The sequence below is a fragment of the Molossus molossus genome, unplaced genomic scaffold (genome assembly GCF_014108415.1).
Source record: "Molossus molossus isolate mMolMol1 unplaced genomic scaffold, mMolMol1.p scaffold_m16_p_3, whole genome shotgun sequence".
Lineage (NCBI taxonomy): Eukaryota > Metazoa > Chordata > Mammalia > Chiroptera > Molossidae > Molossus > Molossus molossus.
The window spans coordinates 113,678,310-113,820,940 of record NW_023425366.1 but is presented as its reverse complement, the minus strand read 5'-3'; the positions used below and the strand labels follow the sequence as shown (position 1 = coordinate 113,820,940).

At 49.0% G+C, this 142,631-nt stretch overlaps 2 protein-coding genes across 9 annotated transcripts; both read left to right on the top strand.

Annotated features, from left to right (window-relative positions):
• The first annotated feature begins 12,390 nt into the window (after nt 1–12,390).
• On the top strand, nt 12,391–29,974 carry METTL22 (methyltransferase like 22). Of its 7 annotated transcripts, XM_036280614.1 has the most exons (11): nt 12,400–12,618; nt 13,906–14,072; nt 15,534–15,914; nt 20,813–20,853; nt 20,941–21,085; nt 23,365–23,436; nt 24,922–24,975; nt 25,953–26,033; nt 26,252–26,354; nt 28,066–28,234; nt 29,867–29,974. In XM_036280614.1, the coding sequence occupies exons 2-11, from the start codon at nt 13,967–13,969 to the stop codon at nt 29,900–29,902; spliced, it is 1,188 nt and encodes a 395-aa protein (XP_036136507.1). In that variant the 5' UTR covers nt 12,400–12,618; nt 13,906–13,966; the 3' UTR covers nt 29,903–29,974. The 7 variants fall into 7 exon arrangements, with proteins under 7 accessions (XP_036136505.1, XP_036136507.1, XP_036136510.1 ...); XM_036280612.1 differs by lacking the exon at nt 29,867–29,974 and having other exon boundaries at nt 12,391–12,459; nt 28,066–29,833; XM_036280617.1 differs by lacking the exon at nt 20,813–20,853 and having other exon boundaries at nt 15,534–15,826.
• A 24,417-nt stretch (nt 29,975–54,391) lies between these two features.
• Nucleotides 54,392–138,646, top strand: ABAT (4-aminobutyrate aminotransferase). Of its 2 annotated transcripts, none has more exons than XM_036279352.1 (16): nt 54,392–54,473; nt 101,087–101,196; nt 108,409–108,506; nt 110,231–110,260; nt 112,135–112,252; nt 115,906–115,955; nt 124,315–124,395; nt 125,011–125,103; nt 126,099–126,161; nt 128,727–128,790; nt 129,297–129,445; nt 132,190–132,327; nt 133,121–133,288; nt 134,505–134,651; nt 137,896–138,007; nt 138,427–138,646. In XM_036279352.1, the coding sequence occupies exons 2-16, from the start codon at nt 101,127–101,129 to the stop codon at nt 138,546–138,548; spliced, it is 1,503 nt and encodes a 500-aa protein (XP_036135245.1). In that variant the 5' UTR covers nt 54,392–54,473; nt 101,087–101,126; the 3' UTR covers nt 138,549–138,646. The 2 variants fall into 2 exon arrangements, with proteins under 2 accessions (XP_036135245.1, XP_036135246.1); XM_036279353.1 differs by lacking the exon at nt 54,392–54,473 and adding an exon at nt 87,440–87,478.
• The last annotated feature ends 3,985 nt before the right edge of the window (nt 138,647–142,631 follow it).

Below are 142,631 nucleotides of genomic sequence, written 5' to 3'. Positions count from 1 at the left end.
CTAAGAGTTGGGAAATGTTAGCTCTTAACTTCCATATTACTGCCCTAAACCTCTCATTCCAAGCTTATCGTTTAACCTTTCCCTCAGCCTCTCATTCCAGAAAACTAAAACCCATCACTCCAGTCCAGAGGAACGGAATGATGGAACCACCCTAACCCACCCAAAACTGCAAACAGTCACTCAACAAGAAAAACAAGTTTCAGAAGACCTCTGCCCCCCACTAATCAGAGACGACCACGTCTCCTCAGCTGAACCACCAGCCCCCCAGCCCTAAGTTTAAAAATTCTTAGTCTGTACAAGCCGGTTGCTACTCTCTCCTTAGAGGTAGTCCGGCAGGCTGATTCCCAATAAACCTGCCCTTCTGGAGACCCTGCACCACCTCGTTCCGCCTGGTTCTTACAACTTCTTTTTATCTTCTCAATTTTTTTCTGAGTAGATTTTCCACTTACTCTTTGGCTCATTCTATTTTCCTGTGTTTTTTTTATTTCATTGATGTATGCCTTTCTCTTTGTAATTTCCGTTCCTCTTATTATCTGAATTTGCTCTATTTTTCTTGAACTAGTTTCTCAAATGTAACACTTAGCTCAATTCGTTGTCTTTATTGCTTTTAATAAATGTTTCAAAACTATTAAAATAAATGAAATTCATCAGTACACTGTCTCTCTCCCTTCCACTAGAACAGAAGCTCCATGAGGGCGGGAACGGTTGTCTCTTTTGCTCACTGCTTTATTCCCAGCTTACGGAACAGTGCCTGACACATAGCATGCGCCCAATGAACACTTGCTGAGTGAATACATTTCTTAGTGACCAATCTCTGTCAAACGTGGAAAACAACCAAGAAGACACAGAAGATCTCATGTTTCAAGAAAAATGGACAGCCCTGGCCAGTGTGGCCCAGCGGTTAGAGCGTCGGCCTGCGGTCCAGAGAGATCGGGTTCGGTTCCCGCTAAGGGCACGTACCTCGGTTGCAGTTTGTCGCCGGCCCTGGTTGGGTCATGAGGGTGGCAACCACTCGATGTATCCCTTTCACGTCGATGACCCTCTCTCTCTCCCTCCCACTCTATCTGAACAAAATGTGGAAAAATGTACTTGGGTGAGGATAAAAAAAAAAAAAGAAAAATGGACAATAGTATATTCATCTACAGAAATGTATATATAAGCCACCACATATTGTCAGGACTGGCCAGACCACATTTGAGTTTGGGTCTCCTCGTCTCCAGCAACATATCAGGGACAACCTAGAGAGAGGTGAGGCTATGTATATAAGATATATATATCTTACACATAAATAAAGGGTCGGTCGTCTTTTTCTTGAGAAACCAGAACAGCAAATATTTAAGGCATCCCTGGCCATACGATCTCTGTCACACTACTCACCTCTGCCCTTGTAGTGTGAAGCCACCATACTCAGTGGTAATGAGTGGGTCGGATTGTGTGCAGATGCAAGTCCACTCACAAAAGCAGGTGGCTGGGCTAGATTTAGCCATGAACCATAATTCTCTGACCCTCGTTCTATATGAACTCCTCAGGGACTGAAGAGAGGAATGTGTGTTATTGAGCAACTGTTATATACCTGGTACCCAGCTGGGCTGTTCCCTTTAATCCTGAAGCATGGCTCTGTCAGGTGGCACTATTTTAAGATGAAAGAAGCTGAAACTCTGAGGCATTCATAACTTGCCCAAATTCACATAGCTCATTAGCAAAAGAGTCTGGACTTGATGCCAAGACTCCAGAGCTCAGTTCTTCATGGCCACATCGCACTGCCTCTCTGGGGGTGGCTGCTGGTTCTGATCCTCCCATTCTTGGCCCCTCAGCTCCTTTGTGCCGCCCTCCTCCTCGGCATTGCAGCCTCCCCTTGTCCAGCTCCCACACGCAGTCCCTTTATCACAGAGCACACCAAATGCCTCTGGTTTGTCCGCAGATCCGTCCCGCTAGCCAGCCCTCCCTGAACCACCCCCGCCCCCACACAGTTATCTTGCTCTTTCCTTCTCCACAGAGCTTGCCTGCCTGCAACACATTTTCCCAGCTGGGAAGAAAGAAATCGAAAGTTTTGTTCTTGCACATGATGCCCTTTTCTCCTGCAGCTAAAATTCCCCCACAGAACAGGAATATATCCAGAGTCATACAAAAAGTCGTTATTTACTGAGCTGGCGCGGTGGGCCAGCAGCGGGTGGCTGGCTAGGGGCTACGGAGACAAGGTGGGAGGACACGGAGCCACCTCAAGTAGCTGACAGAAGTAAGCACAGCACCCCGCCCCCAACTCTCTGCAGGAGCCAAGTTGCCTTATTCCAATCTGGCAAGGGAATGGGGAAAGCTCCGGAGGATGGACAGCTTGGAGGATGTGTAGGGACTTCTCAACAGGCAAATCAGGAGAAAAGGTATTCTGGGCGCAGACCCAGAGGAAGAACAGGGTTTTTGCAAAACCACCTGGAGCCTGGTGTGGCTGGTGCAGGAGGAGTGAGGAGGGACTGTTTGGAACTGTCAATCAATGTACTCCGCCCACTGGCCAATCAGATGCCCCCCTTTCTGGAATTTGCATCAAGAGTAGAGAACTCAAGGAAAAAAAGTGCTGGGGTAGGGGGAAAGGGGTGGCCTTGACTCCTTTCTAACCAAAGGCCTCGAAGGAAGTCCCTTTGCCTCTGTCCTAAATTTCCTGGACCTCTCTGGACCCTGCCCCTTTCAAGGCCTGGCTTTTCCTTTCATTTGCTGTGAGATTCCCCATGAACATTATTACATCTTTTAGCATAAATTAGTCATTGCTGGTTTCTGCGGCTTCAACCAAGCCACCCAAATAGACACAGAGCTCTGCAGGGTCTAACAGTCCTGGGGAAGGTTGGATGATGGATTAGACATTAGAGGAGTGAGTTCAGCATCAGAAGACCACCCTGGATTATCTGTCAGGGCCCTAAATCTAATGACGTGTCCTTAGAAGAAGAGAAGACACGTGGGCAGGTGGCCATTTGAAGATGGAGGCAGAGAGTAGAGTGATACATCTACAAGCCCAGGAATGGCCGCGGCAGCCAGTGGCCACCAAAAGCTGGGAGAGAGGCCTGGGACAGATCCTTCCCAGAGCCCTCAGAGGGAGCATGACCTCACCACACCTTGCTTTCAGGCATCTGGTCTCCAGGACTAGGAGAGAATGAATTTCTGCCATTTTAAGCCACCCAGTTCGGTCATTTCTTACAACAGGCCGAGGAAACACCTCCAGCTGCCTCAGAGCAGGACAAAGGCTGGGATGTAACTATGCTCCCGAGCTCCCCAAGAGATCAGGCTGGAATGCCATCCGAGCTTGCTCACACATGCTTGTCTCCTCGTTTTCCCCGTCCTACCTCCCTCGCTCCCTTTCCAGTTTCTCCTGAAAGCCCTCCCTTGATACATCACTTGCCCGTGCATTCCCATCCCCGGGTCTGTTTCTGGGAGAACCTGAGCTAATCCAGGGAATAAGACTGGCACTGAGGCTGCCCGACTCCAGCCCATTGGGAGCACATTTTAGAAAACCCACTTCACTTCTCTGAACCACTTTTCAGAGTCAAACCCACCTGGGCCAGCCTGTTAGGATCTGAGTGACTGCAGGCAAGGGACTTCACATCTCAGAGCCTCTGTTTGCTGATCTGCAAAAGGGGGCCAGTCTTCGTTCCTTCCTTTTAAGGTGACATGGAGAGCTGGACATGATGTATGTAATGCAGCAGGCGCCTGAGCTGTGTGTTCTGCACTGCTGGGTGGGAGCAGGGGGTAAAGGGGGGTATGTCCAGGTGGGTGTGAGTTCTCAGGCAATAAGGCCTCAGCCCCCTTGTCCTCTCAGATCTCTTGAAGGGGGCCCTGGAAGATGAGGACCCACCATGAGCCCTCCGTTGATATCTGTATTTACTAGAGTCGGTTTGCAAACGGTTCCCAAGATAAAAGGAACTGATGGTGAGCCATATAATCAAAGTATATTTGTGAGATCTGAAGGCTCATAGAGAATCATCTAAAAAAGAAAAATGTAAATTGGAGGGAGGTAAGAAAAATAGATCACAAAGGCCTGGAACAGAATGAAAGGGGCCTGAAAGGAGACATCCGAATTCTGACTCTCCAACAATAGCTCCGACTCCTGGTCCCAGGGGGCGGGGCTGACAGTGAGGCGGGCAGTGCAGGGGAGAAGGCACTGAATAATTCTGTCCCAGATCACCCAGAAGGAAGCCGTTCAGAGACCCCCCAAAGTCTTGCAGGTGGGGTCAATCCCAGGTTCATCCTGTCGGGGGATCAACAGTGGGAGAGATTGTGAATGTGTAGAAGCAGCGGTAGGTATGTGGGAAATAGCTGTCTTTTCCATTCAGGTTTGCCGGAAGCCTAAAATTGCTCTAAAACATCAAGTTTATTAATTTTTTTTTTTTTTTATCCTCACCCGAGGACATTTTTCCATTTTTTGTTCAGGTAGAGTGCGGGGGAGAGAGAGGAACAGAGAGAGAGAGAGAAACATCGATGTGAAAGGGACACATCGAGTGGCTGCCACCCGCACAACCGACCAGGGCCGGGGACAAACTGCAACCGAGGTACATGCCCTTAGCGGGAACCGAACCCGGGTCTCTCAGGACCGCAGGCCGACGCTCTAACCGCTGAGCCAAACCGGCCAGGGCAAGTTTATTAATTTTTAAAAGACGTTTCAAGAAATGAAGAAGAGCCCCGGCCAAGTTGTTCAGTTGGTTGGACCATTGTCCCATGCACCAAAAGGGTGCAGGTTCGATTTCCAGTCAGGGCACGTACTTAGGTTGTGGGTTTGATCCCCTGGTGGGGAACATGCAGGAGGCAACGGATCAATGTTTCTCTCTCTCTCTCCCCCAAATCAATAATAAATAATAATTTTTAAAAAGCATATCCTTGGGTGAGTATTAAAAAGAGAAAGAGAGAGAAATGAAGGAAAGGAGAGGAAAGGGAAGGACATTGGTCTCATGGCTTCACCTCTCTGACCTCATCTATAAACTGGGAACAGCAATACTTCACTCCCAGGATGGCTGTAAGCACGAACAGTGAGCAAGACACCCGGCACCTCTTCCATTCACCTGGGAACTAACTACCAGGACGTGGCTTCATATTCCAGTCACTGCCCCTTACTCGGCTAGAAAAGATCAATCCATGCCCACACGTGAAGGAAACAGATGTATTTTATTTTATTTTTTAATTTATCTTTATTATTGAAAGCAGTACAGATGTCCCTACTTTTTTCCTCCATTGACACCTTCCTCCCCACTCCCGCCAGATGTATTTTAAGTAAACAAAATAGAAATCAGATGAAAGAGCCTAAGGGACTGTTGGGCAGTGACACTTGAAAAGTGGCTAATGAGCCCAGCTGGTGTGATCAATGGATTGAGCGTCATCCCATGGACTGAGAGGTCCCAGTTCAATTCCTGATCAGGGCACATACCCAGGTTGCGGGCTCCATCCCCAGTAGGTGGCGTGCAGGAGGCAGCCACTAAATGTTTCTCTCTCTCCCTTCCTCTCTCCCTCAGAAATCAATAAAAAAAACATATTAAAAAGAAGAAAGAAAGAAAGAAAGAAAGAAAGAAAGAAAGAAAGAAAGAAAGAAAGAAAGAAAGAAAGAAAGAAAGAAAGAAAGAAAGAAGCTCTAGCCGCTTTGGCTCAGCGGTTGGAGCATTGGCCTGTGGACCAGAGAGTCCCGGGTTTGGTTCCCACTAGGGGCACGTATCAAAAAGAAAAATAAAAATAAAAAAAGAAAGTGTCTAATCTTCCCCTGAGGTGGTGGTGCATTAGCCTCCCCCTTCCCGCCTCATCGTACTCTTGCTGTGTGGGTATCAGAGGCAATGTACCCCACTCTCTAGACGCCCAGCGACTGCACTGCGAGCCTACAATAAACGGCAGGATACAGGGATAGGAAGGACCCTGTGCTAGGAGATGGCTGTAAAAGGAGGGGCCCTGGCTGGGAAGACAGTTGCTGCTCCAAGTCCTCCACCAGCATTCTGGGTCCTGGGATAACTGCTAAGAAGAAGAAAAATAGAGCAGGCTTGTGACACTGGGAAACATTCATTATTCTCCCGAAGTCAGACACAGGAAAGAACAGGGTGACTTCTTAAGCTCATCTCAAAAGAGAACATTTTGACCCAGGTCTAAGTGGATCACTAAAACCTCTCCATCACACAGAGGGAGTGGGATGTCAATGGCCAGCTTCTCTGGAGTTGCATCATCCGGATGTTACAGGGGCAACAGCGCCTCCAGCGGCGTTCCAAAGATCTCCAGTCTGTCGTTCATTCTGCAAGTTGTCCCTGAGCCCCGCCTGTGCACATTGTAACCTGATCCCCGCAGGCAAGGCCCTGCTCTCAGGCGACCTACATTCTAGCACCGGATACAAACAATAAACAAATGAAAAATAAATAATAGGTCGTTCCAGAGAGCGATAAGTCTACTCAGAAAATAAAACAAGGATGTAATAGAAAGGTCCTTGGGCAGATGAGGGTGCAGCATATGATAGGATGGGCTGGATACTATCTGGGCAGGGAGTTTCTGCCCTGAGTTGTAGGATAAGAAGGGCTGGTTATGGGCATAACTGGATGAGCACTGGAGTTCTGAGCCAGAAGGACAGCACGAACTAGAGACACGAACCAGCTGGGACTCTACTAGTGTTCTGAGTACCATATACTGGGTGGCTTAAACAATAGGAATTTATTCTCTCCCAATTCTGGACACCAGAAGTCTGAAACCTTGGTGTGAGCGGGGCTGGGTTGAGCAGGAGGCTCCGAGGGAGGGTCTGCTCCAAGCCTCCCGCCCACCTCTGGCGTCCCTGACAATCTTTGGTGTTCCCTGGCTTGGAGACACATCACTGCATTTCTGTTTCTGTCTTCACATTGGCTTCTTCTCTCTGTGTCCCCTCCTCTTTGTATAAGGACACTTGTCATTTAGGGCCCATCCTAAATCCAGGATAATTTTGTCTCAAGATCCTTAACCAGTTACATCTACAAAGATTCGATTTCCAAACATGGTCACATTTGGAGATTCCAGATGGACAAGTTTTTTGGAGGGAACTTGGCAGCCCACTACAAACCTCAGTTGTGCAGATTTTGTTTGTTTGTTTGTTTGTTTTTATCCTCACCCGAGGACATTTTTGCATTTATCTTAAGATAGAGTGGGAGGGAGGGAGAGAGAGAAACGTCGATGTGAGAGAGACACATCAAGTGGTCGCCACCCACACTACTCCAACCGGGGCCAGGGACAAACTGCAACCGAGGTACATGCCCTTAGCAGGAACCGAACCCAGGACTCTCCTGTCCACAGGCCAACACTCTAATCGCTGAGCCAAACCGGCCAGGGCTCAGTTGTGCAGTTTGAACACTGCAGTGGGCCATCTGCAGCCCTTTGGAGGATATGAAGACTGGCTTGGAAATCCTAGAGCAGCTCACAAGAACAACAGTAGCAAGCGCTCTGGATACACCACCCCTCCAAATCCCTTCCTTTTACCACTTCCATGCATTCGGCCTGACTTCTAACTGGCAGCATCAGAAGGCTTTCTCTGCAGTCACACACAGTCAACCGGAAAAGTGAAATAATTAACAGCCCTAACCAATGAGTGTGGGATTTGGGGTATAAACACTCCAGCGCCCTTGCCGCTCTGGTGACACTTGTTTTATACCGGTTCCAAGACTTTCCCAAGAAGATTTAACATAAGGCAATTGGAACTTTCTTTTTTCCACCCGCACAACCCAACCAGGGCCGGGGACAAACTGCAACCAAGGTACACGCCCTTAGCAGGAACCGAACCCAGGTCTCTCTGGACCACAGGCCGCCGCTCTAACCACTGAGCTAAACTGGCCAGGGCGCAACTGGAACTTTCATACTCAGCTAAAGGGAATGTCAAAATGTGCAGCCGCTTGGGAAAGCAAGTCTGGTAGTTCCTCAGAAGGTCAAACATAGTTGTCATAGGACTCATCAATTCCACTCCTAGGTATGTAGCCAAGATAAATGAAAACATACGTCCACTCTAACTTTACATGAATGTTCATGGCGCTATGACTCATAATAGCCAGAAAGTAGAAATAACCTAAATGTCCATCCACTAGTGAATGGATAAATAAATGAGGTCTATCCATACAATGCAATATTATTTGGCTATTAAAAAGGAATGAAGTACTGATACATGCCACAACATGGGTGAAGCTTAGAAATAAGTTAAGCTGTGTGAAAGAAGCCACACACAAAAGAGTACATATGGTAGGATTCCATTTATATGAATGTCAAAAGAGGCAAACCCATAGAGACAGAAGGTAAATTAGTGGTTGCCAGAAAAGAGGGCAATGGAGAGAGAATGCTAATGGGCACAGGGTTTCTTTTGGGGGTGATGAACATGTTATGGAATTAGATAGTGGTGATGGCTATACAATCTGTGAATTTACTAAATCCACTGATTTGTACATTGTAAACGATGAATCTTATGGTGTGTAAGTTTTTTTCTTTCTCTATTTTTTCTTTATTAGAGAGAGAGAGAGAGAGAAACATCAATGAAAGAGAACATCGGTTGGCCGCTTCCTGCATGCCCCCCACTGGGGATCGGGCCCACAACCTGGGCATGTGCCCTGACCAGGAATCGAACCAGCAACCTCTTGGTGCATGGGTCGAGCTCAACCACTGGGCAACACGGTCCAGGATATAGATATAGAGATAGATAGATAGATAGATAGATAGATAGATAGATAGATAGATAGATTGATTTGGGGGCGGGGGGGGGTACGTGCCCTTAGCAGGAACTGAACCCAGGACTTTCTGGTCCGCAGGCCGATGCTCCAACTGCTGAGCCAAACCAGCCAGTGGCCAGGCTATAGTGTGTAAGTTTTATCTTAGTTTGTTCAGGCTGATAAAACTGCACACCACAGAGTGGGTGGTTTATAAACAACAGACATTTATTTCTCACAGTTCTGGAGGCGGAAGTCTGAGATCAGGGTGCCAGTGTGGTCAGATGAGGGCCTGTGTGAATATCCTGTCCCACAACAGTCTTTCTGCCAATGGTTTTAACATCCACTAAACATTTTTGTCTGGATCACTCATTCTGTCGACTTAAAGAGTGCTTTTCTGTCCAGCTGGTGTGGCTCAGTGGTTGAGCATCCACTTATGTACCAAGAGGTCGCCGGTTCAATTCCCCATCAGGGCACATGCCCAGGTTGTGGGCCTGATCCCCAGTGGGGGGCATGCAGGAGGTGGCCAATAAATGCTCTCTCTCTCCCTCTCACTTCCTCTCTCCCTAAAATCCATAAAGAAAAAACAAAATTTTTTTAAAAAGAGTGCTTTTCCATGTCTAGCCACCCTTCCACAGTTATTCATTACAGCTGTCCATCCACCTGTTTGTTTAACCTTTTTATTTTCGTATCATTATGAACTCATGGATTTTCTCTATTGAAGTAAAATTTACATAAAATCCACCATTTAAAACTGTATAATTCAGTGGCATTTCATATTTTCATAATGTTCTACAGCCACCACCTCTATCTAGTTCCCATTTTCACCACCGAAAAGATTTCCTACCCACTGAAGGCTTCACTCCCCCCAGCCCCTCCCCCACTCCCTGCGAACCACTCATCTGCTTATTGTCTCCGTTGATTTATCTATCCTGGGCATTCCGTACAAATGGAATTATACAATATCTGGCCTTTTGGGTCTGGCTTATTTCACTGAGCACCATGTTTTCAAGGTTCATCCATACTGTAATATGTATCAGAACTTAGTTCCATTTTACAACTGGAAAATATTCCACTATATGTATTACCATATTCTATTTACCCATTTTTTAGTTGTCGGGCATTTGGATTGTTTCAACTTGTTTTCTAGTATAATGTTCTTATAAACACATGTGTGCCTTGGCCTGAGTGTCTGTGACAACCCAAGAGGGCCTCACCAGGGCCTGACCATGCTGGCACCCTGATCTTGGACTTCCAGCCTCTCGAACTATGAGAAATGAATTTCTATCATTTATAAGCCACCCAGCCTAGGACATGTTGCTAAAGCAGTCCAAAGGGATAAAGGCCCATTTGTTTGAGTGCCATTTACATAGATTATTTTTATTATTTTATTCTTGAAACTATTCATTGCGATGCTCATATTATTTTATATTTGACTAGTGAAAGCTCCTTTCCATTTTCACTTTAAAATAAATTTCTAACTATACAAGTAACACATGATGCATCTCTTTAAGAATTAAAACAAAGGCCCTGGCCAGTTTGGCTCAGCGGTTGAGCGTCAGGCTGCGGACCAGAGAGTCCCGGGTTTGGTTCCCGCTAGGGGCACGTACCACACACACACAAAAAAAATTAAAACAAAGTCTTCTTGGAACTACCCCCATCCATGGCCCCTCCCAAGAAAAAGAAATTTCAGTTTGAAGGCATCTTTCCAGACTTTTCTCTGTGCATTTATATAACATGCATGTCCTGAGAAAACATAGTATTTTGTGAGTTTTTTTCTTATGTAACTGATACTACATCATATGATGACGCTGTAACTTGCTTTCTTTTAATCTAACAATATGACTTAGTAAAATTGATGAAATTGGTGGGTTCTTTAAAACACACCAGATATGGTCAGATCACCTGAAGAAGGGGAGGAGAGTTGCGCCTGGACCTTTCCACGTGTTATCTCTCACTCACTCGCACAACACTTCCAGGTAGGTATTATTATCAGTACTCAAACATTTAGAAAATTAAATTTCAGGGAAGTAAAGCAACTTGCCTGAGTAACTAGCACCGGAAGAGCTCTCCATGATTATGTATTGAACAAGTGAGCATGATTAATGGCCGAGCTGGGGATTTGAACCACCTGAAGGCCAGTTTGGTGCCTGTCCACACAGAACCAGGAATCAGGGAGGCAATCTGTGCATTTGTAGCAGCTGTTGCTAGAAGCTGGCGTGAGGCAGGGGACAGATGATAATTGCCTGCTTTCAGCAGTCCTCGGGAAAGAGCTCTCTCCAGGAGGATAAAATCTTCTAGGGCTGATTGGGAAAACACCTCCAGTATTTGGTAAACATGACATTTGGAAAAGGGGCTGTTTTGAATACCCAAGCTAATAATAGTCACCTGATAGCGATTTCCTACAAGCTAGCTTATCACACGTCTGGCAGTTTGTCCACCTTCCGTTTGCTGCGTGCATGATGTCATTAGCCCAGGCAGCTGTGGTAATGTATACTGCAGCATATGTGAGTTAGCACCATAACCCTTGCGTCTCCAGGCCTTGGAGGAGACTCTCACAGGAAGATACTTGCTTGTAGTGCTAAAAGGGCCTTTCACTCCGAAGCTCCATCCATCACTGAGACTGAGTCTGTATCCCAATTCTGCCATTCAGGAGCTGGGTGACTTTGAGTAAGGCATGTCACCTCTCTGAATCTCAGGGGAAGTTGTGTGGATAAAGGAAGAACTTGCTGGCAGAGGAGCCCTGCATAATGGCTTGTAAATAACTGAGACTCAGGAATAACGTAGAGAGCCACCTTCCTCCATGCCCTCCCAGGAGTGACTTCCCCTGGGGACAGCTGGACCAGGACTACAACGGGTACTGAAGATGGTCAGCTGGCTCTCCGTGTACTGTTCTGGGGAGCTCAGGAAGCACAATGTTTGCTAAAAAAAAAATCTGGTCTTCTAGGGAAAGAGCTCTCTCTCCAGGAGGACAAACTCTTCCAGGGCTGATTGGGAAAACACATCCAGTGTTCAGGAAGCACAATCTGTTTGCTTGGTCATCCCAACAACCCCAACCCAACCCATCACCACCCTCCCACCCGCTGGGCTGTTTTATCAATAATAACCATGAAATTGATGTTTACCCTCTTTTGTCTTGAAAAGAGAATTTCATTTAAAAATAATAAAGACAAAGGGGGCCCATCGAGGTGCTGTGTGTGTGCTTGAGAGCACAAATACTGTAGCCCTATGTGCTTGAAGTTCTCTTTAAGTGCAACATTTGTATCGGATTTCATTTTCTATGAGACTCTAAGACTGAGATTCCTCATTCGCCGGGTATTGGGGACGTGATGAGAGGACGAATGAATGAAATAACTACCAGCTATTATTAATAAAGAGTACTAAAAGCAAAGGTGATAGCAATCATTAATAGCTGTCATGCTGGTTAAAAGCACACGCTCTAAAGCCCTATTACCCAATCTGGCATCAAAGCCTCTCCACTCAGCACCTGGGTGCCCTCGGGCGCGTTATCTAACGGCCCCCCCACACGTGGACCGGTGCCACACAGGCAGCCTCCCCCGCCCCGCCCCCAAAACCCGCGCAGGTGACAACTGCACCTCCTCGGAGCGCAGGCCTAGAACTGCGCCTGTCCCGGGGCAGCCTCTGCACGCTTGCGCGGCGCGCCGGGTGGGCGTGGCCAGGAGCCTGGCGGTCGGTCGCACGCAGAGGGGGTGGGGCTGCGCCTGCGCGGGGCGCCTACCATGGCGGCAGTCTGAACCCTGCAGCGAGAGGGCTCGGTGGGACTTCAGGCTGCGGGCTGTAGCAAGTAAACCCCTGGGAGAGGCGGCGGGCGGGAAGGGGACCTCCTGGCATCAGCCCCCGTCTTGAAGTCCTGCCTCTGACCTGAAGCCCAGCACCTCACTCTCGGCCCCAGATAGAGCGAGCACAGGACAAACTGTTGGTGATCGTTGTGTCAATCTAAGCAGTGAGTATGTGTGTGGTTTGTTGTACACCAACGAGACAGACCACACTCAGACTGCGAACTGGGTTCAAATATAGAGAGCTTTATTAGCCCATCGGCAGCTGTCCCATCCTACCCCGAGGAGAGAGCAGCCCCAAGCTCAGGGGGAGGGTTGCTTATATAGTTGTCTCAGGCCCTGTTAAGGAATTTGGGCTAAGGGTTTGCGAGCAAGCAAGCAGTGCAGAAGCAGATGTTTGCCGTTAGCCGTTATGCCTGAGGGAGCAAGCAGTTTCGGTGTACACAAAGCAATGGTTATCTATACAATGCAGTGGTCATCTATTAACTTTAGCAGCTAGTTCTTGCTATTCTCTTAACACCCAGGGGGTAAGGTTTGCCTAATGGAAAATTTTTCTGTACAATCACATAGCATGGGTTTGTCCTTTGCAGTTGTTTATACGCTGTACCCCCAACTCTCTTGTCTGTTTGAAAATCTTCATAATAAAGTTGGAAGAAATTAAAAGGGAAAGAAAACTGTATACCATAAATAAGAGACTGTGAAAATGAACACTGTGCAAACGAAATAATACAATTCTAGCTAGATGCTTTTTTCCCTTGCCCAGGCTCGGAGACTGGAATATAATGAACAAAATAGATCCAGAGTCTTGGACGTAGGGAACAGAGTGACCAGCCTCAAAGGGAAGGGGGGCGTGGGGTGGATGGGGAGAGATAAACCAAAGAATGTATATTTATATATGCATAACCAATGGATATAGACATTAGTGTGTTGGGGGGATGTTAAGGAGGGACAGCTATTAATAAAAATTAATTAATTAAAAAATAAAAGAGCCCTGGCCGGTTTGGCTCAGCAGTTAGAGCTTCAGCCTGCGGACCAGAGTCACTGGTTCAATTCCAGTCAAGGGCATGTACCTCTGTTGGGTTTTGACGCCTAGTCCTGGTTGGGGTCATGAGGGAGGCAACCGATGGATGTGTCTCTCTCATATCGATGTTTCTCTTTCTCTCCCTCCACCCTCCCCTCCCACTCTATCTGAAAATCAATGGAAAAATATCCTGTGGTGAAGATTAAAAATAAATAAAAGAATTGAAGAAGAGCCCTGGCCGGTTTGGCTCAGCAGAGTGTTGGCCTGTGGACCAGAGAGTCCTGGGTTCAGTTCCCACTAGGGGCACATACCAAAATAAAAAAGAATTGAAGAAGAAAGCACTTCCCCCAGGTGATACAGAGCTATTGACCACCTGGATGGGGTGTGTTTACTATACACTTCCCAGCCCTAAGGACCTGTTGTCCACTTTCAGGTGCTGCTGTTCTGTGAGTAACGTGGAGTTCGGGCCATGGTGGCTGGCTCCCACCCCAACCATGGACGAGGTCACCTTCAAAAGCGACACTGTGCTCTCAGACGTACACCTCTACACCCCCAACCAGAGACACCTCATGGTGCGGCTAAACAGCATGGGGCAACCCGGTAAGGTCCTGGTTGTGTGTGGACAGACCTAGTATGTGTGGATCCCATTTTGTTTTGTCATACTCATTTTGGGGGGTAAAGATTGGGAAGACTGGATTAACTGTTATCATCACACCACTTCTTAAGTGCCTTTCTTTCATTGAGTAAACTGCTTTGTGCCAGACCCAAAACTTGATGCTGGGAATGCAAAAGTGAATGGGCCGACTTCTGCTTCTGCCTCAAGTCCAATAGGGAGACAAGGCATGGGAGCTCCATCTGCACACTGCCCTCCATCCCCACTGCCCCTATCCCAGTCCAGTGCCCATCATCCCTTGCTGGCTGCCTCCAGCTCCTCCCACCAGGACTCCCTGGCTTTTCCCCTGTATTCTCCTCCATTCATCTCCCCAGAAGCTAAGGGAATCTCTTGAAAGTGCATATCACAACACTGTCCTGATTTAGACCCTCCATTGGCTTCCCCTTGCTCTTAAAGTAAAATCTGGCTCCTCGGCTTGTCCTGCAAGGTCCAGCTCACCTGAGCTCCTGCCTGTGTGTCCACACTTATTTTCCTCTCCCTTATTTCTCTGTGGCCGCAGTCTGCTCTTTTCTGCCCCGTGCACACTGCATATACCTTTTTCCCTCAGTGCCTTTGCTTTTGCTGTTAACTCTGCCTAGACATTCTTTCCTCTTGGCCCTGGCTCCTCAGATGTCATGTCTGACAGGGCCTCGATGGCCACTCTCCCCAGCTCTAGTCACTGTGTATTAGTTTGTTATTCTGGTGTGACTAATAACTCCCCCTTCCCTCATGTTTCAATTTGGATTCTGGATTCTGGAAACTGAGGCTCAACAGGTGAGTGACTTGCCAAGGGTCAGACAGCCTAGGGAGATGGAGCACTCCAGCCTGGGGCTGTCTGCTCAAGTCCTTGCACTTCCCACCTCCAGCCTGCCTCTCCTGGCCCATATAATCTTACTGAAACTTGTCCCGATGACTTTCTGGCCACCAGACGGAGAGGGACACTTGGTATCCTTGGCCTGTCCTCCAGACCTTAAGAAGTGGAAGAGGGTAGTGAGAAGGGGATCAGCTTAGGAGTTGAGCAGACTAGATGTGAGTCTCGCCTTGGCCTTAGCCACCTTCAAAGCTGTATGGCCTTGTCAGCTCACTTAACTTCTAAGCCTCAGTTTCTGTGTCTCTTAGATGGCTCCATTACTACTATCTTCATAGCAACAGTGAGGATTAAATGAGATAATGTGGGCCGAGTGCCTGCATTGTGGACGCTTATCCAATGGTAGCTGCCCTCCATGGTGGCCATGGCTGCTTTGGTGGCCCCAGTGTCCTGGCTGAATCTAACAGGCCTTTCCTACTGGCATTAGTATATCACTACCTGGCCTTTAAAACTCTTTCCAGAAGTCATGTTTTCTGAAAGGAGAAGAAGGGAGAGAAAAAAGAGAGCTGGAAATATTCTCTTTTTGTATTTTGTCTTCCAGTTTTTCTGTCCCAGTTCAAGCTTCTGTGGAACCAAGACTCTCAGATAGACTCAGGAACTGAGGGTGGTGATTACAGAGATGATCCCACAGAAGGAAATTCTGCTGGGACAGGCAGCCCCCAGCCCCCTCCTGGGAGTGGCTGCAGCAGCGAAGGTGTTTCCCTCCAGACCGGTGCTGACACCACTGGCCAGGAAGGGGCAGGAGTTCAGCTGGACGAAGATGGGGACTTAGATGTCTTGAGAAGACCACGAGCTGCCTCTGACCCCGACCCTGCATGGCCTCCGAGAGACAAGGTACACCCCATGATTCTAACGCAGGAAGAAGATGATGTCCTGGGAGACAAAGCACAGGAGAGCAGCACCCACACTGTCATCAAAATAGGTAAATAAAGGTGTTTCTCGTCTGCCACCAAACCAGCACCACAGTGTTGTTCAGGTCACATGCGTTTGAGCATTGGCTGTGTTCAGGCCCAGCCAGGGTGTTGTAGCCATTAGCCATCGCCTACTCCAGGAAACCTTGCTGCTACTGCCTCCTGCGTTGGTGTTCTGCCCCAGCCTGGGGCGCTGGTGGTGTGGGTCGTGGAACACTCGGCTAGCCTGGCCAGCAACAGGGAGCCATGAGAGATTCTGGAGCTAGAGTGTGGCAGAGGGGCAGGGAGGTAGGTCCAGAATTAATCTGTAAGAGTCTTGTGGGTCAATCAGATGGACCAGAGCGAGGAGCTAGGAGCCAGGTAGGGAAGGAGGTGACAGGGTGGCAGGAGAACTGGGCTGGGAAAGAGGCTTCAGCAGGCAGGGTCAAGAGCATCCACCACCCAGGCATAGGCTTGGAGCAGGGGCTTTGGTGACGCCAACATTTCAGATCCCTGGAAATGCCAGGAGTGATAAAGATCTAGGGCAGGCCCTGGCCAGTTTGGCTCAGCAGTTAGAGCATCAGCCCACAGACCAATGAGTCATGGGTTCGATTCTGGTCAAGGGCATGTACCTCGGTTTCAGTTCGTCCCTGGCCCTGGTTGGGGTCATGCGGGAGGCAGCCAGTCAATGTGTCCCTCTCATGTCGATGTTTCTCTCCCTTTCTCTCCCTCCTTCCTGCTCTATCTGAAGATAAATAGAAAAATATCCTCGAGTGGGGATTAAAAAAAAAAGATCTAGGGCAGGAAGTGAGCCAGTGCTGGTTAGACACCTGTCATGTTCTGATACTTTACCTACATCACCTCGTGTAGTCTTCACAGGCCCCTCTGAGGGGGAGTACAGATGAGGACATGACAAGCCCCCATGCCGCTTAGTGGTGAGTCCATGTGATCTGTCTCCACAGCCAGGTCGCTTGCCAATCCCAGCACAGTTCATTTTAGGGAGGGGAGCTCTGTTTTGAGTCTGTTCTTTGAGATCCAGGGTACCTGCTGGTGCTTGAGGACCCAAGTAAACCTGGGCACTGGCCTGGGTGGGGACTTGGAATCCATTGGGGCACTCTCAAAAAACAGACGGACACAACAGCAGCTCTGCTGTCCACCTGTCCATCTGTTCAGCAGACAGTTATTGAGTGCCTGCTGGTACTAACAAGTACCAGATGTGGAATTCACACCAGAACCTTGTTCTGTATGTTCCATGGATTACCTCTGATCCTCACAGCCCTTCCAAGGGTGAATATTCCCAGTTCACGGAGGGGGGACTGAGGCTCAGAAACGTGGAGAAACTTGTCAGTTCCATGAATCATACCCAGGTCTGTCTGATGCCACAGCCCATGTTCTTACCCACATCATGTGGTCAGTACCTTGCAAATCTCTGTTCTGTGGGGAGAGGGGGGCAGAGGTTGATGACGGCTCATTTCACTCTCCGTCCTCACTTGGCCTCCCTGAGGAGGGGAAGGGCAGACTTGGTTATTTCTGAAGTGTTCTGGGAATTTACCATTCTGCAAGCTAAGAATCATGTCCCATTGGGACAGGGCTGGGGGTGTCCTGCTCCCCAGCTGTCCATTTTCCAGTCTTCCAGTGCCCAGAAGTTCACCTTTTCAGCTCACTGTCAGCGGGGCCCTGCCTGCCATGAGGGCAGACAGTGGAAGGTAATCAAGTGCTTGAGTTGAAGCCGTAACTCCCTAATTATTCCCTCTGCTGCCAGAGCACCTTCATCTATGAAATGTGACGCAGAGGACGGGGTCTTAGATTCTGGTATCCTACAGAGTTGGGCTGCTGCCCCTCACAAGCCAGGTGACCTTGACAAGTGTCTTGCCCACCCAGAGTCTCGGTTTTTACACCTGTGAAATGGGGTCAGGGATACTGCCCTTCCTGGCTTTGGTGATAATTTAATCAGTAATGCCCAGAAAGTGCCTACTAAGGGGCCTGGCACAGGGTAGATGCTAAACAGATGTCATTCTCCTGACCATCCTTTTTCTCTGATCCATGAACCAAGCCATTTTTTTCAGGTTATGGGGCCTATTTGAGAAACTGATTTTTTTTTTAACTTCCCTGGGGAGGAGAATGTGTTTTCCATGCTCTTCCAGGGGATTATCAGACACCTAAAAGGTTTATCCATGGTCCTGCTAGAAATCCATAGACCCAAGGTTCAAAGTAAATTATGATCAATTTTCCTCATTTTATAGATAAGGAACTGAGACCCAAAGAGAACTCCGAAGAGGCAGGGCTGGAACTGAGGCTGTTGGATTCCGAGTGTCTTTACCACTGACTGTGTGAATTGGGCAAGTCCTTCAACCTCGCAGGGCTATTTCTTTGTCTGTAAAATGGGGATAACCTCCTCTGGTTGTGAGGAACTAAGTAAGCGAGACGGTGTGCGAAACGCTCATATCACAGTGCCTAGCTCGTAGTAGGTGCTCAATAATGTGAGACACTGTCAGCTTGAATTGATTTGAGTGGGGAGAAGGGAGACTGGCTGAGGAAGAGAGCAGTTTCCTGCAGGTCTAGAGACGACCAGCATAGGGACAGGATACAGAAGAGATCTAAAACAATTGGTCTCACCTCATCTGCTAACCTTCGAGTTTCTCATGGGTGTGTTCATCAGTCTGGGCTTTTATGTTCTTATGATGCCACTGGAATTACTTAAATGTAAACTGTGGCTTTCTGCTGGGGCAGGAGCGCCCCCTCCCCGTCCCCGCCCCCAGCCCGGGCTCGGAAGTCCATTAAGCCCCGTGAATGAAGTGATGATGTATGTCTGCATTTTGTAAAAGAGCAAACTGCGGCTCGGGCCCTGAGGAGTTCCGTGACTCAGGTCACCCAGCTAGAACGCAACAAAAACCGTTCCCACATAGATCTGTCGGAGCCCAGTCCACGTTGTCTCTAAAGGGAAGCCAGTCAACCCCTTGAATACAGCTGGAAAACAAAACCCCCAGAACCCCTTGGGGAAAATGACCAAGTGTGACTGAGATCGTGGTGGTAGGGTGCCCCTGGGGCCAGGCGGTCTGGAAAGAGAGGGTGGGAGACTGGAGGACACCCCCGTGAGGGAGATACTAGCCACACTCGGCTGCAAGTCTGGGGAAGGTGAGTGGGCAGGGCTGGGTGCAGCTGGCACTGAGGGTAGAGCAGGACTGTCAAAGCCAGGACCCCGGAGGTCCTTTCCCTGCTCCCCTCCACACGCACAGCCTTCAGCCTGCCAGGTGAGTCCCTGTGTTTTAAACCCTGTCCCTGGGCACCCAGTCAAGGCCTCCCCCACTTTGAGAGAAACATCTCTCCGTTTGGGGAAGAGGCAGGTGGACAGCAGGCAACCTGGCTTGGACCCCACGTCTGCCACTTGCCGGCTCTGTGACCTGGGCAGCCTGCTCCCCTTCCCCAGCCTCCTCTTCATCTTTAAGCTGACACTTGAACCTGTTTCATTGGGTGGTTTGGAGGATTAAATGAAATCTTACTTACAAAGCACTTAGCACAGTGCCTGGCTTAGAGAAGATGTACCTTTCCTATAACTTTTACAAATGTAGTGCCAAGCCTCCGTCACTCTCAGTGTGTTATCTGTAAAATAGGGTGGTGATAACTACCTCGCAGGGCCATGGTGAGGATCAAGTGAAGTCCCCATGTCCCCAGCCCCAGGTCTGGCTCAGGAGAGATGTCCATCCAGTAAGGATTCAATGAGGGGACTCAGTGTCAGTGTTTCGGTGGACATAACGTTTATTCCACTTTCAAACCAAGTGGGTACATGCTGGGCTTCAGCAATCTCAAGTCCTTCCGAAAGCATATTTTACATATTTAACAGAAACTTATTCCAAACCACAATGTCAAATCCAGCCAAGATGCTGGTTGGCAATGCACTGACCACCTTTTATTCAGGGAGCAGATTCTAAGTCTACCTGAAGGGCAGAAATCTCCGGTCAAATTTGTTCCAGAAAAAACCCTCAGAGCAGTGGCCTGGTCCCCAGGAGGACTGCACACAGCCAGTCTCTCACCTGGCTTGGGGACAGACAGCTGCTGCCTTAGGTGAGCACCCAGGCAGAGCAGTTGGCTTCCGTCCTGGACGCCAGCTGTATGAAGAGCACTCGTCTGCAAACGTGGCACTGCCCTTGCCACAGTGAGATGCTCAGACCTTGAGTGCTTGAGGGACCAAAAACAAACAAGGGATGTGCAGGCTGCCCACCTCACCTCCGAGGGCAGGCCCTCATGGAGGGGAGCTCACCCACTACTTCCGACCTCACTTTCTGCTCCCCGCGCCTCAGGTCCTCGGTCCCACCACCTCTCTTGCTGTGAGCTTGTGGTTTGATTCTTGCAAGTCCAGAAAGCATGCGAAGCTACCCTAATGGCACGTGTCGTGTGTTTAAATGTGACAGCCATCTCCATCCCACTTAAAAACACAGGAGCCAGTGCTTATTTAACAGCAAAAATGTTTACCATCATTCCTCTCTCCCCTTGTTCTCATATTTCTGGTCTCTTCCCCCAACTGCCACCACCAAGTGTTATCCTAACATATTTTGTGCTTGAGGATACTTCTTATAGACTTCTCTTCCCCTAGAAAAGGATATACAATTCAGAGCTTATTTAACATAAAGTGTGGAGTGTGGGTGTGCATGTTTGATTAAGTTGAGCCAAGACCTGTTGTGACCCTGGTCTTCAGACTGTGGGGCAGAGAGAGCCAGCTATCTGAGAGTAAGCCCTGGTGCCTGGCCTGTGAGTGGCACTCGGCTGTCCCCTCCAAGTTGGTGGCATGGCCTTGTTTCTACTGCTCCTTGGATGCCCGGCCCCAGTACCTATCCCACCGTGTGTGCAGATTGCCATGCCCCTGGTCTGCCTGTGTTCCGTCCATCCCCATTTTCACAGTGGCCCTTTCTCTTTTGATTTCCATCCCGTCCAGAACACACCATGGCCACGCCCCTGGAGGATGTTGGCAAGCAGGTGGGTATGTCCCATCCACTTCCCATGGCCCTGGAGGGTCTCCCCGGAGCCTCACGTCGCCTGTTGTTCCTGTCCGTCTCCCTCCAGGTGTGGCGGGGGGCCCTGTTCCTGGCTGACTACATCCTGTTCCAGTGGGACCTCTTCCAGGGACGCACCGTGCTGGAGCTGGGGGCCGGCACGGGGTTCACCAGCATCATCGCAGCCACCGTGGCACAGACCGTGTATTGCACAGGTAACACCACCATCTCGGCCCGAGGGGAAGTCATCTCTTCACAAAGCATGCACTGACTGTAACAAAGCGAGAGAGTGAGTGGAAGTGGAGCTGGCTGCAGCTGGTTTTGCCATCCTGTCCCGTGGGTTTTCCCACACCCTCCCTTGTTTTCTCAGTAATGTTGGAATGACCCAGCGACACCCAGCCCTGGGCGGCCGCAGTTCCGCAGGTACCTCTCGTCCCACCCCGTGAAAGAGCAAACATCTCCAAAAACCACGAAGAATGTGCCTTTTATAAGGCTTGAAAACAAGTTGTTACCTTTTCCCCGATTATAGAAACCTTGCTTACTCATAGCGGAAAGCTTGTGGAGAACAGCAAATAAAAATTACTTGTAATTTTAGAATCCCCAGATCTAGTCAGCCGCATGCGGTTTATTGAGCACCTGCTGTGTGCAGCTACGGTTCCAGATGCAGGAGGTCCAGGCTGCTGTCCTCGGGAGCACACGTCTGGAGTCTGTATTTAACCGCATGTTTCTTTCATCGTCTCTTTTTCCCTTTGTGTGTACATATTCCCAAACAATAAGCCACAGTCAAACTATATATTCAGTACTGTAGCTTCCAAAAATATTGAAACACATTTTTAAGAGTATTTTCCCGGTCATTAAAAATTATTTATAAATAGGATTTTAATGACCAAGTAATGTTTCTTCTTTTTTGTTTTTATTTTGTTTATTTACCATTTTCCTTTTGCTGGGCATTTTGGTTGTTCCCACGGGTTTTGTTTATCTTGCACTTATCGATTGCACAACAATTAGACTAGATTCCTAGAAGGGAGTGTGACCTTTCTCAAGCTTTTGATACATATTGCCAACTGGTTTCTTTCATAACATCAGACTCACACAGACGTTGCTAAAAATGTTACAGAAAGTGCCCTGTGCCCTTCACCAGCTTCCTTCAGTAACGTCTTACATAACCACAGTTGATGGAAACCAGCACATTGAGCGTGGTGCTGTCAACTAGACACCAGACTTGCCAACGTGCTTTCAGAGAAAAAGTGTTAACAGTTTATAAGAGAGTATTAGCTCACCAGGTAAGTATTATTATGTGTATAATCTTAAATGTCTACTAGTTGAAAATGGTATCTGCTGAGAGGTTTGCATTTTACTGGCTCCTAGTTCACGTTTTCATGGGGTGTGTCTTGCTTCTGAGATAGGAAAGGGGGAGTTAGGGATTGCCTGGGGTCTGGGCATACTTCGATATCCTGAGTTAGCCTGTCTGGAGTCTGCAGGCAGCCACTATTTGAAGCTCCTTGACAATTTCATGTAAATTACGATGAGCACTTTTCAGAGTTAAACCTTAATGCAACAGCCAGGGCTGTGTTCTGTGCCTAGTGCCGGTAGCAGGATGTCATCAAGCTGTCTCATCCTTGAGAGAGTCACCAGCGAGGAGAGAGCGTGCACTGGGATGGCACGTCACAGTTAGCAGTGACTTGCCCGTACATCAGGACCTGCTCGCAGCTTCACGGTGGCCCTGGGCCGTCGCCAGGAAGTGTGTTACCACCCCTCCTGCTGAAGTGATAGGAACCCACCCTCCCGGTCAGGGTCGCAGGTGGCTGGGGACGTGGATGGCAGTGAGTCACGCACAGGAGCGTGCCTCCAGCCTGTTTGAGTCTGCCCTGCGGGTCCATTAGTCACATCCAAACACCCTTCTGACTCGGGTCAGTTTTCTGGTGTGTCCAAGTTCGAGCCTGGATTGGGAGTCAGAAACTCAGGTTCAAATCCTAGCCCTTGCGCTTGCTAGTTACGTGACTGCTCGAGTCCCTCTTCTGTGAGGTGGGCACCGTGACAGACTCACAGGTGTTAGAAACACTCAGGGTGGACTCCAGGAAGTGCTGTGCAGGTTTCATAGACTCAGAAAAATGTAGAAAAGGGGGCTCTCACCCTTCCCTCTGACATGCACGCAGAGTCTGTCTGCACCGGGATGATCATCTCTATTTAAAGAAAAGTTCCTTCAGAAGAGCCTTAAGGCCCTGGCCGGTCTGGCTCAGCAGTCAGAGCATTGGCCCGCTGACCAGAGAGTCCCGGGTGCGGCTCACACTAGGGGCCCGTACCAAAAACAAAAACACAAAGAGCTTTAAGGTGCATGTTTAATTTTGGCAGTAAAGCACACGTGAGACACTTCCGTCTCGGTTTTGCACGTTTCTGTAGTCGAGCTGTTGGTACCTGCTCTCTCCAGGCAAGACCACGGAGATAAAAGTGTCGTAATGGCTGGCGCTGTATGGCATGCCCTCTGTCGTTGCAGATGTCGGTGCAGATCTCTTGGCCATGTGCCAGCGAAACATTGCCCTCAACAGCCACCTGATTGCCCCTGGAGGTGAGGCCCAGCGGGTCTTCTGCCTGGGAGGGAGGTGTCTGTTTGACAAATGGGACAAACACCCAGGACTGTGACCCTGGGAGACGGGGTTCCACCTGCTTCCCTCTGCACCCCATGAATTCCGGGAGCAGACATAGTCTTAGCTTCACGTGGTTTCAGATCCAGGTGATGCTGTCCCTCTGTCAGCTCCTCCCCACGCCCACCACCATGTCCTAATGCAGCCCTCTCCCTCCTGGACGTTGACGTGTCCCCAGCTTCTTGTCTGACCCGCCACACTGCCCTCCTTGTAACATCCAGAGTGACCTTTCTAGATGCAAGCCTGACCTCTTCAGGAGGTAAAGTCTGAGCTCGTCCTCTGGCTCCCGAACCTCCTGCTCCGGCCCCTGCCTGCTTTCCTGCCTCCTCTCTGGTCGTCCCCTGCAGCCTGCATTCAGTGAGCCGAGCACTCGTGTCCCACGCTCTTCCCTTCGTGGGAAGGCCCCCCATCTGCTCGATCGCCAGGCTGTGCACCACCTGCTGGAATGGCTGGCATGATACATGCCAGCGGCCACCCCACTGGCCCGCCTGTGTGCACCTTCCTCCTCTGCACAGCCCGGCGCACTTCTGCACCTTGTGATCAGGTCACTCCAGCTGCCGCATCGCTTAACGGCTTCCCGTTGCTCCAAGTGCAGAGCGATCCTTCGCTTGTCTGAGATCCTTCAGGGTCCAGCCCTGCCTGTGTGCAGCCCTCCCGCACACGGGCCCCTCCCTCCCAGCCATCCTGGCCTTGTGGAAGGTTTCCTCCCCTGGGCCAGTGCCCTCGGCCTGGAATGGGCTTCTCTCCTCTTCCTCCCTCAGTTTCTAATCAGGCTCAGATCTCCAGATGAGGTTACAGCCCCTAGCAGACACTCACGACACCTTGAGCATTGCATTTGACATCTGTTTATGCAACCAGTGGTGTCTGCCATCCCGTTAGCCCACATGCCCTACAAGGGCAGGTGCGGTCTGTGGTCCCCACTGCTCTGCTGTTGGTTGAGTCCCAGTGGACAGTGATCAGTGGACAAGGACTGGAAGGAAGAAGCAGGCATGGCTGCCTCCCCTGGGCTTCCCTGACAACCGCCTGACACGGGCTCCTCTTTCGTCCTCTGCACCTGGCACATCCCTTTGACGCTGCCCGAACCACTGCCTGGTTGGTGTCTGCTAACTTGCCAGGCTCTCCTCAGCTGCGGGTCCCCAAGGACGGGCACATTTCTCATACGTCTTTGTATTCCCTGTGTCTGGCATTGGACCTCATACTTAGCACTCACAGGATGCTGGATGGTGGGTGGGTGGGTGGGTGGATAGAAGACAGCATATGTAGGGATGAGTGGGAAGATAGGAAGAAGGGAGGGAGGGTTACAAGGGCGAGAGGATGGGGGGTGGGTAGATTTTGGTGTACAGCGTGAAAGTTTCTCTTTTTTCCTAATAGTTTATAGAGTTGGGGAAGTTCTGTTTGTGTTTTTACAGGCAGTGTGGTCAAGGTCAGAGAACTGGACTGGCTGAAAGACGACCTCTGCACAGGTGCGTGTCTTCCTCTCATGTCCCATTGGATTCGGTGGTTCCTGGGCCTGTGGCCTTGACTGACAGCACCACCCCGGCTGCTGCCACAGTCCACAGCTCACAGCAAGTTCCCTTTGTGGGCTAAAAGTAACAGGTGTCGTTCTTGGGCACCTGCTGAGTGCCAGGCACCTTCTATTCGTGTTATAATCGCACAGTACCGCGGTGCAGTGGGTGCGATGCTCCTTGAACGGAGCGGAGACCAGTGCTCGGGCGGTGCCCACCAGGGCACACAGCTGCTCCTTGCAGGGTCGAGGTGAGCCCAGTCTCAGAGCCCAGGGCTTGGACACCTCTGTGAGCAGTGGTGCTGGGCAGCAGCCTCCTTTGGGCCCCCTGCCCTCTGCCCACTGCCTACCCCAGGGGGCAATGACATGGCTTCAGGGCCCTGGATGAGGGTTTTCTAACTTCCTGTGCAACCATTTCAGACACGGACGCTTGCTCTTTCTTTGTATGGAAGCTTCTTTGCCCTGTAGGACATCAGGTGGGGAAAATTATTGCTAATTGAGTACCTGTTACCTGCCAAGCATGTGGCATAGCTTAGGTCCTGTCCCCAGCCATCCTCTGAGGGCACCATTCTAGTGTGGAACCTGAAACCTGGAGAGTGAAGGCCCCTTCTCGGGGTCACACTAAGCACAGGGGTCAGGAGTACAGGTCATGTTCTGCACAGGCTACTGGCAAGGCCAAGGGTGAGGCCAAACTGCACCTTCCCCTCTCTGGCTGTGGCTGCCTCCTTCTGGAAAGGACACCTCTTTCACTGTGGGTACCGCATGGGCCGCCGTGTCCCTGAAGCTGGGGAGCTGGGATTCGGGGCTGCCTGGCAATGCCTGCCGTGCGGAGCGGCCCCCGCCCCATTTCTCCTGAAGCCTCCCTGGGTCTCTCAGTGAGATCTCGTGGCCCACAGAGAGAGGAGGGAGCACACAGCACCCTTCCCTCTTTCACAGACCCTGCAGTCCCCTTCAGCTGGTCGGAAAAGGACATCTCCGACCTGTACGACCACACCACCATACTGCTCGCAGCCGAAGGTGAGCGCGCGCCCCTCAGCCAGCGTCCTCGCCCCGCGGCTCCACATGGTTCCCTATGTTTTGGGGCACCTTTCTGGGCGTCCTGCCAGGTTTCCACGAGTGTAGTTCTGGGAACAGTCGCTGCCGGGTGGACTGGGACTCGGCCCCTGGAGTCTGTGGGTCCTCTGAGGGGCTGCTGTGCTCTGTGATGTTCCCGACGCCTTGTTCCTTCCCTGTAGTGTTCTACGACGAGGACCTGACCAACGCTCTGTTTAAAACGCTCGTCCAACTCGCTCACAGACTGAAAAACGCCTGCGTGGCCATTCTCTCTGTGGAGAAGCGGTGAGCTCCACTCGGGCCCTACTGCATCCCGTGAGCCCGACTCCTGAGCGCGCTCATCAGCGTCGTCACTGTCACTCGTGCAGTCACGGCTGGTGTGTGTTCACACTCACTTACCCCCGTACCAGCCCCAGCAGGCACTGCCGTCCCCAGCTGTCCCATGAGGTGAGGAAGTCCGAGCGCGTCAACGGACCTTCCAGGCCACAGCTGGTCAGTGCGCGGTCAAGGGCCTGCATGCAGGCCCAGAGCTGAGCCACATGGCCGCCACACTCTGTCCGGGGCCTTTCTTCCTTCTGAACTTCCTCCGGGTCGCCATCGGTCTCTCCCGGTCCCTCAGGCCCCTTCCTCTCCCCGATGGAGACACAGCCCCTCCAGGACGTTTCCTCTCGAATATCCTGAAGCTCTCGGGCTCCTGCTGACACGGTGTCCCTCCTGCGACAGGTGCCCGGCTGGACACCTGTACAGTTCCCGCTGGGTCACAGTAGGCCACAACTGTTCTGAAGGCGGTTTGGAAAATGTATCAAAAGCTATCAATCCAGCCTGGCTGGTGTGGCTCAGTGGTTGAGCGTCGACCCCATGCACCAACAGGTCACCGGTTCGATTCCCAGTCAGGGCACGTGCCCAAGTTGTGGGCCCGATCCCCAGTGGGGGCATGCAGGAGGCGGTCAGTCGATGTTCTCTCTCATTGATGTTTCTATCTCTCCCATTCCCTTCCTCTCTAAAATCAATGAAGGACAAAAAAAAATTTTTTTTAAAGCCATCAAAGCAAACATAGTTACTGACCCAGCAATTCAGCATCTAGAAATTCAGCCTGTTGAGGCGATCACAGATCTGTACAGAGCCAGACACACGGGCAGGTTTGTTGTTTATCCCGATAAAGTCTAGGACCTCCTTCACGGCACACATGACCAGGGACCTTCACCTGGATTCAGAAAGGAAAAAAGTTGAGACAGGAACAGTCGAATACTGACTAGATATTTAATGGTAAAGAATTATTGAATTTGTTATAGGTGGAAAGAGCCTTTCTCTTTGCAAGATGCACACAGACATGTATGGAAGAGAGACTGTGCTGTCTGGCGTCTGCCTTTCCCTCTCGCGGACGGATGGCAGAGGCGACGGAGGCCGTGGGTTGACATGGCTGAGGCTGGGCAGCTCATTACCTGTTCTCGCTCTTTTAGGTCTTTGAAATTTGTCATCATAAAAGATTTTGGAAGGAAAAAGGAAAGAGGCAAAGAGTTTGAATTTCAAGTTAAGTCGTGTTGAAACTAGAGTGTAGAGAGGTGTGAGTGGCCAGGCTGGAGATGCTCTGAGGACTCATTTCTGCCGTCACCCCTCCAAGCCCCCCTTCCCAGCAATGTTCCTCCGCCCACCAGGTGCTCACAGGCCTCTGCCCTCCCTGTGTCCAGTCGTATGAAGAGTCATGGACAAGCCGTGCCCAGCTCTGTGCTGGGTGCCAGAGGTGGGGCGGGGGGAGGTGCCAGGAGGCACGCACACAGCCCCGGCCTCGGGTTGGTCTGCATCTACCTCTTGTGCCAATTTGTAGCTCCTCGGGGCCTTCTTGTCACCTTGGGCATGTGACTTCACCTCGCTGAGGCTCGGTTCACAGCTGTAAAATGGAGGTGGTGGCCACTTCCACCTCCCGGGCAGGGAGGCCAAGGGGAGGGAACCACTGTGCCTCCCGTGGTGAAGGGCGGTACGTGCTGCTTGTTTGCAGGCTGAACTTCACGCTGAGTCACCTGGACGTCACGTGCGAAGCCTATGACCACTTCCACGCCTCCCTGCACCAGCTGGAGAAGCTCCAGGATGGCCAGCTGCGCTTTTCGGTGGAGCGGGTGGAAGCCGCCTTCCCGCAGCGCCTCGTGTACGAGCGCATCCAGCAGCTGGTAGGTGCGGCCGCCGCCTCGGGCCACTGGTTGCTCCAGCGTGAGGCTGTTGAGCCCGGCAACATGCTCTCTTCAGTGAGCCTGTGGTAGGGTCCCCCCGCTCTTAGCAGTCACCATGTCCAGGGGGGCCTGCCAGATGAATCGTCAGCTTTTTGAGACTCCAGAGGAAGCAGGACCCAGGGCAGAAGGTTGCTGAGGAAGCAGGAAGGGGGCGGGGGACTTGGTTGGGCTGGAGATCTTGATGTAGGGACTGCATTGCTGATGACGACATTTTCACAGAGGACAGGTGCTGGCCTCTTGGGCCAGGCAGGCTTGTCTGAGCACAGGTGACCCTTCTGGCCCTGCACAGTGGGATTTTATCACCCTGGGCCTCCTAGTAACCATCCTGAGGACGACACCTGTGCCAGGCGCTGGGCTGGGCTTCTTCCATCCACTGCCTCAGTTTATCTGCGTAAGTCACCCCACCAGAGAACAGGCTGGGACTTAATCCTACAGCCATGTGACTGCTGATGACTGTTTTTAAACCCAGCACTTGGAGAGAATTTGAAAAGTCAAAATTACCCTTAAAAATTCTGTAACATTACCAGGAGCTGCATCCCTCGCCGGAAGTCATGTCTTCTGTGCTCTTTACCTTCGGGCCGTGGCCTCCCTTTCCTGGGTCTGTGGGGACCTGGGCCTGGTGCCAAGGGCGAACAGGGAGGAGGCAGCCCGGGCCCTCGCCCTCGCTCCTGTCTGTCCCAGAGCAAGCACAGCGGTTCGTTTGTGCGGTGGCCACTCATGAGGAGGCGTGTGTGTGACGGGATGTAGAGTCTGCTCCGACTCCCGCGACCCTGTGCATGGATGACGTCGTGTCCTGTCATCGGCCCCCTGCTCAGCCCCACGTGTGCCTACAGCTTCTTCGGGGAGTCAGCCCACCTTGTGCTTCCCTGCTCCCTTCTGAGTTTCCCAGCACTACTGTCTCTGCCCGAGAACCCTGCCCTCGGGATGCGCCCGGACAGGACAGCTCCGCCGTGTCTTTCTGCCCGCAGCGCTGTTTCAGGCGGATTTGCTCTGGGACCCACTTGTTCCTCTCTGGCGGTCTGGGCTGCTCGTAGACCTCTCGACACCTTATTTCAAATGAATCCTTTCAGTCTCCTGTCCAACTTTCCACTTCTGTGTGCTGCTCTGCCGCCTCTGGGCAGCCTCCCTCCCGTTGGCCTCGCTGCTTGTCAGCCTCCGGTAGACGGCAGACGGGACCTGAGGTTCCCACTAAGCACCTGGGGTGTTGTTCTCCGCCTGTGGCCAAGAAAAGCAGCCGCTTCTAAATTCAGCAGCCACAGCACATGGTACCAAAGACCTCCCCAGATGGAGAAACTGGAGAGTTGCTGCCATTTTCTGACCTGTTGGTCACGTGGCATCCTGACACCTCCTGGTCTCACGCTGGGACTCACCCGTCCAGCGTCTCTCCCACAGCAAAGCAGAAAGCAGCCCAGGACAACGCGACCGAGAAGCCGGGGGCGCGCCCCAGCCCTGCAGCGGCTCATGCTGCCTCTGGCTCACGTGCCATGTGCTCTTTGCTAATTACGTCCCTTTATGAAATTGGAAACCTTGTGTGGGCATCTGGGGACTCTGGCCTCTCTCTGTTTGCTGCAGGAGCTGTGGAAGATCTTCATGGAACCAGTCTCGTGACCCGCACGTCCGCCAGCTCGGCTCCTCGGCTGCTCTTCCGATGGCTTCTAATAAAATCACAGGCTCCCAGGGTGCTGGGTCAGATGTTGGCGTTGTTTTCATTTGGCAGATGCACCTTATATGACCCAAGACAGCTTTCTGGAGTCAGTTGCTGCCTCCCAGGAGCAGCCAGGGAACGTCACTGCTCCGGCTGGGAGCCCGTTCGGTGGTTTTCAGGCCGACCTGGAATGCGTTGCAGGCTGTTTTGAGAGCTGCTTGGTCAAGTTGGGCAAGTTCTCAGTTTAATTCCACTCGCACTTCCCTTGGGGGCGGACCCAGGGCTGAGCGGGTAGTCCTTTATGCTCCCTGAGCTACCTGCTTACAGATGTGTTCAGTATCGTCGCCGCGGTTACTGTACTAACACCACGCAGTTGAGACACAGACGCCTCGTTTCCTTCGTGGCTGCGGTGTCTGTCCCTGTCCCCTTGGGGAGGGCCCTTGGGGAGGAGGAGGCAGGAGCTGGTTGGGACTGAACGCTCCTGGCAAGTGGCCTTCACTTTCTTGTGTCTCTGTCTGGTTCTTCTTCTGTCTGTGCCTCTTTCCTATTTGTACCCTGCCTGCTGCTCTCCCACTGAAGCACCCTCCTTCTCTCCTTTCCAGTTTGGGCCCCATCTTCCTGCTGCCCTTGGCTCTCCCTGCAGCACCCTGTCCCCTGGCTTGCTTCTCCTGCACACTTTCCTCCGGGGCCCAGCACGGCCCCTCTCTGCCTGCCCCTCGTTGTCCAGATCTCCTGGCTTCTTTCTCCAGCTATCCCTGCCCATGCTAACCTCGCCCCAAGCATCCAGGTGCATTTTCCAGGCCCATCATACCTGCAGTCACTGGCTTATCTGGACACCAGCAGCTCTAGGTCAGCAGCTGGGCTAGACCCATTTCACAGTTGAGAAGACTGAGGCTCCAAAAGGAAAAAATCTGCATGAGGTCAAGGACCTTGTTTGTCCTAATAGCAATATATTCCTGGCATATGGTCTGGCCCAGATGAGGTATTCGGCACATGTTGAATGAATCACTAACGTGAATTACTGCTGGGATGTTGGTTCCTGCTTGCAGACTCCAGGAGCGTTTGGCCATATTTGTAAATATTTTTGGTTGTTACAACTCGGGGAGATGGGTGCTACTGACCAGGGGTGCTGCTAAACATCCTCCAGAGCACAGGACAGTTTGCCCCCACAACTAAGAATGATCTATCCCCAAATGTTAATCATGCTGAGGTTGAGACACCCTGACCTAGCACAGGAGAATTAGCTACTTGAGGAAAGAAAAATGGGTCTTGGCTAAATCTGCAGTGAAGGTGATAAAGAAAAATGAATCTCACCCCTCCACTCTGGGAGTGGGAAGAAAATCTACACACATTAGCTCTAAGTGATTCCCATAATGAGAACTCTGAGGTTCAGAGAGGTTAAGCAACTTGCTCAATGTCACACAGCTGCCAAGTGGCAGAGTCAGGCTCAGAGCCCGCGCCCGTCTGATGCCCATGCCCATGGTCTTCCCACGTTCCCATCGGCAGCAGTGGTGGTGGCATCTCCTGGGAGCTTGTTGGAAGAGCAGCCTGGCCCAGACCTGAGTTGAACCTGCATTTTGCTCAGACCCCAGGGGGTTATATGCACGGTGGTCCAGAAGCATGGCCTTCGCGCGGCTCCCGTTTTCCAAGGTTGCTACTCAAAAGCCATCCCCGATAGACTTGCTGTCATGGAGCCAAGTGGCAGAACACGGCAGGATATATTAATAATGAGTCTTCAAGAGAGAACCCCACTAAACAGCCCCCAGCTGGCCTTGTGCCAGCACCAACAGCGATACTCCTAGCACTCCTGGGGACAAGCCCATAACCGTCGTTGACACCAAGCAGTGGCGTCGCCACACCTCACCTGGCGCATTAGGTCCAGCGCTTTTATAGCTAAGCCTCGCGGCCTGAAAGCTGCCTCTGGGTGGAGCCTGGAGTTAATCTTGACCCACGGTAATTCACAGCATCGTCGGGTGTTCACCTCTCGGAGTCGAAAGGCGCCCTTCTCGCCGTGTTTTACAGCTTTGCTTGAGCCTCTGGAAGTGCTTGTTTGGCCGTGATATTTCAGAATCATCAAACCAGCAAGATGTTCTGGGGAATTGACCCAGGCCGTTGGACTCAATTCCTTTTTGACACATTCAGACATTTCCAGAGAAATATATAGCCCAAGAAGGCGACTTGGTTGTGGAAGCCCGCACAGGAAAGATGTGGTAAAACCAACAAACGGAATGCCCGTGCCCCCAGCCCTTCTCCGATGACTGCATGCAGGTCACCTGGGGTCTCACCAAACTGAAGGTGCTGACTCAGTCCCGGGTGGGACTCGGCCTGCTGTTGAACGAGCTCCCAGGTGACTGGGAGCAACCAGGTGTTCAGGGCGAGTCTGATTTGTCATTCCTGGTTAAGAGCGTAAGCTCAGGTTGGGCAGGCCTGGGTTCAAATTCTGACCGCCATGGACTGGATGCCTTTGAACACATGAGCTGGCCTGTCTGAGCCTCAGCTTCCTTGTCTGTGGATGGAAGAGACAAGGGGAGGCTCCTCAGAGACTTACTGCAAATGTTGTATTAGCTAATTCATGTAAGATGCACAGGGACCTTTTCAATAGATTATAGATATTGTCCTAACAGTTCTTTTGGTTTGGGAGCATTTTTAACTTGTACACTGTGGCCTGCCTGATTTATAAGGCTTGACTGTCACCTGCTGGGGAAATCGCTGTGGCCCAGCTCCACCTACCTCTGTCAATAAAACGGATCCTCCTCGTACCCTATCCTGTGGCAATAGCTGGGTGAAGAGCCGATGGGAAACATCATGGTGAACAGCCTGCCTTAAATCCCAGGCTCCGTGTGATACAACAGGGTCACTTCGGGGGATCTGGGAGCCCCTCAGATGAATAGGCAAGGCATCCTCCACATGGCTGACCCCCATGTCCAACATGATTCCTGTGGGCTACTAGGAGGGGTGATGTGCTGCCTGGGCTCAACCTGTGAGTCCAAGTTCTTCATACAGAGTGAAGACAGAGTGGCTGACCTAGACTCGGAGCCCTGAGCTGGCAGCGGACCTGGCCCTGCGCGACTGTGATGTAAACATCGGGCAGAGAACCAGCCTGCCCAGCTGTGCATCAAGCTGCTGCCCACCCATATCTCGGCCCTCGGCTGCAGCAACCGTATGCGTCCCCCAGGGGTTCAGGGGCAGAGAAGCTGTGTGCAGGGTGCTGGTCCTCCCGACGGGAAGCTGACACTATGTGCAGTGTTTCCTGGCCTACATCCTTCTAGAAAGCCAAGTGAGGGAGTGTGGTGGTAGGTTGCAGCCTTCCGCATCCCGGCAGTGTGACGACCAGCTCAGACCCGATCCCAGGCCCAGCACACGGTGATCCTCAGACACTGACAGCAGGCAGGGGTGTCCACCCTGGATCCCAGCTCGACAGGGAGACCTTCCAGCTGCCGTTTCTCACCGCAGCTCAGCACAGGGCCCCAGAGCGGGTGTCAGCAGGGTTTGCCTGTCCAGCATTGGTGAGCGGCTCGGCCCGCAACACTGGGGCAGCCAGCTGGTGATTTTCAAATCCATCGCTTTTAAGTGATATGATCTACCGATAGACTGGGAAATCAACCCATGGCTTTGTGAATTTTAGCCCTCTGTTAAAACCACAAAGGGCCACACTACACCAGAAGCGAGGGAGCAGGACCAGCCCCAGGCCATGCGTTTGGGTGATGAAAAGTGGCCAGACTCAGGGACAGCCCCGCTCTCTGTCCCCACATGGGCACACGTCCTTGTCAGACCATCTGCGTTCAGTGAATGGGTTTCTGTGTTGGTAACTAAACATCGATGAGATGAATGGAGTGGGTAGGAGAAGTGGAGGAGGAAACAATACCACCATCAGGGAGTGAAGGCCACAGGAAATAAAGCAAACTCAAGTTCAGTGCACACATAAATTAATAGGAAAATCTCTATTGATAGACCGATGCCCTGTCGAAGTGGGTCCTGAATTGGTTTCCCATGGGTAGGACTTGGTGATCTTAAGTGGAAGACTTACAACGAATAAAATCTAACCTTCTTGAGCTGCCCTATGTAGTAAAGCCTTGATTGATGAGAACTCAGTTACGTAAACCTGCTTCCCCATCAACTGCAAGGCTCAAGCCACTGGGCAGTAAGCATAGGGCAGGCATTTGGATACAGGACCACAGCACATCAGCCCCGTCTCCTAAACCTAACACCTGGGCAGTGAGGGGCCACCTAAGACATGACCTCCGGGAAGAAACTTGGAACTGGGCTCCAGTAGAAGGTTCTGTGGGAGATCCCGGTGAATCAAGATGGCAATAGCCAACTCTTCCAGGCACTGTATATGTAAATCCTCCAACACGTGCACACACGAAGGAAGTAGTAGTGACCCATTTTACGGTTGGGTAAACTAAGGCACGAGGGCAGGCCAGATAACCCTCCCAAGGGCACACAGGTGGTAAGGGATGGAGGTAGGATTTGAACCCAGGCAGTCTGGCTCTAGACTCCAAGCACTCACCCAGCAGGCTGGCCCCACTCTGAGCACCACCACCACGGCACAGCTCGTAAATGGAGGTCTGCGGCATGTGTGTACATGTAGCCACTCGGAGCATGGGACAACACCCAGCCAACTGAGCCACACCGGCTAGGGCCCGTGTGGGAGATTTTACACACACACACACACACACACACACACACACATTTTCTTACTGAAAATAAAGATAAAATTTGGTTCATATACACATGCATACACACCCCAAATGCTACCTCTACCAAGAGACACGTGTGGTTTTTAAAATTGTTATCCATATTTCTAGCCTGTTACTTTCTCACAGTGCTGATGGGCATAGTAGCCAGATGAAAGTGTACATCGACCCAGCCACCATGGGTGGGGGATGACTGCCGAGCCTCCTCCCAGTGGCTGGAGCACTCTCATCTAACAGCAAGGCCCTGCACGGGGCACTAATATTAGTTATATACTTGTCATATAACAAAATGCAGTAGTTCCCCCTTATCTATGAGGATGTGTTCCAGGACCCCCAGTGGGTATCTGAAACTGGGAATAGTACCAAACCCTATGTTTATTATGTTTTCTGCCCCTACATACCTGTGATCAAGTTTAATTGATAAATTAGGCACAGTAAGAGATTAACAAGAATAACTAATAATGAAATAGAACAATTATAACATTATACGCTTTTTTTTTTTTTTTAATCCTCACCCGAGGACATTTTTGCATTTATCTTCAGATAGAGCGGGAGGGCGAGAGGGAGGAAGAGAGAGAAACATCAACGTGAGAGAGACACATTGAGTGGTTGCCACCCACATGACCCCAACCAGGGCCAGGGACAAACTGCAACCAAGGTACATGCCCTTAGCGGGAACCGAACCTGGGACTCTGGTCCACAGGCCGACACTCTAACCATTTAGCAAACCAGCCAGAGTGTACTCTTTAAAAAGTTAGGTTTAGCCCGGCTGGTGTGGCTCAGTGGTTGAGCATCGACCCATGCACCGAGAGGTCACCGGTTCCATTCAGGTCAGGGCACATGCCCAGGCTGTGGGCCCGATCCCCAGTGGGGGGCATGCAGGAGGCGGCCAGTCGATGTTCTCTCTCATCGATGTTTCTCTCTCTCCTTCTCCCTTTCTCTCTCTCTAAAAATAAAGAAAAAAAATTTAAATAAAAATTAAAAGTTAGGTTTATGTGATCTGTCTCACAAACGATCTCTTTGTATTGTGTTCACCTTTTCCCTCAAGGGAAGCACATTACAGCTTCTCTTTGGCGCATTCGAATGGCCAGCACTGCTGCTCTGGCACTTGGGCCATTATGTAAAAGAAGGGTGACTTGAACACAGGCCCTGGGACATGACAGGCGACCACCCATCTGGTCACCTACATGGCTCCTAGATAACTAACGGGCGGGGAGAGTCTACAGCGTGGACACGCTGGCAAAGGGACGACTCACGGCCTGGACAGGACAGAGCCGGATGGTGCGAGATTTCATCACGCTACTCAGAACAGTGCACAATCTATACCTTACGAATCGTTTCTTTCTGGAATTTTCCATTTAATATTTTCAGACTATGTTGGCCATAGGTAACTGACACTATGGAAAGTGAAACCGTGGATAAGGGTGGACTACTGTATGCCAAAGCGTAGAGGCTGAAAACAGCAAACATTTATTCCCGCATCGTTTCTGTGGGCCAGGAATCTGGGCTTAAGTGGGTGCCTCCCAAGCTCTCTCGCTGGCTGCAATTAGGGTGTCAGCAGGGGCTGCAGTCGAATCTGAAGGACTGGCCGAGGGAGGATCCTCTTCTAAGCGCCCCCCCCCCCCCCAACGTGGTTGTCAGCTCCTCACTGGCTACTGGTCCGAGGGCCTCAGGCTCCAGTGGATATTGACCAGAGACTCACTTTCCTACTGTTTTGAACTGACTGTGTGTGTCCCCGGAAATTCATATGTGGAAGCCCTCACCCCCAGTGTAGCTGTATTTGGAGAGGGGGCCTCTAAGGACATAAGGATAAATGAGGTCATCAGGGTGGGACCTGCTCCGAGAATTAGTGCCCCTATGAGGAGAGACACCAGCCCCCTTGCCTGCCTATGTCTCTCCCCAAATCCCTTCAGATGGGGAGGGAAGAGGAGAGGGAAGGGGACCTGCCCCCCCCTTAGGCATCCAGGAGGGCCCTGCCCAAGTGGGCTTCACCTTTTCCTGCATGCTCTCTCTGCAGCAGGTTATTTAAACCAAACCTGAATAAAACTACAAGTTTAATATGATAAGTAAAATGATTTAAAAAAAATTTTTTTTAATAATTAAAACAGACACCAATCCTGCTGGCACCTCAGTCATAGAAATTCCAGCCTCCAGCCCTGGCCAGTGTGGCTCAGTTGGTTGAGCATGGTCCCGTGCACCAAAAGGTCACTGGTTCGATTCCCAGTCGGGGCACATACTCAGGTTTTGGGTTCAATCCCCAGTTGGGGTGCATGCAGGAAGCAACCGATCGATGTTGCTGTTACATCAATATTTTTTTCTCTCTCTCTCCCTTCCTCTTTCTCAAAAATCAATAAAAACATATTTAAAAAATAAAGAAACCCCAGCCTCCAAAACTGTGAAAAGTCAACTTCTGTGCGTGAGCCACTCGGCCTGTGGTCTCTTGCTGCAGCAGCCCTAGAAAACTAATTACACCTGCCACGGGAAGCTCTCCAGAGGGCGGCGGGTGGCATGCGCGGCTTTATCAGGGCGACACAGGAGGAGAGCAGAGAGAATACCCGCAGATCCGAGTCCTTAGGTAACCCGATCTCAGACGTGCCATCCATCGCTCTGGCCCCGTTCAGTCCGTCAGAAGTGAGTCATGAAGCCCAGCCCATCATCAAGGGGATCACACAGGGGTGGGAATCCCCGAAGTTGGTGTTATCAGGGGCATGGAGGCTGCCCAGTCTGGAAGGGAGGGGCGAGCCTGCCAACGGGGACATGTAGCCAGATGGTGTTCTAATAGTCGCAGCTGACATTCTCTGAACGCCAGCTCCCTCTCAGGGTCCAGTCTACCCCAATCTGTTCGTTTTCTTGCCCATCTAAATGTGAGGACTGAGGTTTTTTCCAGGGTCACTTGGGGCGGGGGACACAGGAAGAGGAGGGGGCTGAGGGTGACATCCAGCTTTCTGGCTGACAAAGACATGGCTTATGAAGAGACACCACCAAGGGGCATTCTCCTAGTGACCTCGTCTTTGTTTTAACGTTATTTCCCAAAGCGAGACAGGTAATGACACCAGTGATACCTGGGAGGTTGTAAGTAAAACTTTAAACTTAGCCTCTTGATATGTATTTAGCAGGATGCTATTTTCCGGGGTCAATCTGAGTGATCCTCTCCTCCACCCCAGCTCCCTAAATTCTTTATTTTATTTTATTTTTAATTCCTCACCAGAGGATACTTTTCTATTTATCATCAGATAGAGTAGGAGGGAGGGAGAGAGAAACATCGATGTGATAGAGCCACATCGCCTGGCTGCCTCCCACAGGACCCAACCAGGGCCGGGACGAGCTGCACCCGAGGTACGTGTTCTTGGCCGGAATCGAACCTGCGACTCATTGGTCAGCAGGCCGATCCTCTAACCGCTGAGCCAAACCAGCCAGGGCCCTAAATTCTTTTATTTGTACCCTGAGGGCCTTTCCCTCCTCCCCCAGTCCTGCACAGGTACACCTGAGGCGCCAACTGCAGAACCAGCCACGGGGACTGCAAAGATTAGGCTCCAGCACAGCCACTGGTCACACCGTGGGAGTCAGGTGTGGACTTGCAGACTGAGATGCTGTGCTTCGGAGAAAACAGCTCTGCGGGCTGGGGAGATGGGAGATGTGGAGGAGACCCCGGAAATGCCAACAGGAGAAGCTGCCACCCCCTGTCCCTCACCTGCATCTGCGTGAGTGCCGTTCCCCTGGGCCCTGAGGCAGGCCCGGCCCGGTCTGGTCCAGGCAAGGTAACCTGCCCTGTGGAGAAACGCTGCCCGTCTAGAAGCTGCAGGACACGGGGAGCAGAGGACGAAGCCTCGAAGGCCAGCCTCCAAGAGCTGGGTTCGACCCCATTCCCACACCCTGCTCCCCAGCTTCATAAAATGCCTCATGTCCCCAAGTCTACACTCAGCGATGGCTAGGAGGATGCCACAAGCAGATGTGTGGCATCTTCAAAAGGATGTGTTCTTCAGCAGGTGAGTGTAAAGGAAGATCTCCCTGCGGTGAACATCCTTGTGAATCTGGGGACTAGCTTTGCAGGCTGGATATCAGCTGTGAATGCCAAGCTTCTGTGGATATCTGTTGGGGGGGGGGGGGTCACTGCATCGAACCCAACCCACAAGGCTCTCAGGTCTGCCTTCAGCCCACTTTCCAGCCCATCCCGTCCACCATACTGAATTCCCTTCTGCTCCCGGAACGCACCACACTGGGCCATGGGCCCACAGATCCCCCCCACCCCTGGAACCACGCTCACCCAGCCCCTCTCCTTTGTCTCTTCTTCCAGAAAGCCTTTCCCTCTGTCACACAGCCACTCTGAGACTCGGAGCCATGACTGCTCCCTAGGATCTCCCTCACCAGGTGGGGAGCTCCCCGCGGGAAGCAATGGCTCACATTCCTTCTCCAGCCTGACACACCCCGTCATTCCGCAAGTATTCATCAGCACTTTCACGAGCTGGTTCCGGGACAAACTGCAACCGAGGTACGTGCCCTTAGTGGGAACCGGACCCGGGTCTCTGGACCGCAGGCCGACGCTCCAACCGCTGAACCAAACCAGCCAGGGCGAGAACTATGTTTTAGTAGTTTGAGGATTATAACTTTGATGTGGTTGATAAGTGCTACGAGGAAAAATAATGCTGTCCCGGGGGCTGGGCGAGCATTAATGTAGGAGACATAACAAGGGGAGGTAACGGCGGGCAGGTCCCAAAGAATGAATGGATGAGTGAATGAATTAACTGAATGGAGCTTACTCTGGCCCAACCAACCAATGGCATGGACCTTGTTTTTGGCTTCTGTCTCCCAAACAGCCTGAAGGTCATTTTCTCCTCCCTCGGGTTCCTAGGCTTAGGAGGCCCGCACCTCACCTCCCTGCGGGCTTGCTGGGGGACTCTCACCACGAGGTGGCGCGCTATCCTCATGAATCGACAGCAGAAATTCAGTGAGGTTTTCCAAGGCAATTATCAGTCCGCTTAGCCACGGCGCCCTGCTCCAAAGTGTGGGTCCCAGTGACTTTTGGGGGACCCTAACTAACCTACAAGGGTACACTAGAACCGAGAGTAGCCAGCATCCACCTAGTCCCATGCTCTAATTAAGCTCAAACCCATGTTTGTTAAGTATCTATCATTTATTTTGAGGTGGGTAAGCTGAGGCGTAAGTAGGTTGTCGGAGGTCAGAGGACTTGGAAGTAAGGAGGGTGGGGTCTACGCCCAGGTCAGTCTGACTCTGTAGCCAGTGTTCTTTCCATTGCCCCCTGCCCAGGGTAGGGACTGTCATCTAAAGGCAAGAGGAGCCATGTGGATTGGAGACTACACTGTCCCATTGTCCTGGGATAGATCAAAGGGTTCGAAGTGCCATCGATGAGCTGTGATTCTGCCTCAGGTTCAGGTAGCAATGAACATTGGAGTTATGCAGGAGCATTTCTTTGGGGCAAGAGTGTCTGGACCAGGTCCTGGCGGGCTTGGCTCAGTGGTTAGAGCATTGGCCTGCGGTCCAGAGAGACCCGGGTTGGGTTCCCGCTAAGGGCACGTACCTCGGTTGCAGTTTGTCCCTGGCCCTGGTTGGTCGTGTGGGTGGTGGCCACTCGATGTGTCCCTTTCAGGTCAATGTTTCTCTCTCTCTCCTCCTCCTCCTCCTCCTCCTCCTCTTCCTCCTCCTCTCTTTCCCTCCCACTCTGTCTGAACAAAAAGTGGAAGAACGTCCTCCGGTGAGGATTTAAAAAAAAAAAAAGTAAAGAGTGGCTGGACCAGGAAGGAGCCAAGCTCCTTGTACACGGGCTGCAGAGTCAGACTGACCTGAGTGTCTGACCAAGCTCAGAAACGGGCTCAGAGCTCACCAAGTGGGGCCAGGGACAAAAGGAACGGAGTCTTCTCCCACATCTTTCATTAGAGGTCACTGAGAGGCAATACAGCTTGATGGTAGGAGCATGGTGCCTGGTATCTGAACTGGGCTCAAAGCAGCCCAACACTCACCCTCTGAGCCTCAGCATCCATTTCTGTAAAATGGGCACACTGCTAGCACTTACCTCACAGGGCTGTACTTAATGATGCATGTAAGCTGCCTATCACACAACCCAACCCAGGGGAGAGGTACAAGAGATGGCCACCATTACCACCACCACCATCATCGTCAGCATCACTATTATTAATTACTCGCTGTTGCATTTCCACTAACTGCCTGTCTAGGGGAGATGGAAACTCTTCAGGCAGGTGCCTTCCTCAGCAGTTAACAACGATAGAACAATCTCATTTGCCTAACTGCTTCTCCTAACTGTTATACTTGATTGACAGGATGGGTTATTTTGGGGAGAAAATGATCAGTCAAGCTCTTGAGTGCACCAACCTTGAAATGTTTCCATGACAACACACACCTGGATGTTCCAGGGGAAGGGCAGCCACTCAGGGAAGAATCGGAACTGAAATGAAGAGATGGGCAGGGGGTCCTCCTTCTCATATTTTTCGGGCTGTTTGTACAGCCCTGGGCAGGAGGCTTTACATAAATCATCTCTTTTAAACCTCATCACAACCCTACAGGGGAAGGACTGTTATCCTTATCTCTATTTTACAGATGAAGAAACTGAGTCTCAGAGAGGTTAAAACTTGTCCAAGATCAGTTTTGTCAAACCAGGGGAGTTACACTAGAATAGAATTTCTCAACCGCAGCACTGTTGACATTTGGGGCCGGATCATTCTCTGTTGAGGGGCTTTAGCAGGCTCCCTGACCTCTGTAGCTTCTTCCTCCTCTGCCCAGTTGTGACAACCCAAATTGTCTCTGCACATGGTTAGATGTGCCCAGTTAATCACCACTGGGCTAGGTAATAATTATTCCTTACATTTGTACAGCACTCTACACTTTTGTTGTTGCTGTTAATCCTCATCCAAGGATATTTTTTCCATTGACTTTTTTTTTTTTAGAGAGGGGAAAGGAGGGAGGGAGGGAGAGAGAGAGACATCAATGTGAGAGAGAGAGATTGGTTGGTTGCCTCCTGCATACACCCCAACCAGGGACAGGGATAGAACCCAAAACCCAGGTCCATGCCCTTGACCCTTTGTTGCTCAGACTGACGCTCCAACCACTGAGCACACCAGTTAGGACCAGCTCTCCACGTTTATAAATCCCTGTCTCATGGGATTCACATGGCATCATGTGACTTTGGGGTCCTAATGGTGATGACCCTGGGAGCCCAGAGCATGAGACTCAGGGGAGGTCCTTGGGAAATCAGGGTGAAACGCAACAATCTCACCTTGTTGAGCAGATACATCTCATAGTATCGCCTTGTTTTATGGGCAAGGGGACCCAGGATCTGAAAGGAGGAGGACCCCCCGAGGGGTCCCACAGCCTTTGAGCTACAGGGCTGCCTGGGAACCCAGATGGGTCTGACCGAGGCCAGTGGTTTCCTGTAGCCTCCAAGGACTCCTGATCCCAACGCTGTCTATGTTTGCACACTACCACCCTGCTCAGCTTGCTGTGCCGTATCGTGGATGTGAGGAGGGTTCGAGGCAGCCTGGAGGAGGGTATCCATGCTCAGGACCCAGCGTGGCAGGTGTCAGGCCCTCGGGGACACAAGGAAAGTGGCGTGTTGGGAGGGCTGTCCTCTCCCTGCAGTGACAGAGGAGAGTGGAGGCTATTTCAACAAAAGCAGCTTTGACTCGGTGGATGGGCCTCATAAAGAGGATGAGGGCTTTGCATGGAGCGAGCAGGATGTCCCCAGCCATGTGCGCAAGCTTCCACGTGTCCGCCTCTCAGCAACCAGCGAGGATGAGCTACCATCCTCATGTGGAAAGCTGAGTCAGTGATGAGAGTCACAGCTGGGGAGCAAGGGGTGGTCTGGGACTGGGACCCTTGTGAATCCATCTCAGGAGCTGCTCCCAGGACTGCATGAGGTCAGGCACCTTCCCGGCAAAGCTGGAGGTACCTGGGCAGGTAGTCCCTGACCAATGACTGGAAGTAACTGGTGTATAAATACCCGACTCCCTCGCCCCTGGGTGGGGTGACTCGGAACTGAATGTTCCCTGCAGGCTCCCAGTGTTCCCCAGTGGGGCACAGCAGTCTCTTTATTATCTACCTTTCCTTCCCTCTCTCTCGACCCCACTGGTGTCTCCTGGGATCACTTCCAGATAAAGCACTTGAATCCTTGTCTCGGGGTCTGTTTCTGGGAACCCACACGATGAGAGTGATGATTATGACAATGTTTATGGTAATAGCCAATGTTCATGGAGTGCTCCCTGTATGCTCTACGGACACTTTCCCATTTCACACTCCTGACAGCCCAGTCATGCAGGCGTTGCTATTATCATTCCCACTTTACAGATGAGGAACTGAGGCAGGAGCGGTTGGTCAGCTGCATAAAGACTACAAGTCTTAATTTTTTTTTTTATCCTCACCCAAGGACATTTTTCCATTTATCTTCAGATAGAGGGGGAGGGAGGGGAGGGGAAGAGAGAGAGAGAAACATCGACGTGAGAGAGACGCATCTACTGGCTGCCACCCACACAACCCCAACCGAGGTCGGGGACAAACTGCAAGCGAGGTGTGTGCCCTTAGCGGGAACCAAACCCAGGACTCTCTGGTCTGCGGGCGGACACTCTAACCGCTGAGCCAAACTGGCCAAGGCATAAACTCTACAATTCTTAACTGTCACAGCCAGGATACGAACCCAGATCTCTATAACCCCAGAGTTTGAGGATGTAAGCTCTCTGCCATGCTGTCTCGTGGTTTTCATCTTCTGTTGTCAGTAAGGAGGAGGAGGAGGAGGAGGAGGAGGTGGAGGAGGAGGTGGAGGAGGAGGAGGAGTAACTGTGGGTTTGCTGGCCCTGGGGGAGAGTTTGATTTCAGTTTAGGTTTTCAGCTCCTCTGTGAAGTTTCAGCAGAGAGTTGATGGACAGCTCCTGGGGCCATGCACTCCCCCAGGGAGGAGCAAGAGGAGTCAGTGCCCTCCCTCAGCGTCCTTCTTGACACTGCCCTTTGCCTGCACTGATACGGATCAGAATTAATAGAGCACCTAGTGCACACTAAGTACTGTCCTCAGAGACCTGCCAACAAAAGTCCCCAGATCTCAGAAAAGACAGAAATGTTTAGCTGTTTTCTCCATCAGTGGAGATGAAAGTGGAGCCACACCCCTCGATCTGACCCCCTGAGATGCCCTGGCATGTATTGGTAAGAATTGGGTGAATATAAGGACATCTGTGGCCACAGGAGGAAGGCACCTAGTGTTATGAAGCTCCTTCCATAGTCTTGGAACTACATACACATGACCTAACACAGGGTTTCTCAACCTCAGCCCCACTGACATTTTGAGGAGGGTGATTGTTTGTTGTCAGGGGCTGCCTTATGCATTTCTGCCTCTGGGAAACCCTGCAGGGCATGGGGGTGGCACTAGAGGGTGACAATGTTCCCCGTTGTTTTAATGTGTCCTGAGCTGCAGGGGAACTGCACTGTTGTGTGTCTCTTAAATGTTTTTTGTATTAATTTTTTTTTTTTTAGGGGGGGGGGAGAGATAGAAGCATCAATGTGAGAGAGACATCAATCGGCTGCCTCCTGCATGCCCCCCACTGGAGATCGAGCCTGAAACCCGGGCATGTGCCCTGACCAGGAATTGAACCGGTACCTCTCAGTCCATGAGAAAACACTCAGTCCACTGAGCCGCACCAGCCCAGTCGTGTCTCTTTTGGACCGCAGCTCTGAAGGACCCCGTCATCACAAAGACAGAAGAGTAAAGCTGTGATGGGTCTGTGACATAACAGTGCAACATGGCACACTTACCCCTGCGATCCCCGACTGACCAGGATCACTGGGTAGGAAAAGCTGGAGGCAGCCCCTGGGTCTTCAAGGAGCCTAGGACAAGAGACAACGCATGGGTATGAGCTCGAGGAAATCTCGTCTAACCTCCCTCTGCGCATTCACTCCTCGGCTTCAATGCCACAGCCTTCCAGGTGGCTCCTTGACCATCACGGCTGATGTGCCTGCTGTGATGATGGTCATGTCATCTTATTTTTCTTCTCCCTCAGAGCACTTATTGTCAGAGACGAGCTTCCTTGGTTACATTTGCCTTTTTTTTTACATGCTGTCTCCCAACACCGGAATGGAAGTGCCATGGGGCTGGGACCTCAAGTCCCCAGTGCTGAAAACAGGTCAGCACCCACACGTAGCGGGTGCTAAATGCATATTTGTTGACCAAATGAATGAACAGATAAATTGTGAAGCTGGTGAATGAATGAATGAGTTCTGGTCAACCTCTCACAATCACATAGGTAACTTGGTGAAACAGTAATAACACTACCTGCCAAGGTATAGATACCCACCAGAGACCAGGAATGAATTTCTCTCATTTACCCCGAACAGTCACACACTGAGGTAGATCTTTTGCTCTTATTGTGGTAAGATACACATAACACGTTTACCATTTTAACCATTTCAAAGTATACAATTCAGTGCATTGAGTACATTCATAACATTGTACAACTGTCACCATTATCTAGTTTTCATCGCCCCATGAAAACCCCATTCCCCCTACCTCCAGCCCTGGCAACCACTAATCTGCTTTGTCTCTATGGATTTGCCTAGTCTAGATATTTCATATGAATGGAACCATATAGTGTGTGATCTTTTGTTTTTAAGACTCATCCATTTTGTAGTATGCGTACGTATTTCATTCTTTTGAATGACTGAATAATATTCCATTTATAGACATACCACAATTTGTTTATCCACTCATCTGGAGGGACGTTTGGATGGTTTCCGCTTTTTAGTTATTATAGTGCAGCTATGAACATTCTTGTATAAGTTTTTGCTTGAACACCTATTTTCAATTTTTTAAAAAATCTACCTAGGAGTGGAATTGCTGGGTCGTATGGTAATTTTATGTTTAACTTATTGAGTGGCTACCAAACTGTTTTCCATAGTGGCTGCACCATTTTACATTCCCATCAGCAGTGTCTGAGGGTTCCAGTGTCTCCACATCCTTGTTCACAATGGTCATTTTCCAGATTTTTATTATGGCCGTCCTAGTTGGTGTGAAACAGTCTCTCGCTGTGCTTTCAATTTACATTTTTCTAGTGACTAATGAGGTTGAACATCCTTTCATGTGTTTGTTGGCCATTTGTATTTCTTCTTTGCAGAAATGTCCATTCCAATCTTTGCCCATTTTTGAATTGGGTTGTTGTCTTTTTGTTGTTGAATTATCAGACATTCTGATGTTAGACTCTTTTCTGATATATTTCCAAATATCTTTTCCCATTATGTGGGTTATCTTTTCATTCTTGACAGTGTTCTTTGATGCATAAAAGTTTAATTTTGATGAACTCCACTTTACCTATTTTTGTTTGTTTGTTTGTTTATTTCTTTTTTAGTGTTTTTATTGATTTTTAGAGAGAGAGGAAGGGAGAGAGAGAGAAACATCGATGTGAGAGTGAAACATTGATCAGCTGCCTCCTGCACACTCCCTACCAGGGATTAAGCCTGCAACCCAGGCACGTGCCCTGACCAGGAATCAAACCAGCAATCTTTTGGTGCAAGGCACAACACACAACCAACTAAGCCACACGGCCCAGAGCCTTCTCTGATTTTCTTTTTTCTTCTTCTTTTATCTTATCTTTATTGTTGAATGTATTACAAATGTCCCCACCTTTTTCCCCATTGACCCCCTCCTCCCCAATCCCGCCCCCCTCCTGCGTTCCCCACACTATTGTCTGTGTCCATTGGTTATGCATATATGCATGTAAGTTCTTTGGTTTATCTTTTCCCGCCCCACCTCCCCCTTCCCTTTGAGGTTTGTGAGTCTAACAACCAATTTGTACTTCTTAATTCCTTAGTCTTTTTCACCCATCCTCCCAATTCCCTCACATCTGGCAACCAACAGAAAGTTCTCTGTATCTATGAGTCTGTTTCTGTTCTGCTTGCTCATTTTGTTTATAGATTCTATTGTTGCTAGATATGTATTTATTGCCATTTTATTGTTCATATTTTTTGGTCTTCTTCTGGCCTGCAAAGTTTCTTTTGAGAAATCAGCTGACAGTCTTATGGGAGCTCCCTTGTAGGTAACGAACTGCTTTTCTCTTGGTGCTTTTAAGATTCTTTCTTTGTCTTGAACCTTTGGCATTTTAATGATGATGTGTCTTGGTGTGGGTCTCTTGGGGTGCATCTTGTTTGGGACTCTGTGCTTCCTGGACTTGTATATCTGTTTCCTTCACCAAGTTAAAGAAGTTTTCTGTCATTATTGTTTCAAATAGGTTTTCAATTTCTTGCCCTCTCTCTTCTCCTTCTGGCACTCCCATGATGTGAATGTTGGTACACTTGAAGTTGTCCCACAGGCTCCTTATACCATCCTTTTTATTCTTTTTTCTTTTTGCTGTTCTGATTGGGTGTTTTCTGCTTCCTTATATTCTTTTTTTTTTTTTCATCCTCACCCAAGGATATTTTTCCATTTTTTGTACAGATAGAGAGGGAGGGAGAGAGGAAGGGGGAGAGAGAAAAACATCGATGTGAAGGGACACATCGAGTGGCTGCCACCCGCACGACCAACCAGGGCCGGGGACAAACTGCAACCGAAGTACGTGCCCTTAGTGGAAACCGAACCCGGGTCTCTCCGGACCGCAGGCCGATGCTCTAACCGCTGAGCCAAACCGGCCAGGGCTATATTCTAAATCAATAGTTTGTTTCTTGGCTTCATCTACTCTACTATTGATTCCCTGTAAATTATTCTTTATTTCAGTTAGTGCCTCCTTTATTTCTGACTGGTCCTTTATTGTGCTTTTGATGTTATCATAAAGTTCCCTGAAATTCTCACTAAGTTAATTGAGTGTCCTTATAAGCAGTGTTTTGAACTCTGCATCTGTTAGATTGCTTATGTCCGTTTCATTTAGCTCTTTTCCTAGAGTTTTTTTCTGTTCTTTCATTTGGGACATGTTTCTTTATCTCCTCATTTTGGCTTCCTCCCTATGTTTATTTCTCCTAGGTGTCCTGTAGGGTCCAGTGGCACAGCCTCCCTGGTCATCCTGCTGGGTCCTCGAGGTGCAATCCTCATGTGGACTTTACACCCTCTGTTGTAATTGAGTCTTGATTGCTGATGGCACGTCAATGGGAGGGTTTTACTCAGGCTGTTCAGGTACAAGGACTGGCTGTGCCCACTATCCACTGACCTCTGATTACCTTTGATGATAAGCTGTGCAGGTGCCCACCACACTGAGCAAGACTTACTTTACCAGGGCTCTGGTACCCACTGAGTCCATTCCTTGAGTGTGCCACTTGTGGAGGTGGTTGGGTGGTGGTGCTTTGACTTGGTCTGAAACTGTCCACTGGGTGTGCTAGCTCTGGGGCAAGGTCAGCCACTGCCTGTGTTCTACCCAGGCCACCAGACATAAGCTACAAAATGACTTGCCGATGGCTGCTTCTTGTGTTGGGCTTGGAGCTGCCCAGGTGAAGCCAAGCTATGAACCAAGGCTGGCTGCTTCTAGTGCCAGGCTTGGGGCCACTTAGCAAGAGGTATGGGGCTAACTGTTGCCAGAAGCTGCTTGTTTGAGAGAATGTAGGAAATTCTGAAGCAGGAGCCAAAATAGATCAATGCTGTGGTAAAGTCACTAGAAACAGCTTGGGTGGGCCCAAAAGTTAGGTGGAGCAGGGCCTCTGGGTATCACCAGAGCAGGGCAAATAGTGTGAGCCAAGTTGCTTGAGTCCCAGATATGGTACCCATCTGCCAGCCTCATGGGGGAAGGGTTCACCAAAGGAACATCAGCCTCTGCCAGCACATCTGTCCAAGAGAAAGCTGTTTCTCTAGCCCTCGCCCCGATGCCAGACAACTCAGTTCTTCCCTGTACCTCTGGTGCCTTTCAAGCTGCCTCCCCCCAACACTGGAGCTCAGGGGGAGCAGGTCCAAGTAAGTCCGTGCATGGGCCCTTTAAGAGGAGCTGCCTGGGACTCTAGAAGCTTCAGCCTGCCTTAGCCTCAGTTACCACCGGTTTTTACAGCCAGAAGTTATGAGGACTTCTCTTCCTGGCACTGAAACCCTGAGCTGGGCACCTGGTGTGGGACAGGGACCCCTTACTCCTCAGGGAGGACCTTCCCAACCAAGACATCCTCCTGATTTTGATCCACCACGCGTGGGTGTGGGACCAGCCCATCCGCCTCCGCCCCTCCTACCAGTCTCGGTGTGGCTGCTTCTTTAATTCATAGTTGTAGGACTTCCATTCAGCTCGATTTCAGGCAGTTTTGGATGATGTTTGTTCTGTAGTTTAGTTGTGATTTTGATGTGGTTGTGGGAGGAGGCGAGGACCATGTTTACCTTCCTGCCATCTTGACTGGAAGTCCTTCTTTTGTTTTTTATGCTTTGGTGTCATATTTAAGAAGCTATTTCCAAATCCAACGTCATGAATATTTCTCTGTGTTTTCTTCTAAGAGATTTTTAGTTTTGAGAGTTTTTTTTACATTTTTTTTCTTTATTGATTTTAGAGAGAGAGGAAGGAAGAGGAAGAGAGATAGAAATATTGATGAGAGAGAACATCAATTGGCCACCTCCTGCATGCCCCCCTTCTGGGGATTTGGCCTACAACCTGGGCATATGCCAAACAGGTGACTTCTTGGTGCATGGGTCAATGCTCAATCCACTGAGCCACACCAGATGGACTAGTTTTGAGTCTTATATTTAGGTCTTTGATACATTATGAGTTAATTTGTGTATATGGTGTGAGGTAAGGGTCCAACTTTATTCTTTTACATGTGAATATTGTGATAGATATTTTACCAGTTTACAGATGAAAACACAGAGGCTGAGAGGGGTTAAATGTCACATAGTCATTGGGAGGTGATACTTGAATTCAATATCAGCCCCTAAGTTAGTCCCCTTTCCATCACACCCAAATGCCCTCTATGCTAGCCCTTTATTGTTTTGTGAGCAGGGAATGTGGAAAGCGCAGACCTAGGAAATAAGGCACTATTTTAATCTGGCTCTGGGCAAGTTAATCCTCATCTCTGGCCCATTTCTTCTGCTGTACAATGGGTTGCAGCTCTCCAAGGGTCTTTCCTGCTCACACTGCTGGTGCCCCGAGAACTTCACACTTCATTTCCCTCATTTCTCCTCTCAGGAGATGCAGAGGAAGCCCTCCCAAACAGAGCTGCTCTTCTGGAAGGAGCTCCCATTCTGGACCTCAGTCAGCCTCTGGAAAACATTCTCAGCATCCCTTGGAAGACACCTGCCACCCCAAGCAGCCGCATAGGAAAACCATGGAACTGTGGAAAATGCAAGCAAATCTAATGTGAGAAGGGTTTTTTCCACCTGCTGACAGTTTTCTTTACAAGTGTCACAATGAAGCTCTTTGAGAATCAGCTTGCAAAGCACCTGGCTCTAAATATCCCTCTCACGCCTCTGCTTAACCAGAAACAGTACAGCTCCTCCCAATGCCCAGGGCCACAGCTTCACCCACATTGGGGGCTTAATACATAGTTGAATGAATGAATGAACAGATGAATGAGGACTCCACACATTTTGTTTTGCCCTGACTGCCTTTGACCAGGGCTTGGCAAACTTTTCCTAAAAAGGCCAGATGGTAAATATTTTTGGCTTTGCAAGCTACACAGTCTCTGTCTCAACTACTCAGCTCTGCCATTGTAGCATAAAGACAGCAACAGACGATGCATAAGTGAGTGGGTATGGCTGTGTTCCAAAATAAACTTTATTTATGCACACTGAAATGCGAACTTTATATAATTTTCATGTGACACAAAATATTATTCTTCTTTTGATTTTTTTTTTTTTTTTTTACCATTTAATATGTAAAACCCATTTTATATTATAGCTTGCAGGGTATACAAAACAGAAGGTGGGCTGCATTTGGGTTAGACTTTTGCTTTTTTGTTTTTTATTTCATTTTATTTTATTTTCTATTTTCATCCCCTCCCCTTTGGCAAAAATCAGATTATTCTTTATATTTATGTGTCTGTTTCTGTTTTGTTTTTCATTTGTATTTTTAGATTCCACATATAAATAAAATTATAGGGTATTTGTCTTTCTCTGTCTGACTTATTTCATTTAGCATAATACCCTCTGGGTCCATCCATGTTGTCGTAAATGGCAAGAGTTCTGTTTTATGGCTGATATATATATATCACATCTTATATATCCATTCTTCTGTTGATGGACACCTAGGTTGCTTCCATATCTTAGCTATTCATAGTAATGCTGCAATGAACATAGGGGTGCTTATATCTTTTCAAATTAGTGTTTTTGTTTTCTTTAGATAAATACCTGAAATTAGAATTGCTGGATCATACTGCAGCTCTATTTTTAATTTTTTGAGAACCCATACTGTTTTCTATAGTGGCTGCACCATTTTGCAATCCCACCAACAGGGCACGAGGGTTCCCTTTTCTCTACGTCTGCATCCTCGCCAACACTTAAGATTTGTTGATGTAATGATGATAGCCATTCTGACAGGTGTGAGGTGATATCTCATAGTGATTTTAATTTGCATTTCCTCGATGATTAGTGACATTGAGCATCTTTTCATATGTCTGTTAGCAATCTGTATATCATCTTTGGAGAAATGTCTATTCAGGTCCTCTGCCTATTTTTAACTGGATTATTTGGTTTTTTGATTTTCACTTTAAATCTATTTTTTAGTATAAGAGCAATATATATTAATTATAAAATAATTAGACATTGGTGGCATGTAAATAAAGTAACATTAGAATCATCCATAATTTCAGCATACAGAAATAACTATTTCTACTAATAGATATTTATTTTCTCTATCTATCTATCTATCTATCTGTCTATCTATATCAGTACTGTCCAATGTGATAGCCACTAGCTACATGTGCCTATTTGACTTAAAACTAAAACTCAAAAACATTTAAAAGTTCAATTTTTCAATCAACTAATGACATGACAGTGTCCAGTACCTATCTGTGGCTAGTGGCTAACATATTTGATAGCACCAATGCAAAACATTTCCACCATCACAGAAAGTTCTATTGGACAGTGATCTATCTATAGTTATATAGATTTAACAAAAAATAGGACAATATCAAATAAGCTTTTTGGTGAATATCCTTGTTCACTTAATATTCTAAGATGATATTTCCATACCATCCAATAGTCAACACCTGTGTTTTATTGGAGGCATTCTGTCTTATGCAACAGATGTCCCTTCACAGTCCCTATTGTACATTTAGGTTGTTTCCAGTTTTTTGCTACAATAAACAAAATGACAGTCAACCATTCTATTACTAAACTTTCATACCATTCCTTGCTTTAGGGTAAATTCACAGAGGTTTAACTGCTAGGTCAAAGGGTTAGTTCATTTTTAAGATTTTTAAAATAGAATACCTAGTTTCTCTCCAGAAAAACTTTGATCACTTGTCTTCCTCCCATCAGCAATTCATGAAATTATCCACTTCCTTAAAAGAGCCACAAATAATAGTAATTATAAGAATAAAAATGAGAACATTTTAGTAGATGAATTTTTTCATCACTTTCTCTTGTCTTTCTTTGACAACTGTATTTCCTCCTATGGTTATTGACCATTCCATTTCTTTGGGTGAGTCTTGGACAATAAAAGGAATTGTTTCTCTTTCTCTCTCTCTTTTTAAAATCCTCACCCGAAGATGTTTTTGTATTTATCTTCGGAGAGAGAGGGAGAGAAAAAGAGAGAGAGAGAAACATCGACGGGTGAGCGACACATCAACTGGCTGCCTCCCGCAGGACCCTGACCAGGGCCAGGGGAACCGCAACAGAGGTACCTGCCCTTGGCCAAAATCCAACTCGAGACTACCGCTGAGCCAAATTGGACAGGAAAAGGGGATTGTCTTAGTGGCTTAGGTATTAAGGGAAAATTGCTAGATTTATAACTCTGGCCTCATAAAGTTTCGCAAGCAAAATGACAAGATTAACATACCAAAGAGATTGTCAAAGCTCTCCGTTTCAGAATTGCAAATCAATTATATTTTCTGTCTGTACCTTTGAAGTGTCTATTCTTTTTGGGTTTTTTTTTATCCTCACCCAAGCACATTTTTCCACTTATTTTTAAACAGATTAGGAGGGAGGGAGAGAGAGACAGAGAAAAACATCAATGCAATAGAGACACATCGACTGGTTGCCTCTGGCGCGACCCCAACCAGGGCAGGGACAAACCGCAACCGAGGTACATGCCCTTGGCCGGAATAGAACCCGGGTCACATTGGTCTGTGGGCCGATGTGCTAACCGCTGAGCCAAACTGGCCAGGGCTGAAGTATTTATTCTTATTTATTGTTTCTGTTTGATCCCTATAGTCACAGACCACACTAGGGAACAGGTATTTTGTTGAAAGTTGTTATTTATTTGTTTGTATTATCTTTATCTTACATTCTTAATTCCTGCTTGCCTGATCAGAGATAAGGCAGCCTGGATTTGTGGAAGGCAGGAAGGAGGACCTCAGAGTTTTGCAAGATTCCAGCAGACAAAATAGTTACCTGATGAGGCTGAGTGGAGAAAATCAAGCTGTATTCTTTCTTGGCCTTTTAAGGTCTGGAATCTCCATTCAAGAAATCATTCATTATGAGCACTTGGTGATTTCATGTTGTTCTGATGAGCAGTTTCTTGTGTCTTTGACTTTACTACTGAATGACTGTGTCATTTTTCCAGATACCTTTAGAAAGCTGCGGGGCTATTAGTCACTCACACTTTAGTATTAACTAATTTTCACACAGCATTTTAATTTTTACTAAAGAACCTCCACAACATCTCCGATCTCATTTATACTCTTGAAGGAGGTCCCATCACTGTTGTCTCCATTTACCATTTAGGAAATTGAGAATCAGGGAGGTGGAGTGACCTGCCCTAGATCTTGCAGAAGGAACCATGGACTCCTAGTTCAGTGCTCTTTGCATTGCACTCACAATGCACAAGCTATTTACCTACTGGAACTGGTGGACCAGGAGGTGTTAAGCGAATGGCATGAGCCATGAGCGCCAACATTGAGGGGTGGATGGGGACAGGCATGATGCTCTCTCCCCTCCTTTTCATAGGAAACCTTGTGTGACTCTGACTCTAGGGTTCCAGGGCCCCGGTTCTGGGAAGCCAGGTGCAGTTGGGACAGCTACACTTGCCAGCATCGCAAGGGTCCAGAAAAGGTCCAGGAGTCATTAAGGTCGAGGTTAAATCAACCAATAGAGCCCTGGTTGGTTTGGCTCAGCGGTTAGAGCCTGGACCCGCAGACCAGAGAGTCCCGGGTTCAGTTCCCACTAAGGGCACGACCCCCGGTTGCTGTTTGTCCCCAGCCCTGGTTGGGGTCGTGTGGGTGGCAGCCACTCGACGTGTTTCTCTCACATGGATGTTTCTCTCTCTCTTCCTCCCTCTCTCCCTCTTGCTCTGTTTGAAAATAAAATAAAATAAAAATGTCCTCGGGTGAGGATAAAAAAAAAAAAAAAAGAAATCTAAATCAACCAATAGAGCCGCCCCCCTTTCAAAGACTCGCCCCCAACCCCCCATCAGATAAACTCCCAGCCGACTTGATGGGGGTCCTCGGCCGCCCCTTTCGCTGCTCCAATCCTCGCTCCCGGCCCTCGCGGTCCCTCTTCCAGGCCCCCGGCTCCAGCGCCTCGGGAGACCGGACTCTACCCCCGCCCCACCTTCCCCCTCCCCCCCGGGGGCGGTGGCCCGTGGCGGGCACGCTCATTGGCTGCTGTGTGAGCGAGGGCCGGGGCAGGTAGCGCTGATTGGTCCGCGCGACTCGGCGGAGACAGGGAGCCCCGCGAGTCGCTGGGGGAAGCGGGGCAGAGACGCGGCGCAGTCCGAGCGCAGGGCGCAGATCGCTCAAGTCCGAGCCCAGCAGACCGGAGTCCGCACATCCGAGCTGGGGCCTGGAGGTAAGGGCGAGGCGCTGGGTCGCGTGGGGCGGGCCCTTCTGCGGGGAGTCGAGATGGAGTCCTTCGGCCCTGCCCCCAGAGAGCAAAAACCGGCATCTTCTCTCGGAAACACGGCCCTCATCCTCCCGAGGCGTGGGTCCCCTCCCCCGAAAAGAGAAGGTCTCCCACCTTCCAGAGAGCAAATAGCTTCCTTCTTCCTTCAGAAATGGGCTCTTCCTCCTGAGCCTAGGCTGTGGAGATAAGGTTCTCCTCCCTAATTTACCCCCTGCAGTGAAATGTGACCCCCAGAAGTGGGGTCCAGCTTCCCCAGGTATCTAGGGCCCTCTCATCTCTTTGGAGACCCACGTCCCTTCCTCCTCCCTGGAAACTAAGTTTGGATTCTACCCACCCCTTCTGAATGATGGGGTCTCCTAAGCACATAGGTGACTGTGCTCACCCCATGGAAAATGGAGGCTCCCGGATAGCCTGGGAATTAGTGCCTCCTAAGACAAGGAGCTCCCAGGGCAGACTCTGCCTGTCACCCTCAACCCAATATGGACCTCCCTGCATCCTCCTCCTCAGAAACTAGGCTCTGGTATTTGCCTTTAGGTGATTTCCCTCCCCCTACCCGGCAAGACCCCCCCAGTAAGAAAGACGTGGTTGCTTCGGACACCACCACTAAAGGTATTTGGGGGATTTCCTCCCTTCCTCCAGTGAAGATGTGGTTGAGAGGTTTTATATTGAGAAACAGGGTAAGGGTCTGGATACCCATCCAGACCAAGTCACCGCCCCTCACTCCTATCTGACCCTCTCACACAGACCCTATCCCATTAGCACCTCACACCCACCTCTCCGTCACCCAGTCCCACGCTGCCCTGCAGTACTGCCACACTTCACTGCTCCCCCTAATTCCGCCTCACCTTTCCTCACCCTGGCAGAGTAAGAGGCTTAGGGAGAAAGCCTAGTGACTGAAGCTCTTAAAGCTGGGGTCCTGAACCTAGGGACCCTTCTAGGAGCCTCCCAACTCTGACAGAAGAGATGGCCTCTAAGGCAGCAGAACTCGCAGGGGGCTCCACCCCCTCTTACACCTCCCCACCCCCATCCCCCCACACACACACATACACAAAGGGCCATTGGGGTTCAGAATATCCTCCCCTGAGGCAGTCCAACGCCTCTCCTGGAGAAGGTGTCCATGCAGAGAGAAGGGCCCCAGTTTCCTCCCTGGGGCTGCCTGTCCCCAGCTCCTTGGGCATTGCCCAGTGGAATTCCCTAGGCGCTGGACCAAGGGAGAGGGATGCTGCAGAAACCATCCACTGGGCTGGAGACAGTGTTGGCTTTGCTGCTTCAGTGAAGCTGGTCTAAGGGACAGGATGTTGGTGACTTGATGGGGGGCTGGGAGCAGCTCTTCTCTAGCAGGCCAGATTGTGGGGACTGGGAAGAGAAAGGCAAGGAGCTTTGCCTTGCTCTTTGGAGCTGTCCCCCTGACCTGGAGTATGGACAAATGTGCGTCCTGGGTGCCCAAAGAGGTCAGCCCTAGGGAGACAGCAATGGTCCAGTTCGGAGCCCTGAGACCTCAAAGGGCTTCTAGATCAAGACCCTGCCCTCCCTTTGACAGTTAAGCAAGCAGACGCAAGAAGAGGGGAAGAGACTTGCTCAAGGTCACCCAGTCAATGGGTGGCAAAGCTGGTCGCAGCCTCTCCAGGGCTCGTGGGGTTCCAGGGTCCTGGACACTACTACCTCCAGTCCTCAGATTTACATCCTGGACCATTGGACACTGCTGTCCCCACTTGTCAGAGGAGGTGCTAAGGCTCTGCCAATGTCACGCAGCTAGGAATGGGCAGAGCTGGAACTCAGTTCTGCCCCCCAACAGGCCACCTTGTAAAATCCATTCCTGGACGTTTTCACTTCACCACTCACCCCGTGTGAAATTTTTATAGAGCCCACTGCCAAATTTAGGTTTGCCAAAATCCAAATGAACCCAGGAGAGCAAATAAGATTGGACAATATGCCGGAGCCAAGACTGCTGCAGGACCTTCAGTTGCATAGCTAGGTTTGCTCCAGGAACTATGGACAGGGTCGGAGGAAGTCATGTCCCCTTCCTTCAGGGGCTCTTTCCTCTGCGTCCCTGGGCATTCCCTTCAGCCCAGAGTTCCCTGCCACAGTCTCCCGTCCTGCTCAGGGCACGGCTTCTCTTCCTGAGGCATTGGGCTGGAACTCCGGCCTGTCCTATTCCAGTTCAGAACAGGAGCCAAACCCAAGGTGCCAAGGGGAACATTTAGAGCCTGAGGGGAACCGTAGGATTGAGAGATTGGTCTCTGATCCCTCTTGTCTGGATCTAGAGCCCAAACCTGTGTGATCTTGGGGAAATTATTAACCTCTCCGTGACCCGGTTCCCTCAGTGTCCTTATCAGAGTAAAATGAGTTAATCTTCATAAAGTGTGTAGCACACAGTAAATGCAAACAATGATTATGACTATAGCTGAAAGTCATAAAACTTTTAAATCAGTAGGGAGCTTGTACTTTTAGGTAAAACTGATAACCTGCCCTGTAGATGATCTGCCAGGGGCCAAGGCAGGAAGTCAGCCGGCACTCAGAGACCAGAGTGATGTCTGCCCAGAGGGACAGTGCAGTGTACACAATGGACCTCTGACCCTGAGGTCAGATGGGGCCAAAGGTCAACTCCTGGCTACTACTGGCTGGGGGACCTTGGGCAAGACATTCACTTCTCTGAGCCTTAGTATACTCATCTCTGGGTGAGGTTTGTTGTAAGGTAGGCATCAGATGAGAGGCAGGTCTAGATCAAGGTTTCTCATGCTCAGCACTGCAGACATTGGGCGCTGGACGGTCCTGGGTTATGGAGCCTGCCTGTGCACTGGAGGGTGCTCAGCATCGTTCCTACCCTCTCCCTGTCAGACGCTCCTTGCAACCCCCTCTATTGACGACAACTAGACCTGGATCCCAGTATTGCCAGATGTCCCCTGGGGGGGAGGCAAGTCATCTCCCCCCACCCACTGAGAACCACTTTTCTAATATATGTGCCTTGCACAGAGGTGATGCTTGATATAAGACAGCATCCTCCTTGCTCACGCTGCTCCGTTCTGCTATGTGTGTGATGGAGGGGGTGATGTTCAGCCCCTGGGCCTCCCAATACTAATGACAGTTTTCATCCCTCACATTTTAAACAAGACTGCCATCTTCAAACGACCTTCGTGTGTATTCCTCTAGGTTTCCCATTTCACAGAGGAGCAAACTAAAGCTCACAGAGGTTAAATGACTCTAAAGCTGTTACCTGCTATCCTGCTAGAGATCAAAGGAACAGTCAAACCAGTTTTAAAAGCTCTGAAGCCTTCAGAAGACCATTTGGCAGTCTTTCAAAATTTAAATGCCATGCCCTTTGGCCCAGGATCCTGGAGAAACGCTCACATGTACACAGACATGGACACAGACTGCAGGGATTTTTATTTTTTTACCTTTATTGTAGAAAGTATTACAGATGTCCCCCCTTTGTTCCCCCATTGTCCCCCTCCTCCCTGCTCCCACCTCCCCTCCTGCTTTCCCCCAAACAATTGTCTGTGTCCATTTGCAGGGATTTTTTTTTTTTTTTTTTGAATTTTATTTATTTGTTTATTTTTTTGTTACAGATATTTTACCTTTTTACCCCATTGGCACCCCCCACCCCACCACCCCTCCACCCTGTCCCCGGCTTAGTTGTCCATGTCCATTGGTCATGCATACATGCATATAAGTTCTGTGGTTTATCTCTTCCCACCCCCCCACCCCCCATCCCCTCTTCTGAGGGATGTCAGTCTGTGCCCTACTTCCAAGTGTCTGGGTCTACTGTATTCCTCAGACTGTTATGTTCATTATATTCCGTATATAAGTGAGATCATGTGGTATTTGTCTTTTTCCATTTGCAGGGATTTTAATGCCAACATGGGGAGGGGTTACATTACTGGGCAGTCACATGGGCAAATGAGCATCTTTTTAGAAGAATGAGGTAGATCTACTTCCTTGACCTGGAAAGGTCTCTGAAATTTATTATTTCATGAAAAGAATAAAGTCACGTGATCAATATATACAGTATAATTCCATTTTTGGAAGAAATGCCATATGTAAATGCATATGGAAATGGGCAGTTAGGGAAGTGGGGAGCTTGGAAAGGACCTATATGTATATCTGAACATATTCATGGAAGAAGAAGAAACAAAGGTATACCCTAGCCAGCTTCCCGTGCATTAAAAATGAGCAAAGCAGAGCCCAGAGGCAGAGAGACATGCTCAGGGTCCCTCAGCTGGGAGCCAGGGCAGTGGGACTCAAGTCCGAGTTCCAAACCCCAGGTGGGGGCTTTCTGCCGCCCAGCCCCAGTGTCTGTGTGAAGAGGTGGTCAGAGGGTCTGCATACATGAGCCCCTCTCTCCAGGGATGGTCAAGCTGGAAGTTGCCAGTGGCATCTTGGGCCTGTGAGCTTCCTGAGATTTCTGGGGCCAGGACACAGGAAGCTGAGACCTCATCTCCACTGGCTGAGCCTCCGCCCTGGCTACAGGGAGGTCTTTCCACCAGCATCCCGGTGGGTCTTGGTGTCAAACTGAGTGGAGCTGAACTGGGCTCCCAGCAACATGGGGGCCTCAGGCATGGCCACTTTACCTTTCAGTGTTTCATTTCCCTGTCTTTAAAAAGAAAATACTAGTAAGTTGTTTTTTTAAAAAGGAGGAGAAGCCCTGGTCAATTTGGCTCAGCGGTTAGAGCGTCAGCCCACGGACCAGAGAGTCCCAGGTTCACTTCCCACTAAGGGCACGTACCTCAGTTGCAGTGTGTCCCCGGCCCCAAATGGGTCTGTGTGGGTGGCAACCAGTCGATGTGTCTCTCTCATATGGATGTTTCTCTCTCTCTTCCTCCCTCTCTCCCTCCCACTCTATCTGAAGATAAATGCAGAAATGTCCTTGGGTGAGGTTAAAAAAAAAAAAAAAAAAGGGAAGAGAAGGAGGGTCAATGGTAGAACCTACCTCATTGGGTCATTATGAAGATGAACTAAAACTGTCCAAACACCCCGGAACACAGTGCTGCTTAAGTAATGTGAGTCCTGGCTCTCCCCTCCTCTCTGCTTGCCTGCCCTTTGCCAGGAGGCAGGGGACAAAAGCCTCATGAGTGACAGCTGGTAGAATCATCACCCCCCACTCTCCATTGTTGCCCAGCGTAAAGTCCAGGGGACGATGTTCTGAGGGTAACTGCTTCTCCCCTTCTCCCTGTGTCCAACTCTCGTTGCTCTTCTAGACCCTCTGTGCATTCCACTGCCTTTCCCATCGAGGGGACAGGATGCCTGATGCAGCCTCCAATTACACATTCCTTCAATGATAAGATCCACTCTCCAAGGGCAAATGTTCCTCCTCCTTCAAGAGCTATCTCCCATTCTATCTTTTCTAGGACATCTCCCTGATCCTCCCCACCCACAGCCTGGAGATCCATTCTCCTCCTCTGAACTCCCATCACCCACATCCAAGGCCTCCTTGCATCCAGGACTGTGTGCTGGCTCTCCCCCCTTTCTGTAACTCCTGGAGGGCAGTGATCACACCATCTCATTTACTCCTGTGTCCCAAATGCATAGCACACAGCAGAGACTCGATGAGCATTTAGTGCACTCATAAATGTATTTTTTATGCTGGTAAAATACACATAACACAAAATTAACCATTTTAATCATTTTAAAGTGTACAATTCACAATATTATACAACCATCACCGCCATCTAGATCCGGAACTGCTTTATCACCCCAAAAGGAAAACTTGTACCCATTAGTCACTTGCCCTTCCCCCAGTCCCTGGCAACCACTGGTCTGCTTTCTGACTACATAGATTTGCCTCTTCTGAGTATTTCACACACATGGAATCATGCAATGTATGGCCTCTTGTGTCTGGCTTCTCCATGTTGGAGCATGTATCAGTACTTCGTTCCTTTTTATGGTGAAATAATACCTTTTGCATGGATAGACCAATTTGTTCATCCACTCATCAGTTAAGGGACATTTGGGTTGTTTCTAACTTTTAGCTATTATGAATAAGGCTGCTTTGAACATGGGTGTACACGTATTGGGTTGAAGACCTATTCTCAACATTTTAGGGCATATGCCCACTAATGAAACTGCTGGGTTATAGGGTAATTCTTTGTTTAAGTTTTTGAGGAACTGCCAAACATTTTACATTCCCACCAGCAATGTGTGAAGGTTCCAATTTTCTCGTGTCTTTGCCAACATGTTATTTTTCTATATTATTGTTGTTGTTACTATTATTTCCATTCTAGCAGGCGTGGAGTGGTCTCTCACTGTAGTTTGGATTTGCATTTCCCTGATGACAAATGATGTCGGGCATCTTTTCATGTACTTATTGGCCACTTTTCTATCTTCTTTGGAGAAATGTCCTTTCAAGACTTTTGCCCATTTTTGAATTGGGTTGTTTGTTCTTTTGTTGAGTTATAAGAGTTCTGTATACACTTGAATGTATTTCTGTGCTACCATTCCCTCTTGTATTTAGATATTTGCTCAGCTCCTATGGATCAGACACTGTCTCGTGACCTTGGGATATCAAGGCGACTACAATACAGTTCCTGCCCACAAGGGGCTCACAGTCTAGAACAAAGTTTCTCAACCTCAATGCTATTGACATTGCTGAGGGGCCTTCCTGTGCTCTGTGAGATGGGCAGCAGCATCCCTGACCTCTGCCCACTAGGTGCCAGTAGCACACTTGCCCCCAAGTTGTGACAACCAAAATGTCTCCAGACACTGCCAAATTTCCCTGGAGAGCAAAATTGCACCTAGTTGAGAATTACCGGTTTAGAGACTAAGACAGGCGTGCATATCTACAATTTCAGTCATATCTCTTGTGCCTCAGAGTACACAGTAGGCATTCAGAAAATATATGTTCAGTGTTGGGTGGGTGGGTAGATGGATGAATGGAAGGATGAGCACAACTCATTTGTTGGTTGGAAATTGAGGGACGAGTAAATGAATGTAATTTACAGGGTCTGGACATGTGCCTGAGACTCTACTATGGGAAAACAAAAGATTAATCTTCCAACTAGAATATTCTACCCCCTCTCTCTGCCTAGCACAATGGTTCTCGTGTTTTACCGTTGGAATCCCCTGGAGTGTGTGTTAAAACACAGGTTGATGCGCCCCACCTCCAGAATTTGTGTTCAGGAGTACCACTGGCCCGGCAGAATGCTCCTACCCAGTTTCCATATCCTTTGTAAACGTGCACCAGACCTCCCCAGCTCACCAACCTCAGATGTCCATTCTCAGATACCCCATAGCCTATACTGCCAGCATCAACATTTATTGCTTTGGACTGTTAGCAACATGCTGGAAATCTGTCCCTTGGCCAGATTTTTCAAAGGTGTCCTAGCACCTTGCTACTGGAAGTATGGCCCAGTGACCAGCAGCTTCATGTCATCTGGGAGCTGGTTAGACATGCAGACTCTTGGGCCCCACCCAAGCCTACAGACTGTACATCTGCACTTTAGCAGTATTCCAAGGGGACTCATGCACATTCAAGTTTGAGAAACCTGTCCGAGGACATCTCTATATCCTCCCAACTCAGAGCTAACCCTGTGTAGCTTTGCAGAATTACATCGACAGCATTTGTTTAAATGTAAATGGTGTCTGGGCTGGAATATCATTACGGCATTATTGGTCATCCATATCTTTGCTTTTATCTCTTGGAATGTTTGAACTGACCTTGACGCCTATTGGAGCCATGCCTTGCTCAAGGTTATATGATGACCATGAAGCAGAAAGGAGAGTGCCATCCATTCCCCAGTGGCAAGCAGGATCCAGCAGGGTTGAAACGCCACCATGACCATCCATGAAAATATGGAGAATATAGAGTGGGAGGGAAGCATTCTGAAGCTGCTGGGATTGCTCTTCAAAAGTGGTGGAAGGGGAGATGACTTAAAAGTGGGCCAAGAACAAGAACTTAAGTGGTATTATTTTATTCTTCCTCTATTTTCAACAAGTGTTTGTTGGGTACTTAGTAGATGCCAGACATTGGCATCATGTAAATGGTGTTGAACAAGAAAAACAAGGTCTCACCCTTTTTTTTTTATTTGTTAATCCTCACCCAAGGATGTCTTTGCATTCATTTTTAGAGAGTGGGAAAGAGGGAGGGAGAGAGAGAGATAGAGAGAGAGACATTGATTGGTTGCCTCCCACAGGACCCCAACCGGGGCCAGGGATCAAACCTGCAACCCAGGTACATGCCCTTGACAAGGAATCTAACCCATGATCTTTCGTTCCATGGACTGACACTCTAACCACTGAGCCAAACCAGCCAGGGCAAGGTCTCACTCTTTTTTTATTTATTGATTTTGAGAGAGAAAGAGAAAAAGAAATATCAATTTGTTGTTCCACGTATTTATGCATTCATTGGTTGATTCTTGTATATGCCCTGACCAGGGATCCAACCTTGGAGTTGGAGTATCAGGACAATGCTCCAACCAACTGAGCTATTCGGCCAGGGCCAAGGTCTCATTCTTAGTGGCTTCTGTCTAGGTGGACAGTGTAATCATCTGACATTCAATTGTTCTTTCTTTTTTTTTTTATCCTCACCTGAGGACATTCTTTCACTTTCCGTTCAGATAGAGTGGGAGGGAGGGAGAGAGAGAGAGAAACATTGACACAAAAGGGACACCTCAGTGGCTGCCACCCACACAACCCAACCAGGGCCAGGGACAAACTGCAACTGAGGCACATGACCTTAGCGGGAACCGAACCCGGGTCTCTCTGGACCGCAGACCAACTCTTTAATTGCTGAGCCAAACCGGCCAGGGCTGACATTCATTCATTTGTTAATGGGTGTCTTTTATTGCACAACTTCTATGTGTCCTGTACAGTACTAGGGATGCACGCGCGCGCATGTGCGCGTGTGTGTGTGTGTGTGTGTGTGTGTGTGTATGAGAGAGAGAAGGAGAGAGAGAGCCAGCTCTTATACCGGAAGATCTTCTAGGCTAGCTGGGGGTGGGGGGCGGCCCATAAACAACTGCTAATCAGTGAGTTGAGTAACTGGGGAAAGGTGGGGGATAGAGGTTCCAGCTGAGAAAAGAAAGGTTACATGCCCCTGTCCCTGGGGATTCTGGCCAAGAACTTTCAGGAGAAAAAGGCAGAAAAGACAGGAAAGAACTCAGAAGAGAGAACATGAACAGATAGGCTCAGAGACTTCTTGGACAACTGTTAAATGAAAATCTTCAGGAAAAAAGGGGTAAAATCATGACCCCCATACAGATACAAAAACAAAGGCTTATTAACGATTTTATTAAGCTCATTTAATGAGGGGACTGGGCAAGTGTTAGAGCTGGTTCAAAGGAAACGTCAAATAAAGCATAATTGTCCATGGAGTAAAAGGAATATTGAACTGAGTGGCCAATGGAGGCAAACAATGCTTGGACAAGACAGAATTTGCTTGTCTATCAGTCTCCTACAAATGACAAAGAGTCAGAAAAAATAGCTTGAAGATAATGAACAGGGTTAGAATCAGATAGTGTGAAGGTTTGCATTGTATGTAGACATTGCACAATTTTTCTTTTTTTTTTTTTTTTGGTACATACCCCTAGTGGGAACCGAACCTGGGACTCTCTGGTCTGCAGGCCGACACTCCAACCACTGAGCCAAACCGGCCAGAGCCATTGCATAATTTTTTATTGAGACTCATTTTTTTTTTTTCCTGTAAAACCAACATTCAGAGGATGGGAGAGGCATTCGCTGGAGCACAGGGTGGGTGAATGAGGAGAGGGAAAGCTGTCCAGATCATGGACAGCCAGGTGACCTATGATATTGCATTTGGACTTGACCCAGAGACCAATAGGGAATCATGGAAGGATTTTAAGCGGTGACTTGATTTGATTAGCACTTGAGAAAGAGCCTTCTGGAAGCTGGATGGAGAATGGACCAACTAGAGGAGGATCAGACAGAGAAGCCTGTTAAAAGATAAGATGGTGGAGGCCTTACCTAGAGTAGGGCTAGGCAAAATTTTTTTTTATAAAGGAGAAGATAATAAATATTTGTGACTTTATGGGCTATGCAGTTACTATGGCAACTACTCAACTGTCTGTACCATGACAGCAGCCATGGGCCATGGCAATGAATGGGTATCTCTGTGTTCCAATAAAACTTTAATCACAAAACAGGCTGGGGGCCAGATATTCCCCACCACCACCACCATAGTTTGTCAAACTGAACTAAAGCAATGGCAGAGAGGCTGGAGCTGTCCGTGGTTTTGACAGGCTTCTTGTATTCCTTTCTCCCTGTAAATGTTTAGAATCCATTGGCAGCTATTGGTGGGAGCCAGCGATGCCTCTTCCCACTCGCCCTTGAGTAGGTTTCACAAGGGAACCAGACAATCCCTGGGGTGAATTGCTGGCCTTTGAGCAAAAGCTTTTAGGACCTCTAAGCTCCTTCAGGGCAAGGTTGATCGGACAGCCTCTTGCAGCAGCCAAAAGAGCAAGCCACCACCTGGGCTGGACTTGCAGAACAGAGCCTGCTTTCCTCTCCTTGCCCAGAGCTGTAAATAGATCTCTGCCGGCTTTTCAGGCTGAGCGCCGTTTTGAGGACAGGCTGGAAATGAGCACACCACGGAGCATTTGTGCAAATTACTGCCTGCATGCAGATTTACATGCCTGGCATCCTGCCCCAGCCCTAAGTGCACAGCCTTCCCAGGAGCTGAGAGCAGGGCTCAAAGAAGACCACACACAGAAGAGCATGGGCATTCTGACCTGGGGACAGGGTCCAGGGGGGATCCAGAGCCGGCGGTCAGGGTAATGATAAACTATAGGACAAGAGGAAACATTCAAAAGACCCTGGATGGAGTTTCAACTCAGCATCTACCCATTCTAATGACAATGACCCATACATAATGGCAGCTCATATTTGCCGAGCGTTCGGGGGGTGCTGGGGCTGTTCTGAGGGCTTTTTGTATATTTGCTCATCCATTGCTCACAACAACCCTGGGAGGCAAGACTGAGCAGATTGCAGAGGTGGGAAGTGGAGACTCAGAAAGGAGAACTGCCTCGCCTGGTCTCAGTTTACTCATCAATCAACAGGAATAATGTCTTATCCCTTTACTGTAACAGCGGAGTTTGGGAGGACCAGCTGCCACAGCAAATGAGAAAGCAGGGTTAAAACATCGAAACCGGTAAATAAAAACAGTGGTAGGTGGAGAAAGTCCAAAGCACTTCCTTTCGGCAGCAGCCACCCACCAACAACTTAAATCATTTGCAGGAATTGATCAGATTCGACCCTGTGGTCCTGCTGTGGGCCTGGGTTTGGCTCTGTTTCTTAGACACTCCTATGGGGTCAAGGAAAAAGTCCTGTGTTTGGAAACAGATGCATTGTTAGCTGCCTGAGTGCCCTGAGATTGGGACTTCTGAATGTTGTATTGGTGATTGTTAGTTAGATTGGATGATAAGAGGAAATGTGGTTGAATTCTTTCTACCTGCTGACCGCTGGGCTCTATTAGGGTTATCTCATTTAATGCTCTCAATAACCTAGATGGGAAGGTCTTCTTTGTGGATGAGGACACAGAATTAGAGAGTTTTAAATTTTTTGGCCAACCTCACAGAAATAGGAAGAGCCAGAAACTGGACTTGAACTGAGAACTGCCCAGGTCCAAACCCAAGTCTTTGAACACAGGTTTCGCTGGGGACCTCCAGGTACCAGAGGGCTGGAATCCCTCCTCCTTGCCTCCCACGCCTTTCATCCAGTCTGTGTGTATACACTTATTCTGCTTTTTAACCATAATTGCTTCCCAAAAAGGTGATGCAGTGCCTACTAAAACAGGGCACGTGAGTTTACAGAAAAAAGTAAATTTTTATTTTGTATCCCCATCTCCTGGGCCCCTTCTGCTCCTTACAAGCAGCTCTGTATTTTTAAAAGGCGGTCATGGTTTGGCGCCTTGTTTCTTATCTTTAATATGTCACAGAGATCTTTTCTTATCCTTTTTCATGGCTGCAGAGTATTCCATTGTGTAGAGTGTTCTATTGAACCAGTCCCCTATCAATGGTCTCTAGGTTGTTTCCAATATTTTGCCACAAAGGAAGCATGAATGGGCAACCATGTACATAGTCATTTCATGCATGTGCAAATATTTCCATAGGATAAATTCCTAGAAGAGGAATTGCTACATCAGAAGGTATGTGAGTATTTTTCCAAATACTTTCTGCAGACAATCCTCTTATAAAATATAGCATGCATACAGAAGCAAACACACAAAAAGAGAGCAGCTCATTGTTTTGTTTTGTTTTTATGAAGCTAATAGTCATTTAACTGCCAACAAGGTTAAGAAGTAGAGCCAGAAATAGAAGGCTCCCCATGCCCTTCTTAATTATTACCCCATCTGCATGTCAGCCATCCGTCTCTCACTGAGATCCTTGCTTGCTCTTACAGTTACAAGTATACTACCTGAGGATGCAGTCTTCACTGCCAATTCAATGTGCATGTTTTTTCCCACTGTATCACTTTGTATCTAGCTTCCCTTGCAGACTGTAACATCTGTGTAATTTATCCATGTTATTCACTGTTGCCTAATAGTTTATAGCATGAATAGGCTATAATTTATTTATGGATTCTACTGCTGATGAACAGTTGAATTGTTTGCAGGTTAAGTTTGTCTTAGTCTACTCATGCTGCTATAACAAAATACCACAGGTTGGATGGCTTAAATAACAGACATTTATTTCTCATGGTCCTAGAAGCTAGAAGTCTGAGATCAGGGGGCCAACACAGTTGAGTTCTGGTGAGGGCTCTCTTCCTGGTTCTCACATGGCTGCCTTCTTGCTCTGTCCTCACATGGCAGAGAACGCGCTCAGGAGTCTCTTCCTCTTCTTAGAAGGGCACTGATTCTGTCATGAGGGCTCTACTCTCTTGACCTTATTAAAACTGATTATCATCCAAAGGCCCCACCTCCAAAACCCATCACATTGGTGGTTAGAGCTTCAACATATGAATTTGGAGGAAACAGTTCAGTCCATCACAAGGCTATTCTCATTACAGGCACACCTCGTTTGATTGTGCTTTGCTTTATTATGCTTCGCAGACTTTGCCTTTATTTTTTATTTATTCATTTATTTGTAATCCTCACCGAGGATATTTTTTCATTTATCTTCAGACAGAGAGGGAGAGTGGGAGAGAGAGAGAAACATCGACATGAGAGGGACACATCAACTGGTTACCTCTCATATGATCTGGACCAGGGCAGGGGACGAACTGCAACCAAGGCACGTGCCCTTGACCGGAATCGAACCTGAGACTCATTGGTCTGCGGGCCGACGCTCTAACCGCTGAGCCAAACCGGCCAGGGCAACACTGCCTTCATTTTTCATTGAAGGTTTGTGGTGGCCTTGCATTTGAGCAAGTCTATTGTCGCCATTTTTCCAGCAGCATGTGCTCACTTCATGTCTCTGTGTCACATTTTGATCATTCTCACAGTATTTCAGACTGTTTCATTATTGGTATATTTGTTAGGGTGCTCTGTGATTAGTGAGCTTTGATGTTACGATTGTAATTGTTTTGGGGCACCACAAACTGCACCCGTGTAGACAATTGATGAATGTTGTGTGTGTTCCGATTGCAACACCGACCGGCCATTCACCCCATCTCCCCCGCTCTCCTCGGGCCTCTCTGCTCCCTGAGACACAACCAAATTGAAATGAGGCCAGTTAACAACCCTCCAGTTCCTCAAAGCGTTCAAGTGAAAGGAAGAGTCGAACAACTCTCACTCGAAGTCAAAAGCTAAAGATGATTAAGCTCAGTGAAGAAGGCATGTCGAAAGCTGAGACGGACGGTCCTAGGCTTCCTGAGCCGATTAGCCCAGCTGAGAATGCAGAGGCGCAGTCTCCAGGGAAATTGAAGGTGCTGCTCCCATGAGCACCGGATGATAAGAAAGCGAATATTGTTGCTGAGATGGAGAAAGTTTTAGTGGTCTGGATAGAAGATGAAACCAGCTACAACATTCCCTTAAGCCAAAGCCTAATCCAGAGGAAGGCTGAGCGGTCAGGTGGCTGCAGAAGAAAAGTCTGGCACCAGCAGAGGTTGGTTCACGAGGTTTAAGGAAAGACACCGTCTCCATAACATGAAAGTTCAGGGTGAAGCAGCAGAGGAGTTAGAATATGACGTACACTTCGTTACAAGGCAGTGGCGGGATTGACTCCTGTTTTGAAACTTTTGCTGTGGGTAAATGCTATCAAACAGCACCTCATGTTGCAGAGAAATTGTTTGCGAAAGCGAGAGTCAATCAATGCAACAAACTTCATTGTGGTCTTCTTTTAAGAAACTGTCCCAGCCACCCCAACCTTCAGCAACCGCCACCTCATCAGTCATCAGCCGTCACCACTGAGGCAAGACCTCCACCAGCACACAGATTATGCCTCACTGAAGGCTCGGGTGATGGGTAGCATTTTTTAGCAATGAAGTATTTGTTAATTAAAGTATGTATGTTGGGCCCTGACCAGTTTGGCTCAGCGGTTAGAGCGTCGGCCCGCAGACCAATGAGACTCGGATTCGATTCCGGTCAAGGGCATGTACCTTAGTTGCGGTTCGTCCCCACACGGGAGGCAACCAGTTGATGTGTTTCTCTCTCTCTTTCTCCCTCCTAATCTGTCTAAAGATAAATAGAAAAATATCCTTGGGTGTGAATTAAAAAAAAAAAGGTATGTACATTGGGTTTCTTAGACATAATGCTACCACACGATTAGCTACAGTATAGTGTAAATATAACTTTTATATGCACTGGGAAACCCAAAAATTTGCTTTTTGGTGGTGGTCTGAACTGAACTGCAGTATCTCCGAGGTATGCCTGTAGTGTTGCCACGAACATTCTAGAATGAAGTAGCTGCCCAGTCAGATTCCACCAGCAGTGTGTATGAGAGTCCCAGGTGCTCTCCAGCTCCAGCACTTAGATTTGTTATTGTATTTTGTAATTTTAGCCATGCTAGTGGGTGTGTGGTAGTTTTTTAAGTTTCTCTCCTTACTAACTGAATGTGATCATCTTTTCTATACATTTATTGGTCATGTGGATTTCCTATTTTATGAAGTGCCTGTTTCCATCTCTTTCCCACTTTTCTTTTGAGGCGTCTGTTTTTTTACTGCCTTGTGGGAGTTTTGTCAAGCTGGACAACGAGCCCTTTGCCAGTTACGTGTTTTGCAATTATCTTCTACTCTATATGCAATTTTCGTTTTCAGTGGTGATTTTTGATTATTGGAATTTTTCATTTTCATATAGTTTTTTGTGTGTGTGTTGTTTTTTTTATCCTCACCTGAGGACACTTTTTTTTTTTTTTCCATTTTTTGTTCAGATAGAGTGGGAGGGAGAGAGGAAGAGGAAGAGAGAGAGAGAAACATCGACGTGAAAGGGACACATCGAGTGGCTGCCACCCGCACAACCAACCAGGGCCGGGGACAAACTGCAACCGAGGCACATGCCCTTAGCGAGAACTGAACCCGGGTCTCTCTGGACTGCAGGCCTATGCTCTAACAGCCGAGCCAAACCGGCCAGGGCTCATTTTCATATAGTTTGTAGCTTTGATCTTTTACGGCTGATGTTTTTTGTGTGTTATTTCGGGAATCCGAGTTCATTCATGTCGCCCCCTCGGTCATCATCGAGAAGCTTTCACGTTTTGCCTTTTAGATTTATCCCTATAGCCTGCCTGGGGTTGATTCCAGGTGTTAGATTAGGTCGGATCCTGACTAATTTTTCTCTCCAGGTGGACAGTCTAGCTGACCCAACATCACTGCCGCTTTGTCAGAAATCAAGAGCCCATGTAAATGTAGATCTGTTTTCCTGCTCTCCGTTCCGTTTCATTGGCGTGTTTATCTTCGCCCCATAGCACACTGCCTTAAACACTTAGCCTTAGAAATTATAGAACATGCCAGATCAATCAACACTCATACTAACCGCCCAGCACCATATATTGGGCACCCTACACAGTGCCAGACAGTATAGTGATGAGGGTATGATTTTAAGTATACATACAGCTTTGAAAGGTTGCAGTCTTGTAAGTGGCCAGACATGAAGCAGATAATGATACAGAGGCGCCCTGTAAATGTGATGGTGCCCTCAAGGGGAAAGGTCTGTGGAGCTAAGAGTCTTCTAAGAGGGGGATTTGATCTGGTGGGAGAGGTCAGGGAAGGCTTCCTGGAGGAAGTGCATCATGAGTTGAAATCAGAGGAGTGAGTAGGGATTAAGACATCAGAAGCCAAGGAAAGCATTTGGGGCAGTGGGACAGCATCTGTGAAGGCTCTAGGGTAGAAGCCTACACGGCACAGGATAGGACAGACGCAAGATCCAAGTAGCAGAGCCCAGAGGGACAGGAAGGTGGTGTGCACAGAAATTGGAAAGGTGAGAGGGACCAGACTTCAAGACCTTTGAACCAGGTTCAAGGGCTAGTTTTTATACTAAGAACAACTATCCTAAAAAATAACAAGTCCCCTGAATCTTCCAGATTAAGGGAAGTTCTGGGAGTCATTTTAGCATAAGTGGGGTTGCTTCTTTGCGGAATACGAGTAGCAACCTCTAGAGTGACACACCAGTGCTATTTAGCATCATCCTGCAGCTCCTGGGAGTTTCAGCTTGGCTAGCAGCAGAAGTGACAGTTCTTCCTAGGTGTCAGCCCAAGTCCCACAGGCAGCAGCATCTGCCCAGCACCACGTTGGGTTGGAAGCCTTCTCTCCCCAAACTGCCTGCTGGGATGGGCCTGGTGCCAGACACCATGCTGTGGCCTGGAACCAGTCCCCATTCATCATCATCCCTGCTCATGGCCTACTCCATCACCTCGAAGCAGGTGACCTGACATTGTTCCTTAAGAGTAATGTGTTTCCATTGAGACAACTGTGTCCCCCGCCATACCTGAGGGACATTTGGCAAGGTCTGAAGTTATTTTGGGTAGTTACAACTGGTGGGGGAGGTGATACTACTGGCATCTAGTGGGTAGAAGCCAAGGGTGCGCTAAACTCCTGCAGTGCACAGGACAGCCCCACCCCACAGGACAAGAATTATCTGGCCTGGGTGGTGCTGCGCCTGGGAGCCCTGCTTGAGAGCTTGCCTTTCCCACCCTGTGGCGTTCAGAGGGCGGCTGCGTTAGGGAGCACATCTCTCTACCACCTTGTCCCCTGTGGTTGCTTCTTACCAGGTTCCCGGGTTTTTATTCTGTTGGGATGGCAGGGCCTAGGCTCAGCATTGGAGTCAGTAAAAAAAATAATAATAAAAAGGAGGGGGAAGCTGAAGTGTGGTATGTTGGTAGATTTTAAAAACTCACCACTCTGGAACCGTGCAGGGCATTTCCAGTACTGCGAGTTCGCCCCTGTGTTGGCAGGTGGGTGGAGAGAAAAATCCCCTCCCGGGGGCCAGAACCTCTGAGCACTTGCTGTTTTACATTCTTTCGCCTCTTCTGGAAACGGAGAACGTTAGTAAACCCTTGCCGTTGCTGCTCACCACAGTGTGCCAAAGGTCACCGCATTTGTCCAGGTGAGCTAATCTGCACACTTATCTCCAGGGAATGAGAAAACATGCAAAGCTCTCGACCTTTGTGTCGGGGTTTTGTTCCCTTGTCGAACAGAATAACCCTTCTCCAGCTACAAATAAGGGAGATTCACTTGGTTCAGACCTTTGAAGGATCCCAGGCTATACTGTAGGAGATGGGAGATTGTGACTAAATGTCACTGAGGCTGGTAATCTTTAACCCAGAATAGGTTATAAAATGGGATGTGCTCCCCCTTATAGGTGCTGGGGTTGCTGGGAAAGTCCCTGTCAAGGTTTATCGGTGGCTGCAGGCACTTCCTCTGCATCCAGTCCCCCAACTTGGATGAGCAGGGGCAGCTGCAGGCTCAGGGGTGTCTGCACACGAAGCTTGCCACACTCACTTTCAGGGGTAGACCCTGCAAGCAAGACCGGTGATGGGAGTCTGCAGGAGGTCTGCTTTCAACAAGGAGCAAAAGGGCACTAGTATCTGTTCTGAGCACTTCACACGTATTCACGTTTAACCTCAAGGTAGTTCTTGGGTTCCTGTTTTCATCAATCAATATGTGACAAGTGAGGAAACTGAGGCACAGAGAGGTTAAATAACTTGTCCAAGATTATATGTGGCTGCAGTTTCCATCTTATGTGATTCAAAGAGTTCAAGGGCAGTCTGGCCCAGAGAGCCAGCCCTTCTGTTTGGGGGCAGGTGCCCTGTCATTCATAGGGGAAGCCCCAGGCCAGGTTGCCCACCTCTCTTTGGGGAAGTCATTGCCTAGGGCCTCCTCTCTCTCTTCCAATTTTCTGTTTCTCTGTCTCCAACACTAGACTGCGAATCCCATGAGGACTGAGGCTTTACATATCCTTTCTGTGTCCCCAGCATCAACCCAGGATCTGGGATAAAGTGAGCATGTGGCCAGTGTTTGGGGAATGAATACATTATTTGGATCAACTTTTTCAGAGTTCTTGAGAAAGTTTGCTGTAAATCTAGTGCCCACGCTTGCTCGGAGGGATTTCTTTGTTTCATTTTGCCCATTTTTATTTGTTATTTGTTTTTTTTCAAGTAAACTTTCATTTTGAGATCATTGTAGATTCACACCTAGTTGTACCCTTCAACCAGTTTACTCCAATGGCAGTATCTTACCGACTGACCGACATTACAATATCCCAACCGGGAAGTTGGCACGCGATCCATCGATGCTTTATTTTCCTAAGCAACCTTATCCATGCTTTAATAGTTTTTGTTTTTTCTTAATACACATGGACATAAAAAGATTACCATTTAAGATAAATGTTTACTGCCCTGGCCAGTTTGGCTCAGCAGTTAGAGCATCCACCTGCGGTCCAGAGAGACCCGAGTTCGGTTCCCGCTAAGGGCATGTACCTCGGTTGCAGTTTGTCCCCGGCCCTGGTTGGGTCGTGCAGGTGGCAACCACTCCATGTGTCCCTTTCACGTTGATGTTTCTCTCTCTCTCTCTCTCTTCCTCCCACTCTATCTGAACAAAAAATGGAAAAATGTCCTCGGGTGAGGATTAAAAAAAAAAAGATAAATGTTTACTTATGTGCCGTCTAATATCATCTCCTGGGAGGTACGGTTTGACCCTAGGATCTGGGTGACTCTGGATGCCATCTACCCGTGTGTGTTGGGCAAAGCCGTATGACTGAGCCTCAGTTTCCTCATATGGAGAATGGGTGTAACCACAGAACCTGCCTTGCAGAATTCGTTGAGACTTTGGTTGTCAAGGCTCATAGCAGACCCTCAAGAAATGGAGCCCTGTTTCTTGCCAAGAGCCCCCCATGAGGCATCAGACACTTTGCTTGTCCTCTGAGCCCTGATTTTTCACTCTGTGACATGGGAGGGTTGGACCAGATCTCCGAGGTTTTTATCCAGCTCGGAAAGTTTTTAACGTGAGACTCCTTGTTGCCGCTGCCACTTTGCAAAAAAGAGGGGCTTGCCCGCGGGTGGAATACTGGGAAATCTGGCTTCGGGCCGTGTCCAGGCGGGAGCTCACAGGCAGCGCAGGAAGCAGAAGGAGAAGGAAGCCCCGGCAGGCCACCACATCCTAACACCTGCATCTCCGTTTGGGGAACACTGCTCTGTGCTCCATTCCCCACCCACACATTGCCCTTCCCCAACCACCTCCCCATTCATAAAGTGTTACATGAACACGACGCCCAGCACACTGTGCTTTGTGGGAGTCGCTGGCCCAGGGACCCCAGGCATTTAGCTTGAGCCGCTGGTACAGGGCACACTGGATCCATCCTCATCTGACCAGCGCCTGCGGCTCAGCTTTTGGTTCTGAGTCTGTGAAATGAAAAGTCCCAGCTTTGCTTGGGGACGTCCTTTGGAAAAAAGAATGGCATGTCTGTGCTACATGGTTTTAGAGGGAAGTTGCTGAGTCTACAAGATCACCTCCTCACTGGTGTTGGTGCTGGGGGAGGGAAGAGAACTCCTCAGAGATTTCTGTTCAGGGACCGAATGAGAGGCAGATGGTTCAGACTGGCTGAGATAAGGGGTAGTGCCGTGTGCAGTCTTCGTTTCCTGCAGGAGCCAAATGATCGTGGAGATTGCATTTCTCCACCTCTGTGGAATCACCCCACAGCCCCGCGCTCATGGTTCCGCAGCAAAGCTAGGCAGCCACACCGTGCTTATTTGCTTCAGGAGTGTGGTAAGTTTTTTGTGATTTGTGCTGAGCCTCAGTTTTCCCATCTGCAAAAGGACACCACCATGGCATCACAAGGTGTTTAAGAGTATCACTGATATCTGACAATCAGCACAGAGTGAGTGTAGATAAAGCCTGACCCACCAGAGAGCCCTTCTGCTTTCTTTGCCTTGGTTTTCTCATCTGCAAAATGGGAAGAATTCTTCCCTGGGATGCCATGATGCTAATAGTACTCTTGGTGAGCAGAGAGACACAGAGTAGTCACCTGTGCTAACTGAATGGAGCAGCTTGCCCCTGGGACACCAGCTCCATTACCTGGCATTGCTTGGGCAGAGCAGTGGACCAGGGGAGTGGACATCAGTGCCCAGAATCTCAGAACCTGGGCCAGGAGGAATGCCCCAGCTGATCTGGTCCAACCACACCCCCTCTTTGATGCTTGCAGCTCCTCTCCTGTGTCCTAGATAAGAAGACACCCAGTCTCTAGAGGTGAGTCCACTCCAGCGCAAAGAGCTTTCTTAGTTACTGAGCCAAAATCTGCCTCAGTTTCCCCTATGTAAAATTAGAATAATAACTGTTGCTGTGTCATTTCACATATTTCAGTGGCCAAAATTGTCACAAAGCTTATACTTGTGGAGCTCAAATTCTTCTAGGGTGTGGGGGAGACACAACTTTTTAAGGTAAGCAAAATAGGTGACATCTGTCCAGCAGAGAAGGAGAAGGGGACAGGAAGGGCAGGGTGCAATTTAAGTCGCACTTCAAGGAAGGCAGGACGGGAGAGACACAGGGGTCTCTGGGGAAGAGAGTTTTGCAGTGGAAAGGGCGAGAGCAAAGTTTTGGACGTGGGCTCGCCTGGCACGGTTTAGGAGCAGCCAAGGGCCAGTGTGGCTGCCGCAGAACAGAGGGGACGTGGCCGTGAGGAGAGCGGACAAGGACAGAGGTGGAGAGTGATGGCTCGTCCAAAAGCCTCCTGGTGGCCACTGGTCTGGATTTTTCCCTGGGATGGGGCCACTGGAGGGTTTGAGCAGAGGGAGGACTGATGTCACCTGACCAGACTGTGCAGTGGTCCGCCCCGAATCCTGTGCTGACTGCTCACAGACCGCAGGAAAATGGGGAGGGCGGGGAGGGCCACAGTGAGAAGCCTGGGGGCTTGAGCAGGAGTGGCAATGGTGGAGGTGGGGGAGCGGGCGGATTCTGGATGTTTCTAAAGAGAAACCAACAGGATTTACTGATGGGCTAGATGACAGAGGGCACCTGGAGGTTGGAGTCAGAGCCAGAGTTCTGGGCCGACACAGCTGTTGTCATTGTGTTATTTTTAGGGGGATCTTCTAATTAGAACAAATGATACTTGCTTTCCAGACAGAATAGTGATGTAAAACTTCTCTGTTAAAAAGCAATGCAATCCCAAGGGGAAAGTCTTATAAATGTGGGTGGATACAGAAAAGCTAGGCAGTCCATCAGTGCCGACCCGGAGAAGCACGCCCCAGGATGTTCGCAGGAACGCAGACAGCGTCTGACGCCAGGAGTGGCTCTGCCCAGCCAGGGTGCGCGTGCTTTCCTGAAACCCTGAGCTCCTCTTGAAAAGGAGGGACGTGGAGCACCAGCTGGGTGTAAGGAAGACAGGATCGATGTGTGGTTTCCAGGCTCCGGACGCCCAGATCCAAGTTCACACACTTTTTCTGTAAAGGGCCAGGTGGCTAACGCTGTCGGCGTCGCAGTCCGCGCCGTTGCTGTCCCAGCTCCCCGGCTGTTTCCCTGCAGCCCCTACAAGCAGCCGTGACTGCACGGGCACAGCTGTGTCCACAGCCTGCAGACCCCTGGCCCAGGATGTCCATTCCCAGGGCAGCAAAGCCTCGGATTGTCCTCTCTCCTGGCCTCCAGAACTCCCAGACTTCCCGACTCCGCGCTTCCCTTTCCTCCACTGGCTTGGGAGAGTCGAGAAGTTTCGCTGTGCGTGGACTACAGATTCACTCAACTCCCTGACTACGTTTACCGACCGTCAACTTTAAGTATTTCCACCTGGGGACTGGAATCCAATTTCATCTGCTTCCGTGCCAGAATACAAATGTCCTTTTTTTTTTTTTAATCCTCACCTGACGATATTTCTCCATTTATCTTCAGATAGAGTGGAAGGGAGGGAGAGAGAAGGAAACATCGGTGTGAGAAAGACACATAGACTACTGCCTCCTGCACGACCAGGGCCAGGGAACAAACCGCAACCGAGTTGCGTGCCCTTGACCAGAATCAAACCCGTGACTCTTTGGTCTGAGGACCAACGCTCTAACCGCTGAGCCAAACCGGCCAGGGCATGAATGTCCTTTTCTAGTTCATTCGGAAGCTCATCTTCTCTTTGCATACCTTCACCAAACCAAACACGGATCAATTTTCATTTCCTCTGGGCTCTCTGGTAATGCCAAGTCAAGTTATTCAATCACTGTTTTCCTATAGTTCAATGCCAAGACACACTGGGCTGACATCGGCTGAGTTTGCCCTCCCTCCTGTCAGTTCCTCTCTGTACAGCTGACCCTTGAAAAACACGGGGATTCAGGACACTGACCCCCCCCTCACAGTCAAAAATCTGAGTTTAACTTTTGACTCCCCCCAAAAATGTAACTACTAGTAGACTACTGTTGACTAGAAGCCTTACCGGTTACATAAGCAGTTGATGAATGCATATTTTCTATGTTATATGTATTATAATTTATTGAAAAAAAAATTCCCATGTAAGTGGACCCGTGCATTTCAAAACCCATGTTGTTCATGGGTCAACTGTATATTATTCCAGAAAGCTGGAGAGGCTTCTTTCCTGCAAACGTTTACTAAATTAATAACGGGTCATTAGCGATGATTCACAAAATACGAAAGTTAGAAAAAGTAGACTGCCACCCCGCAGCCCAAGTCCAAGATAAAACAGTACTGAAGAGAAAACACATTTCTTTCCAGCCTTCCTTTCTGGTGCATTGGTTCATGGCTTCGTTTTTGTGCCTCTGTGAAATTATAGCCAGACAGCCTATAAAATATCACGGCCCTTTCTCTCTCATTACATTGCTTCAAAAATCATTTCCTTGCCCTGGCCAGTAGTTGGAGCATCAGCCTGCGGACCAGAGAGTCCTGGGTTCAGTTTTTGCTGGGGCCATGTACCCAAAAAAAAATTGTTTTCTTGCCTGTTTACATCATTTCTGGCAAATAATTAAGTTGTTATATCACAGCTTATCTGAGCAATCTTTGACTGTTGGTGGTGTATGCTGTTCTTAGCCATCTACTCCTCAAGAGCTCTCCTTGTTTGGGATTACCTGCATTAGCTAAATTTCAAATATGTAATATCTCTTGATTCCTGTTGCTACATTGTTTTCCAAAAGGGGTGACCCAGATGGTCTCCGGGAGTGCCTGTTTGGAGAGGGAGCCAGGGGCGATGTTCTGATTCACAGATCTGAGGCCAAGAATGCAAGTAGCATGACTCTTGGTTGGTTGGTTGGTTGGTTGGTTGGTTGGTTGGTTTTTCTTGCTGGGTCTCATTTCAAAAAGAGGAAATTGACTTCGCACCTAACACACTCAGGTCAGTTTCACAAAGCAGTTAGAGGAGAAGGCAGGCTTCATAGGTCCTGTGGCAAATATGTTATTCTTTAAGAATCACTGTGTGCTAGCAAATTGGCCACATTTCTCAGTAGAGCCTCTAGATCAGTGGTTCTCAACCTTCCTAATGCTGTGACCCTTTAATACAGTTCCTCATGTTGTGGTGACCCCCAACCATAAAATTATTTTTGTTGCTACTTTATAACTGTAGTATTGCTACTGTTATGTCTTAGGTGACCCCTGTGAAAGGGTCATTCAACCCCCAAAGGGGTCGCGACCCACAGGTTGAGAACCACTGCTCTAGGTCCATTGGGTTAGGACTTTGCACACAACAGGGTGTCAGTAATTGTTTTTTATAGTTGTGTCATTTGGGGAAGTGTCTTCTCTGCCGAGCCCTTAGTTCACCCATCTGTAAAATGGGTATAGTAAGAACTCACTCCACAAATATTGAATGTGCCCATCGTGTGTGCCAAGCACTGTGCTGTGTGCTGGGACACTTCGTGTCTGGGGACTGGGAAATAGCATGGAAGGCATGCATTAAGAAGATATGCAGCCCTGGCTGGTTTGGCTCAGCGGTTACAGCGTCGGTCTGCGGACCAGAGAGTCCTGGGTTTGGTTCCCGCTAGGGGCACATACCAAAAAGAAGAAGATATGCACACAAATAAATGCACAAGTTCTAACTGTGCTAAATGGAACGAAACAACACAGGGAGATATAAGAAATTATAGCAGGACAAGTGTATTTTCATAAGATTAAAAAAAGCTTCTCTAGCCCAGCTGGTGTGGCTCAGTGGATTGAGCATCATCCCATGCACCAAGAGGTCATCGGTTCAACTCCTGGTCAGGACACGTGTCCCATTTTCAAATTCGATCCCCAGTAGAGGATGTGTAGGTGGCAGCCATTTGATGTTTTGCTTTCATCAATGTTTCTATTTCTCTCTCACCCTCCCTTCCGCTCTCTCTAAAATAAATAAAAACGTGTTTAATAAAAAAGCTTCTCTAAAGAGATAACATGAGCTGTTTGAGACCTGAGGGACACATAGAAATTGGCCAACAAGGAGTGAGGGAAGCAGCCCAGGCAGCAAGAATGGCCAGTGCAAAGGCCCTGAGGCCACAGAGCTCTATACTTTCCAGAAATCAGAGGCAGAACTAGCCAGAGAGCATAAGTAAAAGACAGAGTGATGTAATGTGAGTTAGGAGAGATGGAGGTAGTGTGACTTGGGCTGCATCTCAGAGGCCTAATGAAAGACTGGGAACCACTCCGACCTGAAAAGTGACAATCGAAGGATGGGGGAGCAGGAAGATGGCTGCCCTTGCAATAGTCTTGGTGAAAGGTGACCATACCAGTCTAGAGCAGCTATTGGAAAAGACGAGAGAAGCAGATGAATTAGAGACATGTTTTAGAGGCAGATTAGAGCCCCCTTTCTACCTCCCTTCTTGGTTTCATCCTCAAGCTGATGACCAGGTAATTCATGTTCAACAAGTCAGCGCTAACATGTGGTTGACTTTTTTTTTAATCTTTATTTTTGAATGTATTACAGATGTTCCTCATTTTCCCCACATTGACCCCCTTCTCCCCACTTATGCCCCCCTCCCGCCTCCCTCCCGCCTTCTCCCACACTGTTGTCTGTGTCCATTGGTTATGCATATAAGTTCTTTGGTTTATTTCTTCCCACCCCCCAACCCCCTTCCCATTGAGGTTTGTCAGTCTAGCAACCAATTTGTACTTAATCCCTTCACCTTTTTCTCCCATTCCCCCAATCCCCCTTCCATCTGGCAACCAACAAAATGTTCTCTGTGTCTATGAGAATGTTTCTGTTCTGCCTGTTCATTTTGTTTGTGATTCAATTGTCAATAGATATGTATTCATTGCCATTTTTTTTGTTCATATATTTTGTCTTTTTCTTCAAAAAGACCCTTCATCATTTCATATAATAATGGTTTAGTGGTGATGAACTCCTTTAACTTTTTCTTGTCTGGGAAACTCTTTATATGGCCATCGATTCTAAATGACAGCTCTGCAGGATAGAGTAATCTTGGTTGTAGGTTCTTGCTTTTCATCACTCTGAATATTTCTTGCCACGCCCTTCTGGCCTGCAAAGTTTCTTTTGAGAAATCATCTGACAGTCTTATGGGAACACCCTTGTAGGTAACTAACTGCTTTTCTCTTGCTGCTTTTAAGATTCTCTCTTTGTCTTGAACCTTTTGCATTTTGATGATGATGTGTCTTGGTGTGGGCCTCTTGGGGTTCATCTTGTTTGGGACTCTCTGTGCTTCCTTGACTTGTATGTCTGTTTCCTTCACCAAGTTAGGAAAGTTTTCTGCCATTATTGTTTCCAATAGGTTTTCGATTTCTTGTTCTCTCTCTTCTCATTCTGGCACCCCCAAGATGTGAATGTTGGTACACTTGAAGTTGTCCCAGAGGCTCCTTACACTATCCTTATTTTTTTGGATTCTTTTTTCTTTTTGCTGTTCTGATTGGGTGTTTTTTACTTCCTTATATTCCAAATCAATGGTTTGCTTCTTGACTTTACCTACTCTACTATTGAATCTGTGTTAATTATTTTTTACTTCAGTTAGTGCCTCCTTCATTTCTGACTGGTCCTTTTTATGCTCTTGAGGCCCTCACTAAGTTCACTGAGGTTCTAAGTTCATTGAACATCCTTATAAGCAGTATTTTGAATTCAGCATCTGTTAGGTTGCTTATCTCCATTTCACTTAGTTCTTTTCCTGGGGTTTTATTCTGTTCTTTCATTGGGGACCTGTTTCATTTTTCCCTCATTTTGGCTGCCTCCCTGTATTTGTTTCTGTGTATTACTTAACGAGAGTTATTGGGCTAGCTGAGACCAGATGCTGCTTGTTGGAAAGAATTTAGGAAAACCTGAAGCAGGATCCAAGACAGGCCAATCCTGTGGTTAAGCAACTGGTAACAGCTTGGATGGGCCTGAAAATTGGGTGGGGTGGGGCCTCAGGGAATCACCAGGGTGGGGCAACCAGTGTGAGCCAGGTTGCTGGAATCCCAGATATAGCGGTTGTCTGCCATCCCAGGGAAGGGCTCACCAAAGGAACAAAGGCCTCTGACAGCACGTTTGCCCCAGAGAAAGCCCCCTCTCCAGCTCTTGCTCCAATGCCAAACAGCTCAGTTCTTCTCTGTTTGTCTCTGGTGCCCCTCGAGCTGCCTCCACTCCAAGCTTAGAGGGAGTGAGTCCAATAAGTCCGTGCGCGGGCCCTTTAAGGAGCTGCCTGGGTCTCCAGCCTCGTCAGCTTCCCTGAGCCTCAGTTCCCACTGGTTTTTCCAGCAGAAATTATGGGGATTCTCTTTCTGGCACTGGAACCCTGAGCGGGGTGCCTGGTGTAGGACGGGGACCCCTCAGTCCTCAGGGAGGACCTTCCCAGCCAAGATGTCCTCCTGATTTTTATCCACCACACGTGGGTATGGGACCAGTCCCTCTGTCCTCCTACCAGTCTCCATGTGGCTGCTTCTTTAATTCCGTAGTTGTAGGACTTCCATTCAGCTCAATGTCAGGCAGTTTTGAATGATGGTGGTTCTGTCTTTGGTTGTAACTTTGATGTGGTTGTGGGAGGACATGATGCTGCATTTACCTACGCCGTCATCTTGACCGAAAGTCCCATGTGGTTGACTTTTATGCCAGTTTGCAAGACGCAAGAGAGAAGCCTACATTTCTCAGGCAGAGCCACAATTATGGAAGCAAAGAGTTGACTGGGCTGAGCTGTGATGCCTCCTAGCCAGGAGATAGGGATGTTGGCAACCCCAGATGCTGCATCTTTCTGGCTTTGGACGGGATCATCCCAGAACCAGTCATAAAATCACCACCATCCCCTTCTCTGGTAGAATGTAGCTGGCACTCACATGTCATAATTTAAGTCAGTGGTGGCATTTGGCCTGCGTGGGAGGAGAGATCTGGAGCCAGCTGGCCTTCCCACATGGATCCCACGAGAGAATGAAACCACCATTGTGTCCAACAGGGATCTGTTCTGAGGGAGTGGAAACCTGAACTCGATGGGTCCCTCTAATCCACGTCCCACTGAGACCAGAGGAGGCACAGCAGTGGGGAATTCATTCATTGTCTGGCTTATTATCAATTCTTGAAGCCCCACACTGGTACGAAGTTCAGAGTGTGTGCATACTTTTTAACTAATGCTTATTTGATCTTATGTATTAATTAATCAGAGTGTTTAAAATTAAGTGCCACCAGTCAAATTCCTTTCTTGGGAGCTTAATTTTTACAGGCCCGTGTGACTGACATTTTTATATCTGGCTCTTGTGTGGCTAGATGAGGGGCCAGGTTTTTGGATGAACTTCAGTTCAAACTCCAGCTCCTCGGGTAGTTCGTTCTATGATCTTGGGCACGTTGCCAGAACTGCCTGAACCTCATTTTCCTTGTCGGAAGCTCTTAAGAGCACCTACTTCCCAGGTCGTGCAAACAGGGAGTTAGTCTATGTGAAACGCTCAGTTAGGACAGGACCAGGGACAGAGCAGGCACTCACTAAATGGTGGTCCATCTCATTGTTTTACACTTAGACCCACTCCAGGTACATATCAGCACCAACCTTGCTGCGTTCTCTCATAAGCCACGCATGCTACTGAGCATTGCAATGGGCTAGTCTGAACTGAATGTGCGTTAAACATAAACTACATATCAAATTTTGAAGGGGTAGTATGACCCCCCAAAATTATTATTATTAAAATTTCATTAATTCATTTTTATATCGATTACACATAGAAAAGATATTTTGGATAGACCAGGGTAAATAGAATGTACAACTAACATTAATTTCATCTGTTCCCTTTTTTTAATATGGCCACTAGGAAAATTTAAATTGCATGTGTAACTCCATTTATGTTTCTTTCCAATAACGCTGTTTTAAAGGTCTGATTTAAGAAGTAAGAATAGCAGTGGTCAGTTTGGCTCAGCGGTTGGAGCGTCAGCTGGCGCGGACCAGAGAGTCCGGGTTCGGTTCCCACTAAGGGCACGCTCCTTGGTTGCAGTTGTCCCTGGCCCCAGTTGGGGTCGTGTGAGTGGCAACCACTTGATATGTCTCTCTCTCTCTCTCTTCTTTGCTCTCTCTCTCCCACTCTACCTGAAGATAAATGCAAAAATGTTCTCAGGTGAGGAAATAAATAAATAAATAAATAAACAAACAAATAAACGAATGTAGGAATGACCCAGCCAGTGTGGCTCAGTGGAGTGAGTGTCACCCCATGGACTGAAAGGTCCTGATTCTATTCCCGGTCAGGGCACATGCCCAGGTTTCGGGCTCCATCCCCAGTGGGGGTGTGCAGGAGGCAGTCGATCTGTTTCTCTCACATCCATGTTTCTATCTCTCTCTCCCTCCCTCTCTCTCTAAAAAAATAAAGCACATTTTTTTAGAAAAGAAGTGGAAATGAATAAGAAATGGGAAAAGCATGGACTTCGCAATCAGAAAGGTTTGGGGATTATCTGGGTAGCATCACTCTTATGGCGCTAGGGAAGTCACTATAACCTCTGTGTGCCTCAGCTTTCTCATCTGGAAAACGGGAGCGTGATTCCCTACCACAAAAGGAGACCTAAATGAGATCATATATGGGAAGTGCTTAGTTCAGTCATAGGCATAAAATAGATGCTCAAACGAAAAAGAAGAAGGTTCTACCTTTTCCCACATGTGCTAGGGGTGTTTAGTATTCAGAAGTGAGCTGAGCAGAGTCTGAAGATGAATTCGTAACAATAACTCTCATTTGTCGAGCAAGATGATTTTAGCTTGCTGTTTTCATTTTTTTTATCACCACCTTTGACCTTCAGAATGACCCTGGGAGGTATAGTCAACCCTTTATAGAGCTGGGGAGACTGAGGCACAAGAGACCTTCAACGTCTGAGCAGAACTAGAACCAGCCCTGTTGTGTCCCCCAAACTTGTCTGCCTCCAAGGTGTGTTTCAGTTTTCTTCACCCTCTAGTTAGGTAGCTTCTGCAGTCATGCCCTGAACCAAGGACAAGACCAACACCTGGTACAGCCCAGCAGCCCCGGGGTCAACTTGCCTGCCTGTGCTGTTAATCGTCTCTAGGGAGACTTGAAAAGCATGAAAGGCATTCCTGGGCTGCTCCTGTTCCCCAGCCTGGTGGAGAGCTAGTGGTGACACTTGTGACAGAGAAGAGGCATCTCATAAAGCCACGTTCTCTGGACACCTTGGTACCCACTTATGCCTCAGCCCAACTCGATACCCAAGTGAGGGGCTGCTGGGGACACAGGAGACCCTGTGCCATACATGCTCCTTTGCAGCTTCCTTAACTTAACTGCAGTAAACATTTTCTCATGTCAGTACACAGAGCACTAACTCATTCTTTCTGTTGGGTGACTGTTATTCTCTATTATGGGTGGACCAAAATGTTTAGCCAGTTCCTACTGATGGACATTTAGGTTGCTTTCTGTATTTAGCAAGGAGACAAACTTCTTCAAGTAAAATTATGCTGAGAAAAAATATAGTCAGTGCATTTAAAATTGTATATATTTTGATAAACTGCTTTCCAAGATATTTATATACATTGATACCCCACCAGCAATGTATGAGGTGCCAATTCCTTCACACCATCAACATGGCCAGATATTTCATGATGAAACCAGACAACAGTGAGTCCGGGCTGCCTGCTACTACTTGAGCCAATTAAGCAGAAGCAAAGTTGAGTTGTATATGAGTGTTTATTCCAATATTGCCAGCAGTATGGAGCGAGCAGCGGGTCATCCCATAAAAATCTGCTCTGCCCTCCCTCAATAGCCAGTCGCTTACATTGGGTATTACATGGAGAAGTAGGCAAAAGGAAGCAAAGGGATTATCAGTGGGTAAAATGGTTGGGGAAATAGAAAAAGGGAACATCAGTGGGTAAACAGTTACACACTTCAGGCATGGGGAAGTCAGGGGAGCTGGGGAATGTGGGCTGTTGTCTCCAGTGCACATCTCCAATACTCCAAGGTTGTTTGTGTTTCCATGATGGGGGGGGGGGGGAGTCAGTTCTCAGGTAAGGACAGCATTTCCCAGGTAAACTCCCAGGGCGTACAGCTCCCAGCCAGGTCAGAATGGGCTTTCTTTAATCAGAACAAAACAGTCACAATGAACAGAGCAAGGATATTCAAGATTTCTTATAACTATGGCTAGCACCCCACTATGACCAGTTCTCCATTGTTCTATCATTCTCTCCCACCCCTTTCAATAATGAGTCATTGTGGAGAAAGCAGAGGGAGGGTGAGCTAGCAGCTGGAAGACAAGGCAAGAAGCTGGGGCCACTGCCCAGCTAAGAAATGGTGGGTACCTGAACCAGGACAAAAGAGAGAGAGGAGAGGAAGGAGACTAGAGCTAGTGCGGAAGTAAAATCTCAGGATGTGGTGATGGAAAGTAATGGGAGGAAGGAATCCAGGATGGATCTTGGGTTTCCGTCTTGAACAAATGGGTAGATGGTGGTTTTGATTACTGAGATGCTAAACACAAGAAAAGGAATAGGTGTGGCGAAGGGAAAATAATGGTTTTAGCTGGGAACATATTGAGCTTAATATGCAAATGTCTTGTTGGATGAACCTACTGGGCCAGTGAGGAAGATTCGGGGATGGTGAATCACTTGTGGAAACCGTGAGCGTGTATGAGATCTCACAGTGATGCATGGATAGATAGATGGGTGAATGGGTGAGAGATTGGATGGATGGATGGATGGATGGATGGACGGACAGATGACAGACAGAAATCTAGAGTTTATTCTATTTAGATTGAACATATGAAATTGCTGTCTTTCTTCAAAAAGTATCAAGTACTTAATTTTACACAGGTTGCAGTATTTGAGGGGGAAGGGTACCAATACCTGCAATTTAATTTGAAATGCATCAAAAGTAGTAATGGATGGGGTAGATGGTGATGAAGCAGGTATGGTAGAGGTGAACCACAGAAGCTAGGTGATGGGTAGGCAGGTATTCATGGTCAAATTCAGTGTTGCTGTATGTTGGAAATATCAAATCATGGGGAATGTTTTTTAATGGTCAAATGTTGGCAGTTTCATGTGTTTTCACCTCATAGTTACTCCTCATTTGGCCAGGTTCCCATTTTGTAGCATCAACAGATCTTCCCCGAGTTGGGAGTAGAGGGTGGCGTTTCTCCCTCCCAGACACAGTTCAGGTTGAATGGCCCCAATGTGCTGATTACTGCGCCGAGTTTGCCGGTAGCTGGCTTGTAATAATTACAGATATTTCTCCGCGATTTGATCCCATTGGTTGCCAGGGCAACAGCGTAATAGCTCAACTGAAGCGCTGTCGTGATGATTTAGAACCAACATGTCTTTCTTGCAGCCTCCGGTCTGGGTGCCCCCACTTCCTGGCGTTGTCATGGCAACTGATGAGCTGCACGTGACTGAAAGCTCTGTGTGCCCCCCCATTCACCTTCCCCATCTTGTGACCATTCCCACTCCCTCTTCTGGGCCCCCTGTGGACAGGCATTGACCCCAGCTTGGGCTACAATTGGGGGTGTTTATGGAGGAGGCTAGAGGAATGATTCCCCAGTGTACCCCGCCCCGGGAGGTCAGGTGGGTTGTCAGAGCCAGAGCTGCCCTCTGCCCTTGGAGATGAGTTGGTGCTCCTCAGAGCCCCTTCTCGGCTGTGACGGTCACAGGCTGGATCTGCCGCAGCGACCACCGGAGTCCTGGGGATGCCATGTAGGACTCCGAAGCCTCACATCTCTGCTTTGTAGCTTCAGGAGTTCTTGAGCCTGTCAGAGAAAAATCTAGGAAGCGGCCCCTGGAAGAAGGCAGACAGCCTGTTTCCAAAGGCCCCAGACCATCTCTCCTCTGGCTTAAACCAGCTGAGCTTAAAATACGTCTTTTAGAAATCCATGTTTATTTTTCTCTTCGTTTGTCTCTTTTTTTTCCATCTCTTTCTCTTTGTTCCTGTGTGGCTTTTTCCTTTCTATTTCTGTCTGAACTGTCACTCTCTCTCTCTTTCTGTCTTGCGCGCTCTCTCTCTCTCTCTCTCTCTCCCCCTCCTCCTTCACCTCCCCTCCATCCCTCTGCCTCTGGCACTTGCTGGGAACCAGCTGAGTACATGGTTTTCCCAAATCTGCTTTGCTCCCAAGGAGTCCTTTCCTCCCGCCTGTGCCTGAGCCCATGTTCCGGGGACTGCCTGGAAGTCAGGGGCATCCTCCGGAGGGGGAACTGGGACCCGGCAGCACCTCTTAGGATGGACCAGCCGGTCGTGTCCCCGAGCCTCTGCAGACTGGCATAGAGGAGGCATTCTAAGCAGGTGGAGCCGGGCTTGCTGCAGGACCCTGACAACCAGGCTCCGTGAGTGCAGGGGTGCGTGTGTGTACGCGCGTGTGTATCTGCGTGTATTTGCATGCATCTGCTGGCATGTGGAGGTGTGTCTCAGTGTGTGTCAGTGACTACAACCCGTGGTGTTGGGTGTGCATGTGTGTGTGCAAGTGTGCCTGTGTGTGACTTTCAGTCTGAAGGACACTCAAATTGTACATTTTTCAAGGATGCTTTGTGGAGAGACCACAGGAGGCTGAGCCCCATTAAAGTGGGAATAAAATAAAGATAGTTATGCAATGATAACTAAGAAATTACTGTTGTGAGACATCTGTCCTCTGGCCCCAGGAAATGAAGTAAGGGTCACCTTGAAAAGGCATTTTTACTCAAGCCCCAAAATAAATCCTTTTTTTTTTTTTTTTTTTTTTGGTTTTAAGGGCTAAAACAACACACACACACACACGCACACACCTTTCTCTTTGAAAGTCGGGGGAATCGAAGGCTGTCAGGGGGACACCATGTGGGGGCAGATCTGCCGGGAGACTCTCTTGCTGGACAACCTGGACGGCTGATGCCAAGGGCAGGTGTGAGGAAACAGGATAGCAACTTCCTTGCATCTGTTACTTCTGCCGTCCATGAGAAGTTGATTTTGAATTTTTTCATGGAAGCAGCCTATGTCCCCAAAAGCAGCAAGAAAAAGGAGCAGGTTTAGAGAGCAAAATGTCATGTGCAGAGCAAGGTTGGGAAATCCTGACGACCTGGCGTTTGAGACCCTGCAGTGGGTGTGAGGGCTGGCAGCACGTCAGCCCTGGAGGGCATGGCCTGTCCCTGGATATTTGAGAGATTTCGTAGCCAGTTACCCCGAGTGGGTGCTGACAGTGCTGGGCATACCCTGGGCACCTTGGGGGAGGGGACAGAGCAGAGGTGAGGACCAGCCTCGGTAGGTTCCAGTCCATGTAAGCACAGACCCTGATTGCTCGGCGTGGCGCCCTCACTCTGTCATGCTACCTCTTGCATTGCCTTTAGGATGCCACTTTGTTCCCTTACGCCCTGTCCTCTGTCTGCAGTGGCCCTGCTACCTTGGCCCACCTGCCAAAGCTCTAATCACCTTTCAGCGTCCCCTGTCACTCCTTCCAGGGAATCTATAACTTCCCTCTAAGCAGAGCCCATGCTGTAGGTTCTCCTCGACCTGCCGCAACCCAATACCTGTACCTCTGGCATTGTGTACCCTCCAGACCCCTTTCTCCCTTTGCCCATAGCTGCAGTTTATTCTACAAGGACTTAAAGAAAAATATTGGTTACGATGAAATACATGCGAAGAGACTGGGCTGGAATCTTAACGTGCCAATGTCAAAAAAGGCAAAGAGGCTAAGAAATGGTTCCAGGTTAAAAAGAGGTGAAAGAACCGTGCAGACAAAAGCAGTGTGATCCTGGGGTGGAACCTGACCCCGGGAACCAAGACAAGCTACAAAAGGCGTTTTAGGGACAAGTGGGGGAATTTGAACATAGGCCATATATTAGACAATATTATTATATCAGTGATCAATTTCCTGAGCATGGAATACCTTGTATCTCAGATCATTTGTACAGAGGTTATATAGGAGAATGTCCTTGTTCTTAGGAGAAATTAGCTAAAGGATTTGGGGATGAAATTTTACAATGTCTGCAACTAACGCTCAAGTAATTCAGAAGATAGATGATAGATAGATGGATAGATGATAGATAGATGGATAGATGATAGATAGATAGATAGATAGATAGATAGATAGATAGATAGATAGATGATAGATAGATGGATAGATAGACCGATAACATGTATGGAGTATTGACAATTGGTTCTAGGATTATATGTGGTTGCTGAGCTATGATTGCAACTTATCTGTAAGTTTAAAATGTTTTGAGTGCCACTGTTTGCTGGGCCCTCTGCCTAGTTTTGTACATGGATTGCCTGGTTTAACCCTCAGAGCAGCCAGGGATTGAGGGAGTTCTATCATACCCATTTTCCAGCAGGGAAAACAGAGACCAAGCTTGATTCAGGTCAAGCCTAAACCCACCTTCATTCCACCACGTCTCTGTCCACCATTACTGTGAAATTACCAAGGATAACTCGACAGTCTCGTGCCTCTAGAAGGAACATTTCTGGTGTGAGTCTGAGTGACTTCAACTCTTTCCTGTGGTGTAGAGGTTAAGAGCACTGGGTATACAGTCAGCCTGGGTTTGTGTCCTGGCTCAGTTCCTTAATGGCTGTGCGTTGCTGGGCACGTCACTTAACCTCTCTGTCCTTCCATTTCCCTTGTTTCCGTATGGGAGAATGATGATAGTAAGTACTTCAGAGGGTTGTTCTGAATAGTAAAGGCACTGTTAATGCAGAGAGCTTACAACAGCATTTGGCCCAAAGTGATCTGTTAATGTCTGTTGTCACTGTTGCTATTATTCTTGTTGTTGTGATGCCAGCACCCCCTCCATTGATAAACCTGGAAGATCTTTCTCTTCTGTACCCAGGGCTGGCTTGCTTTCTAGACCTAGCCCCAAGCCAGTCCACACTTGTGGCAGGCAGCCCCTCAATGGGTGCTCCGGAGATCTCAGTGTGGGGAGGGGCAGGGAACCCGGGCGGGAAAGGTCAGAGGTGTCCTCATCCCACCTCTTCCCTGCAGGACTGCGCTCCATAGCTCCCCGGGGAACCAGTCACTCGGGTGTGCTGGAAAGACCTCTGAGGAAACACACACCGCTTAGTGGGAGCCCCAGACACAGGAGTTCACCAGAGCCTCTGAGATCTGCCCAGAAAACTAGAACCAGCCTCAGGGACTTGGTTTTGCGTTGCTTTCACCCCTTATACATGACATATACTATAGCTCCTCCGAGTGATCAAGAAAGAACCCAGACAGGGAGTGTGTGTACATTCACTCACGGTTCCTCGCTTCTGCCAGCCAGCTGTGCGCACACCTGACAAGCCACCGGAGCGCTGACTGCGAAGGGGGGTGGTCTCAGTCCTGATCAGGTGGGCTAGATCCTCAGTCATCTTGGTCCTCCTCCTGTGCCCCTCTAAGGGGGCGGAAGGGAAAGGGCTGCTGCCATAGTGACCACAGAACCTGGGCTGCCTCAAGGGGACCCGTGGTCAGAGCACTCAGATCTGGAGCGCAGCACATCGTTGAGCCCGCTGCGTGCTGTGAGGTGCTAGATGCTGGGAGTGCAGAGACTCTCGGGCCTCCATCCAGTTGTGCTGATAACCCTCCTCACAGTGTGAAAAGGTTTTCTTTGTTTATGTATTCGTTGTCTATCTCTTCCACCGGAACAGAATGCAGGGACTGTGCGGTCTGGTCCACCACCCCCACCCGAGTCCTTAGGATTCGGCAGTGTCCTCAGGCAGCCGCCATCAGGAGACAGCAGCTCCTGAGTACAAATCCATGAGTGAGTGGATGGATGAATGGATGCATTTCATAGGCTGAAGGGAGAGACAGAGATGTGAGCAGATCGTCACATTACAGGTGAACTGGAGAAGAATATGTATATACATGTATGGATAATCTAAACATGATATATGTTGACAGTTGAAACTAGGTGGTGAGTATAGTCAAGATCATCCTGTGTGTTTGAAAATGTTTATTAAAAAAAAAAAAATAGCCCTGGCCAGTTTGGCTCAGCGGTTAGAGCGTCGGCCTGCGGTCTGGAGAGACCCAGGTTCGGTTCCCGCTAAGGGCACGTACTTCGGTTGCAGTTTGTCCCCGGCCCTGGTTGGTCGTGCGGGTGGCAGCCACTCGATGTGTCCCTTCACGTCGATGTTTCTCTCTCTCTCTCCCTTCCACTCTATCTGTACAAAAACGGAAAAATATCCTCGGGTGAGGATAAAAAAATAAAAAAAATAAATAAATAAAAAAAAAAAATAGATTGCTGTAGAAATACAGATGAGTGGCCTCTAATCCTGAATTGAGATTCAGGAAGGCTTCCTGGAGGAGGTGGCCAGAAGTGCACTATGAAAAGGTGCACAATAATTGAGGGACTATAAACAGAATGTGGGGGCAGAAAAGGACATTCCCACAAACAGTCCCACATGAGTGATGACTTGGAGGCAGGAAAGAACAGTGTGTGCAGGGCAGTGTCAACGGGTGAAGAGGGCAGGGAAGGGCAGGAGACACAGACGTTCAGTGATGGGATCTCCTCGCCAGCTTCATGTCCCGGCTCCTTCCTTTGCACCACGTTTTGTCCTCCTCCTACTCCTTTCACAAAACAAGCTAAACAAGATATTGTCAGCGACACTGTCAGTGGCTCCAGCCATCTGCCCTCTGGTGTCCCGTGGGACAATGCCGCCAAGCACTTTCTAGTGGACAGGTTATATTTTATGTTTCGGGAAAAACAAGTCACCAGATGGGGAGGTAGGGCTGGGCATGAGGATCTTTGAAACTGACACCCAAGTGCCATCCAGAAGGCCCAGCTGTTTGGCCAGGGTCATGTGATTGACGGCCGTTATGGCCACATCCAACGCAAGAGTAAGACTGGTTGAAACAATGTGTTTGGGAAGCAATGAATTGGGGTGATTCTTCATTGCTATATCTTTGGACCTCCCCTTTGCTGGCTCTCCTGCACCAAAAGGTTTAAAGAGTTGGCTAGCGGAATTAGAAAGCAAGAACAGACAGGCAAACTCTTTCACAGATCAATGTTTAAAACTTCTGGGGAGCATTCTCCATGAAGTACTGTGGAGCTATAAAGATGCCCATCTTTCCACGTAGAGCCCATGGGGTGGGACAGGGCTCCTCGTGGAATGAGGGCATCTGTCCCCTGGAAGGGACCGTGGGAACAGGGGTTCGGGTGTGGGGGAAGTGCCAAGTGTGGGCTGAGGTTGGAATTGCTCAGAAAGGGCAGTAATAGGCCACCGTGAATGAGTGTGTAACCCAAAGATGAGCGTGCTCAGGAAGACTGCAGACTGTGATGGCTGTTGGTTTGAAGTTCCTTGTTCCCAGGAAAGAGACATTTGCGCTGTCTAGTGAAGTTTCTGGGTAAGGACCAAGGCCACCAAACTGCTAATGTGCCCACATCTTGGTCTTCAAGCACAGACGGCCTAGTTCTAACTAAGCTCCACTGTCTCCAGCTGTGTGTCCTTGTGCAAGTGGCAAAACCTCTCTGAGCCTATCCCCTTACCTGCAAAATGGGAATAGAAGTATTTGCCTTCCAGGATTAGATGAGAGACTGTGTTAAGCCTCGACGCAGTAGGCATTCATTCATTAAATCGTAGCAGATCCCCATATACATGCATTAATGAAAGATCCTTTGAATTACTGAAAAGTTAAGATATTTCCAAGGGGCTGTAGGAATACTGTCAGGCATACACCCTAAGTCCAATCACCAACACAGTGTTTCCAAATTGCCACCTGTGCTGACCTTGAAGGAAATAAATGGTTGATTTATTATATGTTGTGGTATTTGCATACGTAGCAGTTCCTGGAGCTCTTAAAACAGTTTGTTTTCTCTGAACAGGAAACGCATCTCTCCCAATCACTTTGACCTCATTTGTTTGTTGGTTGGTTGGTGTCACCCCACCCCCACCCCCAGATGCAGGGCTCTGGAGGACAGAACAGTGTTCCGGGCTTAGCACAGGTGCTCCGTAAAGATGTGTGCACCTGAGCAAACCGATTTGAAAGGCTGGACCTTCTGTGGCTTTGGCCCGGGGTAGCGTCCTTCTCAAAGCAAACTGTACTTGCGCTCTTCCTCTCTTGTAGGGTCAGAAATCCAAAACTAGCTCATCTGTTCGGGGATGCTTCTTCCCGAATGTTTCCTACCCCAGAACAAAGGTTCCGGGTCTCACAATCAGACACTGGAAGCCTTGTATATTCTCTTCCCCTCCACTCTGCTCACAGGCTGGCGCTACCCGCCTTCTGGGGATCTGCGTTCATGCTCCCTGCATGTGTGATTTAGACTCACCTCGTTCTTCCTGTTGGAGCCTGGAAGTGGAGCAGGGGGCGGGATGAACTGGGACCCAGATGCCTGAGGCCTGACGGGGGGGGGGCAGACCAGCTCCTCTCCCGGAACCTGGGCCCCCGCACAAGCAAATGGCTCTTCTCAGCCCTTCAGGCTGTAGCAGAAGTGCCTTCCCCACAGGGTAGAGTGTTCTCTGGAACCCAAGACCACGGCCTGCAGCCAGCCGTCCTGCTCTGTCCGGTGGACATTCTTCAGTGGGCCCTCACCAAACTGAGTGCCACATGACCTCATGGGTAGACTTCATTCTTCCAGTTTGACAGATGAGGAAACTGAAGACTTGATGAGTTCAACAACTTGCCCAGAGTCCTCAAGCTAATATATGGCACATTAGGACCCCATTTCTGGCTCGTACGCCTTTCTGAACTGCACCTCTATCTTTCTTAGGAGTAAACACTTGCCTGTTTCCAGGGACAGTTTTCCTCTCCCCTTATACAAGTCACTGGTGATTGTGTGATCCAAGAGGCAGATTCCAGAAATCAGGAATGCAGGGAGGGAGGCCGAGGCTGAGCTGCAGAGACGGCCAGGGGAGGCTGCGGGAGCTGGGCTAGGAGGAGGGGAGCCAGGTCTGAGATAAAGCCTCTGTCCCAGCGCCATCCATCACAGCCCCATGAATGGGGCCCTGTTAGCCATCTGCAAAGGCCCAGGGTTCCAGCTTTATTGGTTGCCATGGTGACCCCTGGCCTTGACAACCAAGGCTCACTTGTGTTATTGTATACTACTGAGTGTGCAGAAAACCAGCGGCTGGGACTGCAGACTGGAAAGGAATGTCCTCAACCCCTGCCAGCACTTTTGTCTCTGCCCTGAGAGCAGATAGGAGAATGAGAAAGAGCATCTTTGGAGCCCCAGGGAGATCTGGGGGGTCCATATCTAGCCAGTGATGCATGAAAAGATTTCATGTTCCCAGGGCAGCATGGTGGAGAGAGGGGTCAGACACCATCTTCACAGGGCATTGGTGGAGGGTTGACTATTTATTCAGTGATTGTTTGCAGCCAGGTGCTATTCTGGGGCTGAGGAAACAGCAGGGACCCACGTCCTAGGTCTTGGTTCACCCTCTTGCTAGCCCACCAGGTAGTTCAATTAGTCTTCCCCCATTTTACAGCTGAAGAAGCTGAGACACAGAGAGGTTCCTTAAAGTGTTCAAGATCACACAGCAAGTAAAAGGAGGGTGGTTTCACATTCAACACCCTGCACACCACCTCCTCAAATGGCCACCGTGGCTTCTCTCTCCATGTATGTTTCAGATGTTTAACTTTCAAAGTGAGACCCCTCCACTTCCAGGGCCGTGGGGTCTGTGCAGACCTGGTCAAGTGCAAGGTCCACCGTCCACCTCTTATGAGGGTTGTCAACCTCGCCTCTGGAGCTCCCCCTGCGCCCAGGGCAGACCCGTGAGATGCGGGCTTAGTTGTTCTGGGCAGGGCCCCGTCATAGCTGCCGAGCCTCCAGCCACATCTCTGACTCTTGAGCTCTGAGACCTTATGTCCTGAGCCTGCCAATGGCAGAAATTACACGTGGAAGGTACATGGCACGTAGTAAGTGGGCACAAAACAGCAGCCAGACCCTTTCTGACTTTTATTCTCCCTCCAGAGCAAGCCGGACGGATTTATTTATATATTTATGTTCTGCCCTTTCACCTGACTCCTCCCGCCCTAGTGATTTAAACATTGCTTTAGCAGTCCTATCCCACCCTCCAAATGCATGAAGCAGATAAGAGGGAGCACAGAGGACTAATTAGCATTTTAATTAAAGGGGGAGGGATGGGGAGAGGTGGGTCCACTGGAGGACTTGCTATCTGGCTGGACCAGGGTGTTCATCTTGCTTTGACCGAGACCCGCAGTAAGGTACAGCATTGACTGCCGGCCCAGCGCGAGCCTGAAACAGAACCCGCCCTCACTGGCCACGCACGCTGAAGGCTCCTGTTCTAGTTCAGCTGTCGATTGATTTAAGGTTCTCTTTCAGTTCTGATCATGTCAAGGAAAAAAGTCTGCTCTTCACCGCTGTCTAATACCTGCCAGTCTCCCATGCCAGCAAAAAGATAATGCTTTGATTTTATTACATTCTGTTCCCCATCACCTTTGAGGGAGGGGGGTTGGGTAGTGATTAGAAAAGATTCCAGGAAATGTGCTTTACTTAAATTTTAAAAGCAAGTTGATTTTGAAGACATGTGCTAAGTAAATACCTGTCGTATGAGAATTAAGAACGTGAGGAGTCACACGCTGTGTGATGAGCCGAGGTTTGGAGAACCTGGGGGAGGGGACGGGGTTTCAGGGACCAGGGGCGCCGGCACCCAGCCTGTTTCCATTCTGATGCTGGGAGTTCCACCAAAAGCCACCCCCACCCAGGATGCAAAGGGGGCGGTAGGTGATCTCTTGCCACTTCGGGGGTAGGAGTAGTGTGCCCAGGGTACCCATTGACCTCAGATTACAGAGAAGGGAATGTTGTGAAGTTATTTTAACACAGATTTCAGACCCGCTCACACATGTTAACGTGAATCTCCGGATCTGCCTGAAAAGGTAGGCAGGGTGGCACTGTCCCCATTTCTCAGCTCAGACGTGCTGAGTTTATTCACTATATAAATTGACTCCAGGAACTGTGCTGAGCTCAGAAAAACTCAACCCGCTCTCTGCCGGGGTTTTCGGTTTTCTAAGTGCCACTGGAGTGTTTCAGGCAAGAGAGTGATGTGAGATGAATTATCCTTGAAAAGGTCGGGGCTCCAGTAGAAACAGATGAAAGAGCAAGAGAGGAAGCCAAGAAGCCACTGACGTATCATTGCCCTCGTCCAGGTGAGAGACACTTGCACCAGCGCAGTTAGGGACTTGCCCCTAAGCAGCGGGGCCCCAGGAACCCTGGGCGCCCCCTTCTCCTGCTCCAGGCAGCTCTGCCTGGGAAAGGGAGGCTGGCTGGCTTGCTACAGAGCAAGTCTGCCAGGAGAGTCTGCCTGCATGCTGGGCCCCTTTCCTGGGGCACCCCAGAACCTGCCCCTTATCTTCCCTTCCACCGCTGTCCGAATCCTTGACCATTCCACGTCCTCTCGCCTCTGAGCATTTGCTCAGGCCTTACCCGTGCCCCCGCCCTTCTTCTGTGGCTTCTGAAATCTCCCAGCCTTCCAAGGTGCAGCTCAGATGACACCTTACTGGCATCGTAACTCCCGCCAGAATGAACCTCTCTGTGTTTCCGCGGCACCTTGCTCACGCCAGCTGGTAGTCATGATTCCATTATTCTAGTCTGTCTTACGCTGAATTAGTTGTTGACAGTGAACTGGAAAATTTTTATGTACTGTACATATCTTGCCAGGTGATTTGAAGAATTTATTGACATGATTGGTAAAGCCTCCTAGTACATTAAATTCTCCCACCTGCCTCCCCCCATTCCTCTACCACTCATCATGAGCTTCGGAAAGAGAGAAGCATTTTATTCTTCTTCGTTTCTCCTGCACCTGGATAATGCAGTGCCTCATCTGTAACAGGAGCTCATTAATTGTGTTGATTGAATTAACGGGCCAGAGAAAGTGAACAAGTGGCATTAACGCTTCTGATTTGTTGGAAATGTATTGTGCTAAATGCATTGAGATAGAGATGGGGTTTTGTTATAAGGTCAGTTTCAACTGTGGGCCACCAAAATGTCTCCGTGAGATGTGTCACAATGTGACATTTTATCACTGAAAGTGTGCGGGGGTGACTTCCCCTTTTGCAGAGTGTTCAAATGTTAACACTCCAGTTCTGAGATTCTCGGATGTTTAAAAATGCTGTCCGTGGAAATTGGATTGTGTGGAGTCTTAAGGGCTCCTGTTTGAGACAAATGGTTTCACGAGAACCAGCAACCGCTCTTTCTGTATAGTCACTGTGCTGCAAATTAACAGGCTTGCCTTGGGTTAAATATTCTGGAATAGATCAAAAATCCCACTGAGGCCCTGGCCGGTTGCTCAGTGGTTAGAGCATCGGCCTGCAGTCCAGAGAGACCCGGGCATGTACTAGGGGCATGTACCTCAGTTGCAGTTTGTCCCCGGCCCTGGTTGGTCGTGCAGGTGGCAGCCACTCGAAGTGTCCCTTTCAGTCGATGTTTCTCTCTTTCTTCCTCTCTCTTACTCCCACTCTTTCTGAACAAAAAATGGAAAAAAAATGTCCTCAGGTGAGGATAAAAAAAAAAATTTCATTGAGTTATCAAGGAAAGAGGATGATTTCCAAGCCCTGCTTTTCTCAGTAATATTCCCTCTGATAAAGAGCAATAAAAAAATTTTTAGAACAAAATCATTTGTATTCATCAAACTCTGTATCTACTACCATTGGGTGTTTCGTTATTTGCTGAATTAATGGATGTGTTATAATGAAAGGGCTTTGGGGTCACACAGTCACACCCAATCCTCTGTCCAAGGCCAACACCACAACCCTCCAAACTTCCCTCTCCTCATATATGAGCTGGAAGGAGCCCTACTCACTGGGTGGTTGAGCAGGAGGAGGGGTATGCAGCACCCTGCAGAACCTCACCCAGCAACCGCACACCACAGTCACTTCCACGCAGGAGGAGTCCCTGACCCCCCAGAGAAAGGAAGCTTTTCCGGCCCTGAAGTCTGTCCTCAGCTGCCCTGCCGGGCCTCACTCCACCTGGAGTGCTGAGCGGAAGAGGCACTGTTACTCCCCATGTACTCCCAAGATTTGGGGTTTATCAGTCTGATACTCTCATCAAACTGTTAGCTGGGTCTCTAAGTAACAGAAATCCACTCAAGGTGATGCAAGCAAGCCAAAAAGGGAGGGTGCTCTCCAAACTTTCCTGCCAAGGCACTGTTAGGTGGACTACTTTTCCCCGGCTCCTGATGTTTCCTTCCATGTGGAGGGACATCTGTGAGCCTGACCCCCCTGGCTCTCACCCGCTCGCCCCCAGGGGAAGGGGGACGCAGGGTCACCCGACTAGATTCGGGAGTGAGTGTTGCCTCCAAAGCCGTGGGCTGTAGGCTTGAGATGGAACCAACAGTCCTCTACGTCCACTTCCTTTCTCTTACGCTGCTTCTCTGTGCACAGGCCGCTGTCTTCTCCATCCAAAGACCCTGTTGAAAGCTGGCTCCTCAGCCAGTAGAAGGAAGCTGACCCACAGCTCCCTGGACTGGGGCCCAACCTGATCCAGTCCACGTGGGCCCGTGGGTCACAGAACAGACATGGCTGCCAGGTCTGCACCCCTGCAGACAGAATGGTAGTTTGTGAGAGTGGGGAGGCGTGGTGTGCTAAGCCAGCACCCCAGAAGGTGTCTCCTGCACCTTCCCCCAGGCAGCCTCAGTTGCCTCATCTGTTAAGAGTTAAACAGCAGCCAGGGCTCTGAGGGCGAGATGGCATGGTGTCTGTGGCACCAGCCTGCGCACGGCAAGTGCTGGGTACACGATAATGGTTAGAGGTCAAGGACTGCATCGAACCGATCCCTGTCCCCGCTGCGCATCGGAGGACCGGCGCACAGTAGGTGCACCACGAATATTCACAGAATAACTGAATCCTCACGTCAATGCCAACCACCTCCCACCTTCATTCACTCTGCTTCTAATAATACAGCCTGACCTCCCATTAGCTATGAGGGCACTGGGGTGGGGGTACTGCCAACCCGTTACCCAGACCTCATTGCCCAACTCCCTCACCTGTGCTGCTAAGCCCACGTGCGCACGGCTTTCTGAAACCAACCCGTCCCCCTTCCTTGTTCCATTCTGCACAGCGGGATCTCTCCGGATCTGTGTCCATCACCTCTAGTTGACGCTTCCTCCATGCTGCCATGGAATTAGTGCTCAATGGGATACCTTGTTGCAGAATGAGTGGATGGACATCTATGGTGTATTTGGGCTCAGTATTATGTAAGGGTGAAGTTTGCTGACTCTGGGGCCAGACATGTCTGAGTTCTATTTTCAGATCCACCACTTAACTTTTCTGTGCCTCAGTTTCCTCATCTGTAAAAAGGGGACACTTAGTCTTGTTGTGAGTGTAAATAATAATGACAAATAAAAATAGTCCTGTAGGTGAAGTGCTTAGCACAATGTGTGGCACGCAGAAGGAGCTCGGGAAACAGGGCCCACAAGTAGAAGTGAAAAGTGAACGCTTCCGTCATTGTTCTTAGATGCAGCACAATACAACTGAAAATACACGTGCCAAATAACAAAGTGGGCATTTAGCAAGAAGACCCACAAACGAAAGCACGGAGAGCACGTCTGAATGGTGGCTTGGAGAGAGGGGAGGGGAGTGGGAAGAGGTGATAAAAAGAAACAAACAAATAATAGGGGGTTGCCCCTGGCCCATGATGCAAAAGGCAACCAATAAAGCTAAGCTGAGGGGTTTGGGGGCAGGACTCAGGAGCAGTCTGGAGAGAATCAACCAACCTGTGAAGCGGGAGCTGAGAACCCTGACTCCTCGGTGCTGTGTAGGGTAACTATCCAGTTTGCCAGGACTGTTCCAGTTTCATATTGGAAAATCCCACATCCTGGTACCCTCTCCGTCTCAAGCAAAGTCAGGATTGTTGGTCACACTGGAGATGTACACCCCCCCCCCAAAATGGGCCACCAGATACTCCCCTGGGTCTGCAGGATTCCCTCACAGCCCAACGACCAATATTCTGTGTGGGAACAAGGCAGAGGGAGCGCCCAGCTTCCCACACTGACGTCTGTTCTGAAGTTACCTCCGTCTTGGTCCTTCCGTGGTGCAGAACACAGCCTCGCTTAGCTTGTCCCAGGGGGATAATGCACTGAACTCGTCTCCAGGGGCGTCTCAAAGCCAACTTTACCCCCCTCTCTGTTTTTCCATCTAGAAAATGGGTGTAATCATCCCAGCTGATGTTAACTTAAAAATGAAAAGGTCTTTCAAAGTGAGAGGCAAACAAGCATGTGTTTGAAATAAAAAGGAATAGCTATTCGGGAGACACACACTGATTCAGGAATAAGTCCCAATAGTGTTCTGATTAGCGACAAAGGCAATGGGCATTGATGCACGGGTACAGGGAACAATTACATCAGTAGGAGGAAGGCATATCTATCTATTGATGCAGATAACATCGTGATGCTTATTCTAAAGAATGGGGTATCCTCACCCAAGGATATTTTCCCATTGATTTTTAGATAGAGTGGAAGAGAAAGAGAAACATCAATGTGAGAGAGGCACATCGATTGGTTGCCTCCCTGACTGGGGCAGGTGATCGAACTGGCAACCCAGGTACTTGCCCTTGACCAGGAATCAAACCTGCAACCCTTCACTCCTTGGGCCAAATGCTCTACCCACTGAGCAACACCAGCCAGGGCCTAAAGAATGTTTTTCATTTTAGTCCTCTAGTCATCAGTCCCATAGTCCTATCTGCTTTCTATTATCTTTGCAAACAGTTTTTGGGGAAACAAGGTTGCTTAGCCTCAGTGCAAAGGTTATTTCATCCAGCATTCCAAGATCTGAGGCGTCAGGTATGCAAGGCAGTCTCTCCGGCACGCAGCTCCACTCCACCTTCAAGTGGCTCCATTTATTCTTCTCCTTGACACTGGGGTATGGTCAAGGTCAGATGGAAATGCACGTGAGCGGGCTTTGATTTAAAGTGTATATTCAGTATGAAAGCAAAGGGTCTGATGTCAGAAGAGCCGTCTCCACTATGTGGGGAAATGTGGGGGGTGAAATACGTGGCCGGAGGGGGCGTGGGCTTCACTGGTCTAATCCTTCCCTGCTCCCTTTCCAGGTGGGAGCGTGTGAAGGTCTCTGTTCCCGAGGGAGGGGTCATGGCCTCCATGTTGCTCACCCGGCGCCTGGCCTGCAGCCTCCAGCACAGCTACCGCCTGCTCGTGCCCGGTAAGCCCTGGGGGTCTTGATAGTAACTAACTGGTCCTAGCAAAAGGCACCATGCAGGTTAGGGATCATGGGTGGAAGAATCCTTGGGCTGGGCCCTGGCCCGTTTGGCTCAGCGGTTAGAGCATCGGCCTGCTGTCCCGAGAGCCTCGGGTTTGGTTCCCGCTAAGGGCACGTACCTCGGTTGCAGTTTGTCCCTGGCCCTGGTTAGGTTGTGCAGATGGCAGCTACTCGGTGTGTCCCTTTCACGTCGATGTTTTTCTCTCTCTCTCTCCCTCCCACTCTATCTGAACAAAATATCAAAAAGTGTCCTCGGGTGAGCATAAAAAAAAAGAATCCTTGGGCTGAAAGCACGGGTCAGCCAGAGCTTCTGGGCTGTCCCACCCACCCCCATAAAACGGTCGCCATCACCATCCGCTCCCATTCCCCCATTTCTGCCACATGCTTGTGTCCCCAGCTCTGCAATGGGCTTGCACAGAGGTGGTGGCCCGAACAGCTAGAAGGGCCCAGGCTGTCCCCCAGGGACCATCCAGCAAAACACACAGCTGGGGCTGCTGCCAAGAAACAAAGAAAGTAGCAAAAGTCCCTGTCACTGATGTAAAGGCTGGCTGTGCATCAAGGCCACTGGACAGGAGGTGGCTTCCCTGGAATGTCCCACCCCCGCTACCCTCTCCCTCACCTCCTCACACCCCACACCCAATGGCCAGCAGTACCAGGGGCTCATCTGCACTCAGCCTCTCCCACATGCCCCCTTTTCTCTCTTCCTCGCTGAGCTCAGGCAGCTTAGCCAAGTGAGCTTCATCAGCGAGCACCCTGCCTGCTTGATCTCATGCGACGCCCCCGTGGTCCCATGAGGAAGGCAGGAGTGAATCCCATCTTACAGGTGAGAAAACAGTGACTCAGAGAAGTGGAGCCATTTGCCCAAGGTCACACAGCTACATGAATGCAAATGTGTTGTCACCCCTCCGTGGGGCTCTGGGAGAGGGAGAGGCTAGCAGTGACCCCCTCTGGGCGCCTGTGCCTCCAGGCTGTCCTCCGTTCTCTAAGAGCCCCATGCTTGTCATCACGGTGCTCCCTTATTATTGTCGGTCCTGTCTGCCTTCTGAAGACAAATGGCTGGCGTGTCCTTGGTTTGCATGTTAGCATCCTGGGTGAGATAAAAGCAGGAATGTTCGCTCCTCCCTCGGGACCATTAGCAGGCTTTACTTCGGGTGATTTTAGGTATACAGAAACGTTACGAAGAAAGCACAGTGAGATCCCACATGTCCCTCACCCACTTCTCTCCCTTGAGCATCTTACATCACAAGGATGCTCTTGTCCAAACTAAGAAACTGACCTCAGTTCATCATTATTAACCAAACTCCAGGCTTCTCTTTGGATTTCACCAGTTTTTCCCTCACTGCCTCTTTTTGTCCCAGGATCCAATCCAAGTTTCCACATTGCATGTTGTCCCATCTCCCCCGTCTCCTTGCTCTGTGACAGCTTCTCAGTCTTTTCTTCTTGTTCTTGATCTTGATAGCCTTGTGGGGGTCATTATTAGGTTTTGAGGTTTTGTTTTATTTAATTATAAGAGAAGCATATAAATGCCCACCCATTATTATGTTAAAAATAAAACAAAACTAGAATAACCCAGGTCTAGTGTGTACCAAGTAGGAGAGAGAGTCGTGGGCACGGAAGATTCATTCATTCCATGACCAGCACTGTTGAGCCACCTGTCAGGTGGGGACTGCTGTACTTGGCGTTGAGGATACATCAGAGGAAACAGAGCATGGCCCCAGGGAGCTCCAGCCTGGTGGTCCATGTGGCTCAGTCTTTGAAGGTCATTCTCAAGGACATCTGAGCCCTCCCAAGGAGGCATCAAGGAAAGAGCAATGGATTAAGACTCATAAGATTGGGCTACTGGCTTTATCCACCACCTATTAGCCAAGTGACCCTAACCGATGCACAGAACTCCAAACTTCAGTTTCCCCATCAGGAAAGTGGGGACAATAGTGCTATCCCCCTGCCTCACAAGTTACTGTAGCAGAAGAAATGTCTTGTGCGAAATCACTTCATTTATATTTACAATAAGGTGGGGAGTGTCCTAACCCATTTTACAAGCACGGATGTGGAGACACGATGCTAGAAAACAGAAGTGGCTGAATCAGACACTCAGCTCTGCAGTTTCTCGGCTGGAGATGAATCTTTGGCACACTTGTGCCACGTTCAGAAAAATCATATGAGATGTTTTCTTTTCTTTTGGCCTATCAATTTGGCTTATCTAGTATGATTGATAGAGGATGGATGGATGGATGGATGGATGGATGGATGGATGGATGGATGGATATACAGACAGATAGGTTTTTAATACTAAAACACAGTGTTGGCAAAGGTACCAGAATATGTGCACTCTCATACACTGCTCTGGGCAAGGAACAATAGGAGAATGGTTTTTAAATTAAAGGAACAATCGCTTATCCTTGCCACTACTCCATAAAACAGAGGAAACTGGGACTCAGAGAAATTAAGTAACTTCCCCAGAGCTGGCAAGGGGCTGACCAGGCTTTGACCTGAGCCAGTGCGGCCCCAGGACTCACACCCGTAGCCACTGTATTAGTTATCTATTGCCCTACAACAAATACCCCCAAACATAGCTAGTTAACATAATACATGTTCACTATCTCACAGCGTCTGTGTCCTGGGAATCTGGGGTGGCTCGGCGGCATCCTCCGGCTCCGGGGGCTCATGAGAGTACAGCTAAGCTATTATCTGAGGCTGGTCTCAGCGGAGGCTCCCTGCCAGAGCTGCGGGTCCCCTTCCAAGCTCACTCATGTGAGTGTGCTGGATTCAGGGCCATGTGGACCTCTTCCTGGAGCAGCTTACCCCATGGCAGCTGTTTTCTCTGAGGGAGGGAGAGCAGGAGAGCACCCAAGTCCAAAGCCATAGCCTGGTGCCACTCCACCTGTCCGACCACCACAAAACCACTAAACATGAGGGTAAGTCCATGGCCTGAGACAGTGTTCCCATTGGCATCGTTTCATGCCACTCCCGCTCCAAAAAGTTTATAATCTTACATTGACAAGTAGAATACAGAGACTGGGAGGCTTGACTGCCAAATGGTTATCCCTGGGTGGGTGGTGAAATTAGACATGCTTTTTTTCCCTTGTTGCTTATTGATATATCCTCAATGAGCATGTTGTCAGCAAATAAGTGGGGTGGACAGTTGGGGGGAGGGAGATAAGATTGTTTAAAAGAGAAGCAGAGCAAATAACTCCAGGTGAATTTGACCTTGACTTTGGCCAGGTTTGCACCCTCGCTGTTTGGGAAAATAACGTTTATTTATTGCTCTCAGCATAAAGGTGAAGAGGACATTAAAAACGTTTGATGGCTGTTTTTATAGTTTACAGTTAAAAATGGACTCTGTGCCTTGGCCTGGGCACTGAGGGTAGTGAGTATCTCTGTTGGACACAGCGGACTGGACTTACCCACTGTGCCTGGCCCTGTGTGTCAAGGCAGACCCCTGCCTTCTGGGTGTGCTGCTGTACTCGTCAGGAAAATGCCGGATCATTCCACATTAACTCCGACTTTTTTTTTTTTTTTTTTGCTTCCTGGTGCTTTAGAGAGTAATTTGCCTCTGGGAGAAGCAAGTTGTTTTGCAAAGATCTACACTAGATGAGATCAAAGATTGCATCCGTTACAATCATATTACCTAGGAGAGATCGGGCAGACAAATTCCTAGTTTAGCCACTTACCAGCTGTGTGACTTTGGACAAATTAATTGGCCTTTCTGAGCTTTAGTGTCTTCTTCTGTAACATGGGAATAACATTTACCTCCTAGGGAGCTGTGAGGATTAAATGAGGTAATCCATGTCAAAGGCTTGAGATAAATGCTCAGGGTAGATGTCCGGGTGACTTGATATAAGAGATTCCAGAAGAGGCTTCCTTGACCATTCAGATCTTGTTCTTTTCTCTTGTGGTTTATGATGTTATAGATCATCATGAAGAGGATTAAGAGGATGTTATATACCATCATTGGTATTGTATTAGTGTTTGGTATTTTATTATATTGGTATTTGATTATTTTTCTCTACAAAATTCAAAATTGAGATATAGTAGGAAAAAAAACAAACCCAGAAATATTGGACCTGGCTTCGAATTCTGCCTTTGCAACTCACTAGCTATGTGACCTCGGGAAAGTCACTTAACCTCTCTGATCCTCATCCATAAAAGGGGTTGTGGATTAATTAAAATAATAGATGAGCATTTGCCTAGGTAGGGCCTGCCTAGCTCAGGTGTCAGCTTCCCCGTCTCTCTTTTTCTGATAGAGCAGTTGCCAACAAACTTATCAGGCTCTGATTTCCAGGGTCCCTGCCCAGCAGTCTTGGCCCTTTTTCATCCACACCCACTAAGACTTGGCACATGGTAGGAACCGATGAAGTTCTCGGAGTAGACACATCTGCCTTGCACCTGGCCGTCAGCCTCCTGGTCCCGCACTCTGTCAATCCCCGCTCCCAGTGACAGGTTCTTGCCTCTCTCCACCGCCTCTCCCTACCCCACCTCCCTGCTCCTTTGGCCCAGAGTCTTGGCCTGTCACAGCTGCAGCTCCCACTGCCTCCATTCCCAGTGGTCCTACTTTCCACTTCCCCAGAAATCCAATTGGCACATGTGCTGTCAAGACATTTGGAAGGGGGGACTTGCACGTTCTTACTGGAGGACAGCTTGCTAATTTTGAATTTTTTACTTTCCCCCTTTGTTGAAACAAAGCAAGTTCAGCACCAGGTAAGAGCTATTTGGTCGGGGTATGTATCTCTGCTTCATGCAGGTCTAGTGGGAGTCAGCCTTAACCAGTAACCTGAGTTCTGTCCAAGGAAGGGATAAACAGCTGAGTATAAAAATAAAAAAAAGGCATCAACATGTCCCATGACCTTTTACTCTTTGTTAATAGAGTCAACTCTTTAGGAATTCCTTTTTCATCTTAAGATCAAACAAAAGACAGCAAAAGCTGGTTTCTTCATGCCTTAAAATAAGGGTAATGTTGGATTTTAACTGGGCTTTACGTTCATTACATTATGTAATTAATTCAGAAAACTTTGATATCCAAAGCAATTATAGAAAATTAAGAATGAATTTAAATGTTTCTTTTTTTTTTAAATATGTTTTTATTAATTTTTTTAGAGAGAGAGAAACATCAATCAGCCACCTCCTGTACGCCCCCTACTGGGGATCGAGCCCACAACCTGGGCATGTGCCCTGAGCGGGAATCAAACCAGGACCTCTCAGTCCATGGGGTGACGGTCAATCCACTGAGCCACATTGGCCCAGGCCTAAATATGTTTTCTAATATCGTGGCTTTGTATGGTTTGGCAAGCTCTGTGTGTGTGTGTGTGTGTGTGTGAGAGAGAGAGAGAGAGAGAGAGAGAGAGAGAGAGAGAGAGAGAAAGAGAGAGAGAGAGAGAGAGAGAGTCTAGCTCGTTGCTTCACCTCTCTGAATTTTGGTTTCCTTTCCTGGGCACTGGAAGCAGTAACGACTCCCCCTCCGAGTCGTGTAAAGATGAAATGAGATCACATATGTGATTTATATATAGTCACTAGTGATTCCCTAGTTTGACACAATTACGGCAACCCAAGTAAGAGGAACTAATATTTCCCAACCACCAGATGGGAACCGGGAAGATAAGATGACTGGGGACATTAAAGGGATTTCTAGGGGTTGCTGACTAACACGTACATCATTGCACACTCCTCTTGGAGTCACTATGCTGCCTTCACTCAGCGATCACTGGGACTGGGCATTGAGGTACCCTCTATGTCTCAGCAACATGCTGAGATAAAAAGCCCCATAAGATTAACCTGGGGACTCAAATACCCTCTATAATATTATCACTTTATCAAAAAAAGTTGAAATGAGTTTCAAGCAAATGACTCAAGCCCAAAACTTTTTTTATATATATATCTGTAAGTGGGGACCACCTAAATTTAGACATTTGATTGTTTTCTCCTGGGTGATTTTTGATTGTCACAACTAGGACACAACCCAGAGTGAGGGTGCTACTGGCTTCCAGTGGGTGGAGGCCAGGGATGCTGCTCGACATCCTACAGTGCCCAGGACAGGCCACCACAGAGAGCTACCAAGCCCAAAGTGTCAGCAGTGCCGAGGCTAGAAACTCTGGTCTATATATGCATTTGGCTAGAGATTACATTTTTATACAATTTGGATGATTTTATAATCAGATTTTGCACGTGGTCATCTTTCCATATCCATAAATATTCAATATGTCTATCTGGGAACTATTAATGGGTGCCCCGCATTCCTTTGTTCATGAAATGGGGAATGTGCCATCCTTTGTCGGACACTTAAGTCGTTTTCTGTTGTTTGAGACAGTACTGTTATGGGTTTTTTTTTAAATAATTTTATTTTATTTTGCATTCATCTTCAGACAGAGAGGGAGAGAGAGAGGGAGGATGAGAGAGAGTGAAGCATCAGTGTGAGAGAGACACATCAACTGGTTGCCACCCACACAACCGGGGCCGGGGACAAACTGCAACCAGGTACATGTCCTTAGCAGGAACCAAACCCGGCTCTCTCTGGTCCGCAGGCCGTCACTCTAACCAGTGAGCAAATCCGGCCAGGCTGTTATAATTTCTTAACCTACACCTTTGTGCACTGGTTCCATTGTTTTTTTAGCATAAATCATAAAATATGAGATTGCTCAGTCAAAAGGAACAGCACGCTGGCCTCAGCTTACGCTCACACCAGCAGCACTCGCGCGTGCCCGTTTGCCTACAACATCACTGGCACTGGGCTTTCCCACCTTTGAAACACCTCAGTGTTGCCCGTCTGGTGTGGCTCAGTGGTTGAGCATCGACCATGCACCAAGAGGTCGCCGGTTCACTTCCTGGTTAGGCCACATGCCCAGGTTGTGGGCCCAATCCGCAGCGGGGGGCATGCAGGAGGCGCCCAATCCATGTTCTCTTTCATCAATGTTTCTATCTCTCTCCCTCTCCCTTCCTCTCTCTCTAAAATCAATAAAGCAAAAACATTTTTTTAATAAAATAAAAAAATCTCAGTGTTTTTGTGATGCCCAGGTCTGGCCAGACTCAGTGCTCTGCGTGGTCTGGTTGGGATGGGGTTGAGGTCCTGGAACTGCCTTTGTTGGGAACACTAGGCGCCTGTTAGGGAAGAGTCTCTCTGTGTCTACTGTCCCCAGGGGTCCTCATTGTCTTTGTTTACTGCAGGATCCAGGCCTATCAGCCAGGCTGCAGCCAAAGTCGACGTTGAATTTGATTATGACGGGCCTCTGATGAAGACAGAAGTCCCAGGGCCTAGATCTCGGGTGAGTTGAGCACACCTGAGTAGGAGTTTTGGAAAAGAGCTGAAGGGGTCAATGAGGCAAGAACACAGCTGAGCTTAGGAACTGTATTATTAGCTTCTTTCAGAGATTTTAACACTAGGGAACTGGGACATTAAATGAGGCCATTCTGCCAAAAGAAGTCAAAGAAGACTTCTCAGAGATGTATCAGTATCTGCCTCCACAATAATGCTGCGTAACAAACAATCACAAAACCTCAGCAGCATGCAGGTTGCTTGTACATCTGGGGTAACTGGGAGTCGGCAAGGCAGCTCTGTTGGGCCCTTCTATGTGCCTGGGGAATGATGGCCATCAGTTGGACTAGGCTAGGCTTGACTTGGTCACTGCAATGACATGGCTCTGCTCCATGGGTCTCTCATCCTCTAGCAAGCTGGGTTGTGCTTGTTCTCCTGATGGTGGTAGAGGACAGTATGCTTTAGGTCTCTTGAGGGCCAGGCTCCACCCTGGCCCACCGTCTCTTCCACCTTGTTTTGTTGGCCAAAGTAAATTAAAGGTTGGGGCAGAACATCTCACCAACAACGGAAGAACATGGCAATGCTGTATGGCACAGGGCACAGATAGCAAATGACCTTGAGCTTGACCTTGAAGGATGAAAAGGAGGGATTTGCCAAAGGAGTGCATTCTGTTTCAGGCAAGGGGGAATGGTATGAGGAGAGGTGCACAGGGTGACAGTACATGGCATCTGAGGGACCGTGGATGGCTCTGAATCCCTGGAGTAAACGTCAGCGTGTGAAATGGAAGAGACACAAGTTGAGTGATGAAGGAGATTGGAGCTTCTTCTCAAAGATGCTCTAAAATCTGCATGTAACACATTTGGAAGGCTGACTAACCTTGATTCTGTGAAGTGATGTGCAATACTGGCTCTAATGTTTGCACTGAAAAAATAAGTGTAAACATTTTCAATACAAATGAAATGTTTTTCTTTGCAGATTTTATCCAGTGCCACTTTTTTAGTGTCCAAAGATACCCTTTTGTCAGTGCCATGATTTATAAATTGAGAAATCTTTGCACTGATAAATGATTGTTGTTATTATGGAAAGTGTCTGCTAACAAAAAGAGAGACTTTTTGTGCCTATGTCTATTGGGAAGCGGTAGATTTTAATTTAATAATAGTGAAATACTTTTGGAATCATATTTAATATTTTGTCATTAATATTTTATGTTAAACCATTTTTTGAAATTAAATCTTTACAATATTAAAGTAGCTGGTGCATAACCCCAGTTTCTATATAGAATTGCACAGTGGTTTATGGAGTGTTCAGATTAGAATTATAAATGGGTCTTTGTGTACAAATTTATATTTTCAGTTGATTTTATTTCCCTAACATGGTGTTAAAGCTTTTTTTTTTTTTTTCTAAATAAAAAGAAAACCCATGCTTTTATGGACATTAGGTAAATGCTTTCAGCTTAAATGTTTTTGTCAAATATTTGAGTTTAGTTTATTATCTTCCAAGTGTCTAAATCTCCCATCTGTCTGTTGTACTGATAATTGAACTATCAGGGGTAGTTTCCCACCAACTATTTATATTAAGCCACTTAAAATATTTGTAATGTGGCTGACTCATTAATGATGAAGTTATTGGCATGAAGGGGGAGGCAGCCTCCATACTTGGGAAGACATGAAAGATTTTAAGCTGCTTTGGAAGAGTGTGTTCTTGCTGTAATGCTCTTGCTTTTCTTGCCCACAGGAGTTAATGAAACAGCTGAATATAATTCAGGTAAGTGGGGATGTGGTAGGTTCCGTCCATTGTGTCTCTGTTACGGTTTAGCAGAGGGGCGCGGACGCTTACTCTCTACTGGCTCTTTTGGAGGAAGAAACTGCAGCTGACTTTTATTCTGAACCTTTTTTCCTAATTTTTCTTGTGGTTTCTTCTTTAACTCATTGTTTGTGTGTTGCTTAATTCCCACATTTTGGTGAACTTCTCAAGTTTCTTTCTGTTATGTTTCTAATCTCATTGCATTGTGGTTAGAAATCTATTTTGTGTGATTTCAGTCCTCTTAAATGTGTTGAGCCTTTTATGATCTATCCTGGAAAATGTTCCATGTGTACACGAGAAGAGCGTATACTGTCCTGGTGTTGGGTGGGGTGTTCTGTGGATGTGGGTGAGATCTACTGATTTAGAGCATTGTTCGTGTCTACTTACCCGTTATTCTTCTGCCTGGTGTTCTATCCATTTTTTTTTTTATGTTGGTTAAACACTTTTTAAAATATGTTTGTATTGCTTTTTAGAGAGAGAGGAAGGGAGAGAGAGAGATAGAAACATCAATGTGAGAGAGAAACATGGATTAGCTGCCTCCTGCACACCCCCTACTGGGGATCGAGCCTACAACCCAGGCATGTGCCCTGACCAGGAATTGAACCAGGACCTCTCAGTCCGTGGGACCTCTCAATCCACTGAGCCACCAGCTGGACAGTTATTGAAAGCCATGTATTGAAGTCTCCAGTACATAGAGAACTTTCTTTTTTTTTTTTTTTTTTTATCCTCACCCGAGGACATTTTTCCATTTTTTGTTCAGGTAGAGTGGGAGGGAGAGAGAGGAACAGAGAGAGAGAGAGAAACATCGACGTGAAAGGAACACATCGAGTGGCTGCCACCCGCACGACCGAACTGGGCCGGGGACAAACTGCAACCGAGGTACGTGCCCTTGGCGGGAACCAAACCCGGGTCTCTCTGGACCGCAGGCCGACGCTCTAACCGCTGAGCCAAACCGGCCAGGGCCATAGAGAACTTTCTTAAACAACTGTTTTTCCCTTCACTTCTGTTAGTTTTTGCTTCATATATTTTGGGGCTCTGTTACTAGGTGCTTATATGTTGATGATTATTATATCTTAGTGGACTGATTCTTTGTCATCATAAAATGCCTCTATTCACATCTAGGAACATTTTCTTTTGGTTTAACAGTCGATTTTGTATGATATTAGTATAAACCCTTCGAGCTTTCTAATGACTGCTGTGAGAATCATATATCTTTCCTCGTCCTTTTACTTTTAACCTATTCATATTCTTGAAAGTCAAGTATGTCATATATCAACAGCTTATGGTTGACTCTTTTTACTGCAGTTTGACAGTTCTGACTGCTGATTAAATCACTCAGTCCATCCACAGTTAATGTTATTACTGATACGGTTATATTTACATCTTCCATTTACAAATTTTTTCTTTCTCATACTCTTTTTGTTCCTCTGTTCCTCTTTATTTTATGTTTTTGCACTAAGCGAGTAACTTCTAGTGTAACATTTTATTTCTTTCATAATTAGTATGCGGGGTTTTTTTTAATTAGCGGGTGCTCTGTGGCTTACCACGCACATCCTGTCAAAATCGTCTTCAGAGACGATTTTTGTTGTGATACGTAAAACATATAGAAAACTTTCATGCAATACAAATTCACAGCTTAATATACTATTATAAAGCAAATCACCCGTGTAATTACCCCCAGGGCAGGAAATATGATTATCTCCAGCACCCACAGAGACCTTTCATGTGTTCACAGAATGGCCAGGTCATGGTTCTTGTCACTAATTCAAGCTTAGTCCTAAGAGACTGAGAATCTAGGGATTGCGTTGAGTCTGACTCAGTCTGGTTTTCTGAAGAACGCAGACGCTGTGAATTTCTTCTGCAACTATGAAGAGAGCCGAGGCAACTACCTGGTCGATGTGGACGGCAACCGAATGCTGGATCTCTACTCCCAGATCTCCTCTGTCCCCATAGGTAAGAGCTGGAAATAAGTCCTTGAATGTGACTTCCTCTCTCTCAGTCGTGTCTCCCCAGAAGTCCCAGCAGGCAGGCACATCCCTCCAGGGCAGCGAAAAGGAACAGGTCATTCCTGGAGGGTGTATTACCGGGAACTTTACATGTCTTCTCTCATGTTCTCCTCCCCAAACACCTACAAGTAGGTATGTATTAGTATTTGGTTGTGCAGACAGAGAAGCAAAGCTTGGCTGGGGTTAGCAGCCTGCGGAGGACGCCTCAGTGTGAACTCAGGTCTGTGTGAGCAGAGTTTGATGTCAGCTGGCTTTGGTTGTGTTCCCTAGAGAAGAGCCTGAGGCAGGGATCCTGTGCATGTAGTTCATTAAGGGAGAGCTCTTGGCAGAGGGTGGGGGAGACAGCACAGGGCAGGAGGGAAAGCTAAGAGGGGTGAGCTGTTGGCCAGAGACCAACTGTTCCTGACCCCCAGGGCACTCTTGAGCATACACTGAGCCCCAGAGTTGGCCCCAGCCTGAGGCAAAGAGACCAGCCTTTTTGTACCCCTGTGCCAGTCAGTCATTGCCCACCAGCTGCCAGAAGGAAGGACGTCATCTCTGGGGTAAAGCGGCTTCCATTCACCAAGGGCAATTTTCCAGAGAAGGAGCAGCTGGAGCCATCATCAGCCACCTGCACGGCAGCTGGGAGAGGGCTGGCCTGCGCAGTAAAGGTGCCCTAGTGGGGCACCGGCGGCGTCTGCCTCTCCAGGCTCAGCTACTTCTGGTCACACCGAGCATGCCTTGCTGCTGTAGGAAGGCACCCATGACAGCATGGACAGGGCTGACTTGGACACGCAGTGGCTGGTGTCTGCAGCTTGGATGCTTGACGTTTCTTTGGCCTGTGGATTCCCCTTGGATCACTGGGCTGTAGGCTGAGTGTCCAGGGAAGCCTGTCCTTTCGTGGACGACCCTGGACCGTCCTCTGCTCCCCAGCAGCCTGGTGCCTTTCCCCTGAGACCTCAAAGTAGGTCTCCACTCCTCCTCTGCTTCCCCCATCCCAGTCCCTCAAGCCTATTTATTCCCCATTAGGATGCAATTAGACAGTAAGTGGATGACTCATTCTTTTTGGAAAGTCCCATCGTTCAGAGATGCCTGGGCCTTCTAAGGCATTTTGGATGCTGAGATTGACAAACCCCATCTCCATTTTGTGTCAGAGTAAAAGGGATAAGATCTCGAGTGGTCATGGGTTTGAATTTTTTTCTCCACCACATATTAGCTGTGGGATGTGGGCGTCTTCCCAGCTGACTCCTACATCCTCCCTCTCACCCCCAGGGCTCCCTCGGTTGGAACCCCCAGCCAGCCAGTGTATGTGTGTGTGGGGGGGGGTCAGGTTGGCAGCAGTTGCTAGAAGACTAGAAGTTCTGCCTGGCCGGTGTGGCTCAGTGGATTGAGCATCGTCCGCTGGACTGAGAGGTCCCAGTTCGATGGTCGGGCAGGACACATGCCGGGGTTGCAGGCTGGCGTGCAGGAGGCAACCAGTCGAGGTTTCTCTCTCACATTGATGTTTCTATCGCTCTCTCCCTTCCTTTCTCTCTAAAAAATCAAAAACATATATTTTAAAAAACACTAGAAGTTCTAAGTTTCCCCTCTCTGGCCACCATTTTCCCCATATCTATAGTTTTTGAGATGCTTTTTTTAAACTAATAATTTTTGAGAATTTGCTATATCCCTGGCACATTGCTAAGTGCCTTACATGTTATCTTATTAAATCCCTACAAGAGTCCTATAATGTCGATTGTTTTAGCATCACCCCCGGTTTAGTGATGGGGAGCCAGCATTCGAGAAAATGCAGGGTTTGCCCAGAGTCCAGGAAGCCCAAAGGATTTGAACCAGTGAGTCTCTGCCTCCTAAGCTTACTTCTGTGATCGCAGCCTCCCAGACAGCCGCCCTGCCCGGCCACCCTGCCCTGCTGTGGGGCGGTCCTAGCTCTGGAAGCCCAGGGGTAGGGCTTCCCTTATCCAAGGGGCCGGCTCTGCTTTCATCTGTCCTTCTGAAGCCAATAGACAAGCTGAATCTGTAGCTTAATATGGCCTCCCTGAACCTGCTCATCTACGGAGGCAGAAAGGCCATGCCCATCCAGGCAGTGAGACCTCTCGCCAGAAAACTGTTGGAAAAAACCCACAGAGTTCTTTCCTGGAATAATAAGCTCCTTCCAGCTTTGGGCTCAGCACACTTTGGATTGGCATGGGGAGGGGCAGGGTCGGAGTAGGAAGACTTAACCACCCTCTCCCCTAGGTCTCCAACCCCTCCCCAGTCTGTGCTCTCTGCTGCGGGCACAGTGAAACCACAGGCTCTTCATATCTGTTCCCGCTTTGATTCCGTGGAGGAGAAATTCTCCCCGGGGTGACGCTGGGTCTTTAATACCTGTCTAAACTTGCCAGTCTCGTGTTCAGGAGGCAGCAGGCCCCAAGCTCAGAGCCGTGGGTAGGGCCTCTCATCATCATGCTCTAAAGTCTCCTTCCAAAGTATATTTATTTAAATTAAAAAGGGAATTGATTGAAAGAAAATAAGTACAAGGTATGCACAATACAAATTGTGATGCTTGAAGATCGAGAGTTTTTCTCCAAGTTCTACTTCCTGCTCCAAGATTCACTGATGAGTCTTTTCTCATATATGACAGTTTTCAGTTCTTGCCGTGTCGCTGGAGCTCTGCATTATCCACTCATTCAACTAGTATCTGCTGAGCCAAACACTTGCCACTGCCATTGAGGGTCTTACAATCTGGTCTCCTGACCTTGATGCCTCCTACAAATTTAACCTTCCTGCAGGAGTTGCCGGCATTTGCAATAATGAGCACAAAGCCTCCTGCATGTAGTACATGCTCAATAAACGAAAGTAAAGGCTTTAAGCACAGGACACCCGGCTCCAATGCTATGCAGTCCTGTCTTACTCCTCCCTCCTTTACAACAAAAACTTCCATTTATTGAGCATCTACTATGTGCAGGGCGGCATTCTCTTCATTGCTGCTAACCCTGGCAACACTTGATCTTCTGTTGATGATGGCCTTTAGGTTGCTTTAAGATGTGTGTACGTGGGTCTTCATACACACATGTAGGAGAATTCACAGAAAAGTAACTGCTGAATCAAATGTTTTCTCAAACCTTATCGTGGAATGGCAGGCCCAGGCTGCACAGTAAATGGGACTGGACTCTGGGATGGCAGAGGTGTGAAGGCAGAGCCGGATGTGCTGATCACAGACTGCAGGGTATACCACTCACTTGGCTCCTGAGCAATGATTGCAATTTGACTCGATCTGTAGGCACTGGAGGAGGAAGTGAAGACCACGTTGGTGATTCATCACGCTGGCCTGGGAACCACTCCCAGCCCTTGAAGTTGGCTTTCACCTGCACGCACCTCCTCTTGTATCTGTCTAGCTCTGTAGGTCTCAAACCAGAACCCCAGAATTACCTAAATTTCTGAAGATTTCTGGGCCACACCCTGAGAGATTCTGAGTCAGGGAGTCTGGGTGGGCCCAGGAATGGGTCTTTTTGACTGCAAAGGATTAAAAATACCTGTTGGTGTGAGAAGAGGCTGGAAAGGAGGGGAGGGACAGGTACTGGGGGAGGGGCACCAGGACCCTCAGAGGTGGTGTTGGTCTCTAACCATATTCCCCATCCCCAGGTTACAGCCATCCTGCGCTCATGAAACTCGTCCAGCAGCCTCAGAATGCGGTGAGTCCCCAGGTTATACAGAGTAGAGACCCAATATGTTCACGACAACGCAGAGGGTCACTGAGGCACCTTTGGAAATAGTCCATTCATTCATTGCATAAATGTCTATTGCGCACATACTGTCATCTGTGCACTTGGAATACTGTGTGAGCAAAAACCCAGCACGCTGCTCCCACGGAGGCAGTCAATTCGTGTAATTCTCTGCACGTGAGTCGAGAATTGCGCCCATGTTAAGTGCTACAGAGTGAGGTAAGCAATGCTATGTGGGCATAAACAATGATAATGATATTAATGATTAACGATCATTAAGAGCATGAAATATACATAGTAACCACCCCCTAGCCACAGTTTTATTTTCCAGTTTCAGTTACCTGTGGTCATTCGTGGTCCAAACATAGTAAATGTAAAATTCCAGAAATAAACAATTCCTAAATTTTAAATTGCAAACCATTCTGAGCAAGGTGATGAAGTCTCATTATGGGACATGCATCGTCCCTCTGTCCAGCGTGTCTGCACTGTTGGTGCTCCCTGCCCGTTAAGCGATCACTCAGTAGCCGTCTTGGTTATCAGGTTGACTGGCGAGGCACCACCGTGCGTGTGTTCAAGTCACCCTTATTTTACTTAATAATGCCACATCGACATCACTTTATTACCGTCTATTGTTATAATTGTTCTATTTTACTATCAGTTATTGTTGTCCATCTCTTACTGCGCCTAATTTACGAATGGAATTTTATCATAGTCATGTATGTATACAGAAAAACATGCAAAGGGTCAGGTAATGCCTACAGTCTCAGGCATCACTGTGGGGGCTCGGAACATCTCCCCCACAGATAAGAGGGTACGACTGCATAAACACTGCGTTTGGCACCTCACAGCTGTGATACTGACATGTCTCTGAGGCAGGTACTGTTGTAATCCCATTTTACAGACGGGGAAACTGAGGCACAGAGAGGTTAAATATTTGTGCAAGGTCACACAGTAAGAGGAGCCAGGAATAAAACCCACAGGAGCTGGGCTGCCCGGGATGGGGGGCTGGGGTGAGGGGAGAGTTCCCAGGGCAGTGCCGTCGGCGCTGAGATCTGAAGGGACGGTGCTAACAAGGAGGAGTGGGCAGGGAGCAGACAGTGGGGTGGAGAGCAGCAGCGAGACTGAGGAACCTCAGAGGACAGCGTGGCCACATGGCCAGGGCGGCGGGAGCCAAGGGGGTCCGAGCAGGCCTAAACGTGTGAGGTTTTGTTTCAGGCTAGACCGGGGTTTCTCAGCCTCGGCAGTGGCGATGGGGCTGACCATCACTCCCGATGGGGGCAGGCGGGAGGCCGCCCATGCACGTGGGTGTTTAGCAGCCTCCCTGGTCTCTGCCCTCCCCCCATCTCTGCAGACATTGCCAAATGCCCCCTGGGGGTGGCTATCACACATGGAGACATGGGTTCAGCCCAGGTGCACCGCTCAGTGAATCTTCCCCTGTGGCCCAGTGCTTCTCGACCTTGTTTCTTTATCACTCCTTTAAGGAGTGTTTTTAGTCATCGTTTTCCTAATTGTTCCCCCATCATGACATTTCAGTACCACCGTGGATTAGTTTCCTATTGGTGCCCTCACAAAGGACCACCAGCCTGGTGGTTTGAAACAACACCCACTGAGTGCCTCGCCACGGTGCAGAGGAGGAGCGGGGCCCAGCTGAGCCCTCTGCTGAGGGTCTCGGAAGCTGAAATCCGCTCTCAGCTGGAGGCTGGGGGGGAGGGTCTCCCGTGGGGCTGTCTCAGGTGTTAGCGGAGTTCATTTCGTGCTCGCGGTTTCCACGTGATCCCACCGCCCTCATGTCAGCACCCCCGGCCAGTCTCTTGCTCTGTCTTCCGTCACTCTTTCTACTCTTAGCAAAGGGCTCCGGTGGCTGCCCTGGGCCCACCCAGAAATCCGCAATAATCTTCCTTTCTAAACCAATTAGGAGCCTTAATTACATCTGCAAAGTCCCCTTTGCCCTGTAACATACTCACAGTCCCAGGGTTGAGGGTGTGGCATCTCCCTAGGGGCTATATTGTGTCTACAATGCACCTGTACCATACGGTGCGTCAGGTGCGGCACACGCTATGGCGGTACCTGTAGCTGCCTGTGCTCTCTACCTCACAGAGGAGGATGCTATTCATCCCCACTGAGAACTCAGGAATTGCGAATGGCCCCACCCCATTACTACTCCCCCAGACCACTCCTTAGTCCAACAGCGCAGGTGCGTCCTGCCATCCTTTCTTGGCAGGGGAATGGACTCAGCCAGTGTGTACTCGTCATCACGTCTGGCTGATTCACTCAAAACCCACCTGCAAGATTCATCCCTGTCGTGCTGAGCCACAGACCATCCATCCCATGGCTAGGCAGCCACCACTGTGTGGGTGCCCTGCAGTTAGTGTGTCCACCCTGTGCGGATGGACATTTGGGTCATTCCCACAAAGGCCACTGCCGTGAACATCTGAGTACCTGTCGTCCAGAGAACACGGTCATGGTCCCAGTGGCTACAAGGCTGGAGTGGAGCTGCGGCCGTCACAGGGAGCAGACAGTTGTCCAAGCTGATTGTCCATCACCACTCCCCACAGCAGTGAGTGAGTCGTGGTCGCTCCACACCCTCACCAACACCGAGTGTCCCTGGGGGCTGTCGTTTCACTCAGAGACATACGTATCCACACATGACAAGGGGTGTGAGTCCCCCAGAATATCTAAGAAACGCAGGGGAAGGTGGAGAGCCCAACCCCGTTAGGAACCAACTCCCCACCTTGAACTCTCCCCTTTTAGTCGGCACAGTGGATGACAATAGCAAAGAACCGCATTTTCCTCTTTACAAATGGTTTTGCTGCCTGGGAGGGACTTGGGGACATCTCCGCCTCGGATTAGTTGACAAGTCCAGGAGCCACCGCGGAGGACTCCTGAGGGCGCCTCGGGTGCACAGGCTCTGCGGGCGTGTTTACATTGAAAGCCAACTTTGTTTTGAAACGTTTGCAGATCCCAGATGTCTCAGCAGTTGGTGCGGGGGAAAAATGTGTCAACAAACATGTCACACACATTTGCAGTGTCAGCTGCCTCGGGAGGCAGAATCGTCCCCAACAGCACATGACTTCAAGGCCCAGGGATTCTGATTTGGGGGAATGCCTCCCTTAGCTGTCCCTGGCAGGAACCCGGAAGCCACACTTCATCCTCCCCTACCCTCCCCCCTCCTCTCACCTCCCACCTGCCACCTCTCACCTCTCAGCCAGTCAGGACCAGCTGTAGCTCTACATCTTCCACTTGGATTTTTCCCAGCAACCCCTCTCCAACGCTTCCTTCCTCCACATCCATTCTCATCTCCTCCAAACCATCCTCCACACTGCCCTGTGCACGGAACCCTTTCCAGGAACCCACTGCCTTCAGGACACATCCCACCCTCCCTCCCCACAGAGCCCTTCGTGATCTGCCACCTGCTTCTTCGGCATTATTTCCTGACATCTGTTTATTTACCAACTACTGACTGAATATCTACTATGTGCCGGGCACAGTTCTGGTGCTGGGATTGGGCGGTAGGATCACGGTCCAGATTACAGTCTGGATCACAGAGCTGGCCTTGCTCTGCAGAGAACTGGGTAGGGGCCGGGGGCCGGGCACATCTTAGATAAATGGCAGCTGACTGCCACCGCTCAGTGGGTATACCCAGGACATCAGGCTGGGGGCCATTGGTTGACATCTGGGGTCTTCCAAATTCTTGCTCAGGCGGTGGTTATGGTATTTTACTTGTCCTGAGCAGGTTCCTGCCAAGTCATTGAAGTCCTGAGAAAGGGCTGATCAACCCTTGTACCCCAATCACATCACCCTGAAACTCCCACATAATTACTTCGGTGGCAGGGCGGGAAATGAGGCATGTCTTCCGGACCCAGCACCTGGGTTCCAGTTATAATTTCTTAGGTCGCCCGAGCTACCTCATTACAATGCCCACAGTTATGCAGGGATTACTGGGCCCTGCACGTGCCCGCTCTCACTGTGATGAATGATGAGTGCCTCTGACATCGGGGCACCCAGGAGGGAGATCGGGCAGCTGGCCTGCTCGGGTAAGACACGTGCCATCCTCTAACCTCCAGACCTGCCCATCTGTGGGACTGTCCTGAGCTGCTCTGTGTGCTGTGTCATCTCACTGGCTGCTCGCAGCACCCAGGGAGGGGTCCCGATTCTGGCAGATGAAGACCCTGAAGTCCAGAGAGGTTAAGTAACTTGCTTGAAGCTATACAGACACTTAAACCAAAGCCCATTCTCTCCACACTGCACTTTAGGGCTGCTGAGTCTGATGGCAAGTGTTCTAGAAACCTGTCCTCATTCGATTCTGCTACCCAGTGTCCCAGATCTCTTCTGTTCTCGATGTCACGCTTTGTCGAGCAGGAACATCACCCACACACCTTCCCTGGTCCCAGACAGGCAGCGAAGCTGGCAGCCAGCCTGGCCGGCCCCAGTGGGAGCCACTCCCGCCTCTGCCAATGATGGGCTTCATTTCTCAGGAGCCCACTCAGGTAGGACCCAAGGGAAATGCCCTTGAAGGCCCCGATAGGCCAGCCAAGGTCCCCGAGTAGCACCAAGCAAACTCGTACCCATTGTTAACATGATCAGGCAGAGACTGCCTGCAGTGTCTGGCACAGGATGGAATCTGAAGTCGGCAAACCTGGGTTTGAGTCGTGGTTCTGCCCCTTCCTGACTGTGTGACTTGGGGCGAGTTGCTTGACCTCTCTGGTCCTCAGTTTCCCCACCTCTACAATGAGAAGGGTTAACTTCCCCCATCACTTATCCTAGTCCGGAGTGTGAACCTGCCACAGTATCCAGCAGTTGGAGCCAAATTCCCAAGCATCCAGGAGGCTGAGTTCTGAGGCCCTCTCCTTGGTTTGCTCCTGTGCAGTGAAGCCATTATTTGGATTTGCATTGAGTTAATTACACCAACTGTGTCCGAGAGAGAGAAAGAGAGAGGTACCCGAGAAGACCCCAGATCCCAGGCTCGGTCCATCCTCCTCCTTTTCTAGTTAAATTGTTTTATTTTAGACTCATTTCAGATTTACAGACATGTAAAGAGAGTTCCCTTCTACCTTCCATGTTAACACCTCCCCTCTCCAGGGCACCCTGTGAAAACTAAGACGTTAACACTGCGCATTACCTACTACACTCTGTTCGGCTGTCCCTCGTTTCCCCACAATGTCTGGTTTTTGTTTCAGGATCCAGTCCGGGATGCCACATTGCATTTAGGACAATCTCTTTTATAACCCAAACCCAATTCCTGGTGATCTCGCTGTTTGTCTGCTGTGCAAGGCCCCCCAGACTCTTCCCAATCCTGCCGAAGGGCTGGCTGGACCTCGAGGGACGGGGTGGCTCTGCTCTTGTTCCATCTGCATTTCCATCTGTCTTTTCTATAATGGTGGACACGTCATTGTGCATTTGTCACAACCCACGAAATGTACGACTCTAAGAGTGAACCCTGGTGCAAAATTGTAACCTTTTTAAACACCATTTTACCAGCCAAGGAATATCACCATGCATTAAAGTGGCTTAGTTAACATAACCTACTGTTGGCATTTAGAATTTCTCTTCTGTTTTTTTTTCCTCACCCAAGAATATTTTTCTATTGATTGATTGATTGGTTTGTTTATTTATTTATTTATTTTAGATACAGTGGGAGGGAGGGAGAGAGAGAAAGAAAGAGAGAGAAACATTGATGCAAGAAAGACACATCATGCCCTGGCCAGTTTGGCTCAGCGGTTGGAGCGTTGGCCTGCGGACCAGAGAGTCCCGGGTTTTGTTCCTGTTAAGGCCACGTACCAAAAAAAAAAGAGAGAGAGAGACATATCAGTCGATTGGTTTCCTCCCCCACAACCCCGCCTGGGGCTGGGGATCAAATGAGAAACAGAGGCAAGTGCTCTGAACGAGAATCGAACCCAAGACTCCTCGGTCCTCAGGCTGAAGCTCTAACCACTGAACAAACCGATGAGGGCAGAGAGTTTCTCTTTTTTGTTGTTATAAATAACGCTGCACAAATAATTAAGTGTTTAGCCTTTGTCCATGTTTAAAATCGTATCTTTAGAGAAGGCCTAGAAATGAGATCGCTGGGTCAGAGCACAAAATATTGTAAGGCTCTTAACCCACATCACCTCTTGGATTTGAAACTTCTACCCTGATCTTGTTGTGCCAGAACCAGACATTATCTTTTTCTTCACTTTAGGAAAGTATTTGAGGCCAAGCTGGTGGGGAGATTTGGGGCCACTGGCCCTGTGTGTGTCTCACCCTGTGGTGCGGACAGCCGGCAGCCACGCCTGTGTCTGAAACCAGCAAGGCAGGGGCTGCTTTTGTTCAAGGGTGCGGCTACCTGGCTGGGGGACTATCCCGCCGCCAGAGATTGTTTTGAGAAAAATTTGGCCAACATTTTAAAATGAGGCCATTTTCCATTAAAATCCACGTTTCCCTTTTCTTTTGAAATTTGGAGGCTCTGGCTCCCTTGGCCTGTGTCCCTGCTCTGCAGTCACAGGGCAGGGCTGGCCCACCCTCCGACAAACAAGTGCTTCTTAGTAACAACCATTCCCCTCGCTTCCCGAGTATCAAAAGCAAGTGTGTTTAGCATCAGGCTTGCACTGTTGGTTTCCTTGCAGGGGGAAATACTTCTCTGGACCCACATCTATCAAAATTAGGGAGAGGAATCAACAAAGAGAATCTAAGTAATGTTTCTAATATTGCTTTTCTCATACTTGGCTCATCCTGTTTACTTAGCCGGCTCCCTTGTCAGCTTGCTCTCCTAAGCCCTGCCCCATCTAGAAATTCTAGAGCTGCCGCTGCAGTGTATGTCTTTTCCCCATGTGTATTTAATTAAAGTATAATTCACATGCAGTCAGATCCAGTCTTTGTAGTATGTGGCTGTGTGAGTTTTGCCAAATGCATAGTTATACAGCCACTGTCAAAATGCACGCCATGTCCCTAGCAGCACTATTTGTAAGACCCAAAGAGTGGAAGCAGCCCAGTGTCCATCGACAGATGAATCAACAAAATGTGATCTATCCATACAATGGGATATTATGCAGCCTTAAAAAGGAAAGACATTCTATCACACGCTACAACATGGGTGAACCTGGAGGACATTATGCTAAATGAAAACAAGCCAGTCACAAAAGGATAAATATTGCATGATTCCACTTGCATGAGGTCCCCAGAGGTGTCCAATTCAAAGAGACAGTAAGTGGAATGAATGGTGGCTGCCAGGGGCTGGGGGAGGGGGAGTTAGTGTATTATAGATATAGAGTTTCAGTTTTGCAAGATACAAGTTCTGGAGATGCACCATGGTGATGGCTACACAACAATGTGAATATACTTAACACTCCTGAACTGCACTCTTAGAAATGGTTAAGATGGTAAATTTCATGTTATGTGTTTTTTTTACCACTCTTTTTTTTTTAAATCCAGACAGGGTACAGTTCATCACCCCAGACATTTCCCCAGCCCATTTGTAGTCAGTCCCACCCCCGCCCCTGGCAACCATGAGCTGTTTTCTGTCCCTATAGTTTCTCCTTTTCCAGAATGTCAAATAAATGGACCCATGCTGTGGGTCGCCCTTTGATTCTGGCTTGTGTCACTCAGCACCGAGACTTGGAGCTTCTTCCATGTTCTCCTTGCCTTGTGTGTCGGTACACCGCTCCTCTCTATTGCTGAGTGGTGGTCCGTGGTGTGCGGGCGCCACTGTTTATTTATCCTCTCCCCCGCGGAGGGACGTTTGGGTTGTTCCCAGGTTTGGGCAAATAAAAACAAAAGCCTCTGTAAACGTTCATGTTTGTTCATGTCTTCGTGTGGGCATGCGCTTTCATTTTACTTAGGTAGACTCTAAGTGTGGCATTGCGGGGTCCCAGGGTGCATGTATGTAACACACGATAGGAAACTGCCAGATTGCCCCCCAAGTGGCTGTGTCACGTGACCTCCCCACCAGCTGAGGATGAGAGTTCTGGGTGCCCCCACACTCCTCAGTACTTGCTACTGTCCTTTTTTTTTTTTTAATGTTTAGCCATTCTGATGGATGGATTTTTTTTTAATTATAGATTCACAGGAAATTGAAACAAATGGTTCAGAGAGGTCCCATGCACCCTTCGCCCAGTTTTCCCCAAAGGTAGCATCTTGTATAATTGCAGTGCTATATCACAACCAAGAAATTAGCACTTCCTTTTAAACCCAGAGCAATCTGAGTGGGTTTCTCTAAACGTGCAGGGATGCCTGTCATTCCAGCTCTGAGCCCCCCACCGCCTACTGGACCCCATCCCTGTGAACAGCCAGGTCGGTGGGCAGGGAGCTGGGTCAGGTCTGAGAGGTCACGGTTTGTCTCTGGGCCCCTTTGCAGAGCACATTCATCAACAGACCTGCCCTGGGAATCCTGCCTCCGGAGAACTTTGTGGAGAAGCTGCAGGAGTCCCTGCTCTCGGTGAGTGATGAGTCCTGGGAACAACCATCTGCCGCGGGACCCACCTCCAGCTCCGCCCGGTCCCCTGCTGGAAGACAGTTCTTCTCTTGGAGGCCACACCAGCAGGGCACGGAAAGGACTGTGAGCCACACAATTAGGGTGGGGTGTTTCTCCTTCACGCTTGCTCTTTGTGCTGTGTCGTTCACAAAGCGTATTTTTCCTTCTAAAGAAAACAAGGGATACCTTGTGTGCAGGGGAAAAAGGAACTCAGGAAAAATTAATATTTGTCGCTTGATAGGAGGTTTGCATGTTCTTTAACCCGCTTCCCATTTCGGTGTCAGTTGTTACAATGATTAGAATCATTCAGAACCTCGACTTCTCACCTACAAAATGTGGGTGTCTTGAGGGGTGGCAATTGTGTCAGGAGGGATAAACTAGGCTTTTCTTCGACCTTTTATCTTCTCTGCTCCCCTGCCTGGGCTTTTCCACCCCTGGAAGAGCCGATCCCAGTCACCAGGACGACTGCTTCAAGGACATCCCTGGTGTGGTCCCAGCCTCCCTCTGCCTCCTCGGGCGCCAGCTGGGGGAGGGGGAGTCGAGATGGAGCTGAGGCCACAGCTGTTTCTCTGCCTGCAGGTGGCTCCCAAAGGGATGTCCCAGATCATTACCATGGCCTGTGGCTCCTGCTCCAATGAAAATGCCTTCAAGACCATCTTCATGTGGTACCGGGTAAGGTTTCAGGCACGAAGACACACACACACACACACACACACACACACACACACACGCTCCCCAGCACCCAGCCACACACTCACCCCCAGTCCTACTGTTCATCCCAGCTGGCTAGAGTGTTGGACATCAGGGACAACACTCAAAATCCAGAGGGGACCACTGCCTGACGGGGCTTTCCAAACATCCAGTGGGGAACGGTGCCAAGTGCCAAGCCTTCAGCACCAAACTTACCCAATGCAATCACACTAAGTTACCTGGAATAACATACATACACCACCTCAGCAGATCTTCGTTGTTGTTAATAGAAGAGTAACGCACCTTATGTAATTACCTATGTACTTCATCACAAGCACAATTAACGATCTCACGAGTGTTGAACATACTCAGAGAGTCAGGAGGCTTTGACTAGAAATAAAATAACAAAAATTTATTCAAGAGTCTTAAGGTTTACAAACCAGAAACACTACTAGGCAATATCCAGAGTGTTCCAAAGAAGAAAGAAAAGTCTGGGAGTTTTATAGTAAAAAGTACATTCTTGAGAAGAATCAGTTCTGCATTCTAGCCCCTGGATTGGTCCAAGATGGTAACTGTCGGATGTCTGGTGGTCTAGACAATGTAACATCTTCTTGAGGTCATTTTGAAGGTTTGATGTATGTCCAGGCATTGATGCACAACCAACTCACAACGAACACACTGATGTACATCCAGGTATTGACGTGGGACTGGAGGATTCAAAAGTTTAAGTTCCCAGAGTCAGTTAAAACGAGAATAGTTGTGTCCTTATGCCTCAGCCCACGTGAAATTAATAATTTAGCAGCTTGAAGACAGTGACTTCATTTTACTTCTTCACTCTATTCCTCAATCAACATATAAGATCAACTCTTGAGAGAGCACTGTGTAGTTGTCTGGACTAACTCTGGGTTTGAGTGGAAAGTGGAAGCCCCTCCTACCCCAGAGCATCTCTGAGATTTTGTTCTGTTCTGTTTCCTCAGAGCAAGGAAAGGGGTCAAACGGGTTTCTCCAAAGAGGAGCTGGAAACGTGCATGGTCAACCAGGTAAGCGGACAGCGCCCCTCAGGCTGACACTAGTTAATGGACCCTGTCCTTCTCAAATAGTCAGCACAGGCTGCCCTAGCAAATGCCATAGGCTGGCTGAAGCCCAAGGTCAAGGTGCAAGCTGATTTGGTCCCCCAAGGCAGGATCTCTTCCTGGCCTGCAGACAGCTGCCTTCCTGCTGTGTCCTTCTGTGTCTGGGAGAGAGTTGGCAAGCTCACTTCTGCCTCTTTCTACAAATACACTAATCCCATCATGGGGCCCCTCATCCCCTCATCTGACCCTAATCACCCCCCAAGGCCTCATGTTCAAATACACTGAGGTTAGGGCTTCAATGTATTTATTTGGGGGGACATCAACATTCAGTCCCTCACAAGGGGCCCCGAAGCATTCTGCCTCCCTAGTTCGTTCCCCTGGTATTAAGCAAAGCAGAGCTCTTCCCGACCCAGGACAGTTTTCCCAGGACAACTGCGTGAATTTAACCCATCTAAGGAGGGCTTTAATGTACTCTCTAGAATAATCCAAAATGCCAACACACATGTACATATTCATACAATGCCAACACATGTTGAGAGTAACAATCACCAAAAAGATATATATATATATATATCTCCAGTAATAGGGAAAGTGGGATTAAGTGTACCGGTTCCCGGAGTCACCAGGGCGGCCACTCGCTGTGGGGCACAGCAGAGGTGGGGACCACTAGGAAAACCAAGTAGGTAGATCCAAGCTCTGCAACCAGCTTCAACCAGCCTGTCTTCCCCCTTCACATATGGGGCCCACTGCGATTTAGACAGAAATGCCTGCTGATTAAAAGAGAATCAAGGGCCCTGGCCAGTTTGGCTCAGTGGTAGAGCATCGGCCCACGGACCAATGAGTCGCGGGTTTGATTCCAGTCAAGGACACGTACCTCTGCAGCTCATCCTGGGCCCTGGTCGGGGTCGTGCCAGGGCAACCAGTCGATGTGTCTCTCTCACATTGATGTTTTTCTCTCTCTCCTTTTCTCTACCTCTCTTTGGCTCCCACTCTGTCTGAAGATAAGATATAGAAAAATATCCTTGGGTGAGGACTTAAAAAAAGAGAGAGAGAGAACCAAGGGGCACTGACTCAGTTACGCACTGCGTACACTGCGCTATCCTGCAGCTGAAATAGTTAGAAAGGTTTTTCTCTGCCTAGAGACACGTGTGCTATAATTTAGTGAAAACAGTGGAATGTAAATTGTATGGACACTGTAAATAAGTATACAGGAAATTACTACAAGAAATCCTGCTCACATGTTTATAATGGGGTGCCTATGGGTGGTGAGATTGTTTTATTTTGTTCTGTGTTTTTTCTTTTGTGCTTTCTTAATTTTTTATTCCTAATTTTGTCTCTTGCTAGCAATAGAGCCATACTATTCTCCATATTCATACAAACCTACATAAACTTAAGCTTGTTCTTTTTTTCTTCTGGCCGTTTTTTTAAAGAAATGGATTGTGCCCTGCCTCTTTCTCATCTGATATCCGTGCACATCCTAGTCCACCAATATTTTTAGATCTTATTCCTCCTATTTAATGTCTACAACCAAAGATGTGTGATGATGTGTACATATTACATTTCTACAAAGGAACAAGAAAAAAAATGTTTCCTTTCCTTAACAAAGAGAAATGACAAGACATACACTGGAGTTTGTGGGAGGAGGTCTCAGAGCGACCGGGTACCTGGTGGAGGTCAGCCAGCCACGGAGCATGCTGAATCGAATTCCCAGACACTGGGGTCCCCGGGGTTGCCTCTGGGTGATTCCTTGCCTGGTGGAGGCTCAGGAAACAATGCAGCTGAGCCATCCACCGGGGGCGGGGAGTTCAGGTGTCCCTCCTGAACACAAGGGCAGATGCCCTGGGGAGACAGAAAGGTGGGGGTCCTCCCACCCTCCCGCTCTGGCCCAGCAGACCTGCTCCAGAGGCCTGGGGCCTTCATTCCCTGTGAGGTGCCCACTCAGCCTCCTGTCGTGGGGGGCACCATCAGCACCTGGCCCACCTGGTTGCTGTGGACACGGTCTGGAGCCGGGGCAGAGCCAGTAGGAGAGGGAAGAGCCTGCAGACAGGTTGGAAATTCGGAAGCCCCAGGCAGCCCAGCAGGTGGCTGGTGGTGCAAGGGAGACAGGTGTGCAGTGGGCCCTGGGGCAGCACGCTCGCCCAGACTTCAGGCTTGTGCGACACAAATGGGCCCAAATGGTACAGAAGTTAAGACAGTTCAGATATTTGTGTGAAATCTCTTGATTAAAAATATTCAGGGGGACCATGTGGGCAAAACATCTATTGCCCGGCTATAGAAGCAGGGGTCCAGTTTGTGACTTCGGCCTGAGGAGGGATGTCTGGTTCTTCTGATAGACTTGGGTGCTCCTCCACATTCTGGGGGGCCACCACAGAGCCCCCCACTACTCACAGCCATGACCAATAACCACTATTTCTTTTTTTCAAAATTTTTTATTTATTAATTTGTTTTTGTTACAGATATTTCTCATTTTCCCCCCATTGACACCCTCCTCCCCTCCCTCCCGCCCCAATAACCACTGTTTCTTGTTTCTAGGCCCCTGGCTGCCCCGACTACAGCATCCTCTCCTTCATGGGTGCCTTCCACGGGAGGACCATGGGTAAGGAGGGGCCACTGGGATCCCAAGGTGGGAGTTAGCAATAATAGCAGAAGCAATAGCGGCGGCTGCCTTTGATCTCGAGTTGGCGATTACCCCACCTTGTCTCATTGACTCCACACCGCTCTGCAGAGTGGGGATTATTATTGCCTCTTTGCCGATGGGGACATTGAGGCTCAGCAAGGAGAGAAACATTCCAAGGTCATACAGTGGTAGAGCCAGGATTTGAACCTTTGTCTCTCTACCTGCAAAGCCTGTGCTTAATCTGTGATGAATGAGAAAGCAGTGCGCGCGCGCGCACACACACACACACACACACACACACACACACACCCAGCTCACAGGTTCGGCTTCGGCTTCAGGCTGTTACAGGAACTGGGATTCTGCAGGCAACAGGCCTCCCTGGGCACTTGAGGTCTTGGCTTGCAGTGCCCATCATCTCCTTTTTGAAGACTCTTCACTGTGCTCCCTCAAACCAACGATTCTCTTCTGTTTTGGGGGGGGCCTAGGTTGCTTAGCAACCACGCATTCCAAAGCCATTCACAAGATCGACATCCCTTCCTTCGACTGGCCCATTGCACCATTCCCACGGCTGAAGTACCCTCTGGAGGAGTTTGTGAAGGAGAACCAGCAAGAAGAGGCCCGCTGCCTAGAAGAGGTATCACCCGGCCCTTCCAGTCCCTTCCCCCATCCCCGTCCCTTACCCTCGCCACCCCAGCACTTCGCCCCAGAGAAGAGGGCCAAAGAGTTTATCTGGGGCTTGCACGGCACTCCCCGGGAGGGACATCGGGGCAGAGAGGCTTCTACCCCAGTGTTCCATATCCAGAGAGGTAATGGCACGTGGATTTTGCCACCCCGCGTCCTTCACCCCCCTACTGGTACCAATTTCGGTACCACGTTTCTTCAGAGGCAATGTTCAGTGATTCTGGAAAAGAGAAAATGAACTGACGGGCAGAACACGGGGCAGCTCGGAGAAGAAGTGATTGCACAGGCTCCTGGGCCCCCGGTTTTCAGCCTTCTCTCGGGGCCTGAGGCTGCTTCGGAAGCCTCGCGGGGCAGGGGGCAGGGCAGGGCTGAGGACACGGACCTCTGTCACCGTGCCTCCATTTCAACCCTCTGCCATGTACTGGGGTTCCACGTAAGACACCGGAGGGATTCTGTTGCTGGGGGAAATGGCTTTCACTCTTCCGGTTGGGATTTGAGCTCAAGGCTAATTTGAGGCTGGTTTCCTCTTAAGCACACCACTCTTTTTTGATGTTTTTTTTTAACATATTTTTAATATTTTTTCCTTTATTGATTTTAGAGAGAGAGAAAGGGAGAGGGAGAGAGAGAGACAGAAACATTGATGAGAGAGAACATCGATCGGCCACCTCCTGTATACCCCGACTGGGGATCAGGCCCACAACCTGGGCATGTGTCCTGACCGGGAATCGAGCCGGCGAGCTCTTGGTGCATGGGTCGACGCTCAACCGCTGAGCCACACCAGCCGGGCCACAGCACTCTTTTCATGTATGAGTTAGTGCCTACTAGGTGCGCAGCAAAGTGCTAGGTGCTGGGTATTTTGTGGGAAATAAGAGAGACAAGATAATGGAGTCTAGTACAGCCTGTCCAATAGAAATATAAGGCAAGCCACAGATGTCATTACAGCTTTCTAAGAATCACATTTTGTACAAGTAAAAAGAAATGGGTGAAATTCTTTTTTTTTTTTTTTTTTTTTTTTATCCTCACCCGAGGATATTTTTCCATTTCTTGTACAGATAGAGTGGGAGGGAGAGAGAGAGAGAAACATCGACGTGAAGGGACACGTGAGTGGCTGCCACCCGCACGACCAACCAGGGCCGGGGACAAACTGCAACCGAGGTACGTGCCCTTAGCGGGAACCGAACCCGGGTCTCTCCGGACCGCAGGCCGACGCTCTAACCGCTGAGCCAAACCGGCCAGGGCTGAAATTCATTTTAATAATACTTTATGAAACCCAATCCATCCAAAATAGTATCACGTCAACATGTAACTAATACTTAAAAACTATCAATGAGAGCCCCGGCCAGTCTGGCTCAGCGGTTAGAGCGTTGGCCCACAGACCAGAGAGTCCCGGGTTCAGTTTCCACTAAAGGCAGGTACCTCAGTTGCAGATTGTCCCCGGCCCCGGCTGGGGTCATGTGAGTGGCAACCAGTCGATGTCTCTCTCACATCGATGTTTCTCTCTCTCCCTCCCGCTCTTTCTGAAGATAAATGTAAAAATGTCCTCGGGTGAGGATTAAAAAAATGATCGATGAGACAGTTTCATATTCTTTTCTTCACGTTAAGCCTGTGAAATCCTGGGTGTGTTTTACACTCCGACACGTGTCAGTTTGGGCCGGTTGCACTGCAAGTGCCCGGCAGCCACACGTGGCTCGGGGCCACCGTCCTGGAGAGTGCAGCTCGCAGGAAACAGCACCGAACAGATGAGAACAGAGCCGCGCGATGACGCCTCGCAAGCGGTTCTCTGAAAGCAGAGACGCGTCTCAGAGCCCCCGTGGGGACACGGTGGAGGCCGAGGCCTCAGTCGTCATCCAGACAGCAGCTTTCTCCTTCCTTCTGCGTAACAGAGAAAGAGCGCCCTTGTCATTCTCTCTCGGTGTATGGTTTGGGGTTTTTTAATTATGTATACTTATTAAATTATTAATCAAGTATCACAATGACTACTCTTTAATTATCTATAAGGTAATGCCCATATTATAACAAGAGTTCAAGCAATATAGAGACAATGAGGTGCTTTTCTTACAACCCCATCATTGTTAACAGGTTTTTAAAAAATCTATTTCAACTTTATTAAAATAATTTACAAACTGTACAATGCACTCATTTAAATGCCTAGTTCAATGCGTTTTAACAATAAATGTACCCATGTAACCATCACTCCAGTCAAGGGCATCTTATCACCCTGGAAAATTTCCGTGGGTCAGTCTGAGGAGTCAGTCCAGGACCTCCACCCTACCCCACCCGCTCTGCAACCACTGCTTGGGTTTCTATCACGATAGATGAGTTTGGTCTCAGCTTTCTAAACAAACAAATATTCATCCCAAATTCTGCACAGAAAGGACTCTCCTACCAATAATAATAATATAACAATAACAACAATTGCTGCTGTCAGCGTGCCCATTGCACAGATCAGGAAAGTGAGGCTTCAGAAAGTTAAAGAATTTGCTCTGCGTCAGCAGTCTGCATCCCTGCAGGGGCTAACCCAGGGCCTAGGCAGGACACATCCCCATCCACACGTGTGGCTCTGAGTGGGTATCCCAGTCTTCACCGGAAGTGCACACAAACACATTTTCATCGCGTGGGTGGGACCCCACGTGCCCATCCATGGGTGCTGCTCAAGTGCCTCCATGAGCCATTGTCACTTCCCGCTTTGGATTGCAGGTGGAGGATCTGATTGTGAAATATCGGAAAAAGAAGAGGACAGTGGCCGGGATCATCGTGGAGCCCATCCAGTCTGAGGGTGGAGACAACCACGCCTCAGACGATTTCTTCCGGAAGCTGAGAGATATCTCCAGGAAGGTCAGTGCACGGGCCAAGGTTGGATGGGGTCTCAGGCCATTTCCAGCCGGATTCCCAGGGCAAAGGGTGGCTTTGGAGTCCTTGTAAACTTCCAGATGTCCAGAGACTGCCTGCTGGCCTCACGGGTAGAGAAGTTGGGGGTGGGGGCAGAGAGAGAATTCTTTCTTGAAATCTTATTGCAAAACCAGCCTCCATCCAATCTGCCACCTTAGTCAGAGGCTTTCGTAATCAACAGATTTCTGGAAAGGCCTGAGCCTCCACCCTTTCCTTTCTGGAGACCTCCACCTCATCTCTCAGCCCAGTGTGGTCCACATTCAACAGGGGCAAAAGGAACAGACATTATGTGACTATCGTGTTTGTTTTAATGTTCTGCATGTACAATGGCCCGTCCAACCAGCAAGTTCAGAGATGAAGGTTGTATGGCAACTTGATTTAAACACAAATACTAAGTAAATAATCGTCCTGGTGATGTAGACGTTTGGGGAAGTGGGTCTCACGGCTGGGCCACGCTTCCTCTTGAACGGGTCAGCCTGCTCGGGGACGGGAAACAGGCGAGATGCTGCCGTGCCCTGATTCAGAGGGTGTTCGGAGTTCTGGTTCGGTTCCAGCTCAGCAGCCAGAGGCGACAGGCAGGCGCAGCTCTGGTGAAACTGCCTGCTTAAGTGATTGTTTGCTTTTGTCCAAGAACATGGGCTTGGCTTGCAGTTCAGAAAGCAAGGACTCTCCGGCTGGCTGAGGGGTCGGAGGTTGTTCGACGGTGATGGGTTTTTATTTCTCCCTCCTCTCTCTCCAGCATGGCTGTGCCTTCCTGGTGGATGAGGTCCAGACAGGAGGGGGCTGTACTGGCAAGTTCTGGGCCCATGAGCACTGGGGCTTGGATGACCCTGCAGACGTGATGACCTTCAGCAAGAAGATGATGACCGGGGGCTTCTTCCACAAGGAGGAGTTCAGGCCCAATGCCGTACGTGCCAGCCCTTCCCTTCTCTCCAGGACAAGGGAGGGATGTGGGTGAAGAAGCGTCGCTTTCTCATAACTGCTCCATTCTCACCAACCAGGAACTGAGTGGACACCTGATGTGTCACAGAAGTTTTCTGAGGCCAGTTCCCATCGATTTAACTAGCCAGTGATCACGATCACCCTGCTCTCTCTGCAGGGCTGACTTCCTATCAGTCCATTGTCAGTCTTCTCGTTTTTCTTAGAAGACTGTGTGCTAATAGCTGCTGCTGTGAACTGAGCATTCGCTCTGTGCCTGGCCCAGTTCTCATGGACTTTTAGTCCCTATACCAACCTAACCAAGTAGGTGTTGTTTTTCTCTCCCATTTTACTAATGAGGAATCAGGCACCGATTGGTTAAGTATGTTGTCCAAGGTCACACAGCCCATTAAGTGGTAAAGCCAGAATTCAAACCCAGAGCCCTGCTCTTAAGTGCTATACTCTAGTACCATTTGTACATAGGGATTCTCACACACACACATACTTATCAAGGCTTAGGATCCTTCCTTCGACCCTCCCTGCGTGTAGTTTCCAGCCCCGAGGATGCCTGATGGTCCAGAATGGCTCCTGAGGTTCCAGCCATCACATCCCAATTCTAGGCCGTAGGAAGGACAAAGGAGGGAAGCACGGTGACCTTCTCCTTATCTTTGGTGGCCTTCCCAGAAATCCCACAACACTTCTATTTCTAACATTCTGACCCAGATCTGGTCACATGGCCACTCCCGACAGCAAGAGAGGCTGGGCAGTGTGTTCTCGTTGGCTGCGTTGACACCCTAAGTCACGGAGGAACAAATCGGTGGTCTCACCAGACTGCCCTCAGTCCACTCCTGAGTCCACCACCTATGAGCTATACTTTGTCTGGCAAATCACTTAGCCTCTCAGAACCTCAACTTCCTCCTCTATAAAATGAAGATCACGGTTAAGGGCCAACTTTCTTGATTTCTCCAGCACCTGGAGGAGTTAGTCTCCCTGATAGTCATATTGATAGTCATACCTCCCTATCGGGCTGTTGTTATGGAAAAAATTCAATGAGATAATAGGTGTGACCATTTCCCTCCCCGCCCTTAGTAGATGCTGAGTTAGCTTCTCTCTTCTTAAATGGAGCCAAGGTGTGTCTGGGGAAGTGGGCCCCTGCAGGGTGTGTCTGTGTGTGAAGCTTTCCAATGCCCCGTGCCTTGTTCCAGCCATACCGGATCTTTAACACCTGGCTGGGGGACCCATCCAAGAACCTGCTGCTGGCCGAGGTCATCAATGTCATCAAGCGGGAGGACCTGCTGAATAATGCAACCCACGCCGGGAAGGCCCTGCTCACGGGGCTGCTGGACCTCCAGGTACCCACCCAGCGCGGCCCTACCCCAACTCTCCCAGGAACCCACCCATGGCTCCCAGGGCCCCCAGGGTAGCCTCTGAGACCTCCAGCATGGCTTCGCACCTGCTCCTCCAGCAGGTGAAGAGGCAGGAGCTCCAGGGACCACACCTGGCCCTCAGGCAGGGTGCCAGATTTAGCAAATTACAACACAGGATGCCTGTTTACTTTGAAAAACAGCAACTTTCTTTTTAAGCATAAAAATATATACCTCATGCAACATTTGGGACATACTTATACTAAAAAGTTATGTTATTTCTCTGAAATTCAAATTTAACTGGGCATTCTGTATTTTACCTGGCAACCCTAACTCAGAGCAATTCGAACTTAGGAAAATGTGATTATCCTTATTTTCTGGATAAGAAAAGGGAGACTTGGAAAGGTGGCCAGCAGCGAGGGAGCCAGCTTTTTAAACCCAGATGTACCTGGTTACAAAGACTGAAGGGGTTAGTGTGGCTGTTCAGAGGACTAAGAACTTCTGGGTAGAATTTCTTTTCCTTTTCTTGGGGTGGGTTTGCATTTGAACTGAGGTTGGATAGGAGCAGGCACTAGAAAAGCCCCTGCAATGGGTCAGTCCCTTCCTTCCCGCCGGGGTGCTCTTTCACTGTCCTCCAGTGGTATAGGATAAGTGACAGGTGTCCTTTATTTCCCTGGTTGATGATGCAACCAGGCCCTGGCTTGGTGGAGATCTGGTTGTTCTGGGCTGTCGCAAACGTGGCTGCTCCCTGTCCTGATCTGAAGACAAGTGTTTCCCAAAGTGATGTCAACTGATGGTTGTTGGCACCAGTTCAGTGCCAACAGGAATCCCCAGCTCCTCGCTGGTCTGTTCTGCTCCATTCCTCTGTTCTCCATTCCATGCCAGCTTGCTCTGCCACGCTGGTCAGCTAGAGAAAGGGAGTCTTCAGTTTTCCATAGAAAAGGAAAGTCCACTCCCAGAGCTAGAGGGGAGCTGGCTTATATAGACAGAAGTCCCCACCCCCACCCCGTCCCTGATTGGTCTGTCCTCATGCAAATGAGGAGTCCAAATCCTAAAAGTCTGATTGGTCCAAAAGGCACTGTCCTAATTGGTCAGAATAGAGCTGCTCTGGTTGGTTGGAGCTGTGCAGTTCCAATTGGATGGGGAAAGCCTCAGTCCTGTTGGTTGAAATTGGACTCCAGGAGCTCCTTCAGAGGGGGCTCAGAGGACAGGAACAGCACAGGCAGCCAGTGCAAGCTTCTCCGAGTGCAGTTTGTGTGAGAGGCTCCTGTGTAGAAATGGCTGTTAGGCTCTGGGGTTTGTTGTTGTTGTTGTTGGGTTTTGTTGTTGTTGTTTTTTAATTTGAGCCCAGTTAGCCACCAGAACCCCTTCATTCTCAGGGTCCACAGTGGGTTCCATATGGAGAATGGTGGCACAAAAAAGGCTTCCGTGGAAACATCCCAGAGCCAACCAAGACAGACATCTTGTTTTTAGGAGCCCTGAGCCGGCTCATTTACAGGGATGGGAGCAGTTAGGCATCCTCATCTGGGCCCTACAAAGCTATAGGCAAGGAGGTAAGATTGCAGGAATGCCCTGACCCAGGGATCTAGACAAGTGGGTGAGACAACAGGACGCGTGTGGATGTGAAGGCCTAGATGCAGCAGGCAAAGCCATACAGTGAGGAGGAAATGGGGATTTCCACTGCTGCATGAATTAATCAAACGATTACTATGTCCTATTGTGTGTGTGTGTGTGCGTGTGTGTCACAAGGGCCACAAAGGGGTGTCCAAATGGAAGAGACCTTGTTCCTGGCCTCCACACTCTGATGGGAGAGAGGATGTGTTCAAGTCACTAGCTCCCAGCCAACAGCAAGTGCAAGGATGAATAGAGTGAGTGCCGGTTTGTCTTCTACGCTCATTTCCTCTCCTGTGGAGACCAAAACAGGTCCTTCACGAGTGCAGTGTGGAGTCCAGATCATGCGGGGAGGTGTCTAGCAGAGTGCCTTCACCGGAATGTGACTTTACCTCCAGTTTTTACCAAGGGGCTGTAACAAAATGACGCTTGTCCACCATCTCTGCCCCCGGTGCCTGAACGTATTTGGGGTTATCCGTTCACATGGACGATGGAGAGTGGGGAGGAACCGAGATCCTTCGCTCTGGGTGACTGTATTGCTTCCTGGGGCTGCGTTAACAAATGACCACAAACTGGGTGGCTTAAAACAAGCATTTGTTTTCCTTGTTCTGGAAGCCAGAAGTCTGAAATAGGACATGGGCAATACCGATTCCTGCAGGAGAATCCTTCCCAGGCCTGTCCGCTAGCGCCTCGGGGCTGCCGGGCGGCCGTGGGGTTCTTTGGCTGGTAGCTGCATCCCTCTCCTCTCGGCTTCTGTTCTCACATGGTGTTCTCCCCTCTCTCTGTGTCTGTGACCAAGTTCTCCTCTTCGTATAAGGACACCATCACAGGCTTTAGGGCCCACCCTAATCCACTGTGACCTGATTATATCAGTGGAGACCCTATTTCCAAACAAGGTCACATTCACAAGTTCTAAGTCAACATAAATCTGGGGAGGGGGCCACTGTTCATCCCAAACTCAAAGCCTTGAGTGAGGATGAGCTCTTTTTCTTAGAAGAATCAATCACGCCCTGGCCAGTTTTGCTCAGTGGTTAGAGCATCAGCCCATGGACCAATGAGTCATGGGTCCGATTCCGATCAAGGGCACGTACCTCAGTTGCGATTCATCCCCGACCCTGGTTGGGGTCACGTGGGAGACAGCCCACTCTGTCTAAACAAAATCTCCCTCCCACTCTGTCTAAACAAAAATGGAAAAATGTCCTCGGGTGAGGATAAAAAAAAAGAATCAATCAGTTTTCCAGAAGAATTGCTAATAAATAAAGATGGCTAATATCTACTGAGTGCCTACCAAGTGCCAGGCCATGGGCTTTAAACCTCGTCCCACTCAACTCTTTCCATAGCACATTGGGATCAATAACATTTATATCCTTCCATCTACAGAAGAGGACACTGAGGCCACTTAAAAGACTTGTCCAAGGTCGCACAGTGAGAAAGAGGCCAAGCCTGGTTTTGTACCCAGGACTGGACATCTCCAAAACCAGAGCTCCGAACCCCACACTGGTCCTGCCAGTCTATGCAGAGGCCCAAAGGCTAGACCCTGGGAGCACTGAGGAACCATAGCCCCTGAACTGGCTGGTACAGGGTGACAGGCTTTGATGCCAGCCTTGTTTCCCCACTGCAGGCCCGGTACCCCCAGTTCATCAGCAGAGTGAGGGGACGAGGCACCTTCTGCTCCTTCGATACCCCAGATGAGTCCATACGGAATAAACTCATTTTAATAGCCAGGAACAAAGGTAAGGTGACCAGGAGTGGACATAAATAGGCGTCTGTCCCTCCTCAGGGAAAGCTCTGCCCACATGCATGCCTCTGACCTGCCTCACTTCTGTAATTTACGTGGTTAGTATGTCCTGTCTCCACCGCACCGGGAGTCTCTGGAAGGCGAGGACTTATCTCAGGATTTCTCTATCCCAGACCTCGTTCAGGGCAGCGGAGCAGGAGTGAGGGGGGAGGGGGGAGAATGAGGGATGAAATGGCTGAAGGAAGAGAGAAAGGGAATGCAGATGGATGGGGGATGGCAGGCAGGACAGCTGGAAGCCGGATGGGGAGAATGACATAGCTGGGTGGGGGTTCCCTGTGTGCAGCCCCCTCTTGGCTCTCACAGCCTGTGACTGTGACCCCAAGCTCCTAACTGGCGGCCTGCCATTTCTTTCAGGCGTGGTGTTGGGGGGCTGTGGTGACAAATCCATCCGTTTCCGCCCCACTCTGGTCTTCAGGGATCACCACGCACACCTGTTCCTCAATATCTTCAGCGACATCTTAGCTAACTTCAAGTAAAGAAGCCATTTCCACTGCGCTCTGAGAAAGCCCTGATCTCAACAGTTGTCAAATTGATTAGTTTGCCTAATTCATGTTTTCACTTAAAGTATCAGAGGAGAATGCATCAACTGAAGGGTGGTGTGTGGGAGGGGACCTTTGGGGTGGCTTGGGGGAGGGAGAGGATGGAGAGACTGGTTTTGGTTTTCCTCCCTGCAGAGCCAATGGTGCCCATTGGTTTGAGCCTCAGACAGAGTCTTAGGATGGGCCGTGAGGGTCCTGGCCATATATCTGCCCACCCTTGACCCCGACAATATCTTTGGAAGCCAGTCAAGGGAAGGATCCCTGCTCCTGGGACTAGTGGCTGGGACTCCTGGGTTCCTGTCCCTCTCAAGTGCCATATTGTGTGACCGAGGATGTTGGCTCCCTCACCCTGGGCAAACATACACCCCCCATTCAACCCCTGGAGCTCTGAGCATGCCCACACACAGTTCAGTCAAGGACAGGGTAGGTCATATGAAGGCAAGACTGTAGGAACATTAGGACTGAGCCAGGGGGTGTGGGAAGGGGTCTCCCCACCTGCTGAAGACTTAGGCCACTCCTCCCAGTGCATCTGGGGGTTTCCTGTAAACTGTGAATTCTGTCCTTGATGGGGCTTTGGAGACTCTCTGGGTGGCACCACGGATGGTCCTTACTTGCCGTCCTCCATTCCCCCAAGCTCTCTCCTTCTGTTAAATGCCAACCAAGACCTCTGGAAACAAAACTGTAGCCTAAGCAGGGGGCACACAGGGACACACGTGAGCCAAAAGAGCAGAAGCACAAGCCAGTCTTCTGGGAGCGTGAGCCCAGGGCCTGGGGCAACAGGCACATGGTACTAAAGGCTTAACTGCACCAAGGCTAAGGCTAAGGGAACTCTGTTGAAGGCTAGGCGTGCTTGGAGCTGATAGGAGTTCACAGGCTCCTGAAAAGAGCATCCGGTGCTCCTACAGCAATGAAGGACTGTTTGTGGGAAGGTGACAAAGTCTGGCTTGTCACATCCTCTGTCCAAAAGGAAGTCACTTCATCTCCTGATGCTTTGGTTGACCGTTTGGGGAGATGAGCCTATCAAGGTTATCCATTCAGCACTTTGCTCTTTTAATAACTAATCATCCAAAGATCACAAAGTGGTTTTTCCAGCTTCCACTCTTCAGCAGACTTGGTCACCGACCTGTGTCTCTTGAGAACAAAAGGCACTAACATGCTGAATAGCCATGGACAGACCTGTGAGCTCCGGTTCCCTTTGCATTCCTGCAGTCAGTGCCAATCCATTGCTTTAAAGGAGTTCTGCAGTGTTCACGCTGCCAACTAAATGGAGCTGTGTGCCTCCCCCTCTCTGCGAGGTTTCACTCATTTGTATATTTCTTTATTCAGGCAGTCATTCATGAAACTTGCATTAAATACCCACTCTGTCCCTGGCCCTGTACTGAGCACTAGGATTACCAACCTAAAATGAAACATGGTCCCTGCTCTTAAGGGACTCACATCCTACTGTGGACAACAGACTCTTAAACCAATCACTAAAGCTGAGTGGCAAGTGCTGTAACAGAGGTATGTACATAGGAACATCAGAATATCAGGGAGTGCCTCAATCCACCTAAGGGTCAGAGGAGGTTTCAAGGAGAAAGTGACATTTGAGCAGGGTTTTGCAGACAGACAAGGCAAGGAACAGTGCTGCAGAAAGGGAACAGCATGTGCAAAGACCTACCAGTTCATGGTCCCACACCTTTGATTGGGGATCCAGATTCAACAGGCAATAGCCCAGGATTCAAGCAAGGACTTACTTAACAAGCAAAATACAAACCAAACCACAGTTCATTCATCGGCATGAGTATGATTTCTCCCAAGAACTTTAGCACTGGATGCAAACATAAAATAAGATTCCTGGAGTCCAGGCGGTGTTTAAGCTAAGGCATAACCAGAAACTTGGCTCTCTTTGGTGGAGAGAGCGGCTCCAATCGTTTGTTCTGTCCTCAGAGGGCATCGACAGAAAAATGAAACTGCTTCATCTAGAAAGTCATTTCCAGGCTTATTCATTCCTTACTAAGAGAAGTTATTCTCGTAAAACTTTTCAAGCCATTTATCAAGTTCTTGTTGGCTCAGGGCATAAAGAGTTCCTGAGACATCTGCTTTTGAGCATGGGGTCTGGCTGGAAAAATTTCAAGGAGAAGAATTCTCAGCAGAGCTCAAGATAGTAGGAACTTGGAAGAGGTTGGTGAAAACTCGGGGGAGGGGGGCAGTGGACAGATTACCAAGTGGGGCAGAGCCCAGGGAGAAGTGCTTCTGTGGCCAAGGGTCTGGAAATGGGTCCATCATACATTAGTGCCATAGAGTTTAGTAAATGTCTCTAGCAAATCTCATCACTTTTACAGAAAACAAGGTCCAGTAATAGCAAGTCTTAGCACATCCTCCCTTTTATTATAAATGGGTGTTTTTTTATAATTTTTACTGACACTCAGTAACCATGCAAAATTGTGCACAGTAATGTATCTGTACCTATCTGTCTATATATTAGCTCATGGTAGAAAACCATAGCTAGGGAGCATCGCCGACGTATGCATACAAAGTGATCTTGTTTACAGTATTCTGTTGACAGTGCCAATAAATGATAAAGAAATTAACATGTCACAATGTAACTGATGACCATATGCACAATTCCATGAATTAAATCTGTTTTCTGTGTTAATCAGTATTGCTAAATTTAAAAAAATATATTTATAATGGAAACATCAGAGTAAGTGTGGCCTTTTTGGTTGGAAATGGTTTTAAGTAACTATTTGGCAAGTATTTTTTTTAATTGATTTCAGAGAGAAGGAGAGAGAAAAACATTGATAGGTTGCAATATGGGCCCCGGGGATCAAACCTGGGTATGTGCCCTGACCGGGAATTGAACTCAACCCTCTGGTGCAGGGGACAATGCTCCAAGCAAGCCACACTAGTCAGGGCTGGGGAAGTACTTATTAACTACCTATTATATACCTCTTAGGGACATCTGTGGGAAACATTCTACCTGCGTTAGTCTGCATTGGGTTTGGGAAAGCACCGTGAGGCCATTAATTTCACCAGGGTGCATCAAGGACATACCACATGATAGGGATGGAGAAGGTGTGGTCCTTACCCTCAGTTCACCTGCTAGTGGGGCAAAGGTCACAGAAACCGCTTAAGAACAGGAAAACCCTAGATGCTGTCCTGCTTCTAGACCCTAAATTGGGATGGAAGTTGGGCCCCTGAGTTTCCTCTTCAAGGCTGAGCAGGCACTGCTCCAGGACTCGGAGGGGAAAGCATTCCCGATCTAGAGAATGGCTCACTGGAGGCACAAGGCATTTCTACAGTTTAGTATTGTCCATCACGAAGGGAGGGGTTCCAGAGCAGCCTGGAGAGAGGCCAAAGAAATGGGCGGGGCTCGACCCAGAGGGCCTTCATGCTGTGTGAGGGGCGTGGGCCTTCCATGCAGCCACACAGTGATGGAGTCACTGCAGGTTTGGAGCAGGGGCATATCCCAACATGCATTTTAGAAACACTGTCCTGAGTGTTCACCGTGACAAACAGGGAGGTGGGGAGACCAGTCGGGACACTGCCACAATCAAGAGGACCTGGTGGTCTGACTAGGGCAATGGGATGGATGGAGAGGGGAAAAGAAGCGCAGGATCAAAAACACACAGGACAGTGACTTTCAACACTGGGTGCACTTTCAAGTTATGCTGAAGAGCTTTCCAGACAATCCTAGTGCTTGAGCCCTACCCTAAACCAATTAAATCCGATTCTCTCCATGGCCGCTTGAGGTGGTAAGTTGATGACTGACTGGAATCAGCAGGAAGCCCAGAAGAGAGGCTCAGCAAGTACCTGTGAGCTGGATCTCCATCCTCCTGATGTCCTGCCCTGGAAGCAGGGTGGTGGGTTGTCTCACTTCAGCTCCCAGCTGTCTCCGTGGCTCTATCACCCTATTTTTCTCACCTTAAAATGTATGGTTTGGACCACTGATTTCCAAGGTTCTCCCAGCTCAGACATCCAACATCACTATGAAACAAATGACTTGGAAGGCACTATCTACCATTAAATGTATTTATG

Coding starts and splice junctions, on each gene's coding strand:
- METTL22 (XM_036280612.1), top strand. CDS start 13,967: ATGGACGAGGTCACCTTCAAAAGCGACACTGTGCTCTCAGACGTACAC. Junction 23,437..24,921: donor CCACCTGATTGCCCCTGGAG/GTGAGGCCCAGC, acceptor GTGTTTTTACAG/GCAGTGTGGTCAAGGTCAGA. Junction 26,034..26,251: donor CATACTGCTCGCAGCCGAAG/GTGAGCGCGCGC, acceptor CCTTCCCTGTAG/TGTTCTACGACGAGGACCTG.
- ABAT (XM_036279352.1), top strand. CDS start 101,127: ATGGCCTCCATGTTGCTCACCCGGCGCCTGGCCTGCAGCCTCCAGCAC. Junction 132,328..133,120: donor TGAGAGATATCTCCAGGAAG/GTCAGTGCACGG, acceptor CTCTCTCTCCAG/CATGGCTGTGCCTTCCTGGT. Junction 133,289..134,504: donor AGGAGTTCAGGCCCAATGCC/GTACGTGCCAGC, acceptor GCCTTGTTCCAG/CCATACCGGATCTTTAACAC.